This window comes from Meles meles, chromosome 19, assembly GCF_922984935.1.
Source record: "Meles meles chromosome 19, mMelMel3.1 paternal haplotype, whole genome shotgun sequence".
NCBI lineage: Eukaryota > Metazoa > Chordata > Mammalia > Carnivora > Mustelidae > Meles > Meles meles.
Window position 1 is genome coordinate 32,616,615 of NC_060084.1, and position 124,795 is coordinate 32,741,409.

The 124,795-nt window shown below is 50.1% G+C and overlaps 2 protein-coding genes across 16 annotated transcripts; one reads left to right on the top strand and one right to left on the bottom strand.

Annotated features, from left to right (window-relative positions):
* The first annotated feature begins 18,824 nt into the window (after positions 1-18,824).
* BRD7 (bromodomain containing 7) lies at positions 18,825-53,592 on the top strand. Of its 2 annotated transcripts, none has more exons than XM_045989080.1 (17): positions 18,825-19,131; positions 19,590-19,798; positions 32,374-32,503; positions 32,890-32,947; positions 35,920-36,064; positions 39,405-39,515; positions 43,829-44,013; positions 45,007-45,130; positions 45,750-45,825; positions 47,891-47,998; positions 48,374-48,509; positions 48,970-49,081; positions 50,624-50,680; positions 51,787-51,898; positions 52,154-52,321; positions 52,858-53,001; positions 53,355-53,592. In XM_045989080.1, the coding sequence occupies exons 1-17, from the start codon at positions 19,083-19,085 to the stop codon at positions 53,408-53,410; spliced, it is 1,980 nt and encodes a 659-aa protein (XP_045845036.1). In that variant the 5' UTR covers positions 18,825-19,082; the 3' UTR covers positions 53,411-53,592. The 2 variants fall into 2 exon arrangements, with proteins under 2 accessions (XP_045845036.1, XP_045845037.1); XM_045989081.1 differs by having other exon boundaries at positions 18,828-19,131; positions 52,178-52,321.
* A 1,506-nt stretch (positions 53,593-55,098) lies between these two features.
* On the bottom strand, positions 55,099-109,543 carry ADCY7 (adenylate cyclase 7). Of its 14 annotated transcripts, none has more exons than XM_045987790.1 (27): positions 97,863-97,984; positions 97,312-97,414; positions 80,107-80,510; positions 78,413-78,616; positions 77,179-77,340; positions 76,409-76,558; positions 75,933-76,081; positions 75,055-75,166; positions 72,305-72,432; positions 71,970-72,128; positions 71,600-71,732; positions 68,388-68,579; positions 68,217-68,251; positions 67,643-67,726; positions 67,177-67,249; positions 65,625-65,722; positions 64,755-64,839; positions 64,296-64,421; positions 63,343-63,435; positions 62,120-62,310; positions 61,220-61,310; positions 60,700-60,855; positions 59,986-60,132; positions 58,806-58,910; positions 58,466-58,580; positions 57,764-57,888; positions 55,099-57,595 (listed from the first exon to the last, which is right to left on the bottom strand). In XM_045987790.1, exons 3-27 carry the CDS (start codon positions 80,278-80,280, stop codon positions 57,449-57,451), a joined length of 3,234 nt encoding a protein of 1,077 aa, XP_045843746.1. In that variant the 5' UTR covers positions 80,281-80,510; positions 97,312-97,414; positions 97,863-97,984; the 3' UTR covers positions 55,099-57,448. The 14 variants fall into 14 exon arrangements, with proteins under 14 accessions (XP_045843746.1, XP_045843753.1, XP_045843747.1 ...); XM_045987797.1 differs by lacking the exons at positions 97,312-97,414; positions 97,863-97,984 and adding exons at positions 79,135-79,231; positions 79,326-79,391 and having other exon boundaries at positions 80,107-80,198; XM_045987791.1 differs by lacking the exons at positions 97,312-97,414; positions 97,863-97,984 and adding an exon at positions 109,492-109,543.
* Positions 109,544-124,795: the final 15,252 nt, after the last annotated feature.

Consider the following 124,795-nt stretch of genomic DNA (forward strand, 5'->3'; position numbering starts at 1 on the left):
ACGAGCCCAGTCCTGCAGGCGTCACTAAGTCAGGGGCTGTGAGATTCTCATTGGCCAGGCCCCAGTCACATGTCTATCCCTGAGCCAATCAGAGGCCTGAGCAGCTGTGACGCTGCCATTGGCCGGTTTAGGTCACGCGCCCACTCGCAAACCAGTCACTGGTCCTGGCAGATCTGATACCCTCATTGGCAGGCTTGGGAAGAGGCACTCCAGAGGAAGGTCAGGATGCTGTTCTCTGAGAAAGAGGGAAGTTGGGGCCCGTGGGGATTGAACAACCGCTGAACGCTGACTCTTCTCTCTGCCTCTGTCCTGACCTGTCTCTTAGTTCTCGGCAACCTGAGAACCCTGTTGACCAGGAAGGGCAGCCTTGGGAACCTAGCAAAAGGGGAGGTCTGGGAAATATCCACGGACCCGACAAGCAAAAGGCCAAAACCTGGATTGTTGTTGGGATAGGAGCCGCATAGGCCGGGGCTGAAGCCGGGTGGTCATTCTGCATAATTACCACCAGAGGGCAGCCTTGCCTAGAGATGATGGTAAACAGAAGGTGGTCAGAGGGCTGCAGGTAGGTGACTCCTGTCCCAGCCTGAGCATAGCAGATACCTACTGCGATCCTTACTGCCAAGCCTTATTCAGCCCCACCTGTCCTCAGCACCTTCCATGCATCAATTCACCGAATTACCAGCAATGATGTTGGTACAATCTTTACCCCGTTTTAGAGATGAGGAAACCAAAGCTTTGGAGAAGTAATGGGTCCAAAGCCATAGGACTAGAAAGGGCCAAGCTATGCAACTATTCTACTAAACTCTGAGCCTCCTGCGGTTAGGGGTTGTGTCTTTTTCTTGTCTGAAGTCCCCACAGACCTAACACAATCACTATCTGCTTAATAAATATCTCTCAAAGTGAGAGCAGGGGCTCAGCGGCTGCCCAGATGTGCTGCATCTTCGAAGATGATTCTCAGAGCCTTTCCTGGCTCTGTTGTGGTAGAACTCGGGTGCCACAACACAGCAGCAGGAGAGAGTTTTAGATCTGCGGTAACTTGACAACTCTGAAGTCTTGTCCTATAGGTCACTATGCCTCTTCCAGGACTGGCTGGTTGTTTACTTAGGAGAGAGAGAAAGAGTACATGTACTGTGGATTCATTCAGCAGCCCTCACTGGGCCCCCACTGTGGGCTAAACACCATGCTAAGCTTTGAGGGTGCCAGAGGTAAGAGGGATATCACTCCCTATGCCTACTCTCCTCCTGGGAAAAGAAGTCAGTCTTGGCCAGAAAGAACACAGAAGTAAGTCTTGCCTGCGGTAAGCAAGAACATCACCCCTCGAATACAAAAACGTGTATGTATGTGCTAAGGGCCAAGTGCAGAGGATTTGGCAGTAAACAAAACAGAAAAATAGACGCAGCTCTTGCCTTCATGAAGCTCTCAGTCTAATGGGGAGACTGGTGATAAACAAATATGTCATTGCAAATGTGACATTTAAAGGAAAAGGGAAAGGTATAAAATGCTGTGAAAGAAACTAGAAGAAGATTCATTTAAGCAGGGTTTGGGGAGTTACCTTTCTGGGGCAGTAAAAGATGAGAAGGAGCCAACCATATGAAGAGTGTGGGAAGAGCATTCCAGAATAAGGGAACAAGCAGCCTTTATGGAGATCCTGCATGGTAGAAGAGTAGTATTCGGCTCTTCAAAGGACTCAAATTAGGAAAATTATTTCTGGAGTGTAATGAGTCAAAGTGAGTCATGGTGCAGGATGAATCAGAGAGGAGGGCCTGGGGCCAGGACAAAAGCTCAGGTTTTATCTGAGTGTCAAGGGAGACCACTGAAGGGTTGTGAACAGGGCAACAAAACAGTCTAAGCTCATCTACATTCATAAAGGTCCCTCTGGCCGTAGTGGGGAGAATGGATTGAGAGTGGCGCAGAATGGAAGCTGGAAGACATGGCGGTTCTCGGTAAGTCAATGTCAAGGGCACACAGATGAGTGGCTATTTCCTTCTAATGGGGGCATCTAGAAAGGCTTTGAGGAGGGGACTTTGTCCCAAGAGAAAGCTGAATGGGCAGGGATGAAGAAGGCTGCATCCCCCCCAATCCAAGGTTTTCCCTCCTGAATAAAGGAGAAACTTTTGTATTTCCTTTTTCTGCCTTGGAAACCATAAAGAGATGGCCATTCATCAATCAGTACCTTCCAAATTACGTACATGGAGGGTTAAACAATGATAACATAATATCAGCAGTTCCAAGTGTGAATAACTCCATGACATTGTAAAATTTGACATAAATAGATCCCGCTGAGCCTCACAAATTTTCTCCTGGGGCTAACAATGTCAGCAGTTCCAAGTCTGATCCCTACCGGCCTCTGAAAGGTAAGATCACAGCAGAGAAAGAAGCAGAAAGAGCTTCCCCCATGGCATTTACCCCAGCAAATGGGCACATTTGCCTCTCGGATGAGCAGGGCGAGAGTCAACCAGGCCAACCAGAATGTGATGATTAGTCAGAGTCTCTCTGCCAGCTCTTTATTGGTGACCAGTCTCACAAGGGGCAAGAGTTCACATTTTGTCAATCCTGTTGTGTTTGTTAAATACCGTGTGTTTTCATTCAACCAGGTATTGCCTGCCGGCCAAGTTCACACAGCAATGTGCCTCTGGGCTCCATCCATCTCAGAACAGTTCCTAGTCCTCCCTGCTGTACACATCCTTATCTCATCAGCCCTCATAACTGAAAGTTCCCTCAAGGCAGGTAGAGAGCAGAGTTTAGAAACTGTTTTTGCTTCTACTGAATTGCTTCCCCTACCCAGCATTCATTCTCCAAAGCTGTGGTAACAGCATCTTAACATTTCTTGGAGACCTCAGCTAAGGCCACGTGGTTTAGGTGGCACCAGCCTCCTACTCAGAATCTACTCAGAATCCAGGGCTACGTAAGAATTGGCTTGTCATTGAATTCTACCACTATCATAACCAACCCTACATCCCACCCTTTCACGATGATTGATTCAGAGTGGGCACAAGATCTAAATTGGCTTGACCAAATAGCCCATGACTTTCTGTTAGACCACTGGGGAAAGAAACAGTCTCTTTTCTCTGAACTGGATCTATGAGGATGTCAGCTTGGAGCTGCTGGAGACCATAGAGCCTGTCTGAAAATGGGACAAGTGCAGAGGAACCAGAGCCAAAAGACAGAGAAAGCTGAATCTTGTGACATCATTTGGGCTCCTGGATGTAGCATTACCTGAAGCTCAGCCTCATCAGAGGTGGGTTTCAGGTACTACCAGACAAAAGTATTCTATCACATGGAGGCTGAACTATACAAGGGTGAGAATCAGATATCCTGAATTCTAGTGCTGTGCTCTTACTCCGTATTGTATTCCAGATGACTTTATCCAACCACACACCCAAACTTGACTAATATGTATGACTTTATATGGTTTACTAAGAGATAGATATTTTAAAACATCTGATCACAACAGTATTTTATCTAACTGAATCACAGAGCCATGGAAGGGCCCTGGAGATCATATCATTGAGTGGTTTTCAAAGATCTTTAACAACTTCTCATCTCAAAAGAAGTCATAAGCAGAACTCCTGTATAAAAGAAACAAAAACAGTATCTTGTTAGTGAAAACGTGTTTTATCTTTTCAGTTAAAAGTTTAACATTTACTTTTTATGATCAATGAAGACCCAAATTTTGATGTATTTGTTTCCAAGGTATAAAAATTGGTTATGTAGGAAATCAATAAAGAAAATCAATGAAAACAAAAGTTAGTTCTTTGAAAAGATCAATAAAAGCAATAAACCTCTAGCTAGGCTAAGGAAAAAAGAGCAAGGACAGAAATTACTAATGACATAAATGAAAAAGAGGACATCACTACAGATCCTATGGACATTAAAAGGATAATAAAGGAATACTGTGAACCACTCTAACCCTACAAATTTGATACCTACATTAAATAGACAAATTCCTTGAAAGACACAATTGCCAAACTCACACAAGAAGAAATAGATGATATGAATAGTCCCTTATCTATTAAAGAAAATAAATAAACTAATATCCTTCTAAAAGAGAAAGTATCAGTCCCAGATGGGTTCACTGGTGAAACCTATCAAACATTTAAGAAAAAAAATTATATGAATTCTCTATACTCTATCAGAGAGAGAAGCAAAGGGACTACTTCCTAACTCATTCTATGAGGCCAGCATTACCCTAATACCAAGACCAAAGACATTACAAGAGAAGAAAACTACAGACCAATATCTCTCATGAACATATACTAAAAAAAAAAAAAAAATCCTCAACAAAAATATTACCAAAGCAAATACAATAATGCGTAAAAGAATTATATTCTACAATTTGGTGGAATTTATTCAAGGTGACAAGCCTAGTTTAACAATAAAAAATCACAGGGCTCCTGGGTGGTCAGTCGGTTTAGACTGCCTTCAGCTCAAGTCATGATCTCAGGGCCCTGGTATCGAGCCCCTCATTGGGCTCCCTGCTCTGTGAGAAAACTTCTCCTTCTCCCTCTGCCTGCCACTCCCCATGCTTGTTCTCTCTCTCTCTCTCTCAATATCAAATAAGTAAACAAATAAGTAAGTAATCTTAATTTAGAAAATCAAAAATCACTTAATGTAGCTCATTGCCTTAGTGGGCTAAAGAGCAAAAATAATATATCAGTAGAAGCAGAAAAGCACTTGACAAAATTCAAAATCCACTCATGATTTAAAAAAAAAACCTCTGGGGAAAGTAAGAATAGGGGAATACTTCTTCATCTTGATAAAGAATACACAAAAAAAAACCTACAACTAGCTAATAGCATCCTTAGTGATGAGAACCTCAAAGCATTCCCTCTAAGGCCAGGTACAAGGCAAGGATGTCCCTTCTCATCACTCCTTTTTAACATCATGCTGAAAGTTCTAGGCAATGCAGTAAGACAAGAAAAGAAAATACAGATTGGGGGACATCTGGGTGGCTCAGTTGTTAAGTGTCTGCCTTCAACACAGGTTACGATCCCAAGGTCCTGGGATCAAGCCCCATGTTGGGCTCCCTGCTCAGCAGGAAGCCTGCTTCTCCCTCTCCCTCTCCCTCTGCCTGCTCCTACCCCTGCTCATAGCTCACTCACTCTCTCTCTGTCAAACAAATAAATAAAATACTTTTCTAAAAGAAGGAATGCAGATTGAGAAAGAAGAAATTGTCTTTGTTCACAGATTACATGATCATCTGTGTAGAAAATCTGAAAGAATCAATGACAACCAAAAAAAAAAAAACTGCAATAATAAGTGCAAGGTTGCAGGATACAAAGTTAATATACGAAAACCAAATATTTTCCTATAAACTATCAATGAACCAGTGGAATTTGAAATTAAAAACAGTACCATTTATATTAACATCCAAAAATTGAAATGTTTAGGTATAAATTTAGCAAAATATGTATAAGATCTACATGAGGAAAACTACAAAACTCTGATGAAGGGAATCAAAGAACTAAATAAGCGGAGTTGTTCCACAGTCACTGATAGGAAGATAGGAAGACTCAATATCGTCATGATGTCATTTCTTCTAAACTTCATCTACAGATTCAATGCAATCTAAATCAAAATCCCAGAAAGTTGTTTTGTGGATATAAATAAACTGATTCTAAAGCTTATATGGAGAGGAAAAAGACCCAGAATAGCCAACACAATACTGAAGGAGAACAAATTTGAAGGACTGACACTATTCTACTCCAAAACTTACTATAAAGCTAGAGTAATTAAGACAGTATGGTATACAAAAACAGACACATAGATCAGTGGAACAGAATAGAGAGCCCAGAAATCGACCCTCAACTCTATGATCAACTAATCTTCGACAAAGCAGGAAAGAATGTCCAATGGAAAAAAGACAGTCTCTTCAACAAATGGTGTTGGGAAAATTGTACAGCCACATGCAGAAAAATGAAACTGGACCATTTCCTTACACCACACATGAAAATAAACTCAAAATGGATGGAGGACCTCAATGTGAGAAAGGAATCTCTCAAAATCCTTGAGGAGAACACAGGCAGCAACATCTTCGACCTCAGCCACAGCAACTTCCTAGAAACATCACCAAAGGCAAGGGAAGCAAGGGCAAAAATAAACTATTGGGAATTCATCAAGATCAAAAGATTTTGCATAGCAAAGGAAACAGTTAATAAAACCAAAAGACCACTGACAGAATGGGAGAAGTTATTTGCAAATGATATATCAGATAAAGGGCTAGTATCCAAAATCTATAAAGAACTTATCAAACTCAACACCCAAAGAACAAATAATCTAATCAAGAAATGGGCAGAAGGCATGAACAGGCATCTGGCAAAGAAGACATCAGATGGCCAACAGACACATGAAAAAGTGTTCCACATCACTCAGCATCAGGGAAATACAAATCAAACCACAATGAGATACCACCTCACACCAAACAGAATGGCTAAAATTAACAAGTCAGGAAATGACAGATGCTGGTGAGGATGCAGAGAAAGAGGAACCCTCCTACACTGTTGGTGGGAAAGCAAGCTGGTGCAACCACTCTGGAAAACAGCATGGAGGTTCCTCAAAAAGTGGAAAATAAAGCTACCCTATGACCCATCAATTGCACTACTGGGTATTTACCCTGAAGATACAAATGTAGTGATCCGAAGGGCACGTGCACCTGAATGTTTATAGCAGCAATGTCCACAATAGCCAAACTATGGAAAGAACCTATATGTCCATCAACAGATAGATGAATAAAGAAGATGTGGTATATATATATATATATATACACAATGGAACACTATGCAGCCGTCAAAAGAAATGAAACCTTGCCATTTGCAACGACATGGATGGAACTAGAGGGTGTTATGCTCAGTGAAATAAGTCAATCAGAGAAAGACATCATATGATCTCACTGATATGAGGAAGTTGAGATGCAATGTGGGGGGTTTAGGGGATAGGAAAAGCATAAATGAAACAAGACGGGATCAGGAGGGAGACAACCATAAGAGACTCTTAATCTTACAAAACAAACTGAGGGTTGCTGGGAAGGGGGGGTAGGGAGAGGGTAGTGGGGTTATGAACATTGGGGAAGGTATGTGCTATGGTGAGTGCTATGAAGTGTGTAAACCTGGTGATTCACAGATCTGTACCCCTGGGACTAATAATACATTATATGTTAACTTAAAAAAAAAAAAAAAGGCAGTGTGGTATAAGCAAAAAAAAAAAAAAAAAGTAGACAAATAGATCAATGGAGTAGAATAGACAACCCAGAAATAGATCCACATAAATATAGTTAACAGATCTTTGACAAAGGAATAAAAGCAACATAATGGGGAAAAAATAGTCTTTTCAACTTATGGTGCTAGAACAATTGAACATCTACATGTAAAAAAAAAAAAAATCAGAACACAGACCTTAAACCCTTCTCAAAAATTAACTCAGAGACATAAATGTAAAATGAAAAAGTATAAAACTCCTGTAAGATAATATGGGAGAAAATCTATGACCTTGGGTATGGCAATGACTTTTCAGATACAATACAAAAGGCAAACAAATTCATGAGAGAAATAATGATAAGCTGGACCTCATTAAGATTAAAATCTTCATATCTGTGAATCATAGTAAAGAGAATGAGAAGATGGGAGGAAATATTTGCTAAAAACATATCAGATAAAGTACTGCTATTCAAAATAGACCATGAAAAACTCTTAAAATTCAACTATAAGAAAACAATCTGCGGGGCGCCTGGGTGGCTCAGTGGGTTAAAGCCTCTGCCTTCAGCTCAGGTCATGATCTCAGGATCCTGGGATTGAGCCCCGCATCGGGCTCTCTGCTCAAGCAGGGAGCCTTCTTCCTCCTCTCTCTCTCTCTCTGCCTACTTGTGATCTCTGTCTGCCAAATAAATTTTTAAAAAATCTTTAAAAAAGAAAACAATCTGAAATAAGCTCTTTTTTAAAAATTTAATTTTTTTAATTAAAACAAAATAAGGAAAACAAACAATCTAATTTAAAAATGGGTCAAAGACCTTAGCAGACACTCCACCAAAGAAGACATATGGATGGCAAGTAAATACATGAAAAGATGTCCCATATCATATGCCATCAGGGAAATGCAAACTAAAACAACAATCAGCTATCACTTCACACCTATTAGAATGGCCAAACTCCAGAACACTGACACCACCAACAGCTGGTGAGGATATGGAGCAATAGGAAATCTCATTCATAGCTGGTAGGAATGCAAAATAGTTTGGCTACTTTGGAAGACAGTTTGGCAGCTTGTTACAAAGTAAACATACTCTTGCTATCCAATCTAGCATTCGTGCTCCTTGGTATTTATCCAAAGGCATTGAAAGCTTATGTCCACACCAAAACTTGCACACAGATGTTTATAGCAACTTTATCCATGTTTATGCAACCTTGGAAGCAACCAAGATGGTCTTCAGTAGGGAAATGGATAAATCTACTGCGGTGATCCAGACAATGGAATAGTATCCAGCGCTAAAAAGAAACAAGCTACCAGGCCCTGAAAAGATGTGAAGGAATCTTAAATGCATGTTGCTAAGTGAAAGAAGCCCATCTGAAAAGGCTACATCCTATACACTCCAACCATACGACATCTTGGAGAAGGCAAAACTATGGAGACACTAAAAAGACCAGGGGTTGCCGGGGGGGGGGGGGGGGGCGGGCGGGTTGATTAGGGAGAGCTGAGTAGATGGATCACAGAAGAACCTTCAGGGCAGTAAAAATACTCTGTATGATAATATAATAATGGGTACATGTTATTATACTTGTCTAAACCCAGAGAATATACAGGACCCACAGAGAACCCTAATGTCAACCACGAACTGGGTAATTATGATGTGTCACACTCCGGTTGGGGATATCAAAAATGGAGAAGGTTGTGTCTATGTCAGGGCATGGGGTGTAGGGGAAATCTCTGTACCTTCCCCTCATTTTCTGTGAACCTAAAGCTTCCTTTAAAAATTATCTTTTAGGGGCGCCTAGGTGGCTAAGTGGGTTAAAGCCTCTGCCTTCGGCTCAGGTCATGATCCCAGGGTCCTAGAATCGAGCCTCGCATCGGGCTCTCTGCTCAGCAGGAAGCCTGCTTCCTCCTCTCTGTGCCTGCCTCTCTGCCTTCTTGTGATCTCTGTCTGTCAAATAAATAAATAAAATCTTTAAAAAATAAAAATAAAAATTATCTTTTAAAAAATGGTTATCTAAAATATATATAATATATAATTGCATATGGGGGGTTTCATTACAGTTTTTTTTAGAGTTAAAAATTTTTCTTAATAATTGGGATAAGTGAAAAATTCCCTCAAATCTTCAGATCTTTTCACCCTATTGAGCTGCCTTTATTTTTTTAATATTTTATTTATTTATTTATTTAGAGATCGTGTGACCAGTAGGAGGGCAGAGGGAGAGGAGGGAGAGAGATCCCAAGCAGACTTCCTGCTGAGTGCTGAGCCCGACGTGGGGCTCGATCTCACAACACTGAGATCACCACTTGAGCCGAAAATAAGAGTCAGAGGCTCAACCGACCGAGCCACGCAGGTGCCCCTATTGAGCTTTCGAGTCAAAACATCGACACAGGTGTATATCTGGTTTGTCAAAGCTCTCCTTTGGGGTCTAATCGTTCTCAACTAAAGGCTTCCTGTTTCTCGTCCAAAAAAAATAAAGGCTAGGTATAAACCAATGTTCTACAACAGTGCTTTTCGAGCTTTTACGCATATTTATGAATCGCCACGGATCATGTTAAAAATGTAGGTTCTGATTCTGTGGTTCTGAGGTGGAGCCCGAGATTCTGCATTTCTCCCACGCTCCCGGGTACCAACAATGCAGCTGATCCATGGATCACACTTTGAGTAGCGAGGTTCTAGAATACACAGTAATGGAGCATCGTGAATATGCCTCCCGAGGCAAGGAGACAAGAATCACTACCAAACTCTAACCTGAAAAACAGGCTGGAAAATATCTGGAGCAACAGAGTCCAAAATGTTACAATAAGAGGCGGGATTATAAGCCATTTAAAATTTCTTTCCTATGCCTACCTGTATTTTCAACTTTATCTTTAACATGTTAACACATGTTAAAGAAATAAAATAAATTTAAGAAATAAATAAGCTTCAAGTTAAATCGCTGAATCAAGAAAAACCTAAAATATACGCACACATTTAAAATGAAACTGATCAGACACTGACGGAACATCAGAAGGAGCTCCCTGGAACCAACTGAGTTTCAAGGAAGCAGCCTCATCCTCTTTCCATGACTGTGAATAGCGAGCAGAAGGGACGTGCCCAGGTCCCATGGCTGGTTTTTGCAGCTCCAGGAACCTAGAGATCTGGGTGACTCTCTATTCCCAGAGCAGGGTTTCCGGGAGTGATGGTGGACCGTGTCCCAAGCCCGCAAGACCATTTTGGAGCTGCTGACGGTCTCCCCCAGCATCCCCACCTCAGCGTTCTTGCCTTTGTGATTCTACTTGTTTGACCCACCCTTTCCAGCCCTGAACGGCCCCCTGCAGTCTGGTGCCACTCCCAGCCAGAGCATCCTCCCGGCGTGCCCCACCCTCCTGGGCTTTCTCCTGCTCCGGGTTGCTCTTCCATCTCCTTTCCTGCTTCCTCATCCTCCGCTGACCTTAATATTCCAAGTCCTCGAAGCTCTCTCGTCTCTGGTCCCTCTGCTGTCTCCTCCTGAGTGGTCTGATTCACTCCTGGGGTTCCCAAAGACATCCTTAGACCAAAAGTCAATTTTCAGACAGACCTAGCCTCCCCTCTGAGCCCCAGACACAGGCACCCAACTTCCTGCTCAGCATCTCCTCCTGGGTCACTCACAGGCATCTTCAGACTCTTCCTCCTAAGTAACTCCCAGATGATCCCGCTGCACCAGCCCCTTGCCTGCCCATAATCCACGCCGCCGCCACCCTGCCCCGCCCCCACCACCGTGAAGTCCAATGTCAACTCCTAACTGCTCTCCCTGCCCTGTCTCCTAAACCCACAGTTCCTTCTCCACTCAGAAGACAAAACCCTCTGGACAAAATGCAAACCTGGTCATGTGCCCACATCCCCTGCCTTCCATGGCACCCCAACACAAAATCAAATGTCTCCACCAAGCCTCCGGAGGTTATGCCCAGCCCAGCCTTATGTCTGGACGTTGCCCCCAGTGTCCCCTCGTTTCTCTCGCTCCAGAACTGGGCTTCTCCCTTCTTTGAACACACCCAATGCACCCAACGTTTTCTTGCCCTAGCATATGCCGGTCCCCGCCCCCTTCTGCCTGGCTAGTGGATGCTGCTGACGCCCCCCTCCGCTCAGGTGTTCCCAGGACATCCCACCTCCAGCAGCTGTCAGTGTTGGCTGCTGAGGGCCCGCAGCTGCCATCTTCTTCAGAGGATTGCCCTGCGTAGACGACGGTGGCTCTGTGGGGGTCAGGAAAACCACTGGGCTGACCTCTCCACCTGACCCCGGCTACCAAAGCCTGGCCCCTCTCCCCAAGGGAACCACATCCATCCATCTCCCCACACCAGCTCCGTGTGACCTTGACCTCCCTCTGCTTCTGCCCTGCCCTACCCTGATACTCGCCCTCCCTCCCAGCTGTTTCCGGTTGCCCAAAACAGACTCCCTTCAACAGATTGCCCCAACAGCTTCTAGGGCACCCAACCCAAGATGCCTCCCTGTAGGACTTCCTCGGGGGGGGGGCTCTGAACCCCGAGACTGTGTCAGTCTATTTATCACAGCATAACCTATCACCACCCTGCTGTGTTCCTTCCTGACACTCAGAACAACAGTGGTTAAATCCAGCTGACTCTCGAACCACTCGAACCACTGGTCATACGGAATTAGGGGTGCTGACACCCCCATGCCATCAAAAGCCTGCGTACGACTTTTGGGTCCCCCCAAAACGTAACCCCTAATGGCCTGCCATGGACGGGAAGCCTTAGCAGTAACATAAACATAAATTGATGAATTAGCCCAGATTCCTAAGTGCCTTTACATATGTGTCTTACAACCAATTAAGTCAGAAAAATGAATGTTATGGAGAAAATCATACGGAAGAGAAAATACTTCTACAGTACTACACTGTCTGGGGAAAAATCGCACACAGTGGGTCTGTGGATGCAAACCCTAGCTGCTCGGGGCTCAACCACGTGTGTGTGTGCGATCGCCCGTTAAGTGTGTGACTGTGAGCGTCACGCAGACGAGACCAGGTCTGTTTTGCTCTCACTGCGTTCCAACACTCGGCACAAGAGTGGGCACTCAAGAAAGTAGGAAGAAGGGAAGGCAGGTGGGGGGTGGGGAGAAGGGGCTCGTGTTGCCTCTTCCCTAAATGATCACGGCCTCCAAGTTTTTTCTCCATCCTGGCAGTGCTGGATGTCCAAGTAGCTTTCCCGGTTGTCAGCAGTGGGCACCATGGCGTGGACCTCAGACAGCTCCGAGGCCACAAGGGGAGAGGAGACACAGGCCCCCCCACATGGACAGCTGCCATCTGCGGCCTTCCTTTTGTTCCCTCAGAGGCAGACAGCTGGGGCAGCAACACCTGGGACCAGGACCAAGCCTTCGAGCCGCACTGTCAACAGCCTGTCACAGGGAATCACCTCAGGCCACTGCATCCGCGAAGAGCCGCGCAGTGAACCAGCCTCGGCCCCCTCAGGGCCCTCCGCACCCACTGACAAGCTGATGCCAGGTCGGCCGCCTGCCCATACCACCCAACTAGGCCACCTGCTGCAGCTGCTGGGGCCTGGGCTGGGGAGACGCCTCCTCTCTCCCTCTTCCCCGGACGGAGGGCAGGGTGCCCCCTGGAGTATCCAAGAGAACCAGCTCTTTTCCTCACTTCCTTTCCGGCCTTCCCCACTCCAAAAGGCCTTCATTGTGCCAGAAGCATTTTCACTGTCCCTGACCCTTATGCCAACCACGCAGGTGCCCAGGGATGGTTCTGCCCATTCCCCAGAGAATTCCACACGCTTTGAGGAACACAGCAGAGCCATGGTGTGTGTGGGGGAAGGGGGATGTTGGAGGCCCCCGATGTTCAGGGCTTTCAGCCTGACAGGATCACGGGGTCGGTTCCCAGTAAACTGCCACTTTCACCCATAGGGCCTGTGAAGAGTGTCCTCTGGGTCGGCCAAGGGAGGCCACACTCTACTTCAGCTGTGTCCCAGGGCTCCCTCTCCGTAGGGGCACCAAGTTCCAAAGACCGGGCTGTGGTGGCAGACAGGCACACCTTAGAGTAAGGGGACTGCTGGGGGCCTGGCCTGCCATGGCCTCCCACCCGCTGGGCAACAAGTCCTCTGCAGGTAGGCCTGGCCCTGAGAGAGCTGAATAGAGGCCATTTGCTGGGAATGCCAACCCCTGCCCCCAGTGGCCAGCCTTCTTCACTGCCTCTCTCCTTCTCCTCCTCAGACTCCCTGGGAGGCCACCTGTCCTGTCACCTCCTGTCCCCAGCCAAAACACCCCCAGAGAAGAAAGTGGGAGGGAATCATCATCATAAAACAGTATAATTCTTCACTCATCTGGCAAATACTACTTGAGGGCCTGCGCGGAGCCTGGCTCTGTGGTAGGTACATGGGACACAGCCATGATGCGGGCCCCATTCCTGTCCTCGGGGAGCTGCAAGTCCCAAGGGGGAGACAGTTGACTAACACACACACAGACATGTGACCGGTATGTAACATGATGTTGGGGCCCAGGTGTGCCATGAAGAGAGACAGAGCTACACAGGGTGAGGGGTCAGGAGGTACTGCTGTGGATCACTGGTCCAGAAGCTTCTCTGAGGCAGCCCCCTGGGCAACCATGATGCTTGCAAGGGCAGGATCCAGGCCAGGAGTTGAGGGGAGAGTGCTCTAGGCACAGGGAAGAGCAGAGGCTGAGGTCCTGGGGCAGAAGCAGGCTTGTGAGGCAGAAGCAAGTGAGGAGGACAGTGTGGCCAGCCTCAGTGATGGGGGAAGGACGTGGGGCTGGATAGACAATGGGAGCCAGATGGGTCCTGGAAGCCAAGGTAAGGATTTGGCTTTGACTCTGAGTGAAATGAGAAGCGATGAAACACTTTTGAGCAGGGAAATGACAAGGGGAGTGGCAGAGGCCCCCCAAGTGCAGGAAGGGGTTGGGTGGGACTAAGCAAGGTATAGAGTCACCCTTGTCTTCTCCTGAGACTGTCCTCTTCCTCTCCCGCCAATAGGGATGCATGAGAGAGACAAGAGCGAATCACCTTATGGGGAGCAACTAGCTCCTGCCACAAGAGGCGTCCCTTCACAGTTGAGGTCAGAAGCCCACCCCCCTACCCCACCCCTGCCTAGGAGTCACGAAACCTGCAGCTCCACCACGACAGCCCTCTTCCACCCCGTGCAGCAGTCATCTGTCACTGCCCGGGTTCTCTTTGTCCACTTAGCCTCCCGGGATCCCAGAGATCCATAAACAGCAAATAGTAACTATTTCCATGCTTTGCCTTATCTTCTGATCCTCTGGGTGCACAAACATCCATTCCCACATGTTTAGACGAGCATACGAGTCCTCTTGGGGAATTTATTTCCATCTGACACTATTCCCAACAGGCAGGAAGAAACTTCAGAGGTTTCTGGCCCTCTTTTCGAAGAGCCAGGTGGCCTACCGATCAGAATGTAGCGTTGGGAGGGAGGCAGACATGGATTCAGATCCCAGGCAGGCGAGCTGGGTGACCTTGGATAAGCCACTTGACTTCTTCAGTCCCCAGTGTCCTCACCCATGGGGCAAAAACAAGAGTGTTCCGCTCACTGGGCCAGGAAAAGGATAAAAGGAGATAGGTAGTCTGTGCAAAACTCCAGGCAAGTACCCTGCACAGGCATTGGTTCATTTGCTGTTTCTTTAGTCCTTATGGAGATAGGCAGCAGGCTTGGAAAGTTTCCCGTTTGGGATAATATTTGTATAAGCTACCTATCACCGTGTAACAAATTCCCCTAAAACTTAACAGTTTAAGTGAACACACATTTGATTATCTCATAGTTTCTGTGGGTCAGGAGTGTTGACCATAGCTTACCTGGGTCTTCTGCTTCAGGGTCCCTTGAATGCTACCATCAAGAGAGAGGCAGGGTTGAGACCTCATCCGAACGCTCCACTGAGAAAGGATTCACTTTGAAGCTCAGGGGGTTGTTGGCAGAGTCAATGGCTCAGGGGCTGCTGGGCTGACAGCCTCTGTCCTTGCTGGTTGCTGGCTGGAGGCTGCTCTCAGTTTCTTGCATGTGAGCCTCTCCAGAGGCTTCCTCAAAGCATGCAAGCCAAGAAGGCAACATAGCTGGCTGGCAAGACAGAAGTTACCAAAGGGACATCTTATCACCTTTGCCATGGGCTCATCTCATCACCTTTCCCCATGGGCTAGAAGCAAGTCTCTAGGCCCTTCCACACTCAGCTGGAGACCATAAATACCAGGTGGCAGGAGTCTCCAGGGGTCACTTTAGATTCTGCCCTACACTGAAAGTTTCGGTTCAGCTCTCATTTTCTGGTGACTTTTATGGACCAGGCACTGTCCTAGAGCAAGGAATTTTTTTTAAAGTGGATAAGTCAGGGTTTCTATCTCTCAGGAACTTCTGTGAGGTGTTTTCTGTTTCAGGCTCTTACTCATTTTTTCACTGCTAGGAACACTTTGGGACCTGTGTAGGATCTCTGTTGAGGGGAAGAGGGTAACTACTCACTCCATAGTGGGAATGAGTTCACTAGACCCTTTTCCTCCATCCCAGGCTGGTCAGAGAAAAGAAAGACGCGCGTGACCACATGCGCGTGCGCGCGCGCGCACACACACACACACACACACACACACACACACACACACACACACAGTGAGCTAGCTCTGAGGGGCATTTGCAGAGAGTAGTAGTCTTTATGCTGGGTGTTGTAGGAATGAAGGAAGTGAGACCAGCCCCTTGTCTGGGGAAACACACCAGGGGATGGGAAGCAAAGAGGTAAACTCAGATTACAGCAGAGGCAGGACTCTGGGGAGGAGAGAGTTGGTATCACAGTTCCCCTTAAAGAAAAAGATGATACCCAGTGACTAAGAAACTGAACCATTGCCCTATATTTAGTGGGCAATAGGTGGCTTGATCTCAGAGCAACCGAAGTTTTCTTCCCCAGCACAACCTCTCCTCCCCTACTCTGACTCCACCTCGCCGATGCCTGAGAGGCCTGTTATAGAGAGGTAACAGACACAAACTTCTAGCCCTCATGAAAAAGCAGCTCTCTTTTTTCAAAGAAGCTTATCTTCCCTGGCTAACCTTGAGGGTCTGATGGGGCCTGGCTGTCACAGACTCTCACTCCTCTTGGCCCTGGGGGCAGACTTGGTACCCAAGTTGGATCAGTCTCCCATTCCCCAGCCCATGAAATATGTGACTCAACCCAAGGCAATCAGAGCCCTTCTCTGGCATTTCTTTCTCGGAGAAACTGACAGAGAATAGACTGTTGACCCAGTTAATCTGGAAACAGCTACTGGTAACCATGTTTTCAGCCATGGGTTGTGGGGGGAGAAAGGGAGCCCAATGTACACAGAGATAAAACAAAGAGAGACAAAGAGATACCAGATAGCATCAGATCCCTGGTTCCCATCTTCAAGCTTTGCTTGAAAATCTTCTTACTTGGAATCTTTTTAGTTTTCCTGAAATAATTCAAACTGGCCTGAACTATAAATCTCCCATTTTACCATTGGAACTCAAGCTAAAGCTACAAATCTTCCTGGGAGATATGATCCAGAGAATCCAAATTCTTACTAAAGTGTAAATGACTAAGATCCTTTACTGAGAGAAGGCTGTGATTATGGGTTTAGTTTAAAAATACAGGGCATTATAAGGTTAAAAGTAGAGACAATCAAGACATCTTCCCCATATTCACATGAAAAAGAGCTTGTGTTTCAAATTCAGAAAACCTGAATTTGAGTCCAGGCTCTACCACTAACTGGCAACCTACCTTACATCTCTGGGCATCCATTTCTCCATTTTCAAAATGGGAATAAGCATGTTTCTGTGCTTCCTATCTTATGAAATTGTCATGTGGAAAAATATCAACATTATATTGCTTCTTTGCAGCCAACATCCCTGCATGTGTTATAGTAAGTACATCTCAATACTATATTTGGCTAAATACAATATATTTGGCCAATGAACAGAAATATGAATAACAGCTCTCCAGCAGGGCTCAGCACCTGAGGGTAAGAGTGAGTGAGAAAGACTTAGAACAGCATCAAGGAGTAGATGCCCATCTAAGAGCAATGCTGTTAGTGCAGATTCTTAGTTGATATAGCTCTAATAGATAACATTTTCATCATTTTTTTCAAGGTATTTTCTAACTTGTATTTCAATCTTTTTCATTTAGAAAAAAAATTAACATTGGGGCCCTGGGCAGCTCAGTCAGTTAAGAACCTGACTCTTGATTTCAGCTCAGATCATGATCTCAGGGTCCTGAGTGGGAGTCCCACGTTGGGCTCCACACTGAGCATGGAGACTGTTTAAGATTCTCTGTCTTCCTCTCCCTTCGCCCCTCCCCCTGCTCCTGCTCTCTCTAAATAAATAAGTAAATAAATAAAAACTTTTAGGGGCGCCTGGGTGGCTCAGTGCGTTAAAGCCTCTGCCTTCAGCTCAGGTCATGTTCCCAGGGTCCTGGGATGGAGCCCCACAAGGGGCTCTCTGCTCAGCGGGGAGCCTGCTTCCCTTCCTCTTTCTCTGCCAGCCTCTCTGCCTACTTGTGATCTCTGTCAAATAAACAAATAAAATATTTTTTAAAGAAGTTAAATAAATAAAAGCTTTTAAAAATTTAACATGTAGGGGCGCCTGAGTGGCTCATTGGGTTAAAGCCTCTGCCTTCGGCTCAGGTCATGATCCCAGGGTCCTGGGATAGAGCCCCGCATCGGGCTCTGAGCCACGCATCGGGCTCTCTGCTCCGCGGGGAGCCTGCTTCCTCCTCTCTCTCTGCCTGCCTCTCTGCCTAGTTGTGATTTCTCTCTGTCAAATAAATAAAATATTTTAAAAAAAATTTAACATGTACATGAAAAAATTTTCAAACAATAGGGAGAAGGATAAAACTAAAACTAAAACAGTCCTCTTTCACTCTATCGGAACCTTTTCATCCAGACGTCAACGTTTATTTCCATACATGGGTTTTACCAAAAAACACCCGGTTTCATATTTTTTTATGTTGTTTTAGTTAGTTACAGTTTTAGTTACAGACCCAGCACATAAGGGTTTTTGTTTTATTTTGTTCTTAAGATTAGAATCCTTCTAGTTACCCATGTGCTGGATTTGCGGGATCTGGCATCTAGTACAAGGTTCAATAAATATTGTCAAAGGGAAGACAGAAACAAGGGGGACAGGGGTAGAAGTGTGGAGTCAGGGAAGAGGGAAGGATGATAGAAAAAGAAGAGTGGTAGGAAGAGAGAGGGAAGGGAGAAAGAGAGGAAAGGAAGAGAGGGAAAGAGAGGAGGGAGGAAAGCGGGAGGGAGGAAAGAGAAAGGAACAGAGAGGACAGGAGGGAGAGATGGAAAGACTGGCGGACAGACAGACAGAGTTAGAGAGAGGATGGGAGAGACAGAGAGACAGAAACAGAGACAGAGACAATGAGACAGAAACAGAGAGAGGAAGGGAAGGAGAGACAGAGGGAAACGGACAATCAGATCGACAGAGACAGAAAAAAGGAGAGAAGGACGGAGGGAGGGAGGAAGAGACGGTAGAAGAGGGAAAGAGAAAGGTGAGGAAGAGAGGGAAGAGAGGAGAGAGCAAGAAATTCTGATCAGTGAACCCCGCCCCCGGCCCGGTCTCCGCCCCCCGACTCGGACTCCGCCTCTAGCCCGCGGGTTGCAGAGCCACCTCCAGCCGCCAGGGGCCGCCACGGGCAGCCGGACGCACCCAGCTCGCGCCGCGGACCCTCTCTCCCGCCTCCGCGCCGGCCGCTCGCAGCCCCGCCGCCGCTCTCGGGCTACGGCCGGTTCTCGTGCGCAGTCTTCTCGTGAGGGGCCTTGCGCCGCCCGGCGCACGCCGTCCCCCTGCCTCGCGGCGCGGGGTCTCGCGGGCCCCGCTCCCGCCCTCCGCTTGCCTGGCCCGGACCGGAAGCGGCGCCGCACGGCCTGGGCCTGGCGCGGGGGGCGGGCACCGGGGCCCGGTCGGAAATGGGCAAGAAGCACAAGAAGCACAAGTCGGACAAACACCTCTATGAGGGTGAGGAGTGGGCCGCGGTGCTGGGGCGGAGGACCCGCGGCGGCTCCGGCTTGGGGTGGGGGGAGGGATGAGGGTCCTCGCTCCTTTGAGACCACTCTCGAGCAAGGGAGGCGGGCCGGGGACCGCACCTCCCGCGGGCAGGCCGGGACCCGCGAAGGGGGCGCGGCCCGCCGGAGGCCACGCAGACCCCAGGCGGGGGGCCGCATTCGAAACCCAGACCCCTGGTCCCCGGCGGGGCTCTTGCTGGGAGGTGTGACACGGCCCCCAGAGGCCCGCAGCGTTCGGGACACCCTCGGGGTAAGTGTCCGTCAGTCAACAGGTGCTTCGCGGGGCGCCCAGTGCGTGCCCAAAGCCGCCGCGGCCGTGGCGCCCCTTCTCCCTCTGCCCATGCTGCCTCTGCATTATGGACGCTGCCCCGCGCGTCCGCCAGTAATCCAGGCTCTCTCCTTTTGTTTAAGAGTATGTAGAGAAGCCCTTGAAGCTGGTCCTCAAAGTGGGAGGGAACGAGGTCACCGAGCTCTCCACGGGCAGCTCGGGGCACGACTCGAGCCTCTTCGAAGACAAAAACGATCATGACAAACACAAGGACAGAAAGCGAAAAAAGCGAAAGAAAGGAGAGAAGCAGCTTCCAGGGGAAGAAAAGGGGAGAAAACGGAGACGAGTAAAGGTAAATGTCGTTGCGTGGCTTCCGTGTTGCTGGGGGTGCCCCTTTTCAAGAGTTCCCGCCGCCCGCTGGCAGCCTCACTTTATTCTCTTTGTGTCTAGCGAGACGCTAAAACGCCTGTAAAATCAGCCTTGTTTGGAGGCGGAGCAGGGCAGCACAGAAACACAGTCACCTGTGAGTTTCAGCAATTCTCGATTTAATTATACTCGTAGTTACTGTCACAGCAGGTGAGCGAGCGGCTAAGTCCTGAACTTCAGGAACAGTGTCAGAGTATTTTCTCCACCCAGGAAAGGTAAAAGTCATGCTCAGAAAAGCCTCAGTTTTGGAGCTTTGTCAAAAATCATCAGGTCAGGGGCCCCTGGGTGGCTCAGTGGGTTAAAGCCTCAGCCTTATGCTCAGGTCATGTTCCCAGAGTCCTGGGATCCAGCCCCGCATCTCTGCTCAGCAGGGAGCCTGCTTCCCTTCCTCTCTGCCTGCCTCTCTGCCTACTTGTGATCTGTCTGTCAAATAAATAAAACCTTTAAAAAAAAAAAATCGTCAGTTCAGAAGTGAACGGGATCTGTTGGGTTTAGATTTTGTTCTGAAGTAAATACTATAATGCCAGATATATAATGAGCAGCTTTGATCTTAAAGCTTGAGTCTGTTGAAGAGAAAATTAGATCAGAGAGCTTTAAGGGATATGACACACCCGTGATAAAAATAAGCATTTTCTTAACCATTTGCAGTTAATAGGAAAAAGGAGGGGGAAGTAGGTGCTGTTGGTTCACAAGCGGGGCAAAATAATAATAATTAACTTTCATGGATGATCATACACATATCTGGAATTGTCCTAGACTTCTACACTTCCCAGATTTAACCTGTCCCTGAGTGACTTACTAAATCCGTTACCAGGTCTTGAGAATAGATTTCCATAAGTTAGCTTTGTAATTTTTCTTGTTTGTATGTACCAGCAATGTTCTATTCCATGTGATTAAACACATGGTAAGTCACTAAATCTTAGAGACTCTTTAGAATTTCTTAAATCTGTTATTTTTTGCCTCAATTTTTAGTTGCCTTTGGCTAGGCTGTGGCAGTGTATAGAACTATCTAATGTTTTCTTCCATATGCTATATGCATATGATTTAAGAAATTCAAGCAATACAGAAGTGAATAAAAGGAGGGCAATAAGTTTTCCTCATGTTCGTCCCTCACATAGTCTTTTTTTAAAAATTTTTTGTTATTTGTAAAATAGTTCATGAACATATTTTTAAAAAATTAAGAGTAGTTCAAGGCTTTTAACACAAAAGCAGTCTCCTACCCCAGCCTAAGAGTTTTACTTCCCAAACTTTTCGGGGTTTTTTGGGATATCTGTCTTCTTTTTTAAATGTAAGTTTATGGTGGTATTTCCTGATTTATCAGTTTATATCTTTTACAGATCTGTGAGAGAAAATGAGAATTTAAATTAGCGTTCTAATACTGCTTCCTGTCCCCAGTTTCTCTTCCTCTGTTCTCCCAGTATAGGTATACCACAGTTGTTGGTTAAATCAGTATTCACTGTTTAATTATTGTTCACTGATGGCAAGTAAAATAAATACAGATCTGGTCTTGGTCCCTCATTAATTACTTCATTGGTTTGGTTATCATGTACCAATTCTTCCCAGACTTTTTTTTTTTAAGATTTTATTTATTTATTTGACAGAGAGAGAGGGATCACAAGTAGGCAGAGAGGCAGGCGGTGGGGGTGGGTGGGAAGCAGGCTCCCCGCTGAGCAGAGAGCCCGATGCGACTGGATCCCAGGACCCTGAGATCATGACCTGAGCCGAAGGCAGAGACTTAACCCACTGAGCCACATAGGCACCCCTCTTCCCAAACTCTTGACAGATTTATAAAACCCATCTGATTTCTGTTTTTCACATGGCCAAACAGTTGCCCTCTTCTTGAGACATCCATCTTGTAGCCCTCTGTGACCTCCTGCTCTACTCTGGATTATTTGTTCTCTAGGCCTTCTGGGACCCTCCTTTGCCTCTTTCCTGGATCCCTGTTATATTTACTCCCTTTTTCTGGTGGAATCTTAATTCTAGGAACTTCCTAAGAAAGCATTCATAGGAGGTAGTTTTTCCTAAGTCCTTATGTGATTGAACATCTTTAGTCTACCCTAATATAGTCTGCTCCTATAGCTTGATAGTTCCACTCAGCATGGAATTCCAGAGTAAAAATTCTGTCTCCTAGAATTTTGAAAGCATCTTCTCCTCTCATTGTCCTTGTTTTGTTTTGTTTTGTTTTTTAAGACTTTATTTATTTATTTGACAGAGATCACAAGTAGGCAGAGAGAGGGGGGAAGCAGGCTCGATCCCAGGACCCTGGGATCATGACCTGAGACGGAAGGAGAGGCTATAACCCACTGAGCTACGCAGGTGCCCCTCATTATCCTTGTTTTTAATAGCACCCTGTTCTTGTTTTTCCCTGAGGATACTAATTGATGGGTTTGTTGCCTTTTTTTTTTCCTGTTTTCTTTTGCTCCCTGCTTTGTCTCTTATTTCCCCTCAAGTTCTTCAGTTTATTTTCTTGGTCTCCTCTTTTTACGTTAACCACATCCCTTATCTGTTCTCTGTTGAGCCTTCCTAGTCTGTCTCTATTTCCATGTGCCGCACAACAGCCTGATGAAATACTCTGTGTCTAGACAGTTTGTCAGCTGGAGAGTCACTAAACAGAGACCCTGTCATTTTGGTGGATCCCCCAGGTGTCTGTTCTCCAGAGAAAAATCCCTCCTGAAACAAGGTTATTACCTGACTGCTGGTATTTCGGAGGCCAGCCAGGGAAGGAGATTGAAGGTCCTCCCAGCCGCTGCTCGTTTTCAGTCTAGCATCTCTCCCCACTCCTGATTGGCATCCAGTCTGGAGACTTTCTGGTTCCTGGTGGCTCCAGGTTTGAACTTTTCCAGGTTGCTGGGATTTGAACTCTTCTCCTAGGTGGCCACTTCTGCACGGAGGAGGTAGCTTGTTGTCTGTGATCTGCACACTCCTCCACTTGCCTCTCATCTCCCAGGTGTGTGGGCGGCTTTCATCCCCTATAGTCTCTTCTCTCCTTTGTTCATCTCATTTAACTGGGAGGTGAGGTCATCCCTTTTAACCACGTCCAATTTTAGTCCTGGCACCATAACACCAGCTCATACGCTTGTGTTCTTCATTTCTTTTATCACTTACCTCATTCTTTTTATTAACTACATCATATTTGGTTATATTGATGTACCTTATTTTATATTATGTCTAAATGCTATAAATAAAGCTGCAGTGAGTCTCATGGACACAGATCTCTGTATAATTTTATAAGGATATCTTCAGGATAAGTTCCTGGAATTCTCTCCGTAGCTCTAATGTAGCTCTAAATGTCATTAACCTTCATTATATTTTGATTCCATTGTAAATTAAAATGCTTTTGCATCCATAGTCTTACTTGGACAGAACACCCTGCAGAATAAGATAAGTAGGTTAGTTTCCATTTTACCTTTTATAAAATGGAAACTCAGAGAAGTGAAGTGAATTTGTGCTAGGTCCCATTTCCCCAGGATTCAGGACCAGGGACCAGGGGACATTCTCTGAGATGTCATTGTTTCTATAGAGGCTATTTGGGTCATCTTTTTTTTTTCAGGCCAGACTGGCGATGGGGAGAGGTGTTCTTTTGATAGTGCTGTCTAGGTAGGGAGGCTTCAGAAGGACACTCCTCTCTGAGCTATGTTCTGGATTTCCAGGGAATTCTAGAAACAGCAGTCATCTCCAGTCTCTTCTTGAGGAGAATCAGCTGTATGACACCCATGGGCCTCGAAGTGGCTGGGGGATGTTTGGTTCTGAGGGAGGAGTGATGCTTCTGTCAGTTCCACGCAGCAGGAGGAAGAATGCAGGGAAAAGATAAAGCATGCCCTTTCCCTTTTAAAGCATTTTTCTGAAAGGCATATGTAACTTCTGCTTATATTTCATCACACAGAACTTACTTAACCACATGGCCACCCTAGCTGCTAGGGAGGCTGGGAGGTGTCTTTTAGTTGGGGAAGGGAATGGAGGATCTGTTACTTGTGGAAGATAAAGTTTTGGGGAAGCACACACACATAAAACATAAAACGCTATAATTTTTCAGAAGTGTTTGAGTTAAGCGATGCTCTTCTCGAGTATGGAAGGCCCTGGTTATATTAGTTTAAAATGCCCAAACAGATATATTAGTATCTATATTTCTCTGTGTAGAGTGGTGACATTTAATACCAACCAGAGCATTACGAGTACTATATGTGTGTGGGTGTGTACACTTTTGTTTTAATCAGGCCAGCATTTAGACACCACCCCATGAAAGTGTGTTGTGTTTTGTTTTGTTTTGTTTTTTCCCCTGAGCATTTGAATGCTGAGTGATTGGCAAGGAATTTGTGTGCTGGCATAATTCTTACTATGTATAACATCACCCTTTCCTAAAGGTCCAGCTTTACATTTTCAAGTTACTTATTTCCATATCATATAACAAAATAACAGCTGATGAAAAATGCTCACATCATTTGGCTTAGTAATATAGGCACAAGAAGGCAGTGAAGTAAAACTGAGGGGCAGTAAGTAAAATTCTGTGTTGGCCATTACACTGATAGTGTCATGATTTATAAAAACTATAGAAGTGTTTACAAAATCATTTTAAGTGAAATAACAACCTTTCGCACATAACCTGATTACTGAAAACACTGCATGAATACTATACACAGAATGCGTACATATTACGGGCTGGGTACTGCATTTACTGTGTAATAAATGTTATCTCCCCTTACTCTTGACCATAATCTATGAAGCTGGCATTACCATCTCTTCTTTTAAAATGGTGGTAAAATACATTTAGCATAAACTTTACCACCTTAACTATCTTTAAGCATCCTGTTCAGTACTGTTGAGTATACTTACATTGTTATACATCCAATTTCCAGAACGTTTTTATACCTATTCAACAACTCTCCATATCCCCCACCCTCCACCATTCTGCTTTCTCTCTCTATGAGTGTGACTACTCTAGGTGTCTCATAGAAGTGGAATCACGCAGTATTTGTCTTTTTGTGACTGGCTCGTTTCACTTCGTATACTCTCCTGGAGGTTCATGCATGTTGTGGCAGGTGTTAGAATTTCCCTCCTTTTTAAGGCTGAATAATACTGGGTTGTATGAATATACCATGTTTTGTTTATTCATTCATCATCAGTAGACACCTGGTTTGCTTCTACATCTTGGCTATGGTAAATATTGCTTCTGTTAACATGGTCATATAAGTATCTCTCCAGGAATCTGTTCTTTCAGATACATATCCAGAAGTAGAAATGCCAGATCCATCTGCTCTTTTACAGATGAGAAGACTAAGGCTCAGAGAGCTTAGTATGTTGCTCATAGTCACACAGTGCCAGAACAAGAACTCAAATCCTGTATCAGGAGGTCATTAACATAAAAAGAGTTGTTAGAGTGGACAACGCCCTCCACTCCCTTTGTAGGAGTGGGACGTTAAAATCTGTGTCCTAATAGAGGCAGAGAGTTCTAGCTCCAAGAGGCTCTGGAGAGGCGCTGTGGCTGTTTGGGGGGAATCACAGAAGACTTTGCTCAGGAGGCCGCATTTGAGCTGGTCTTTAGAAGTTAGAACATCGTGATGTTACACTGCATGGTTCAGGCAACATGGGATCAACTATACTCTGAGCTATATTTGTAACATAGGTTCTTTTCATCTTGTACAATTAAATGTGAAGGATCCTGTGTGTACAGCCCTGAGTATGGCCCTTTATTGGCTACTGCAGAGATTTTCAAAGGTAATCTGGCGACCCAGTTTTCACCTGCGCACTGATTTAGAAGCGATGCCTGAAGAGAACGCCACCGTGCTGCAGAGAGAAGCGGAGGTTAGGACGCTGCATACCAGCGAGGGCTGGTAGCAGAGAGCTGGGCCAGTGTGAGGGTATATATAAGGGACAGAAAGGAGTTTTCTTTTTAAGCACAGAATAAAGGAATGGGGGTAAGGGATGAAACCTGAACCGCAGGTGAGGTGTCAGAGGAAGAAGTTTGAACTTGAATATGTTGACCCTAAGCAGTCAGAGACTTTCTGAGTGGAAGAATGATAAAAGTTGAGTGCCTTAGTAATGTTAATCTGTTAGCAGCATCTAGCAGCTATTGAAGAGCAGAGGCTGGGTGTAAGAACTACCTAGAAGGTTTTCTAATGAAAGAGCTCAGATGAGAGCTCTGAATTCCTTTATTGAAACTCAGACCCGTGCTCCTGAAAAACATAATCGTAACCCAAATTCTGTCTTAACAGCTTTGCAAGTCAGCTTCAGGTTTAGATGCCAAAGATGTTAGACTAGTCCCTTTGCTAGAGATCTTAGCAGGATAAAATGAGAGATCTTTTAAAAATTTTAAATCATAAACATTAACGTATAAAGTATTTATAAAGCTGAGGTTAAAACTTTTAGTGAGAATTTTAAGCCATCATATAATAAATTCCAATAAGCACCTATTTTATTAAAGCACTAAACTAGATCCCAAGGGGGATACATACCCAAAACCAACATTTGAGTGTTTATTGTATGCCATCATGTTTACTGTCTTCTTACAAATAACAGATGTGGGATAGGTCCTGTTAGTATCTCATTGTTTTGCTGAGCTGGGGCATAGAGGATGAGATAGCTCCTAACCAGAGAGAAGAAATGAATGACTATAATTAAACAGAATGAAAACTCGGTCAAAACAACTCATTGATTTGTTTGGTATGACATCTGCCACACCCAGGATCTCATGGCAGAAAATCCTCCCACTCTGGATTCCTCCTGAGGCGTGTGTGTGTGTGTGTGTGTGTGTGTTTAACCTTTTTTCTTTTTTTTTTTATTTTTGTAATCTCTGTACCCAGCATGGGGCTTGAACTCACAACCCTGAGGTCAAGAATCACATGTTCTACCAAATGAGCCAGCTGGGTGCCCCTAAAGTTTATTTATGTATTTTTTTTGTGGTAATCTCTTTACCAATGTGGGGCTTGAAGCCATGATCCTGAGATCAAGAGTCACACTTCCAAATGAGCTAACTGTGCCACTACAGAAGGAAGGACTCTAAAAGCATAAGAGGAATGTTGCTTCTCTGATGGAAAGGTTATTTATTCATTTATTTATTCAGCAGACATTTACCAGACACATCTTGTGTGCCAGACTTTGTACTAGATTCAAATGAGGAAAATTAATAAAATACAGTTCCTGCCATATAGGAGGAGCTCAGAGTTGGGCTGGGAAAGCAGATGTAAAAGGATAGATAAATTTCATGGCCTGGTAAATTCTAGCAGAGGTATAAATAAAGTGTTCTGGGAGTCCCGAGGAAAGTGTTTCTCATTTTGTCTTGGGAAACTGGGGGAAGACAAAGGAGACCTAATGACTAAATTGTGCAGCAGATGCTGTTTTCAATCTGTTGATGCTCTTTTGCCGGAATGAGGCATCACTGCAAAGTAGTAAGACTGATTTTTCAATTACATTCTAAAATCACCTGTTACAGGGAAGTTCTGGAATTATTTTGCACATTGGAAGCATTATTTGAATATAGTTAGAGATCTTTGTATCTAGATCTAGATCTCCAAAAGTAGTCAACCTGGAGGACAGGCCTTAAAACTAAGGACTTCAGCTGTTAATTTGCATATTTCACTTTCCCGTTTCATGCTGTTCCCTGTAATTCTGCAAGTATTATATGTTAGGCATTGTTGAGCTTGGGGGTACAAGAGCTGAAAATGACAGGGGACCCTACTGACGAGGAACTCCAGGGACAGAGGCAGATGTGTTTGTAACATAGTACAGTGAGTGTTGGAATCATAATATGAACAGAGATTTGCTTCAAAAGTGTCATTCACAAAGGAATAACTTGCCATTGAGTTGCGAATAAATTAGAGTCTGAAATTAAGTCCAGTGTGTTTGTAGTTAACAGAAAGCCATGGTTCCTCTGTTGCCTGGACCTGCTTGCACAGAGGATACTTCCTCTGTCTGGAATGCTCTTTCCACCACCCCACCCCCAACCCCCCTCCCACTGCCTGGCTAAATTCTGTCCTTCAGATCTCAGCTCAGATGTTACTTCCTTATAGAAGCCTTCCCACACTTGTCCAGTCTAAATTAGATTCACCCGACAGTTACTCTCCCCATGAAATCTGTTTGGGTTTTTTTAATGAGTTGTTCAATGTGTGTCTCTTGTTAACATTCTTGGCTGCCTAAGGGCAGGGCTGTGTGTGTTTTATCCACCAGTGTGTATCCACACAGTAGAACCTCATTTATTTGCTGAATACATGAATGAATGAGTGAACACTGTGAGTAAGTACTTCACTGGAATTTCACATACACTATCTTATTTCATCCTCAAAACAATCTTCTGAGGTACTATTGTGTGTTTTTTTGTTTTTTTTTTTAACGATTTTATTTATTTGAGAGAAAGAGGGAGCACAAGCCAGGGGAGGGGCAGAGGGAGAAGCAGACTTTGCACAGTGCAGGGAGCCAGAAGCAAGGCTGGGCTCAATCCTAGGACCCTGAGATTATAACCTGAGCCAAAGGCAGACCACTTAAGTAATGGAGCCACTCAGGTGCCCCTTTTGTGTATGTTAGAGATAAGAAAATTCGTCCCCCAAAATTACATAGTTCATCTACAATCTGATAGCTAGTAAGTGGCAAACCCATTTGTAAACTGAGCCCATTTATAAACTGTAACTAAACCCTCTTCTTTGGCTACCTGAAGTTAAATGGCTGTAGTATTTTTGTTTCATTCTCTATATGTAACTGGCAGAATGCACAAACTATTGAGCATAACTGTGTTAACTTTTGGTTTTACATCTCTGTAACCTTTAGTAAGGGGCATTCGCAGGAAGATTCTATACTGTATTCTGAATCATGAAGAAAATAAGGTTGAAATCAGAATTTTAAGTGGAGAGGGAACTGTAGAGCTCAAAGCGTCTTGATTTGTAAATGAAACAGAGTGAGTGAGTGGGGTAACCTGTTCAAGATCACATTCTGGTAAACTAGATGCCAGGTCTCCTAATTCCTAATCTTCCAGTAACACATTATAGTATCTCCATTCAGTTTAGGGTAGTTTCTAAGTGTAGGTTTTTATATTCCCTTTTGGACCCTAGCCCAGAAGGCTTTATTCTCTTGTCATTGAAAATAAGGTGGTTACTGTAGACCAGGCTGACAAGATCAAGTTATCAGGTAGTACCTTCCTTTGGTACTTTTTCAATTTTTCTATTACTTGACCTCATTTCACCATCTCATTGACATTCTACGATAAATAAAATCAGCAGTTAAATATCTTGTGGATGATGAAGAGGCCTTGTGATAAAGGAGTTGCCTAAGAAGGTCACAGAGTGTGTAAAGGGTGAAGCTGGGGCAAGAACTTGAGCCCATAGACCATCAGCAACCATGGCCAGTGCCACCTGGTTTTATAAATAAAGTTTTATTGGAACACAGCCACACTCATTCATTATGTATTGTCTGTGGCTGCTTTCATGCCAGTGGCAAAGATTAGTAGTTGTGACAGACCTTATGGACCACAAAACTAAATTATATACTATCTGACCATTTACCAGAAAAGTTTGCCAACCCCTGCTCTAGATTCCTGGCACTATGGCCCTAGTTCTTTCCACCTAGGAGAGTGCTTTGCCTTCCAAGCTGTCCTCACTCCCTAATATAGGTTTACTAGGAAGGAATCTGGGTCTCTAGGGGGTCTTTTTCCATTGAACAGGTGGAAACCTGCCAGCCTACAAAAGATTCATGCCAGGTTTTCTGGGCAAAAGGTACAAACTTTCCAAAGTCAAGATTTGCTGCTCCAGAGTCTGTCACGAAGCCATAAAAAACAGACACCAGTCAGCTCAATAGTAACTGAGATCAAGGGCATGATGAGTGCAGTTTATAGCATAACTTTAAGTAATGGAGCCACTCAGGTGCCCTTTTTGTGTATGTTAGAGATAAGAAAATTAGTCCTCCAAAATTATAGTTTATCTACAGTCTGATAGCTAGTAAGTGGCAAACCCATTTATAAACTGAGCCCATTTATAAACTGTAACTAAACCCTCTTCCTTGGCTACCTGAAGTTAAATGGCTCTAGTATTTTTGTTTCATTCTCTATATGTAACTGGCAGAATGCACAAACTATTGAGCATAACTGTGTTAACTTTTGGTTTTACATCTCTGTAACCTTTAGTAAGCGACATTCGCAGGAGAAGAAAATAAGGTTGAAATCAGAATTTTAAGTGGAGAGGGAACGGTAGAGCTCAAAGCTGGAGCTTTTAAGCCAGTCATATATTCTGTATTAGATGCTTTGGACCCTTAGAAGGGAAGCCCTGTATCAGTGAAATTCAGTGTGATTCCTATAGCAGCAACACCCTAATGGCCTGGAAATGTGTTGGTAATACTCAGGCTCTACCTTAGACTTACCTGATGGATAATTCTGGAGAGAGGGCCAAGATAATAAGGTTTCAGCAAACTCTTTAGGTGATTCTGATGTGCACTGAAGCTTGAAAACCTAATTGGAACTCAGAATTACACATCTAGCAATTTCCTAGCTGATGGTGCTGATCAAGCAGCACACTTTGAGAACCACTGCCCTAGATACTAGGACAATAAATGAGGACATAAGCCAAGAAAATAGTTTTGGAGTTGATAAGATCCTGTGGAAAATCTTGATTCTCAGAGGCATAAAACAGACATTTTTGGACAATTTTATTAGAAATTTAATTTTAAAAAAAAAAAAAAACTACCTGGATACCAACCACCCAGCGTTAGCAGATTTCAGCATTGTACCTTTTGCTTGATGTTTTTTGGTTTTGGGGTTTTTGTTTTTGTTTTTAAGAAATTAGAGTATAGATCCAGTTGAAGCCTTTTGCGTATTCTTCCAGAATCTCATTCCTCTCTTCCTTGCGCTAGAGTGAACCATTTTCATGAGTTTCATGTGCATCGCTTGCATACTTGTTTTTGTAATTTTACTACTTCTACATAGATCTGTGAATAATATACGCATTTTCAAACTATAAAACTAGTAACACTTATTTTCAGCTTTTGTCTCTAGAAACTATATTTCTTAACATACATTTTGATACAGTGTAACTTTAGGCTATTAATTTTGCCTGCTGTCTAAATATTCATAATTTATTAATCCATTTTCCTTTTGGTAGATACTGGATTGTTCATAATTTTTTACTATTTCAGAGTGTGGCAGTAAGTATTCTTATACCTATCCTTCATGTATACTGTGTGAAAGGAAGTTTCTTTAGGGTGTATACCCAAGAATAGAATAGCTGAGTAGTACGGTAAAGGCATCATCAGCCTTACTAGATATTGTTAATTGTTCTAGTGATTATACCTATTTACTCACCCATCTATAAGGTATGAGAGCCTGGTTTCTCTACTTTTCATCAAGATTTGACATTTTCAGGCATTTTAATTTTTGTCAATCAGAGATATGAAATGCATTCTAGTTTTTAAATTTATAATTCCCAGAGTTCTAGAGAGCTTGAACTTGTTTTCATATTTTTTGATTTCAGGTTTCTTGTAGGAATTACCTGTGATATCCTTTACCCATTTTCTACCCATTTTCCTTTTTACCTAAATTTTACCTGAGTAAATGCTCTTTGTGATTTTTGCTAATACTTTATATGAGATTTTTGTGTTAGAAGTACTTTATCTCAATTGATAGCTAGTGTTTTGGCTTTGCTTCTGGGTAAGAAAATCTTTCCCTACTCTTGGGTCATGAAGATTCCTTATATTTATCTGAAGTTTTAAAGCTTTGCGTTGTACATTTAAGTCTTTAATCTACCTGAAATTTCCTTTTGTGTATGATACGAAGGAGAGATCTAATTTTATTTTCTTTTTCGTGTAGATATCCAGTTATCCCAGCATTACCCTTTTTTCATTGATTTATGATGCCACCCCTGATATAACAAGACTTTTCTATGTGCACAAGTCTATTTCTGGACTCTGTATGTTGGTCTGTTTGTCAGGTCACATTGTCTTAATTATTATCACTTTATACAAATACTATCTGATATGACACATCTTATTGTGATTTTTTTTTCAAAATTGTGTAGATTATTCTTGATGACTCACTTTTCAAGATAAATTCTATGATTGGCTTGTCAAATTTCATGAAAACTTCTGTCTTAAATTTTCACTGACATTACATTTTACTTATAGATTACTTGGGAGAGAATTGATTATCTTTCAGTTCATGAACATGGTATATCTCCTTTATTCTGGTCTTCCACAATGAACTTTTAATAATGTTTCATAATTTTTCCCAAAGGGTATTGGGCATCTTTTATTAGATTTATTCCTTATTCCACTATCTTTTGTGAGTAGTAATTATTTTTCTAATTGGTTATTTCTGGGATATAGAAGCACTACCTCCCACCCCCGCCCTTGCCCTTGAACTGTGATTCTCTCCTTTTCCAGTAGATGGCAGTAAAATACATTAAGATTTCATTATTAAGACTATCTTTTCTGAGTGATCTTTTTGTTTTTTGTTTTTCAATGAAATGAGTATTATTTGTTTTTATGGTATTAATTCTGAAGTATTTCTAAATTATTTCCCTTTGTTCCATTTAGGAGGATAAAAAGAAGCGAGATCGGGACCGCGTGGAGAATGAGGCAGAAAAAGACCTCCAGTGCCAGGCCCCTGTAAGATTAGACTTGCCTCCTGAGAAGCCTCTTGCAAGCTCTTTAGCCAAACAAGAAGGTTGGAATAACTCTGAATTAACTTCGGTGAAAGAGGAGGCTGAAATTATTTTTTAAGGGTTGTAGCCAGGGAAAGTGGGTTTTTAGTTTTTAAGTTTAAAAGCTGTTTAATTGAATTAAAAGCTGTTTTAATTGAATTAATTGAATTAAGTTTAAAAGCTGTTTAATTGAATTTTTTGAAGTGTTCTTTTTTCTGTCACTGCACAAGAGCTTTTAATTAGCTTCAATTTGAGTTGAAATTTTCATAGTTCAGTATATTTGTAAGAGAAATAGAATTGCTGTGTGAGATAGTTAATGATGGATATGAGATAACTCATAGAAAATAAGCTAAACAATACTCTATAGAATCTTCCTTTTGAAAATACTCTTTCCCTTTCTTTGCTTTAGAAGTAGAACAGACGCCCCTTCAAGAAGCTTTGAATCAACTGATGCGACAATTACAGAGGTAAATGTTTTTTTCAACATTTTTATAACTTGGAAATTAAAATGGGAAATATAGGATCCAAACCACCTCCATTTTTGATTATTTAAAGCCACATTTTGTGGCCTAAATCCAGATGTACTTGATTTTAAAGTGGATGATAAATATTTTGCCTGGCAGTAGAAAGTACTTTAAGAAGCTGACTTTAAAATGTTCTCCTTTGGTTTGTTTTAACTGGCAACTTGAAGAGTGTTACATAATACTCTTAATGGCAAATTTCTCTTTAAAGTAACTTCTGATGTTGAAACTTTAAACCAGGAATAAATAATACAGATATTTTCACTTCACTAATAGATGAAAATACCTTCTATATATTTGTTCAGTGCTTATCGTGCTGTGAATACTCAGTAATTATTAAGTCTGGAAGAAGAAACAAACTAAAGAGAATTTGTGACCCTTTCTTACATGCAAAATTTTGTTCTAAAAATTACAGTATCTAGATTAAACCAATGTTAAGTTCATAAAAGGGGGAAAAATAACTCCATCTTTATTAAAATACATATTTTTGATACCTGTCTCTACTCGGAATTTGAATTTTAAGTTCAAAGACCTATTATTTGCAGAGGATTCATGGGTGGAGGGTATGCATTCTCTTAGTGAACTTTCTTCTCACTGGGTTGTCCTGTGTCAACCTCAGAACACATTACAAATCATTTTGTAAGTTAAAGCCTCTTCACCACCTCTCCAGCTTTGAAATTAAGATGAGAAGTTAGTGGCCTCTGTCCCTTTTTGGTATTACAGGATAAATGAGAAAATTACATCTCAAGTGTTTGCACTTAAAGTCAGTCATTTATTACTTGTCCCCAAATTTGAACAGGTAAGCAGTAGGTGTTCTGACTCTATTAGACTGTATGATTTCGAAGTGTTTTGGCTCCTTTGAAGTTTTATTTTTTGTAACATAAGACTAGGATGTAGCTTAATGATGTCAATTTAAAAGAAATCCACTTAACAAGGTCTCTCTTAGGGGTGCCTGGGTGGCTCAGTTGGTTGAGTGTCTGCCTTCACCTCAGGTCATGATAATCAGGTCTTGGGGTTGAGTCCCACATTGGGCTCCCTGCTTAGTGGGAGCCTGCTTCCCCCTCTGCCTCTCCCCATTTGTGACATCTCTCTCTCGCTCTCAAATAAATAAATAAAATCTTTAAAGAAAAGGTCTCTCTTAGTCCAAGGATATTGACGTTTCTCCAAACATTTTGGGAATTAGAACTCAGAGCCACATTTTTTGAATGCTCATTAGTGTTTCCTCCTCCTTCGCCTCAGCCCAAATGCTGGTAAATGGTGTAGTTGTTAGGGTTCTGTTAAAATGTCTGATTCAAGGGTGGGTATAGATAATTTGCTCTGAAGAAGTCCACCAGAGATGATCAGTGTGGTTACGCATAGTAACTACTGTAGACAGACTGGGTATTTTGCTTATTCTTTATTTTCTAGTCTCACTGCCTAGGCATCCTGTTAAGGAAAAACAAACAGCTGAGTTTAGATTCCAGCTCTATCTTCTATCAGATTTATGACCTAGAACAAAAAAATTCACCTCTGAGACCCAGTTTCCTCATCTCTAAGTGAGGCTGCCACCACCTTGATGGTTTTTGTAAGGATTTGATAAAAAAAAATATATCAGGCACCTTCTATTGGGCCTGCATATGGTAAATACATTCTGAAAGTTGCTCTTATTACTACTTTTTTTTTTTTTAAAGATTTATTTATTTGACAGATAGAGATTACATGTAGGCAGAGAGAGAGGAGGAAGCAGGCTCCCCGCTAAGCAGAGAGCCCGATGCGGGGCTCGATCCCAGGACCCTGGGATCATGACCTGAGCTGAAGGCAGAGGCTTTAACCCGCTGAGCCACCCAGGTGCCCCTTATTACTACTTTTTAAACCATTTTTATTGTTATGATTATTTGGAGTAAGAAAACTTTGCTTTGCCAAATTTCCAGAGGAGAAAATCAATCTAATGACCTAATCATAAACAGTGGTCTTCAGCCCTGTCAGTACTAGGATTACCAAGCCCAAATACTACAATATCAGTACTCAGTACCAGTGCCTGGACAGACCCTCCTTCCCAGGAGATTCTGATGTAGTGGGTCTAAGGTGAGCCGCGTTCTCCCTACGCCACAAACCTGGAATTTTTTTTTAAAGCTCCTCTCTTGATTCTCATGCACAGCCAGAATTGAGAGCCTACAATAGAAAGCACTGTTTCTTAAGTTTGGGAGTCATATGAGGACCTTTTTAATGGCATTTTTTTGAGTACTCCCCTACACACACTAAAGTCAGAGCCACTGATTAAGAAAATACAGATACTCATGTGAATTGTGTAGCCCACCAGGAGTCCACAGCTTACAGTTATAAATCAGTATGGAAGATTGTAGGTGTGCATTTATAGCCATTCTTTCCATCTTTTCCCCTATGGTTGAAAAAAATATATAGTGCTTATCTTCCAAAAGTCATGACATTGGTCAGTTAGTCTTAGGTCTTTTGTTTCATTTTTCCCTGTATAGGAGGTGCTACAGATTTATTAGCCTGCATTTTTAAAAGATTCTCTGTCTTAAGGGTACAGCTAGTATGTTAAACATCTTAACCTTGTTATTATGAGTCTTTAAAATCCTTCCTTCAGGGGCACCTGGTGGCTCAGTTAGGCATCTGCCTTAGGCTCAGGTGATCATCTCAGGGTCCTGGGATTAAGCCCCCATGTAGGGTTCCCTACTCAGTGGGGAGCCTGCTTCTCCCTCTCCCACTCTCCCTGCTATGCTCACTCTCCCTCTCTCTCTGTCAAATAAATTTTTAAAAAGTCTTAAAAAATAAAACCATTCCTTCAATTTGCAGTGAAGAGCATATTAGCATACTACAGATTGTTTCTGCACTGAAATGTTTCCTCTCACTTTCGCACCCAGACCAGTAGGTTTGTTTGCAGTAGAAATAAAACTGCCTTTTTCATATCTTCACAGAAAAGACCCAAGTGCTTTCTTTTCATTTCCTGTGACTGATTTTATTGCTCCCGGCTACTCCATGATCATTAAGCACCCAATGGATTTTAGTACCATGAAAGAAAAGATTAAGAACAATGATTACCAGTCCATAGAAGAACTAAAGGTAACCATAGTTACTTATGTTGTGATTAGAAAACTAACCAAAGTAACGTAACTATTCAGTTGAGAGTCGAACTCTTGGATACTGTATATATACAGTCTTGGTAGAAGTCTGTATATATGGTAATAGGAGGCTTTCTCATTGACTTCTTATTTTGCAGAGAATTAAGTTTAATATCCAAAATGTTTGTATTTTTCTGTCTCAGAAAGCATTTTTGAGCTTGGTGATAGTAAACCAGAAGAACTAAGCCATCTGCTGTCTTTTTTATTATTTGGGGGCATTTTAGAAAAATTTCGAATTTCGTATGTTCTACAATATATATTCTCAAACTTTAAAATGAAAAAATGTCAAATTTTTCCTTTCAGACCAATACAGGTAAAATTGATATTTAAATGAAAGTTGTGACAAAGTAGTTTCCTTTTCTGTTTCTAGACAGCTAAAGTGTAGCATGTCTCTCAAATAGAGGAGAAGTTGGCTTGTCCAGAAATAGTATTAATTACACTTCTCTTTGATGAAAGTCAGTTGCTTCCCAAACTCAATTTGGCTATATTTGTTGAGCATATTTTCTTCAAAAGAGAGGAAGGGAATTTTTTAAAAAGTGAAGAACACGTAAGGGACGAGAGGATGATGTGTGCCTGATGTTACAGTGGAAGTTTTTCCATCTTTAAGTAGTTGTGGTGTATGTTGATTTCGGCAGCATACTTTTCATTTTGACCTTCAAAGAAAGGAACCATGTGTTTTCAAAAATTTTCTCTGTATCAAACCATCCAAACTTAACTGGTTTAGATAATACCTATTTTACCTTTATTTTTTGTACATGAACTTTGTAGTATTCATCTGACCTAAGTAGTAGACCCTAATTGGTTAGATTATCTTTTTACCTTTTTTTAATCCACATATCAATCGGTTGAGATTTATGAATAAAACTAGTATTTAATTCTATCTTTCCTATCCATTTGAATGCATAGATAACATTCCACTTACTCTGGAAACCTGGATTACATTCTGTTATATTCACAGAAAAGGAAGCTTTCCAAACTTCTCATCTGGTGAAAGTTAGGCTAGAAAGGTTTATTTCAGCATATTTCTGACCTTCTTACTGCTTAGTGGAAAAAAAATTTCACAGGGTTGGGTTTTTTTTCTTTTAGTGAATAGTTTTCCTCTAATCTTTCTCTTATGATGACAGGAGAGCAGAGAAATGTGCGCCCTACGTGTTTTTGCACAAATGATTATTAAGATTTGTTTTAACCGAAATACACTAATACTTTCACTTTTCGGAGTTTTCTACATTACTTCATTTTCCTTTGGGGAAAAAATCAATAGCCTGATGTAATATTAATTAGTCAATTCAGCTCATTAAGGTGTTCAGTTTTTTTTTAATTACCTGAAAAGTATGCAGAAAGGTTATTTAACTTTTTGAATGACCAAGTGCCATTACCCCAGAGCCCAGTAAAGCCTAGCACGTAACAGTTAGGATTCATGGAATCTACACATTTCCTTAATAGATGAGATCAGTGTAATAATCCAGTCTTCTCTTGCCGGTTAGAGGCCCAGTGGTCTCTTGGTATAAGTAATAATTATCTGATGTCCTTCCTCAATTGCCTCCCATTTCCCAAAATATATATTTAGTAATTCTGAATGGAATGGAAGCTTTTCAGAAAACCAATAGCCGGGGTCCTTAACCTGGGGTCCTCTGGATGGAAGCTACAGATGGGCCTTTAAGGGGGAACCTGCTAAAATTACATGGGAAATTTTGTGTTCGATTTGGTGTGTATATATATGCTTGAGGAGTGGATGAATGGCTTTCATCACATTCTGGAAGATGCAGGACCTAGCAAATTCTTATTGACTACAGATTTGGCCAGGGACAAGGATCCACAGGTACTTCCATCTACTTTAATACCAGACTTCTTGTGATCCTTGAGTCTGTCTTCTCATATGCTTTCAGATAATACTAAGTCTACCTATTTTGTTCTATTTAAGTGTCCTAAGCTATCATCACTAGTTATTAAATAGTGTGGTTTGAATATTTATTTTGGATATGGAGGAAGACTTCGTTTAGGGAATTTTTTGTTGTTGGGTTTTTACCCAACTCTGACCTTGGCATAATCACTGCCACATTTATACAGTGTAAAAAATTACTTAACCATGAAACTATGCAGTGGCATTGAGCTCTCCAGCACATGTAGGTAGTTTGAAATTTAACCCAAAAGTACAGTCTTGATAATTTGGCTACTCCGATTACATGTTTCAACTCTGAAGTTGTATTGTTTATTTCACATTGGCATGATTTTGCAGCATTCAGTAAATTATGTTTAGCTTATGATAGCTAACACTTAAAATTAGTGTAAATATTTTAACATTTTTGCTCAGTTAATTTGAATTTCCTAAAAAATATTGTGATAATTTAGCCCTGTCACAGTTTTCATCAAAATTTGAAATCATTTAATTCATAAATGGAAGTTTAAGATGTTTGTTTTAAAACCAGGAGTAATATTTTTTAATTACATGAACTCAGTTAAGATTATTCTAGGAGCGGGTGGGTGGCTCATTCTGTTACCGGTCCAACTCTTGATTTGGGCTCAGGTCATGGTCTCAGGGTCATGAGATCAAGCCCCACGTCAGACCCTGTGATGGGTAAGGAGCCTGCTTAGGATTCTCTCTCCCTCTCCCTTTGTACATTCCCCTAGTCCCCCTCCCCGACCACCCACTCTGGATCGCGTTTTCTCTCTCTCAAAAAAAACAATTTTTTTTTAATTATTCTACTAAATAGAAGTATTCTCTTCCAATTCTTTTTGTGTGTGTTAAGGTTATAGTGAAGAAATCCATTAAATTTCATCTTAGGATCTAAACATTTATGTAGTTCATTAAAAAAGTCTTAAGAATTTGGAAACGAATGTAGTGCAGTATTTTAAAGATTTTTTTTATTTTTTTATTTTTATTTATTTATTTGACAGTGAGAGACAGGAGATCACAAGTAGGCAGAGAGGCAGGCAGAGAGAGAGAGAGGGAAGCAGGCTCCCCGCCGAGCAGAGAGCCCGACGTGGGACTCGATCCCAGGACCCTGAGATCATGACCTGAGCCGAAGGCAGCGGCCCAACCCACTGAGCCACCCAGGCGCCCTGTAGTGCAGTATTTAAATTAACTTAATATTTGTTTTGTTAGTTTTAAAACTTACTAAATTGCTTTAATGTTGTTTAATAAACAGTGAAAGGAAAGGACACGGTTTTTTGTTGGTTTTACGTGCTTTAATTTTTCAAGGACCTGTATGATTTCAAACAGGGACAAGAAGGTGCTTTGTTTTGTTTTAAAAGCATTTTTCTCCTTAATATTCTCTCTGCAGGATAACTTCAAACTAATGTGTACTAATGCTATGATTTACAACAAACCTGAGACCATTTATTATAAAGCTGCAAAGAAACTGTTGCACTCAGGGATGAAAATTCTTAGCCAGGTAAAGGAAATTCTTTGTCATAAATAGTAACTGTTATAAAATCTGTATGCCTTTGTTTTTTGGTTAGAGCGATAAAGATCCAGTACAATATTAGTTTTATAGGCAGATTATATTAAAGTAGGAAATATTTAATGAAGAAAGTTTTCATACAAAGAAAATTGAAGCAGGAAATTCTCATTTGGAATTGATACAAATAAATATTGGCATTCACTACTAATATTTATTGAGAGGCTGTTGAATAGGTTAGTATTCTTATATTTGCTGTGAAAGAAACATCACCTGGAATTCCAGGATAAGATTGATTGATGAATTATGAGGACTTTTAGAGGGGAAAGCTCTCTACTTCCCTTTAAAGGATGGAATTTGATGTTGAAGTGTAGGAACTCCCCCCACTACAAAGAGAATTCCAGTGAGCAGTAACCTGCTCGTTGCCACCTCCCCACAGGAGCACTCTCCCTGGAAGGACCAGAACTGGTACCATAGCAAGGCAGCAGAGGTGGGAGGGACACTTCATCATCAAACTTCATGAGACAGCATAAGCATGGTAGTTTATTCAAAAGAGAGGTTAGTGGCAGAAAAGAATTAAGTGCCATCTCAGAACAACCACTGATGAAAGGCATGGTTGGGAGGGGGATGGAGAGCATCGCTGTGCACCTGCTGGGAGAAAAGGAGAGCTCACAAAATAAGTCGTGTCTTTTGAGGTTTTACTCATGGCTCTGAGTAGGATGGGAAATGAACTGAGATGACCCTGGAGCCTTACCACGGCAGGAAGTTGGAGTTCTGGTTTTAGCTCTTGCTCTTAGTTGTGGACCTCGGGCAAGACATGAACCACACTGGGCCTCAGTGTTCCCACGTGTGTAGAAGAAGGTTTAAAGTGCAGTCTCCCAAGATAATTGCAAGCATTAGGGTGCCAGCTCTCAGAGCTAGGGTAGGCAGGAGACTACGAGAAAGGAGAGCAAGACCGGAGAGGGATTTTGCGAAGAAGAGACGAGTGGGGGTATAAGTCAGGAAGCATGAGGAAGAAACCAGAATGAAGAGCTTGGGCCCAGACTCAGAGGAGTTAAAGGAGAGTAGGAATGAGTCATGTGTAGATGCACACAGTTTCCCACTTGTTACAGTGACCATCTGTATCACAGTTTTATATTTGAAGAATTGTCTTGGTGTGCGGATGTCTGAATATGGACTTGGCTCTCAATGATTCTCAGATCCATTTAACTGGGAAGTAAAAACATTTGCATTGGTGATGATTCTTGTACTCCTAATGTTCAGGCGGCATCAGGTCCTGCCCTTAAGTCCTACAGACTTAAGAAACTGTAATGTAAACCAGTTACCCATCTTTGGCAAAATCTACAAAGGAAAGGGGACTATAAAATGTTTATCCCACTCCTTGCAGGAAGACTCAATCCAGCCCCAAGCCATATTCCAGGTTTAAAAATCTGCAAATGCTTGTTACTACATTTGAAATGAAAGTGCATCCTGCAGATGTAGTCTTTAGTCACTCCAAAATATGCACATTAAATTTTGGGGAGCAGTTGAATTTGCAGTATCCCAAGTAAATTTATCAACTTTGATTTACCATTATTTTCTTTTCTTCACATAATATAGTTAATATAACATGCAAAAGATTCCGGTATCTCTTGAATTTTATTGGGGGTGGGATGGCTGGAAGCACAGAAAATAAACTTTCTTCTCCACTTTCCCTTTTCTCTCTCTGTTGTCTTCCTTTTTTTCAGATCTCTTCCTGTTGAGGAGCCCTACCCATCCTGTGTTATAGCTTCCTGTTGACTGTTCTCTCCACCCTAAATGGGAGGGATCCTTACAACAGTGATTTTTAAATGTTTAAATTTAGATCTTCTGAGTTAACTCTTCTAATAGCGGTACTCCCAAGGGAGGCCAGCACACCCTTCCCATGAATGGTGTCTTTTTAAAAGATCGCTGGTTTTGAATGCTCAGTGTAAAGATTATAGAGCAGTCATTTATCATTTTTTTCATTTACACACAAGTAGCGACTATTAGTAGACATTTTTATGAAGAGTGGACATAGTCAAATTACTTTTTTGCTCGCCTAGATAAATACTAGAATGCTGCATTATACTACAAAGAATAATGCAGACTACTCTTTGTAGCACAGTGGCTTTAGAATCAAAGTTCAAGTCCTGACTGTGCACTCGAGATGCTGAGTGACGTTGCTCGGCCTCGGTAGTCCTTACCTCGTGGAGCCAGGCAGCCGTGCAGGATGCATGTATAAGCACGCGAGTGTTAGCTGTGGCAAAGAGTCAAGCCCTTTCAGTCATTTGATGTTGTAAAATTGAGGAAAATAAATAGTATGCTGATTCAGAGACAATCTTAATTATTTTAAAAAAAAGACTTTCAAAGTAAAATCAAACTCAGCTTTTTCCAATGATTTATGTTGAAATTAGAAGATTTCTCTAATTCTCTTAATTTTGTGTGTGTTATATTTTTTATAAAATTCCAAAATGTTCTTAATGTAGGTTCTGCTTTATAAAATTCTAAAGTGGAAATAAAAAGATAACTGAGAATTTCGTGACATAAGCTCATTCATTTAACACCATTTGTTGGGTACTAGCAGTGTACCAGTCTCTGATTTAGGTCCTCGAGATAGAGCTGGGCGAGGAATTACCTAAGTGACGTTAACAAGGAAAAACACAAAAAGTTCCAGAGATAATCATACTCACTAATATTTTTTAGGTGTATATTAAAATAAGACATGTTTTTAAAAATCAAATTGGCACATTCTTTTAAATACTATTCAGTTTGATAAGGATTCAGAGAAACTTTAAAACATTGATAGATGCATTGATAAAACTTCTCTGGAGAGTAGTTTGGCAGTAAATATCAAAACCTGATGAAAACTAGTGTTTTCACTTCTAGGATTTTTTTTTAATATAGTTAGCATCCAGTATCACTTTTGGGAATTCATCCTAAAGAGATCCTAAAGAGATATTCTTGGAGAGATTTATTTACAGTGATGTTCATGAGAACTATTTGTAATATTTGTAATAGCGGGAACTTGGAAATAATTTAAATGTCCAATAGTGGAATGTTAATTAGACCGTGGTACACGGGATAAAATATGATACACTTGTTAAAAAGTCTTTAAAGAGTATTTAATGACGTGGAGGGAAAATGATTATAATTCATTAATGAAAAAAATGCATGTTTCCAAATATACAGTATAATTCTAATTTGCTACTATGTGTAATGCTTAGAGAAATAGTGGCTTAATGATAAATTAACAAGGTTTATATTTTCTCCTCTACCCAAATCTTTGTCTACAATGAAATATATTACTTGGATAGTTTTAAGATTACCTTAAAATAAAAGATTAGTAAAAACAGCAGGTCCTCATTCTGGAAGCTCTCACAGTCTGCACTGCTAATTCAGCAGTGTGATGAGACAGGGCCCCTCATGAGACCCCAGAGGCCTTGCCTTCATTACTGGATCTGTGAACCTAGGTGAGCTGTTTAGCATTTCTGGGCTATGTTCTTATTTGAATGACCTCTGGTCCTTTCCAGTTCTCGGTTTCTGTTATTCTGCAAAAGTCTTCCCTGGCGTTGCCATGCAGCCCTAAGGAGACTGCACTCCATATTTTATCCAGGGACAGTGCTCAGAGTTAAAAGGCAAAATAGTTGCTAGAAACAAATGTGCCTCCAGAAACCTCAAGCCCTCAGCCACAAAGAAAATTTCACAGCATACCAATGCAGTGGAAAATTAAGTACATGTTTCACTAAATAGAAACAAGACTACTTTGGTAAGAAGAATATTATGCTTTCTGGGAAAGAAACTATGCTAGCAACCTTCTATTCTCCTGGAAGCATGTTTTCACACAGAGAGAAATGCCAGCGGCCTTGGGTGATCCTAGGATACTGGAGTATAAGGGTACTCACGTGTTCACATCCTCTAGCTTTTGAAATACCTGGTAACTCTTAAAGTCCAAAAAAGAAGCCATTCTGTTATATATAAAATTTAAACATAATGTTAAACTAAATTCTCCTTTTTGAAGTTAGTGCTGCAAAGAATATTTAGTACTTATTCATGCTTTCTCTTCTACAAACATTTTGATGATGTAGTCAAGTTAAAAAGCATTCTCTTATGTTGGAAATTATCGGGATTGAAGAAATAGACTGTATTGTCCTGGTTCCCAAACATACTCTCTTGGTATAATTACATTTAATTGCTTTTCTTCCCTAGTTAATGACAGAGTAAGTGCAAACTCACATTGTGAGAAAGAAATGCATCACTTTAAAAATTAATGACAAATATGCAATGAGAATATTCTTGAATATTTTTAGGAGAGAATTCAGAGCCTGAAGCAGAGCATAGAATTCATGGCAGACTTGCAGAAAAGTCGAAAGCAGAAAGATAGAACAGACACCTCGCAGAGTGGGGAAGACAGCGGCTGCTGGCCGAGAGAAAGGGAAGACTCTGGAGATACTGAAGCACAAGCCTTCAAGAGTCCCAATAAGGAGAACAAAAAGTAAAGAATCTTTAGACTATTTAAGTTAAGCTATCTTCTTCAGACCATTAAGGGGGGAAAATACTGGTTCGGGGCCTGCCTTGGGAAGACCAAGTCATGGTTGGTTTTTGTCATGAAAGTCCATTTTGGTGATAATTCCTGTCTTCTCATACAAAGTAGTATATGGAATTGTTTAAACATAGTTTAGAAAATAGTTCTGAATGTGTATTCTTATGAAGGTAGTTTTAAAACCAGTAAATTATCTTTAGGGACTTTGTGACTTTATTGAAATAGACCTCTCTGTTGAAGAAAAACATCTGCATTTGTTACCTCATTCCATAAAGGGGCTGAGACCGTAAATTCAGCCTACACATACTTGAAGCTGCTTCCTGAACGGATGGGCCGTTGCTGAGGTGTGTGAGTGGCCTCCGCCAGACGGCACCTGGTAGGAGCGGTAACTCAGCACTGGCCCCCCCAGGCAGCCCCGGCTGTGGCCGGATGCACTTGTGTCCCCACCTGCTCCCGCCACTGACTGACCAGCAGCCCTGAGGCCCCGAACCTCACTGTCCACTCCGGAAGAGGGTTCTAGTGAGCAGGCTGGGATTTCTGCTGGCATAAGACAAAGAAAGTAAATTTGTGACGTACCCTTATTCTGTTTCTAAGATTTGTGTAATTTAAGATGTATTTCATTTTAAACTTAGAAACTGGACTTTAAAAAGGAAATGACGTGTCCCTTTTGAGGTAGAATCCATTTGTGTGACTGCATTGAGAAAAACACCCAAGACAAATAGCGTGGGACACACACAGGAAAGAACTGAGCCAAGTGTCAGGTTGGCCTGGCTGCGCACGTATTACAGGCGCTCCCGGGCCGTCGGAGCAACAGAGCTTTAATGGGCCACCATAGTGCCAATGGCTCCGATTGAGTCATGCTCCCGTTTGGAACTCGTCTTAATGTTTTCATCTTATTTTTTTTTTTTTTTTTTTTTTTTACTTAGTATTAATGTGTGTTTACAGGAAAGACAAAGATACACTTGAAGATAAATGTAAGAGCAATACTATAGAAAGAGAGCAGGAGCAGATAGACCGCATCGTTCAGGAATCTGGAGGAAAGCTGACCAGGCGGCTTGTTAACAGCCAGGTGACTGGGCTTTTTGTCTTTCTTCTTCTTACCACCTACTATGTGGTCGTCGGGGCTTGCAGTCAGATTGCTTGTGCCCTTTCAACCCATACCTGCCATAGAGCAGTTCAGTACAACACACAGAGAAGTCCGTTTTAATGATTCATTTGTAAAGTACTTGATGAATCTTTTCCTCTGTTACTGGCTTTTAGTGTAGTTAATGTGTTCTAAACTTGGAAAATGAACATTTATACTCTGGCCTCTTGAAATCATTGTTTAGCACATTGGTTTAAAATGAAGTGGATTAATACGTGACTTTCAGCAGTCACTCCCCTCCCCTGGTCTCCAGTATCCTCCTTCTTTAATAGAGTGGGCAGAACGGAGGGGTCTAAAGGCCCCCCACACAGCTCTTTACCATCCTGAGTTCTCGCTAACCTTCATTTCTACAGCCCATTAGCCCTCGTGTGTATGGAGCCAAGTGAGAAAGTCAGTATCTAAGTATAACAGTAACAACTCTTAATACTAGTTTGATTAAATTTAAGGCTTTCTAGTATGAGGTATATATACGCACACGTACTTGCATACGAATGCGGTATATATAGAATGGTTTATGACATTTGAATACTTCGGGTCATTGCAGTGTGAGTTTGAAAGGAGAAAACCAGATGGAACAACAACATTGGGGCTTCTCCATCCTGTGGATCCCATTGTAGGAGGTAAGTTCACAGATCAGAATGTGCATAAACTTGCTGTTTGGCAACAAGCAGTAGCCCAGGTGATACTTTAAAACAACAAGCCTGATACTGAGCAGTCCACCTGTGTCAGCTTCCCCAGAGAACTTGGCCAGACACTGTGCATTTTGTGCTGATAGCTAGCCCGAATTTACCTCATCTTAAAGCAGGTGCTATATAGATCCAGGGTTCTCTAGAATACAAAGTCCATGGAATAGCAGACCCACCAGTAAAGCCGAAAAATGACATCATTTCTAGCTCTGACTCTAAGAGACCATGGTATGTACACTCAGTTATTTCGGGAGGTATCTCAAAGCTCTCTTACCATAACATCCTAAATCTGACTGGCTTTTTAAATTTCAGTGAATAGAGCACACATGCATGCCCTGTACCATACTAGTCATGGGAGAACAGGTCTGCTAACACCGTGTCTCGCTGTGGCTGGTGGCAAGTTGGTAAAGGTCGGGAAGCATGGCTTTAGAACCCCAGTCATATTTTTATTTTCTCAGGTGGTATTTTAATGGCGATAGTATAGGGAATAGTTTGAGATGTGATGTTAGAAGAACTTTTCGTCATTCATCTGAGGGGGAGGAGCGTATGTCAGGATAAACAAACCTGAGAATGTTACTTTCTAAACACCCATTTCATGCCGCCATCATGAGAGAGATCACTGGCCATACAGAAACGAATGAGGACACTTCAGTGAACAGTTTCCAGTACTTACCGTTGTGCTGCGGGCACGGCCTGGGAGCTGGGGGTGGAGCAGGGTGTAAAGTAGGGAGCAGAACAGGAGAGAGGAGTCCCTTCCCCTTTTGTCTGGGGTGGTGAGTGGAGGAACGAAAGTGAATCATCGTGTGAGGAGCCACATCCCGTCCGCTGTGAGCAGGGCAGCTGTGACAGCACGCAGCAGAAGCAGCCCTGGTGTCGGGGCCAGAGAAGCCTTCCTTATTCCTTAGTGAGGTGATGTTTAGATTGGTCCCAAAAACGCGAGGGTGAGGGGATGAGGGTAAGAGACCTTGACGCATCTCCGGATGCATTTGAGGAGTGCACCAGGGAGCCCACTGATGTATTCAAGCATCGCAGTCTGCTCTTGGAACACTGGCAGAGTTCCTTGGCTTAGAAGAGGAGCTGGTGTTGTCCGGGGGAAGAGAAAAAAAAAAATCACTTTTTGCTTTTTATGCGAACTTTGCGTAGTAGAAGTTTCTATGGTCTTGGATCAAAGGAAATGCTGCCAGACTGAGAACACTGCTCTTTCTGGTATAGCCGTGGTAAAGATTTGGCGGTAAGGAGATGCAGCTAACGATTTAGGTGACACCTTGAGATCTGCCCCTTCTTTGTGTCCCACGGTCTGTCTGCCCTTGCTCTGCTGTCTTGCCTTTCCCACTCCTGGAGGCAGGGTCAGTGTGGCCCAGGCTGAGCTCTGCACATGGCAGCAGCCCCCAAAGGGTCCGTGTCCTGCTATACGGTGGAAGCTTTGCCCCCATTCACTTCTCAGGTTCATCTTCCATGCAGATTGCAGATTGCTTGCTGTGAGGGAGAGCAGACCCTTAGGTGTGCCACCTTTCTCCCAGGCACTTTCATTCTGTCACCGTGGTCACCTCTGGCCACAGCCTCTATTCCAGACGGTGGTGGGGGAAGTAGCCTGCCTTGTAGGTACTAGTTTTTCCTGAATATATCATGAGTTCTTGTCTTTAATCAGGTGTTTTTCCTTAGTCTTTTACTAACCTTTTCTACTGGTTTACTTCCATCAAAGTTAAGTTTCAACCTTTAAATCCTTAATTATTTTTTTAAGTGAAATGCAACGTGATTATAAAGAATTACAAGAAAATAGTAGAGTATGATGAAAAGGATCGGCTGCAGGTGCTGGCTACGCTCCTTCCTTGCCGAGATTTCTGTAGGTAAATGTTGGGCGTAGGAAGGGCCACCCAGGCTCCTGGACAAGAGTCACAGACACGGCACGAAGCAGTCAGTGTGCGTGCACACAGCCTGCGGAGCCCCCCTTGGCTCCTGAGCACAGGAGGATACCTCCCACACTGCTCTTCCATTTCAGAGCCGGGCTACTGCCCCATGAGACTGGGAATGACAACTGGAAGGCTTCAGTCTGGAGTGAATACTTTGCAAGGGTTCAAGGAAGACAAAAGGAACAAAGTCACTCCAGGTAAGCCTTCGTGTTTCTCTCCTCACCCAAGCAGTTAGGGGAGGGAAAAAGCATAATTACCATTTCTTTAATTCTCTTGGTGGTATTTTTGCAACATGAATCAGCTGTTTTATTAACTCTGGAAGAAGCTGTAAAATCAGCTGTTAGTATTCAAAGTGAGTTTTGTGCTTGCTTTCTTCTGTCTCCCCTTTGTGAGGAAAAAGTCACTTGAGTTATGACTCTCCAAGGATCTGGGAGGGGGAAATACCTACCTGGATTTTTTTATACCTGTCAGTGAAGTAGTAAAATTAGAAGGGAATAACATTTAGTAAAACAAAAATTAGATTGACACACAAGTAAAAGAATAGTACTGTAGTATTTGATTTCTGTCGACAGTGTTATACTTGAATTACGGACCCTACAGTTCTTACGCTCCACATTATGACTCCACATTTGCAAATATTAGCAAGGACGATTCGGATCTAATCTATTCAGCCTATGGGGAAGACTCTGACCTTCCCAGTGATTTCAGGTGAGTGACCGGTTCGCCGGTGTCCTGAATGCCACGTTCTCCTGAAACACTGACAGACCTGTGAATATCCAGGGGGCGAGGTCCGAACCGGAGGGGTAACCCGGGGACTCCTGGGACACGGGTAAGTCCTGCGGGGAATAAGGTCACCTCAGGGAGAAAGCGAAGGGCAGGAGCAAGTCCAGGACCGAGGCCTGGAGCCTCCGCCTCTGAGAGTCTTGTTTCTGTCTGAAGGTTGCCCCAGGAGCATTTCATTTCACTGTGTTCTTGATGCTCTTTAGTTCGCTCGAGGCGATAAAGGTGTCACTGGTAAATCTGTAAATAGGGTGACGGACCCAGACGGAGATTCTCACACCTGGCACGTCAAGTGAGGCGTGTCTGATGGAAACAGTTGACTGGGATAGAAAGATTCAGCCGATGGACGATTTATATGGAAGTGACATTCCAGCGCTCTCTGTTTCAGCATCCATGAGTTTTTGGCCACATGCCAGGATTATCCTTACGTGATGGCGGACAGTTTACTGGATGTTTTAACAAAAGGAGGCCATTCTAGAACCCTGCAAGAGTTGGAGATGGTAAGAAGGCTGCTCAAGGAGTGGGTAATTTATTGTTGGCTCTGAGCATTAGTCAGTGTTATGAAACCATGGGAGTCACCAGGGTGACAGCTGAGCTGCATTCCCCTGAAAAGCCAGGCTGGTCTGGGTGGGGACCGCGGGTGGAGGACAATGAACGGAAATGGTAAGTCAGCTACCAGGGTCTGTGAGGGCCAGAAGACCGTCATTATCTCCCGATCTTGGGAATGTAGGAATCAGAATGGGGTTAACGACTCAGAATTCAGCTGGTGCTCTGTACCCTAACAAAAAAGGAAAGTCTTGCTCACTGGATTGAAAGTGAGTTGACTAAAATGATAGAGAATGTCCTTTCCTTTATTATTCAGTAACAACACAGCGGTGGGGCCACAAGGAAAAAAGTAAGAAGTTTCCTCTTTGCTCTCTGCCGTTAACACTTGTAAACTGTCTCCAGTTTAGTTGGCCATAGTTCATCATCTGGAATAATCACACCCTGAGCTCAAAGATTAGACCCAGAAAATGTCCCTCCTGATAAATAGAGGAGAGTCAAGCTCCACAATGTCCTTGTCACCATAGTTAGAAGAACCCTGTGTGTGTCTCCGGGGGTCCTCTTCCTGAGGGCTGTGGCCGCTGTTGGCTTGTCCTCTGCCCCCACGTGGCTGCTGGGCCCTGGGTGACTCGGCAGTGCTGGGTCAGCACCTCAGGTTCAGTGAGAATTGCTGTTCGGTCTTCATGCAGGAACGACTTTCCTCACGTGACCTAAAAAAATGCCACTTCACATCTGTTCGGAAATATTTTTCCTCTAACCCTTCCATGAATCTGAATTAATTAATAGTCTTCAGCTACAATTGAATAGCTTTCCTTTGGTTGGGTAGGGCAGTAAATTTCAGATCTAAAGTTTCTCTGTCCGTTGATCCAGCAGATTTTTGCAGACTGTGTCTTAGAAAATTTTTAAAAGTTATATATAAGGATACGTTATTTATAATTTAAAAAAATTGGGAATCGGTTAAAAAATCATAGCCTTTCAAAAAGATCGCATCGTTACTGATTTTCACGCATGATACATTTGTCTGTTGTCTATGTGTGCGTCATTTCTGACAGGTAGGATTATGGGCAGCTTTCACATTCTCCATAGCATTTGAATATTTTATAGTAATCCTCTCTTATCCAAGAATGTTGCTGTCTTAATGCAAAAGAGTCCCTAGAGTGCTTCTATTTTCTGCTTGTCCTAGACTCACCTGTTGTTGAAAACCGACTCCCATTTATTAGGTACTTCTGTGCTATTTACCAGATACTTCATATATGTATATAGCTTTCTGCTCGGGCACAGAAAGATCAATCTTGAAGTACTAGTAATAGGTACTCTTGACACAATTACTCTCAAAATGCCCACTTACTGTATCTGACTTGTTTTTTTATTTAAAAAATTAAATTCCAGTAATCCATATTCTTATTGTCTTGAAACTCTTAACATTTTTTTTATTTTCCCTGATATTTACCTCTTTAATATATCTTTGAATAAAAAGTTGTTTGTCTTTAAACTTCTAGTCATCACCTGAAGACGACAGCCAGACTGGGAGCCTTGACTCCGAAAAAGAAATGGAGGTGATTGTATTTCATTCTTCATAAAAAATATTTAGAGGGAGGTTAAGCCAAAAGGCCCAAATGATAAAGCTTTATTTTAAAAGAACATTATTTGTTGCGTATCTTCGTCAATAATAGCACTCTCTCTGCCAGGGGGGAGCGGGCAGCAGTGGGTGCCACACAGGGGCCTGTGAGCCAGGGCCGGCCCCGCCCACCACACTGCTATAGGAACACAGATTGCAGACACCTGCTGCTCTGCGTAGCTGAGGAGGTCCTCACAGAGAGCATACTGGGCCTGCTGGGCCTAGAAAGATGAAGACATTTTCCCAGCAGGCAGTGGGAAGTGGGCCGAAACTGCACGTGTAGTGACAGAAGCAGACACAAGGGGACAAGGCCCGTGTGCAGAGAGCACAGTTGGCATGTGAGCATGCAGTGCCTGGGCAGAGGAAGGGAGGTGCGGAGGCCTGCACAGGTGAGGCCCTGATGATGGAGAAGCTGAGATTTTGCCCCAGAAGACGGAGGCTCTGAGGAAACGGAGGGGGAGAGGGTTTGGAGGAGGAGACTTGTGAAGGGCTCTGGGGCTTGTCTGAGCAAAACACTGACAAGCGTGGCAACGCAAGGGAAGGGACTAAAGATAACACAGTAGAGGCAAGTACAATAGAAGCCAAGTGCACCACCTCAGGCTCAGGCTCTACTGCGGGAGAACAAGCGTATGCACTGGGGCCAAAACATTGCCTGTGAGCCTTGGAAACGAGGCATCGTCCCAGTCCACCAGCAGCTCCAGCTCCAGTGGCATAGACAGGACCAAGGCCCTTGTTCCTTCCATCTTTAGAGAGGCTGCCGGGTGGAACAAACAACGGGTGTTGTGTAGGACACGTCATTTCATTATCGGGAAGTACGCCTTTGTGGATAGTGTTCGGCCCAGATTGGGGAATGGCACTCTACAAGTATTCTGGGAAGATGGTTTTGTCGGTATCAAAATTGTAACTCCAAGGTAAATAGGTGCAATAATGTGGCCTGGAAACACAAACCATCTTACGGAGGTCTCATTCTAGCACCGCTGGGGCTTAACAAGCCCAGGTCATAACTTTTTTTTCTTTTTGCTTTTTTTTCCTTTTTTAAAACAGATTACAGAAATAGAGCCAGCAGGGCGTTTAGACTCCAGCAGTCGGGACCGGCTCACAGCACTGAAAGCAGTAACAAATTTTGGTGCTCCTGTTGAAGTTTTTGACTCTGAGGGTGAGTGTCCCTTCATGACCCGGGCAGTCGTGATTTAGTGTCACATTACTCCAGAGTGACACCGCCACTCACCACAGGAAGATCTTGACTGGCCACGCTTCTGTGAAGAGTAAAGCATGTGTCTAGGATTGATTTCTTTTGAGGGGGATTACTCCTTTGAGGAGAGAAAACTAGCCAATAAGTAGCAAAACCCCAGAGCATAGGACACACTTAACCGCCCAAGGTCAAACACAGTTGGGTCCGTGTTTTCTTTAGTGTGTTACTCTTCGCACCACACAGAAGCTGAAATGTTCCAGAGGAAACTTGATGAGACCACCAGATTGCTCCGAGAGCTCCAGGAAGCCCAGAACGAGCGTCTAAGCACCAGACCCCCTCCCAACATGATCTGTCTCCTGGGTCCATCGTACAGGGAAATGCATCTCGGTATGTTATGCCTCCAGTACGAGCAGAATAATGGGATCCTTAAAGGGGAAACCTTCTGAGAAGTGACACCACTGTCAGCAGCGCTGAAGTGAACCACGGATGGTTTCTTTATTGCATTTACAGAGTTGGCCCTTGAACAACGCAGGGGTTGGGGTGCCAGCTGACCTTCCTCCTCCCCAACCCCGCAGGTTGAAAATCCATGTGTAATTTTTGACTCCCCCCAAGACTTGAACAGCCTTCTGTTGACTGGAAGCCTTACCTACAGTCAGCTAACACATATTTAGTATGTCGAATGTATTACATACTATTTCTTACAGTACAGTAAAGGAAAGAAAATGTTAAAATAATAACGAGAATAGGTTTACAGTCCTGTGCTTGTCAAAAAAAAAAAAAAAAGATCTGTGTATCCGTGGACCGGCTCACCTCCAACCCCTGCGGTTCCAGGGTCCCCTTTGCATTGCTCTTTTGTTTTTTGTTCATTATGTAAAGGAACCATGTTTTAACACCCAGAACTGTTTCTCTTTTCTTTTCCCTAGCTGAACAGGTGACCAATAATCTGAAAGAACTTGCACAGCAAGTCACTCCAGGCGACATTGTCAGCATGTACGGAGTTCGGAAAGCAATGGGGATTTCCATCCCCTCCCCCATCGTGGAAAACAACTTTGTAGATTTAACAGAAGGTACGTGCCCTGTGTTTCTGGAAGGACGGAGGGCTGTTGTGAGTAAAAGAACATGAGTCCTCTCCCCTCGAGGAACACTGGAAAAATTATCTCTGCGTGTTGACATTGTATAAAGTGTTTTTATTAATTCTTCAGACAAGATGTAAGGGAAACAAAGATTTGACACATTTGCAAAAAAAAAAAAAAAAAAAAAAAAAAAAAAAACCCTACAATGATGCCCTAGTAGTACATCTAGTCTTTAACCTTGAACGAGGTAAAGAAGAGCTGTCAGCACTTAACTCCTCTGGATGATACCTTTACCTTTTAATTAAAAGGGGAAAAGTGCTGAATGAGGCCATAACTTTTCCTTTCAGATTTTGAAGAACTGAAAAAGACGGGTGTTGCCGAGTGTGGACCTGATGGGATTTGAAGCTCACTGGTATTTCATTATATATTATGTACATATTTTTTTTCATTCTTAACTTGGAAATGCTTTTCAGAAGATATTAAATATTTGTAAATTGTGTTTTTAATTAAACTTTGGAACAATTAATTTTAATGTTCCAGAGACTGGACTTGTATTAGGTAATAAAGCTGAGCCTGGGACTATGAGCTCTGTTGGTGCTATCAGCTGAGTTGCCCCTTGACCTTTCCCCACGGCTGGGTCTGAGGGGGAAGTGATAGAGAAACACTTAAGAAATAAAACAGCCTTTTTGGGACCCTTCGTTAAAAGCAAGTCCGGGGCGCCTGGGTGGCTCAGTGGGTTAAAGCCTCTGCTTTCGGCTCAGGTCATGATCTCAGGCTCCTGGGATCGAGCCCCACATCGGGCTCTCTGCTCAGTAGGGAACCTGCTTCCCTCTCTTTCTGCCTACTTGTGATCTGTCAAATAAATAAATAAAATCTTCAAAAAAAAAAAAAGGCAACAAGTCCCCCAAATAATTGAACTCCCTCATTTTTCCGCATTTGTCAAAACTCATTAAAGAAATTGCAACCAAATAGTTTCTGACTTATCAGATTTCACCTAGGTAATTTATCCAAAGAAGGGCCTCGTGAGAAAGGAATAGGATGGACTCAGACCTATTGCCATCCCGAGTGGCCCTGGGCACAGTTGGGTCAGAATAGTGACAGTGCCGCTTTCCTTAGGGCATACAGACAGGACCAGAGCTTAGATGCTGCTTTAAAATCCCTATCCAGTGAGATTTTCCATCGTTACACTGTGAAAACAAATACTAGTAGATTCTAAGATTATTTTAAGTGCGTGTCCCCGGCATAACTGATGGGAATGCTGTCCGTCCTGTAGAAGGATGAGGTACCTCCCCTAAGCCACTCTTCCTGTCCCCAGCCCCCCAAAAATCACACCAGGAGCTTCATAGCACTAACCTGTCCAGTGGTGCTGTTTGGTTTAGTTTTTCCATTTTTGAGAGGGTCACTTAGAACCACTATAAAAGAAGCTAAATAAGAAAGGAAATCACAGGGGCGCCTGGGTGGCTCAGTGGGTTAAGCCGCTGCCTTCGGCTCAGGTCATGATCTGAGGGTCCTGGGATCGAGTCCCGCATCGGGCTCTCTGCTCAGCGGGGAGCCTGCTTCCCTCTCTCTCTCTCTCTCTCTGCCTGCCTCTCTGCCTAGTTGTGATTTCTCTCTGTCAAATAAATAAAATCTTAAAAAAAAAAAAAAAAAGGAAATCACAGAACTTAAAGCAAAGTTTACGTTTCTGTTTACTGTGTCTCCTGGGCCACCTGTGCCTCAGCATGTCCCTTGAACTGAGAGTCCTCTACTTTTATCTGAAATACAAAGGTCGGCTGCTTGAGCAGATAACGGAGTGGGAGACCAGGAGACATGTGGTCCTCTTCCCTAACCAGGCACCACACGGCAGCCTGCTTCAAGGAACCCGACTTGGGCTCTACAGAGCCCCTGTAAGACTCCCCTGCCCACTGGCTGGAAGCCGTTTTATTTTTATTTTCCTGACTTTGAAAACGAACATTTAGCAAGAATAAGTGGAGTGAAGGAAAACTGATTGTCCAACACAACCCAGTCTTAAAAATCTACTGAAAACCATATGCCCAAAGAACTTCAACAAGCAGACCAAGAAAACACTGAAATTCAAAACACTTTAGGACATTGTTTTTCCAAATTGCTGATTTAATATATGAAAGACTAAAGAGAGTAGAAACACTGGTACTTTACAAAAATGAAGTATAACATTTTGAAACAAATGTTACAGATCTATAAATAGTATACAGAATAATCTCTAGTTACTCATATGTACCTTCTCAAAACTGGTTTTGGACATGACCTATTATATACACCATGTATGCAGTGCTTACTGGTCTTCTGTTAGGAAATTTTCTTAATGAGTAAACCAGAAGACTGCAGGTGTGACTTTCACTGGAGTCGGGGAGGCCACCTTCACACCGCCCCATGGCCCCTAGGAAAGGTCAGTGTTGGCATAGGTACTTGTCCTATCATAAAACAGAACGACGCCTGTGAGGAAAGGGCCCGGCCCCTGGAAAACACACTGAACAAAAGTGACAGCAGGTGCCTTTTAGGGTCCGTCCCACATGGTGGTCGGCACATTAGAAACTTAGAACTTCCAAAATGTGCTTATTGGAGCACCGTGCTTGAATTGGAAATAAAAGGACTGGATTTCTGTTGTTGAAGGAGAAAAGTAACTCAAATATTGCCAGAGTAGAAGTAGGCCCGCCTCAGAGAGCCCCAGCCCACCTACATGCATCCATATCGTATCTGTGACAGAACCTTCCTGAACTCTTCAGGGGAGCCCTGCTGCTCGGCCCTGGTCGCTGCCGATTTAAGTGTACAGGTCACAGTGCAGTACTCACCGGAAACCATTCCTTTATATGAAAAGTTGGTGCGGAAAAGCAGTCTTTAAATGAGGTTATTCCCCTTAACAGCATTTTTGCCATAAAATCCCTTTGGACGGCAAGTTCTTGTACCTCATTCATCTCTCTTCTAGTGACACGCAGGCCTCGCGGTGCTGGCACACCCGGCCCCTCTGGCAGACCGGGTAAGTCCCTTCTGAGGCTGACAAGCCCGCAGCCAGGGTCCGAGCAGACCGCGGGGTCAGCTGCAGTCCTCCCTGCCTTTGGCTGCAGCCCCGTGTCCACTTTTGAAGTCTCCCATATGCAAGATTCCCCAGAATGGCAAGGGGGTTCCCGGAGGACCCCGAGCTGGGAATCCCTGCTCTGTAGTGGAGTGCGGCTGGGGGAGAAACCCTGGGCACGCTCTTGTGAGGAGGCAGTGAAGCTGATCCAGAAAAAGGAGGGGACGGTTCGGTTCCTTCTCACCTTGAAACACAACTCAGGCTGACTTCTGATTTTTGGCCGCTGAAGCGCTGAGACGCAGCTCGCAAACCTGGCTTTTCGCACTTGCCCTTGATCCTGCGGTTCAGAGCAAGACCGTCCCAGCATTTCCGAGCAGGCTGGCTTCCCACCTGGCCAACCTCTGCACGCTTACGTGGAGTAGATGTTTTTCATTTTGAAGCTCTTCAAGTTAGGTGTGAGGACTACAGAAAAGGAAGGAAGCGCTACAGGTTGCCCGCATCCTGTCTGCAGACTCCACTCTTTTCCACCACAGAAGCTAAGATTCCACAGAAGGCTGCTGGGGAGCGCCCACACGGGCCGGACTGGTCGGGGAGGGGCGAGGTGGTGGTGCCCGACTTCTGGGGCTACCGCCGCTTGCCTTCCTGCCGGGAGCCACACCATCCCCGGCTGGGCCAATCCAGAAACGAACACTAGACGGTAAGTTCTCGTGCCATGTCAAGGGTTAAAAAGCACACTGGAGGGAAGAGACTTTGTCTAGCATCTAGGAAGTCATTAAAAAGAATAAAACCTCCACTAATACTATACCCATGTAAAACAGACACCTGCTAGAGATGACAAGAGGCAGCAAGTGTCCCCTGTGGTTTTTCCTCCCTACTGCATAAAACCACAGATTGAAAACAGCCTTTTCAGCTCTATTTCCTGGAATGCCTGCGTGAGAAATGGAGAATCCTGTGGCTGATCTGCTAAGGAGCAAGGAGTGCCCAACCCATCCTGGACTACTTGTCCTGGTTCTGTTCCTAGAAAAGACAGGTCCCACTTGTGCACTCGCAGGCCAGGCAGAGTACGTGCGGCGCATGGGAGATGGCCACAGCACCGAGGGGACTGAGCTGCTGACCCGCACGAGTGAGCCAGTCGGCACAGTCCGGAGGCTGCGCTGCAAGCTCAGACGGCTAAGAAGGCCTGGCTGCCCGTGCGTGGCAAGACTCCGTGGTCACCTCAGGTTGGGGTCTGATGCGCTTTCCCAGAAATCCTCTAGCACAAGTCCAAGGAAGCCACGCACAGCCATCTGCCGGGGTAGTGACAGCCAAACCCCGGGAATGCCTTTGTGACGCGTGGGGCTGACTGCTCGCCTTGGCTTGCCTCGGGGAAGGAAATCCACTTCCAGCATGTTCTGCACCTACCAGAAGCCCTCAGTTCAGTCCCAGCCCTTGGAACTTGGTAGTGTCTGTACAGACAAAGTAAGTTCTCAGCTCGCCTTTGCCTTTGACGTTGATCAGTCCCCGGCATTCGCAAGAGTAACCTAGTCCCTGGAGGGTGGCGCACGTCTCTTCAGTAACCTGAAGGGAAGAGGACAGCCGTCATGGGAAGCAGGAAGGACACCTGCTGTGGGGGGTCAGGCAGAGCCAACCCCGAGCTGCACACGTGTCTGGTGTCCCTCGAGCACATCAGGGCTGACTGATGTGCGGGTCCCCCCCGTGGTCATAGGGGCCCCAACTGAGTTGTACCTGGATCTTGCCAAGTTCTCCAGTGCTCTCCATCCGGCTAGCAACGTTGACCGTGTTTCCCCAGATGTCATACTGAGGCTTCCGTGCCCCGATCACTCCAGCAATCACGGGCCCGTGGTTTATGCCTGAAGGGGACATTTGCAGCTGGCGTGTCAGAGAGGCCGAGCCTCGGGCTCTACCCTTGGCAGCCACAAAAAGCACCGACAGCTGAAATGGGGGTTGGAGGGAGCTCCCCAAGCCTGTGACAGGAGCTCTCATTTGGAGGACGGGAGCGGCGCTCCCCTGACAGCCCTCTTCCAGCTGCTCGCTGAGAGATCGGGCTGAGGTTTGCACTTTCCTAGCATCTGCTCATCTCCCAACACAGGACGAACGGGCTTTGAGCACCAGCCCTGTTAGCTAACACCCAGTAGTTAGGTTATTAACTTGCTTTGTTCTCAGTATGTTTTAAGGCTTACGGAAGGTGATTTTGGGATTCTCGGTTTTCCATAGTGTTCTGTTCCTGTCTCTCAAAACTTTCAAAGGTAAATTTATAAACAGTGCGAACCAAGAGTAATTGCCCCATCGCCAGCATTGAAAGACCAAGAGGGAGTGGTCAAACCTTTCCTGCCAGACAGCGCAGTGCCCTGTCAGACCCGAGCGCAGGAGCCACAGGCCCCAGTCTCCCACCCTGAGCGCAGCCCAGCCGGCTCTCCGGGCCCTCACCGACGCGGAGGCGGAAGGAGTTGAAGGAGTGCCGGTTGATGCCATCCAGCTTGCTCATCAGGGCGATGCTGAACTCCACCATGATGCCGATGTGCGCGTGCTGCCGCTCCAAGTCCTGCGGGACAGGGTGCTGTGTGCGGGAGCCGGGGGGACCCATGCCCCGCCTTCCGGCCTCCACTGGCTGACCCCAGGCTGACCCCTGAGGTCCTCTGCCCTTTCTCATAGGACTGGGTAGGAAGGGGTGTCCCCCTCCATGTCAAGTGAGGTGGGACAGGTCTGGGACCTGTTGAATCCCTCTGATGTGAGACTGGGACAGGAGGCCACCAGCTCAACTCAGTACCTGGTTCTCCGTCCCTGAGGGGCTGCTGAGGCCTGCAGCTGCCATGTACGTGCTGCCAATGGTCTTGATCTTCTCCACGCTGCTGAACTTGGGCTTCAGGAGCAGCTGTGAGACAAAGGGACACCCTGAGGTCTGAGAAGGGGTGGGTCCCTCCTGCCGCTGCTCCTAATGCCGACATTTCTCACGCTCAGCCCCCCTGTGAGTGGACAGCCAAGTCCATGCAGGGATGAGGTTTCTGGTTCTCTCCTACTCACTCCTTACTCCCCGGCCCTCCCATTCACTTCTGGACTCTGTTCTGAAGGAGCAAGTGCAGCCTGACAGCACCTACCCAGAACGTCGAATGTTTGCAGCTAAGAATGAAATCCAGGGGCACATCATGGCTCAGTCAGTTAAGCATCTGACTCTTGGTTTTGGCTCAGATCATGATCTCAGGGTCCTGGGATCGAGCCCCACGTCAGGCTCGGTGCTGAGGTAGAGTCTGCCTAAGATTTTATCTCTCCGTCTCCCTGTGCCCCTGCCCCCCTCTTCTGTGCTCTCTAAAATAAGTAAATCCTTTTTTAAAAAAAAAAAAAAAAAGCCCAAACCAATGGACTTCTGGAACGGTTGGCAGCATGGGCTTCGCTGGACTCAAACTACAGCAGACCCCCTTATCCACTCCCAGACCCCAGTGGCTGCCACGCACCACAGGGTCCCGAGCCCTGCACAGCGTGTGCTCCTTCGCCCACAAGCTCGCCTGTGATGAGCTTTAGTGGAGAGAAGTCAGGCACGGAGAAAGACAACAACAGGGCCACGTTCCCTAACAAGTGACATGGATGGTCCCTCTCTCAAAACATGTTCCTGTGCTATATTCATGCCTCCTCCTCCTCCTTGTAATGAGATGAAACCAGGCACAGGGTGGGGACGCTGTGACATGGTGTCTGGCCACTACTGACCCTCTGGCCGTATGTGGGGGGGGGGGGGGGTGGTCATCTGCCAGAGCGTGGCTGACGGGGCTCACAAACCACAGATAAGGAGACTGCTGCCGCCTTCAAGGACCTAAATCTGACCTTAGCCTGCTGCCCCACGCAGAGAAGATGACAAAGTGCTTATGGAGGGAAACAAGGAAAAAGACGCACGTGTCCCTCTCCTGATTTGGGGGGCGCTCCCAGCCCGCACTCTGCCCCCCGCCAGCCGTCCGTACCTCATCGAAGTCGGCGATGATCTCGTTCAGCAGGCGCAGACACTCCAGCCCCTCCTTGTTGACGTCACACTCCGTGTAGAAGACTTTGAAGTCTGGCACGGATGCGAACATGACACACACGCAGTCGTAGGACTGATGGTACCAGTCCTGAATGGGGGCAGGGAGAGGATGCCCTTGCGCCAGCCGCCCCAGGGGAGGGACAGGCAAGCACAGGGACTCGGCCCCTCGGCCGGGCCCACTAAACTTACGGGGGCGGGGAGGGCGCAACACAAGTGTCACTTGGCCTGTCTTAGGCCTGAGCCTGAGCTCCTATCTGGGGGCTGTTAAAAAAAAAAAAGATTCTGAGCCCTGGTTGGGACGGTTCGGGCTCAGGGTGGTTCTGGCTCTGCGCTTCTCTGGGTTCTGTGGCTGATGCTGAGCGCCAAGGGGGCAGGTGAAGGTCACAGTCAGGAGGCCTGGGTCCTAAGCCCTGGGGCCCGTCCCCTCTTCTGTAAAACGCTGCTGCACAGAACCCGTGAAACATGCACGTTTTCATCCACATGAACCGTCTAGACCACCAAGGCCTGGACGTGCAGCCGATGCCCAAACCACGCACCTCCGGACGGCCCCGTAACATGGGTGAAAACCACGACCCTGGAAAGCACAGGCCCCCGACCGCAGCCATACCCTCCGTCTCTCCCTACCCAGGCGACCCAGCCCCTGCCAGCACCACACCTCATTTAACTTGTCACCAATGAAGTGAGCGGCCACATGGGCAGGCAAGACATTCTCCAGAAGAAGGCGGTTCACATTCTCCATGGTTTCAAACTCCTCGTGTTCCTTCTTGAACTTGGTCTTCCACAAACAGTCCAAGCGGCAGTAGTAGTCAATCTGCAGACAGCAGGCAGCGTCGGTGTCCTGGCCGTCGTGAGCGGGGACACACGCGCAGCCCCGGGGTCCTGCCGAGCCAGCCCCTCAGCGCTTCCACCCTGCGTCCCCAGCAAATGTCACTAGCTCAACAGCCACCTCCCTGTGGCCTCAGAATCCCAGTCAGCCTTGGCTCGGTTCGCAAGTGACCCATGTGACCAAATGTCACTGGTGTCTTGAGGGGAGGGGAGGGGAAGGGAGGGAAGGACTCAGGGGCCACCTCCCCGGGGACCAGGGCTTCCCTAGGGGCCTGTGCGCTCCCACAGCCGCCCCTGCCTGGCTGTGTCTCCCCACTGAGCACGGGCCGCCAGGGCTTCCCGGGCCCTACCTGTCTGGAGAGCATGAGGAGGGTGACGTAAAACAGAACCAGGTAGAAATTGATCATCACCTTCGGGTCCTTCCACACACACGGTGGGGAGCTGCGGGACATGAAGGGGAGAGGCCGGAGTCACTCCTGCTCCCGCCACCCCTCAGATGCCCCAGCTGGCGGGGCTGGGGTAGGCAGAGGGGGACAGACTTCTGCCCTCCGGGCACAGACACTAGACAGGCCGCTATGGGTTGGAAAGAGAAGAGGCTTTGACTGGAAGGTGGGAAGGCGGCGCTGTAGTGAGGCTCGGCTCACACCAGAGTTTGAAGGAAAAGCGCCGCAGGCAGGTGAGGGGACAGCCAAGCACGCCTCCAACTCAGGGACTTAGAGTCTGGCGGAAGGAGTTTGCCCCTGCCAGCAGACCCCCGGGAGCAGGTTTTGCTCTGTGTCCCCAAATTCCAGGGGAGCCAGGCCCCTCTCCTCAACCCACCTGGGGCCAAGAGCCCCCAGAGGCACCTACACACTCCCTTCCCACGCCACAGGGGTCAGCCACCTGTCCAGGGACAGGCTGGAAACAACTGTTCTTTCCAGAATTCTGTGGAGATCTGGGACATGGCTCGAGGAGGGGGAGCAGCCTAGAGCTGAAGCCCCCGCCCCACTCCACACCCCCAGAATGGCATAGACACCAGAGGACCCGGAAGCCTCCGTGGGACTCGGGATGTCCCCCAGAGAACCTGCAGATGAGTCCCACTCTTCAGCTCTGAGTGTAGACCTGCGACCACCGTGCCACCTGCCAGCCCAGGCCCCCCGGGTGTCCAGTCCAGATGGGACTGCAAAGGCAAACGCAGCACGGTTTGACACGACCCCCCCACGGAGCACACTGGAGACCGGCGGTGGGACTGGGGGTGCTTCGGGCCCCACCTGAGGGTACCGTTGGTCTCGGTGAGGTTGGCCACGAGGCCACAGCAGTCCGACCGCCAGCACGGGTGGATGTTGAAGAGTACCAGGTAGGCCACCAAGGCCACGGTCAGCAGCACAACCTTCAGCTCCAGGCTCATCCGCAGGAAGACCGAGCAAGCGACAAAGGCCAGGATGCAGCTACAGGTGTAATACTGGGGGTTGGGGGCAGGGGTCCGTCACCAGGAAGCAGCGCCTGCACCCAGGATCACCAGGAGGGGGCGCCTGCAGGGCCGGCTTGCTGCCTCTGAGCCCCCTTCCAGCACGGAGACCCTCCAAGCACCTGGGTCACTGCCCTCCTGTCTCAATGACCTCTCTCAGCAAAGAGCAGACAACAGAATCTAGAACTCTGGAGCATCGCACTGTTTTCACTGTATTTTCACTTCTACTTACCGCAGGTAAACTCACCGAAGGGAGAAGCAGGAGTACTGCAACTGCAGCAGCCCGCAGACGTGACAAGGGAGAGGGCAGCGCGGTGCACACACCCAACAGCCTCCTGCCTCCTGTTCTGCCCAAACCAGCTTGCCCTCCCCAAAGGGCATCATCGTCCGGGTTACTCTCCCGCTCAAGATCATGCTGTGGCTCCCCACTGCCCCCAAAAGAGAGACCAAGCTCTCTATCCTGGCGCTCATGCTCCTCCCAACTTAGATCAAAGCCCCCTCTGGTTCTACATCTCAGCTGTCACCCCCACTCTCACTGAGTGCCTCAGCTTTTCTCCCTGTCCCCTCTCTAGCCCCTGCCCAGCAGAGACCAGCTCGAAATTCACCACGGCCCCCTGAAGTCCCCCAGCCCTCCACCGCCACCCATCAGGATCCCAGGCCCGGCTCCTGCTGTCGGCCTGCCCGAGGCTCCTGCACCCATGAGGCCAACCAGTCCACCTCTCCGGGCCCCTCCTCATCCACCGGCCAGCTGTCAGGTGAGCTGTCAGGAGACAAGTCCTGGCATGGGGTGCTCCCGCCCTCACACCTTGGATGAAGCCACACCAGGCCCAAAGCCCCTGTGTCCTCCAGGACCAGAGGCCACCTTGGCCCTACCTGGGCCTTATTCTCTCCACCTCCCAGGAGAGGCTGGACTCTGCTCTCCCGCAGCTGGGCCTCAGGTGCTCGGGCGGAGCACTGTGCAAGAGCAGGGCCATCTCAGGGCACGCGGGACCCAGGCATCTGAACCAGGGCCTGGCCCACACTCACCAGGAGGAGCTCACACGTGCTGCCCACATCCATCGGGCTTGGGCTCGTCTGGTTGCCCGCAGGCAGCTCCGGGGCCAGGAAAGGCATCAGCAGCTACAGAGGAGACAGGTCACCGTGAGTGGGGAGCCCAGGGACCTGGGACTCCAGGACCTGCCCGGATTGTGCAGGGCCAGGGGTCGGCAGGGGCCTGAGGCCTCCATGAGCGGCATGAGCATCTCCTGCCAGGCCCGCTCCAGGAGTGGCCAGAGCACCCCGCCTCTCCTCCACGGGCATCAGCTTCATGGTGGGAGGGGTCTGGGGCAGAGGAGGCTGCAAAATGAAGCCCTGTGTGCACCGTCACCAGAGCATCGGAGGCCAATTTGGGGTTAGGGAGAAGTTGGGATCAGCACGGTCAGTGAGTCCCCTTCTCCCCAGGTAAACACAGGGTCTCAGAGCCACAGAGAGCCCCTGACTCGAGAGGTCAGAGCTCAGAGGATCAGCAGGGACACATGTTGTCTGCAGCACTGAGCACACGAGCCAGGCCTGAGAAGCAGGGACTCAAGCCCTCCCAGCCGGTGCCCGGGGCCACTCGCCCCTTGCAAGGAAACAGTCTCAGAGAGACTAAGCCACAGCTTCCCCAGGTAGGAGGAGGATGAAGAAGGCAGAGGAAGCCAAGAACACCGATGGTTAAGACATTCCGTCCTTGGGACAGCCAGCCACATCAGCTCTCTGGGGGCCCCGGGTCCTCATATGAAAAGAGAAAGGGAAGGAGCCTGGGTGGGCCTCGGGGTGCCTTGGGGAGCCCACAGGGCCCTGCAGAGCTACACCGGACGCAGCCCTCAGGCAGGGGACTGCAGGATTCGAGAGCCTGAAGGTGCCCAAGGTCAAGGACTGGCTCCCTCCCCCAAGGAAGCACACACAGCAGGCAGGCTCCTCCCCAGGGCTCCCCGTCCCCACCCACCCCCAGAACTCACCAGGTTGATGATGGCGACACTGAGCAGGCTGCCAATAGTCAGGACAGCCAGGGACAAGCGCAGCAGGGGCTGGGTCTCCACGCTCTCAGAGATGGCCTGCAACACCCCTCGGGCCGGGCAGCACCTCTGTGGAGTCGTGGGGTCAGGTGGCCGCCGCCAACACAGGGACAAGGACCCCTTGGTTCAAGTGCCCAGCAGACATGGGGGCTGCTGACAGCTCCACTAGGGATGGTCCGCAGTCATGCCGTGCCCTGTGCCTAGAGCTCAGGACCCAGACAGAAGGACAGACAGAAGGGACATCCCTACCCTCAGAGCCCGGGGACAGCTGCAGCCACTTGGGGGCCACCAGCAGCCCAAGGAAGGTGGAATTACTGGGGAAGCATTCTGCAAACTGTCGCCTGGGCAGGAGGGGCACGGAGGGCCGATGGGTCAGGGTCCAGCCAGGGGCCTCCCACTCACCAAGAACTCGTGGGCGAAGCACAGGCCCAGCACCAGCGCCACCACACAGGCCACCAGCCCAAAGGACAAACCAAGAACGGCCCTGCTGGAGAGAAGAAAACCTTCGTTTTGCGGGCCATCTGCCCAGGGCCGAGCTGCAGGCATGCTCCCCAACCCCCCAACCCTGACCCCAACTGTCCGGCTCCCGGCCCCCTCCTCCCCTGACCCCCAAACTGCCATCTATATGCAGCAAAGGGGCTCTCTCAGAACCGTGGTCCAGCTATCCCACTCGTGACACCCGAGGCCTGGTCTATAGATAAGGGCCTTCAGACCCACAGCCGGTACAGAAGTACCAGACAGAAGGGCTTCTTCCTGTCTCGTCTTTAGGAAGCACATCCTAAACCCTAATCCTAGAGGATCCCTTGGCCTCACCACCCTTCTAGAATCCACCAATAGCTGACCTTACTCCTTCCCTGTGACTTGCCCTGCTCACCTCCCCACCAGCAGGGGCTGTACACCTGGACAGGGCACAAAGCCCTCTGAGCCTCAGTTTCCCACATCTAAGAGGGAGCCAGTGGTGGCTACGGTTCTGGGAGCCTGCCCTTCCAGGACAGCAAATGCCTCAGGCCACGTGCCCACGGGGCCACACAGCTCTCAGGCCGGGGAAGGCCTACATCTTGAGAGGACTAGCACGTTCGATGGAATCAAAAGCAAGCACTGATGACCCCAGGGGTGGGGGCCCAGCCCCTGGTCCAGTTCCTGGGACTCCAGGACTCAGGTCACTGAACTCAAAGCACCAGCCCCTCGCGCTGGTCGGACAGCGCACGCAGGTTTTCCGGGGGCCCTGGGCCGACCCCAGCGGGCCTGCCCAGCCCACCCAGCCTGACTGACCTGCGCAGGAGCAGGACCTGGACCAGCAGGATGCAGACGAAGATGAGGCTGGCGCAGGCGAAGTAGTGGCGGGCCCGAGGGATGGGCGCCAGGCGGTACTGGGGGGGGGGCGACAGGGGCGGTCAGGGCCACTCGCTCCGGCCCCTTCCCAGCCCACCCCGGTTCCAGTTAACCAAAACTGACACCCTGGGGGCACCTGGGTGGCTCCCTCGGTTAAACACTCAGCTCAGGTCGTGAGCTAAGGTCATGATCTCAGGGTCCCCCCCAGCAGGGAATCTGCTTCTCCCTCTCCCCCTGTCCTCCCCACTCTCATTCGTGCGCACATTCTCTCTCTCAAATAAATAAATCAATCTTTATTTTTTTTAAGATTTTATTTATTTATTTGACAGAGAGATCACAAATAGGTAGAGACGCAGGCAGAGACAGAGGAGGAAGCAGGCTCCCTGCTGAGCAGAGAGCCCGATGTGGGGCTCCATCCCAGGACCCTGGGATCATGACCTGATCCAAAGGCAGAGGCTTTACCCACTGAGCCACCCAGGCGCCCCGACAAATAAATCGACCTTTAAAAAAACAAACACACCTCACACCCTCCTTGAGTTCCAGGTGATGATGGGACATCATCATGACCAAATGACCTTCATTTGGTTCTTTGAGGCCTAGAACCCATCCCTTCCCCTCCCCCACCCTACCCAGGTCTCTGACTCTACTTCCCAGGTGCCTGAGAAGCCCATGGCCCCAAGCTTGCGGACAGGAACCAAATCTGAGCTCTGGGGCTGGTGGTGGGTCTGTCCTTCCCCCAAACCAGGAGTAAGGCCAGGCCTAAGCTCCTAGCTAGCAGGTGGGGGAACCCCATGCGCCCACACCCCAACACCAGGCACAATCTCATGACCTCAGGCTACAAGGGCTCCTGCTGCGGGTGAGTGGGCTGGGGTTCAGAGAGTCCAGCAGGCTGCCCGGAGTCACAGAGCTGCTGGAAGGCCCGCCGGGCAGGCTTCCCTCAGACCCCAAGCTCCTCACCGACGTAGCCCCGGACTCAGGAAGCCCCAGACGGAGAAAGACACCCCACCACCACCAATCCTGGAGGCTGAGAGGGGAAAGAGGTCCCAGCACCAGAGCTCTGGGGCCTGGGGCCACCCTCTCGGGACCACCTTGGCCAGCTATATGAGGTTTCAAGGACATACATATGTGCCTGAGACACAGCCAGAAACCAGTAGGTCCTTAATAAATAAGTAAACAGTTGTGTTACAGCCCGAAAGCATGTAGTCGTAGCAGCCGGAAGGGAGAACCAGGCTAAGGCGCACACTGGCCCCTGAGGCAGAGGTTCTAGCCTGTGAGGGGAGCGAAGTTCTCCCAAACCCAAGTGGGACACGTCAGGTCCAGGAGTGAGGGCAACGGGAAGAGGGTCCAAGCCAGCCCTAGCCGACCAGGGTGATTCCCCACCACCCTCGCCGAACAGACGACAGAGGTGGAGCGTCGGCCGCCCTGTGGCCTGCTCCTCTGCCCCACCCCAGGCCGAGAGCCCCTGTTCCTGGGGCTGCTGGGGGACCCTCACCTCTCGCTCGAACTCCTTCTCCAGGAAGATGGACCCGAAGGTGGAGAAGTCATCGGACTTGGAGCAGCAGGGCCTGAGGGGTGACGGGCACAGGCCGTGAGACATAGGGCCTGGGGAAATCGGGGGCCCACTCTTGGGGGGAGTAGGGAGGAGAGAGGACCCACCCTCAGGAGGCTGTGGGGGGGGAGCAGATGGGGAGGGGGAAGTGGAAGAGAGGTGGGGGAAGGGGGGAGTGGGCAGGGCCCCGCCCTCAGGAGGAGAAGGGAGGAGGGGATGGGGGAGATGGGGCAAGGGGGGGTGGGGGGACAGAAGCCCACTCTCAGGAGGCTGCACCAGGGAGGCCCAGGAACCACCACAGACACAGTCAGAGCTGGGCCACCAGGCACTCAGGCACAAGGGGGGCCTGGCCATCTGGGGAGCCCCCACCCAAGGGAGGACAGGGCGAACAGAGGCCTCAGGGTCCCACCTCGTGGAGCTCAGCCCCTCGATGGCTGACAGCATCTCCTCATCGTATGAGTCATCCTCCGACCGCCCCTTGGGGGACGAACTCCTGAATCAGAAACCCGAACCGTGTCACCCCAGGCCCTCACCCACTTGCCCAAAGGCAGTAGTGCATGCGAAATGGCTCCCCAGTCCGGGTGCCCAGATGCCTGAGGGAGGCCCCGGAGCCGCGTGCAGAGTGGCCGAGGGACAGGTAGGTCCCACTGAGGCCCAAAGAGGGCAAATGGACACCCGGCATCAAGCAGTAGGCCCAGCTGGCCGGCAGCCCAGCCGGGAGCAGAGGGCGGCCCTCAAAGGCCTCTTGCCCTCCACCCACAGGCTTCCCCACACACACCACCACCCCCGTCACGGTGGGGACTCCGCAGGCGCTCCGTGATCGTGAAGTTCTGATTCTGACCCGCAGCACCTCCGAGCTGCACCCCTGGACAGAGGGTAGTCAGGGCAGCCTGCCTGGAGGAAGTGGGCCCGAATGGGGTGACTGGGGCAGGACTTGGCCCGGAAGGCAGGCCACAGCTGACAGGAGGAGACAGTGCACGTACCTGTCAGGAGTCCGGTGGCGCCGCAGGGGAATGGTCTGGAAGGGAAGGGAGAGGGGAGAGTTTTTCTGCCAAGAGGGACCCCCAGAGTCTGTCCCAGGACTGGGTCTCTCATCTCCCGCACCCTCAGACACAGGGGGCAAGGACCGAGCAGTCCGGGAAGCAGGATCCTACCTTGGGCCTCCGCCCGCTGGGGACCGGGGTCTCGCCACTGCTCACGCTCTCACGGTGGTTGAGGTGTGCAAAGGGTCGTGCGGCCCCCCAGGACTCCAGGTAGCGGGTCACGCGCACAGACGCCCGCATCTTGAGGGCGGCGTCCCCCTTGGGCTTGGGGAGGTGCTGGCTGGGCGGGGGTGGCTGCTGGCTCTGCAGGACACAGACATGGTCTGTCCCCTCCCCTTCCCTCTCAGCGCAGGAAGGGCCCCTGCCCCCATCCTACTCCCCATGAAATGCCCCACTGCCTGGAGCACTGGCCAGGCTGGTGGAGAGAGAGAATGGCAGAAACGCTGCTGGGTCTGCAACCCCTTGGGGACCGGCTGCGGCCCGGTGCGCTCCTAGGCTGGACTACAGGGGACCTGGCTTGGGGCCTGTCCTTCCCAGGTGACCAGGAAACTCGGGATCACACACAACTATGCACAGCCCCTCACACCCTTCTCCACCCCTCCAGGGAAGATTGGGCTCAAGTCCTAAGCTCCCGCCAACCCCATGAGGCTCTGTGGGACCCGCCACTGTCCCCCTTGGGGCCTGAGAGCCCACTGGCCTCTCCCCATGGGGACATCCTGCGGAGACAGCGCCCAGGAAGCTGCAAACATCCTACCCAGCCCACCCGCATGTGGCCGGCACATGTCGCTCCTGAAGGACCAGCTGCAGGAAGAGGAAGCAGGCCGGGAGCCCAGAGGACCAGAGCGCCGGCCAAGCGAGAGGCCAGCCCCACTCCCTGGGCGGCTCTCCAGAGAGTTCCACTCGCATGGCCCCTACACCACAGCAGGGACCATTACTTGCCTTGTGCCTGCCGTGGCTGTGTCAGGGAGGGGGTGTTAGTGAGTGAGGCCAGCCTGCTCCATGCCCCCCCTCCCCCATAAGAGCAACCCCAGGGGACCTTCCCCTGCTGGGGAGGGCGGACAGGACTGTACACGGAGGAGAGAAGAGAGATAGCACCAAAGCCACAGGAGACGAGCTCTAACCATCCCCAAGTCCCCTTCCCTCTGAAGGTGCCCGCCCTCCAGGAGTCCCTGTGCCCTCAGGTCTCTGCAAACACCCACAAGGCCCGGCGTCTACGGCCGCAAACACTAAGCCACAGGCGGCAGCTTTCCTGGAAACGTCTAGCCTCCTTTCAGGACAGAAACGTTTAAACCCTGAGATGCGCCTGTCTGCCTGGCCCACGGTACACGCTGGAACGCAGCCTCCGTGAGAGTCCCGGGGTCCCGAGGCTGCGCCGTGCCCCCACGGAGAGCCACCCACCCTGGAGTCACCTTCTCTGTCTCCCCTTCACAGGTCGGCGGCTCCGCCCCCACAGCCCCCAGCCGCTCAAGTTCAGAGTCGCTAGCCAGGGCTCCCTGAGAAATGAATGCGCACTAGAGACCCATCAGCTCTGAGGGAAAAGGCGCCTGTTCCGAAGCAGGCCCCGGGAGGCCAGAGTTGGGGAAGGGCCACCGTGTCGACAACCCGGGCGCACGTGCAGGGGCCTCCATGCACACAGGAGGGCGGGCCTCCAAACTGTGTCATCCGGTGAAGAAAGGAAGGTACCAGCCGGGCACAGGGCATGCCGCCCCCGACTTAGCGAGGCCGGGTGAGAGTCTCTCCACTCCTCACATGGGCGTCAGCCTCTTTGTGGAAGGGAAACTCTCCATGCCGTCCCCTTCAGCAGGGAACGCGGCTGCAGACAAGGACGTGAGGGAAACTGTCCACAACACCCTCTTCGGGCTTTGGAATTCTCAACTATGTAAATCCGTGAAATTCAACAAAGATGGGGAAGGTAGGGTTGCTGGAAAAAATGTAGGATGCCCAGTGATATCCTACACAAAACACTCATGCTAGAAACGTCTTCGCTGTTGGTCAGAAATCGAGCTTGCCCACAGGTCCTGCAGCGGCCTTGCCGAGCGGGCAGCCCCGCGGGCGAGGGCTCCAAGCCGTGCCGGCCGCTGCCTTGGGGGCCTGGGGCTCTACTTCTGCTGGTCACATGCGCTCAGAGCCCCTGCTCCACGGCCAGGCTACTCTAGGTGCGGGGATTACAGCCTAGAGAAGAGGTGCCCCCTGCCCCGAGCCTGCCCACATGGAACTCTCACTGACAATGAACAAGCAAAAAGGATAAATAAACAGGAGCATCTGCAAGGGAACGGAGAGTGCTGCGGGCACAGCTGGCAGCAGTGACAAGGGTCCTGCGGCACAAAGAGCTGGGCAGCAGGGGGACAGTGGCTGGGCCGATCAGGAGAAGGAAGGGCAAGGCCCAGAGCTGTGGGGTACAGGGGGAGGAGCTGGATTGTGTTCCATGACTGTGGGGTGGGCGCAGCCCCGAGATCCCCAGGAAGAGTTTCCCCAGATGCTAACTCAGCATCCACGGCCCATGGCCAGGGAGGGGAAGCTCCTGGGCAGTTCCTATCCCTGGGGAACATCAGGGGGCCAGAGCGGCTCACAGGCTGGCCCTCCACGACCCCCAGAGATGGGCAGTCGGACCAGCTCTGAGGACAGCCAGGGCCAGAGCGAGAGGGAGCTGGAAAGAGCCCTTCGTGGCCAACATTCTTGAGCGAGCCCCAAGGATGATTCACCCAGGCCGCCAGACGAGCTGGCCTCCCACGGCGGAAAAGCAGGGCTGTGTGGGCGCGGGGCAGGGCCAGGGCCCCCCAGCCTCGGAGCAGCCCAGCAGCTGCGTCCCCCACAGGGTCCTGACAAAAGTGGGACCTCCAAGCAGGTGGAGGCATCGGCCCATGGGGCGACCACCCCCGGGGGGCAGAGCCCACGACATGCCCCCGTGGCTCCTCTCCGGTGGTCCCCTGGCCATTCCCTCCTTCTCCAGAGTCTTACCCAAAGCAAGTCAGACAAAAGTGTCTTTTCAAAATGCGGGAAATGAGTGGTACCATCCAGGAAAATAAACCGTGTGACTATTATTTCTAGAATGTTCGTGAGGCGCCCAGTTCGTGGTGAGAGCCTGGCTGGCGCGAGCTCCTCCTCCCCTTGAGGTAGCACTACTGTTACTCCAATCTCACCAGGGCCCAGAGAAGCTGTGGCGCCCGGAACACACTCAGTGACGGGGAGCTCACTCCCACTCCTACTCCCACTCTAGGCAGGCCTCTTCCCTACCTCTCTACAGCCTGGAAGAGGAAAACCCTCACTCCATGGACTCCCCAGCACATCCCGGGCCCCCATCAGCCCCCCACTGCCCCTCATACCCGGGGGTCGATGACCAGGTAGGTGCGAATGTTCATCTCCTTCAGGTAGGGGTCCCGCTGCTGCCCGTGCCCGTCCTCCACCTCATACGCCTTGTCCAGGTGCTTCAGCGTCGCCTCTGTGATGTGCACCCGGCTGGGGGACCCCAGTCCCGAGTCAGAGCAGCAGAGCCCAGAGAAGGCCAGCACCCGCCCGGGGGGTGCACAGCACGCAGGCCCGAGCCAGCCAGAGCCCCGCCTCGCTTCCTCGACGCGAGGTCATGGCGCCCCTCTCGGACCTCACCCTGACCAACCACTCACCTCCCCCTCGCCCTCCCCCAGCCCAGAGTCAGCCCATGGCCCCCAACCCCGCCACTGTCCCGCTGAGCCTCACCCAGGGACTCCAGCCGCCTCCATCCTGTTGGCCAGGGACACGTCGTGGGACCACACGTCGTACTGCCACTTGCGCAGCCCAATGACCCCACACAGCACATTCCCCGAGTGTATGCCCACACGCATGCTGATGTCCACACCCGTGGCCTCTCGCACCTGCCTGGGCAGAGCAGTCCCATCACCCCATCCCACCCAGGACTGAGGAGGGACCCAGGCAAGCCACATGCACCCTGAGCCTCAGCTTCCTCATCTGCAAAGTAGGTACAATGCATTCCCCTGGGAAGCAGAAGGGGTCTGTGATGGGGACGGGACCCCGCGCCCGCCCATGGTACCTACTTAATGGCCTCGCAGATGTCCAGCCCCATCTTCACGCAGTTCCGGGCGTGGGTGGGCAGGGACACGGGCAGACCCGACACGCAGTAGTAGCAGTCGCCCAGGATCTTGATCCGCATACACTCATTGGCCTACAGGGCAGGGCGAGCAGCGGCCTGGTCGGCACACAGCTACAACCTGGGGTCCACGTGTGCTGGCCACCTCCCTGCACCCTTCAGGGAGAGCCATGCTCCTTCCTAGCCCAAGGCCTCCTCTGGGTGACCAGCCACCAGGAGCTGCTTCCAGGCCTGGGAAAAGCACTGGGGACAAGGAGGTCTCTAAGCAAACACCAGGGGCTACAGTGAGTGTTACTAAGGATGGCCGCCGGAGTGCCTCTTGGGGGAGAGGCTGTCCTGGCTTCATTCAGTCTTGCAGTGTTGAAATGTGTACTGAACACACGGCCCTGCCCCAGGCACCAGCACACAGCAGTGAGCAAAACAGACAAAGCTCCCTACAACATACGGCTCACACGCCAGTGGCAGTTAGATGCTAAACTAGACAAAACCCAGAGATACCTGGTACTGATAAGTACTGAGGAGGCAAAGAGGGGCAGGAGGGGACAGGAAGCTCCAGGAGGCCAGAGAAGGCCTCCCAGAAAAGGAAACATTTGGGAAAGACCCCAAGGAACTGAGGGAAGAAGCCACAACAGTATCTGAGGAAGAGTGTTCCAGGCTGATGAAAGGCACAGCATGTGCAAAGGCCCTGTGGTCAGAAAGCTGTTTGAGACCCAACAAGCAGCCTGTGCAGCTAGAGTGGAGTAAGTAGAGGACATGAAGACCAGTGCCACAAGACAAGGGGAGAAACGGCCAAGTGACCAGGGATGCAGACTGGCAGGGTCTGGGGAGTGGGGAGAGAACAGAAAGATGGAACCAAACGCTGAGGTGGGGGCCACATAGGAAAATGTCCCAGAGGGGAAGAGGGGCCCAGACAGGTTATCTGACGTTCCATCTGAGGTAGTACTGTGGCCACCAGGCCCTCTGGCAGCCCTTGGCAAAGGTGGCCACACATACCAAGGCTTGGGGGTGGGGATTTAGGGACCCTGAAGAAGGGGCTCCGTGCCAGCTCCAGGCCCACTCCCGGCCACAGCCCTACCCCTCACGGAGGCCTGCCCAAAAGCCTCCCTCTCCCCATCCATACAAAGAGCCTGCCTCCTGTCCCTGCCACAGAGGGACAGCTGAGACCAAGAGGAAAAGGGCGGGTCCCTGGACTTCATGGCAGGGAAAGGGCCATGGGAGACTGGAAGCCAGGCCTAGCCCACATATGGCCCAGCTACTGGAAACCTCCACCTGCGGGTTTAAGGGGTGCCATGAAGGAAGGAAGCTCCTGAAGGAAGGCTCCAGACAAGACAGGCCCTCTGAGTCCCTCAGTCCACAACACCCTGAGGGACAGTGCTCCGGGGCACTCCCAGCCAGGAATGATCTCCTGGAGTTTGGTCACCCCCATGTGAAGGCCACTCTGGTGAGGCTGTCCCTCCTAGAGCAGTCCCTCCCAGCTCCAACTGTGAGAAAATCTTCCGGGGGTGGGGCCCGAACTCGCTTCCCACCGAGGACCTGAGCATTGATTCTGCGCATATGGGGGGACCCAGGGGGCGCTTCAGAACTCACCCAGGTGTGGGCACAGGTGTCGGCTTTTACTCACACTCTGTCTGTGATTCGAATGTGCAGCCAGCACAGACAGTCACGGCCTTAAATCCTAACCCTCGGGTCTCTACTTAGTGGCCACCGCTCAGCCTGTCTGCATCTGGAGCTGGGCCAGGTTCTCCCCAGGCCCCCCAGCCCCCTACACTCCTCTTCAAAGCACAGCATGCAGGCCGGGAGCAACTGGAGGGCAAGCCCAAGCCCCACCCCACCCCCACCCCACCCCAGAGCTCAAGGCTGCCACGTGGCAGGTCTCAGGACCATGTGGTAAGTTACTGAGTGTGCATGCACACACACACACACACATGCACGCGACCCCTGCCCACACCCCCGGGCCCCATGCCGTCCATGAAGACAAACCGTGAGATCAGCCCAGCCCAGCCCGTCTCCAGACCTCTCCCGGCTCAGCTGGACCCGGGAGCCCACCTCACCCAGTGCCCTCCCCTGCTCAGCACCTGCCACGTTCCCCAGCATCCTCAGGTCAAGTTCTCCTCTCCGCAACCCTAAATCCTTGCATGTCTACCCCCAACACCTGGCTCCCCTCATGCTCCACCCAGTCATGCCAGGCCACGTCCATTCCAAGGGCCCCAGAGACTTCTTTCTCCTCCAGCCTTTTGCACTCACCCTTCCTGCTGCCCCGAACTGCTCCTTTCCCCCTCAGCATCTCCCTTCAGGCTTCTCAAACTTTAATGTGCATGTGGTCCACCAGCAGTCTTGTCGGAAGGCACAGCCCCGCATGGCCCTCCCCAGCTCCCCGCCGAGTCCGGCTTCTGCTGCCCTTGGGCAGTGAGACGGAGGCAGCTCCTCCTCCAGGCAGCCCTCCTGAGCACACCCCTAAGCGCCTGAGCCCCTATGCATGCCCCCAGGTGTCGGCAGTCTCCCCACCAGCCTCGCTCTCTGGGGACAGGGTTCAGGCTACCATGGCCACCACACGACCTCACTTCCACCGTGGGCCACTCGGAAGCAGTTGCTGACCACTGAGGCTCGGCCTGGGCCTCCACACGCCCATCGCAGCACAGCCCTGGGCACGCGCCGCCCCCAGGGGCCAGGCGCCGGCACGAAGGCCTGCGGGCTCACCTTGGCGATCTGGTCAAACTTGCCGAAGAGCTCGTTCAGCACCACCACCAACTCTTTGGGGGAGCAGTCGCTGGCCAGCCGCGTGAAGCCCACGATGTCGGCATAGAGGATGCTGGGGGAGGACGGGGGTGGGTGCGGAGGGTCAGCGCCAGGCCCCAGGGAACACCTGAGCACCCACCAGCCTGATCCCAATCGCCCCAGCCACCCCTCAGCCTCCGGAGGGATGGGAGAGAAGCTCCAGGCCATAAGGATAAAGGAACGTTCCAGAAGCTTGGCATCAAGGCAAAGGGCAGCAGCCCAGAGTCGCAGGGCCCTTGAGAACCACCAGTCCCAGGCCCCCCATCACTGTGGACTGCAGGACAATGGCGCCTCAGAACGTCCTTCTCCCTCCTCACATCTTCAGAACTCAACCCCATGGCAAGACGCAACTCCGTGCTCGGCTGGGCTCCACGCCTGACACTCCCCTGGAAGGACGCCCATCCCACAGATGAGCAAACCGAGGCCTGGCTGGAGCCTGATGGAAACCAGAGCCGCAGCGGGCGCCATCTCCCAGCCCTGGAGTCCATGAGCTCAGAGCAAGCAGCTCACAGCACCCGCACCTCCAGGTCCCTGAGGCTGGGGCCTGCCAGTAAGGGGCCGTAGCCCCTTCGGTTCACCAAGGACTGGAGACGTCACCTCTTTCGGGGGGACCTGGGCCTCCTTGAGAATCACCCGAAAGGACCCCTTTTCTCCCCAAAGTCATACTTAGGCACAGAGTTTTACCGTTTTCGGAGGCTACTGGAGCTCCAACCCGACTGACACCAATCTGGTCTGACCCCACCGCCCCAGGGCCAGGCGCCCCCGGGGGACCCCGCGTGCAGGCCCAGCCGGCCGCCCACCTGACATTCTGGTGCCGCTTGACGTACAGGCTGTGGAAGTTGTTGTCGGGCACATAGCGGCGGTCTCCACGCTCCTTGAGCCTCTCGATGATGGCGAGCTTCATGCCCATGGAGATGTGGGCCGGCAGCACCGACAGCAGCAGGTTCTCCTGGGCCCCGTGGGGACAGGCAGGGGGACATCAGGCCACAGGCTTAGCGACCCGGTGGCCTCCATCTGCCCTCGGTCCCACCCATCCTGCCCACGGCCCCCTCCATCTCAGCCAGCCTGCGTCCTGCCCCCAAGCCAGCCTTCCATGTCCCCAGAGGTCCCTGCAGTGAGGCCAGCCCGGGTGTCCACCCCACGCCCCAGGCACACGCTGTTCTGCAAAGGTCTGACGTGCAGAGAGAGAGGACGCAGGGCGTGGGGCTGGGCAGGGCTGGGCGGGGCTGGGCAGGGCTGGGCGGGGCCAGGCTCCAGGGGAAGGCCGGGCTCACACCTGCTGGCGTTTCTCAATCCGCAGCTTCCGACGGATCTGGATGCACTTCACCGTGTAGGTGAAGAGTTCTCGGGAGGCGTCCTGCATCTGGTGCTTGTGGAAGGCGCCCGTGAGGTTCCCGCACAGGAAGATGACAGCATTGGCCACCAGCTGGGGGCGAGCCGAGGGTGAGCTCAGCACTCAGCCTGGCCGACGCCCCATCCCCGTTCTCCGACCTCCCACACACTCAGGCTGGCACCCCCGGCAGCAGGCAGGGAAATGGGAGCCTGGATAGGCGCTGGTCCCCTAGAGTCACTGTGACTCTAAGATCAGGTCTCAGGCCCTTCTCTGCAGCCGGAGAGCCCGGGCCCCAGAGACCAGGGAAGCAGAAGTCCATCATCCCACAGAGCCCAAGTGGGGCCTTGAGGACCGTCACAGAAGGCAGGGTACCCGATGAGTGCCCAGAGTTCTGGGTTCTGTTTTCTCGGTCACTCAATACAGGGACAAGACGGGGCACCCGGGGATAACCCCAGCCCTGTCGGGACGTGGTTCTGCTGGTGAGACTGGCCTTCCCAGCAGCACACTGGACGCGGGGAGGCGGGCCAGAGCACCTGGGGCACCATGGGCCAGCCAAGACAGGCTGCAGGGCACGTCCCTGCCTGGGGGCCGCTTCCCTAGCCCACTGGGGGGCCCTGGGGTCTCAGGACTAACTCAGCCACACCCATCTCTGCGTCCTCGGGCCAGACCAGACCTGCGGCTGCCCCGCCCCCAGACCCCTGTGCGCATCTCACCTGCCGTACCACCCAGTCACTGGGCTTCGTGAAGGCCCCCATCAGAACTCCGAGCACCAGGAGGTGGGAGATGCTGGAGACTCCCCCTGCCACAATGGCCCCCCGCATGCTGAAGGGCAGCAGCGTGTACACCACGAAGACGATGAACAGGAAAAAGGGCACCTGGGGGCAGGGCAGCAGGGAGGCTCGGGGACCAGCTACGCTGCCCCCACACCAAGACACAGCCCCAGACACAGCCGATGTTGCCCCCCCCCACAGCCTCTCGACTTCTGGGGACGGACCCAAAAACCTGAATCCTGAGCCCTCTGTCCCCAGGTTGGCCCCTGCCTTTCCCATGTGGGGAGGGACAGTGAAATACACACAAAGGAAGAAGAGAAAACCAAACTGCGCGTCTGGGTCAGACCCAGCCGACATGATCCATCGTTTCCTATGAGCTGATTTATGATCTGAGGCCAAGGCCAGGCCTCCCCATGACCAAGACTCCAGGCCCTCATGACCCGAGGAGTTCCCGCCTGGTGCCCAGTGCTGGGATCTCCCTGGGCAGGCGTGGTGAGTTCCCGGAGGCTAGGGCTGCCCATTGGCCTGTGGCAGTGCAGCCCCGTCCACCACCCGCAGTCTGCCTGGCCTCCCTGGGCCTCAGCCCACCAGAGGGTGCCACCCCTGGGCAACAGTGACCAGCCAGGCCAGTGGGACTCAAGCTGGTTAAGAAAGGGCTCTCTTTCAGCTGGGGTGGTCCGGCTGGTGGCCAGGCAGCCTGGGGTCTTGGCAGCATCTGTGCCCAACCTGGGATGGCCTCCCGGGAATGGCATGACACAGAGGAAAGCACAGCAGAGGGCCGTCGGGACCTGGCCATCCTGCCAGAGCCACAGGACTGGCCCCGGGGCCTTTCCTGGCACATGGGCCAATTCATGCCTTTTGGCCTGAGTTGGAGTTGTGTCACTTCCAACCAAATGAGCGTCCCCCCACAGTGCTCGAGCCAGACACTCACAGGGACGCTGTCCCCAGTTCCTCCAGCTCCTCAGCACAGGGAGCCGAGGGGACGAGATCTGCCCAGGGCCCTCCCTCTGGTGCAGAACCACGGCCCATAGTGGGGAGGTAGGCCCCGGGCCAGTACACCCGAAGCAAGCCGTCTCCAGGAGAGACCTGAGGTCCAGCGAGGGCAGGAACTGCTGGGTGCACAGCTGGCTGGGGACATCCAGCCCCTTGGGGTCGCCAGGGTCCCCCACCCTGTTACCTGCGCCCAGGTCGGGGCAGCCTTCATCCATGAGTCCAACACCAGCGTGTAGCCCAGCATCATGAGGCAGACCCAGATGACCAGCGCCAGGGTCCTGAGCCACCGCCGGACAAGGCACTCCATATACACCAGCACGTAGAGAGTCACAAACAGGGCAAGCGTGAAGAACGCCATCCCCAGGACAGCCTGGTGTCCGGAGGGGTCCTGGGCAGGGCACACATACACAGAAATGCCACAGCTTTCCTCCAGTGAGATGCGCCGTCCCCTCCAGGAAGCCCGCCAGGCTCTCCTCTCCAGCCTGCCCCAAGCAATGTCACCTGTGCTCTCCCCGACATGGCTGATGTTAATGCTCTGTCCGAGCACCAAGCTCAGCCTTCCCTTCAGGCCGCATGCTGTCATCAAGGCTGCCTCCGCCACCACCCTCCCCTAGTCACCATGCAGCCCTGAGATCCTACGCGGCCCAGCCCTGCGATGCTACCACTCCCCACGCCCTCTCCATCAGGCCTCCTCTGCTCACAGGGTGCTCTGTGTGTGCCCGCAGGGGGCCAGCCCAGGAGCTCACGGGGACAGCCCGCTGGAGGAGAGGCCACTGCTCCCGCCTGTTACGGGACGGATGAACTGTAGGAGCGGGCACTAACCCGAGGCGTCCCACAAGGGGACGAGCTGGAGTAAAGGTACAGAGGTGTGGCACTGGCAGGTGGTGACCAGGAAAGGCAACTCACCGCGGAGACAGCAGGGCCTCCCCCTGTACCCCGAAGCTCCGTGGGCACAGAAGCGGATCTGGGGGCCGGCACACGGTAGGCACTCAGGAACCATTTGCTGAACACAGGAACAAATGTCCTGTGGTTTATAGGCACACAGATCCAGACAGCAAGGACAGAGCCCCTCTGAGGGCTAGCCACCCGCTACACACCTGGTATTCTCAGCATTCTTCTTCTAGAACTCTGTTGTTCCACAGAGGAGTACTAGCCACATGTGCCTATTCAAGATTAATTTTATGTTCATTAAAAACGCAGTCCTGGGTGCCTGGGTGGCTCAGTGGGTTAGGGCCATTGCCTTCGGCTCAGGTCATGATCCCAGGGTCCTGGGATCAAGCCCCGCATCAGACTCTCTGCTCCGCGGGGAGCCTGCTTCCTCCTCTCTCTCTGCCTGCCTCTCTGCCTATCAAATAAATAAACAAAATCTTAAAAAAAAAAAAAAACCCAGAAGATTTAAAAAATATAAAAATAAAAAATAAAAAACCAGTCCCTCAGTCATACTAGCCATGTTTCCAGCACTTGGCAGCCACGCATGGGCAGTGGCCATGGTGGGACGAGGCTGAGGTCACGAGGGACGTTAGTGGCATCTGCCTGGACAGTGGGCTTAAGAAGGCCCCCCAGGGACCACAGTGGGGCTCTAGGAGGAAGGGCGCTGGGAAGTGGGAACCATCCCTGCCCTAAGTCTCCAGCAGAATCGAAATTCCTTCTGGAGAAGAGGGTCGTTACCTGGGTCAAATTAACATAATCTCCCAAACCACCCCAGAGTTTATAATTAAATTAAATTGAGCGACCTGCCTCCCGTGACCCAGCTATGCTCCAGGACACCTGCCAGAGGCGGACGTCAGGCTACGAGGAGTCCACTGTGACCCACCAAAGGTCTCACAAGCACAGAGCAGCGGAGCCGAGTGCCCAGCCCCCGCCAGCCGCCTCACTCACCCCGCAGACGAAGGTGACGACAATGAGGGCAATGCAGGCAGTGACAGCCACCAGCAGGAGCGTGAGCAGCAGCGGCCCATGCTGGCTGGTGAGCCGGTACTTCTCGTACAGCGCCGTCTGGTCCGGGCCCTCTCCGCCCTCATTGAGGAAATAGCGCCCCTTGGCCGGCATCATCCCCCCAGGAGAGCCTACTGCCTGGGTTCGTCCGTCTGGCAACACCCGGTGTGCCTAGGTCTCTGGGCTCTGGGATCCTGGCCTGCAGGGCTGGGGAGGGGTCCCCTGGGCCTGCAGCCCCATGGGCAGTGCGGGGCCCACGCCGCTCCCCTGCCAGGCCTGCTCACGGCACCGCCAGCTTCTTCCTCTGCATCCGGGCCAGGCTGACCAGATCCGCGGGGTCCTCAGCTCTGTGGAGACACAAAACAGATCGGGGTTTGACCTGGACAGGCCGAGTCAGGGAAGGACGGGCAGCAGGGGAGAACGGAGCCAATGCCTCACAGCCCCTGGGTCCTGCCTCCCAACCTGAACCCAAACGTAGCTTTTAGGTTCTATTTGAAGCTTTGCCTGCAAAGCTTATCCCCTGTGTTTCCTGGGACTGCACAGTCCCCGGCAGTGGCCACTGGCCACACGGGACCATGCAAAGTTACATTTAACTGCATTAGAAAATGAAGTTAAAAATTCAGACCAGCAGTCCCATTGGACGCATTCATTTCAAGGGCTCAAGAGCCACACACAGCTCATGGCGCTCAAATGGGGCAGCAAAGATAGAGAGTATTTCAATAATCTGGAACCTTCTACCGGACAGCACTGCTCTAGAAGTTAGACGGTGTTGCTTTCACATGGACTTCTCCAATCCATTCCAGGGAAACTGTGTGTGGCGTGAGGCAGGGATCAGTCTTCATGCCTTTCTTCCACGTGGGTCTCTAACCACCCCCGTGGCTTCCAGTGAAGCCACCCTTCCTTCCTCAAGAAGTTCGGGGAAGCCACCTCTGTGGTAAGTCAGGGGACCATGCACATTGGGTCTGTTTCCAGACCTTCTCCTGTTCCGGGGGTCCTTGTGCAAAGGTCACGCTCACTCGGTGACTGGGGTTTTCTGGTGAGTTTTGCACCTCAGACCCCTCCCCCACGCCTATGACATCCAGAGCAACCCTCTTGCATTTGTGTTACATTACGCTTCCTCATAAGACTGCATTTTTGAAATGTATTTTTAAAATTTCCACTGACAAGAATGTAGGAAGTTTGCAAGCTCCCCCAATAGCGACAGAACCGGAACCTCAGAGAGGGAAGCACAGCAGATCGTGGGTGACAAGCTGGGCGCGGGCAGTGCCCAGCCACGGGCACACTGCCTCTCTCCCCATCACCATTCATTCATCTGCTCATTCATTTATTCCAAAAGGGCATGTCGTCGTGCCTGTGCCCCAGGCTAGCTCTCTCTCCCCACAGAGCAAAAGGTACCAGAAAGCACATGCAGTGACTGAGGTCTGGGGGCAGGAGCCCAGGCCCCCAACACCCTCCAAGCTGCCTCAGAGCCTGGAACCGGGACAAGGCAGGTGGCAGAGGGCAGGAAGGCCGTAAGAGGTGGAAAGGCTCAGGGCTGCCATGATGGGCATGAATGGCCACCAGCAAAAGCCGCAAAGGAAAGGCAGTACAGAACCCCCAGATGCTGAAGAACAGGCATCCAGAGTCCCTGAGTCCAAGTGAGGCCCCCCAGATCCACGAGCCACCTCGGGCACAGATCCCTCTGGAAGCTCCCCTTCCACAAATTCCAGGGAGAAACTGGGAAGACCCCACATATGTGGGTGACAGGGAGATGCCATTTGCGGGAGGTCCTAGGACCTTCTGCTGGCTCCAGGCCCCGGGCAGGTGTCCACAGCCTTGGCACCTGTTGAAGGCAGCCAACCCCGCGGGGCTGGGCCCAGGGACACCCAAGCACCCAAAGCCTGGACAAGCTGCAGACCTGGTTTGTACTTGACACACCAGCTTATCAATGCCGGCAGCTAATTTGCAACCTCAGACTCTGAACTAACCGGTCTTGATTCCCCACGAGGCATGGAAGCACATATGCCCAGCCCTGTGTTATAGGGTTCACAAAACGAGACACAGTCCCTGTCCTGAGAAGCCCCCGGCAGAAACACTGTCATGCCAGGTGACCCCCAACACACACACACACACACACACACACACACACACACACACACACAACCCCTCTCATCCTCAGAACAGACGCTTTGCAGATGCAGAGCTGAGCCCAGAGAGGTCGCATGGCTCGCCTAAAATCACACAGCCAGGGCTGCTTGGGAGAAGCGCGGGCTTCACATCCAGGTCCCCCAGCTCTTGAACCCGGGCTCCTGGCCCTGCCTCGCAGTCTCACTGAACTTAGAGAGGCTTCCCCAGTGATCTCTCAGGGACAGAACCACTTGCCACAAGGATACACAGCACTGCCTGGCCCTCTGGCCTGCTGCCAAACTCCGGTGTGCCAGGACCCGACTGCCAGGCCAAGAAACCCCAAACACCAGGGTCCAGGACAACACCTACACCCCCCAAGGGCTCTTTCTGCCCAGGCAAAGCCCACAGACCAGAGCTGGGGGCAGCCAGGACACCCCAGAATTGACCTACCCTTCCAGGTGCACAAGGGCCAGCTGAGGCAGGCATGGAGAGAGAAGGAGCAGTTGGAAGGTTCCGGGGGCCCGTGGGAACCCGGGCCTGGTAAACAGTGCTCTCGGGGTTTAATTAGGCCACTTCCTGGGCAACGGCAGGCAGGAGAGAGAGGGGACAATAGACAGCCCTGGGCACAGGGACCTTGGCCTATGCAGGGACATGGTCCTGCTCCTGGGACAGCAGAGCAGGGCAGGGCTGGGGGCTGGGAGGGAGGAAAGATGCGTTTATCACTCCTGGAGAGGTGGTCTGCGAGCCCACTGGCGGCATCTCCACAGGTCAGCAGCTGCCTAGCAGCAGCCTCCCGCCCCAAAAGCAGACACAGAGGCCCCCCTGCCAGGGAAGGCTTCAAGGCTCCTCTGTCCAGTCACTGGCTCTTCAGCTGGTCTCTGATACAGCTGGCCACTGGGAGGGCTGGGATTCGGGGCAGGCAGCAGAGGGCAGGGAGGCCACAGATGAGAGCCCGGGATGAAGGAACTCCTTCGCTCCGTGTCCAACTCACGACCCTGAAGCCTCAGCTTGCCCACCTCAGTGACGGGGAGCTCACCACCTCTCAGGGCAGTCTTTTCCATGAGCGGGCACTCCTTCGGCTCTAAGTCCCGCCTCACGTCAGGCAGAGCCCTACCTCCCTGTGGATCCCTCACCCCCTCCCCGTGGTTCTGTCTGAAGTCCCAAGACTCCAATGGCAGACAGATGCACTTGGGATAGTCGAGGCCCCTTCACCTGGAGGAACGGGAGCCCAGGGGTCACTCATTGTCCCTCACACGTCGCGATCACTCTGGTGGGGGAGCAGGGCAAGCAGCTCCATTTTACAGTGAAGGGGAACCCCCAAGGGTCCAGGGGGGACGTTATTTCTACTTCTGCTGCGACTGTCTCTCCCACTGTCAGTCCCCTGGGTCTGGGGCCACGTGACCCAGGCTGGCTCATCACCATTGTCGCTCTCAAGCCCCAGTGACTGGTTTAGGGACAGTCATGTGACCAAAATCCTCTCCGTGAGAACCCTCTTTGGGACTTCTGCTGACCCACGGGAAAGAGATACTGTCTTTGGCTGGTAACCTCCAGCTGCGGGCAGACACTCGAAGCCACCGTAAGAGACAGTCCACGAAGCATGAACCAACATGGGAAAGGAAATTAGAGACAGAGGCTTGAAAATAACCCCTAAATGCTGAAACCGCCCCCTGCCCAATGCCTGGATCCAGCTCTACCTGACGCTCAAGCAACCTCTAAATGATTTCATACCACTGAACAATTATGACTCTTTGGGTTGAAGTCAGTGTGAGTTCCTGTCACTTGCAAACAAGAGTGCCAAAGTCCATGTTACCCCAGTTCACTCTGGGAAGCCCGAAATTGAGGGTCCAGGGGCCGGGGACAGAGTCCCACTTGGCTCAGAGGTGAGAGTGTGTCCCTGCCAGCAAGGCTGGTCCTGGCTAAGAACTCCCGGAAGGGCGCTGCGCCAAGGAGGGGAACTCCCCTCGCTCTGTCACCTTGTCCCAAACACAGCCCAGGCCCAGCCATCCTGCACGGGACCTGGGGCAGCAGGAGGCTGGGGCAAGGAGACTCCCCACATCTCCAGTGGCCTCCAGAGACTCCCCGCTACAGGAGGAATTTGGGAGCCCAGGGGCATGCTCAATGGAGGCAGGGGATCAGCCTCATTCCCCAAAGCACTCCTGGGGTCTCTGTACCCCTGAAGCCTCGTGTCTCGTGCCAGCATGGGGCAGACGATGCCATAAAAAGAATCTACTGAGTGCTTGCCGCGTGCCCAGCGCTGTGGGCTCTAACCCCACACACCTGCCCTGCAGGAGAAGGACAGCTGCTTTTCTCCTTTATGGGTGTGGGAACCCAGAGGTTCAGTCATTTTCCTGAGGTCACACAGCTAGCAAAAGAGAGCTGGGATGTGGACGCACGTCACCATCTCTTGTCCTACTCAATGCCCTCACGTGCTGATACCTGCAGAGCCCATAACTTCTCAAAATGCCAACCCCTCCCTATCCTCCCCTCTCAAGGCCTAGGACAGAAGGTAGGAGGCAAAGTGGATCCCGTCAAGGGACCTCCCTCTGCCTCCCAGAAGGAAGATCAGACTGCCATGTCAGGAAGCCTTCTCTGAACCAGCAAGATCCAGAAGCACCACTTCCTCCAGGAAGCCCTCTGAGCTACTCTCACACACCCTTTCCCCCCTTCTCTGCAACTGAGGCAGGACTGTGGTCTCCTTGACAGACACTGACAGGCGGGGTCTGGGTTCCTCGGCCAAAGAGGTGCTGGAAATACGGAGCTGGGACCTCAAATTATGAGTGCAGGACCAGGCCCTTGGGGTTGCTCAGGAAATCCCTCCCTAGAACTGGCTGAACCAGCGGCACCCCAGGGCTACGGCCCCCCCCCCCCTTGGCAGGCTGTAGGCCACCCCCAGCTTTCACAGACATAGACAGGGGACTCACTTCCTCACCTAAGCGGTGCCGGCAGGAATCCCAGCCTGGCTTCCTCTGGCCCAGCCCAGCAGGCCCCGGAGCTGCACAGAGCCTGGGGCCCTGGTACCTCAAAAAAGAGGAAGTGGGGGCTTTGGGGTGTGTAGGAGGGGCAGGCAGTCCCAAGGAGAGGCCCCACCCGGCCCCTGGGGCCTAGTTCCTGCCCCCCGAATCCGCCTGGGGACCATGCTGCTGGGACCCAGCCCCCACATGGTCTTGGCCTACTGGGCTGGCCCAGCGCTCAGCTCCCTCCACGGGGTGGGTCATAGGCCGATTGTTATTAGCTGGGGAGGTCTCAGGCTAAGGCAGCTCCCTCAGGAGACCCGCAGTTTTGTTTTGTGAAGGAAAGCCCGAGACTGCTCTGCTCAGCCCGGTCCTGGCCCAAACGAGCACCCAAGAAACCTGGTGGGGACCGAGGGATTTCAGTCTAACTGCCCCTCACGCCTCCCTGCCACCAACACCAGCCTCTCCAGCCCCCAGCGCCCTTGGGCCTCTCCACAGCTCTCCTCATGCAAGGTCTGACCTCCGTCCCCACTCCGGGCTCTCCCCACCCAGGGAGGCCTGCCTGGACTCATATCTAGGGTCCCACGTGTCCGACATCCCAGCACCTGCTGCGGCAAACTGCCGGGGGGGGGGGATCTGTGTCTGTGTCCTGCCGCTGGTCCCTGCAATTGCTTGTGGAACAGACGGAAGGATAGACAGATGGGCGAGATAGATGGACACACAGAGGTGCTGACCAGCTGGAGTCCGGGACCAGGCAGAAAAGGCAGGAGAAAGCAAGCGGGGCAGCGCTGGGAGGAGGAGGGAGAGACCACTAGGGCAGAAGGAGGCGACAACGGGAGAAGAACGGGAAGCAGCTGAGGCAGCGCACCTTCTTCCCCAGGGAGCCTGCGGGTGGGAGGAGGTGCGGGTTCAAACCCCGGCTCTGCTCCCAAGGCCGTGAGTCCCAGGCGCTTACACTCCGGGCCTCAGTTCTCCTCACCGGCAAGCAGCGGGTGCTGATACCCAAGTCGCGGGACAAGTGAGGTGCAGGTCATGATGGCCATGTTTCTGGGACAAAAGAGCAGACGAGCCCAGAGAGGAGGCTCGGTTTCCAGAGCTCGGGAAGCCTAACCGTGGGGCCCAAACGGGAGAGACAGAAGCATGAAGCAGGCAGGGCCCCACCAGAACCCTCTACTTCATCTTGCACCTCCTGGTGACAGCCCACAATGGGCGAAGGTCAAAGTCCCCTAATGACGTGAGCTCCCCAGCCAGCCCCACACCCCGTCATGCTTTCCCAGGACCCCAGGCTGACTCTGTGCCAGCTCCTGGGGACCAGAGGCTCCCCATCAGTCTTGGGGTCCAGCACCTGTGTTCCAGTCCCAGCTCGGCCACCAACCTGCTCAATAACCCTGGGCAGATCCTGTGCCCCATGTGGGCCTCGGGTTTTCCTTCCTGCAATGGAACGGCTCTGTCAGACCTCTGAGGCCGGTGCTGGGTTGGGCTGGGCGTGGTGTGTGAATCATAAAATGAGAACAAACTGAAGGGGACAGCCTGGGTGTTGTCACCTGCCCCCCTCCAGGGCTACTTCTAAGAGTGGGGAAGGGATTATTCTCTGTCTCTGACATCCTCCTTCCACGTCTCTGGATTCTGCCTTAGCCCAGTCCGTCCCTCCTTTAAAATACAAATACCTCGTTTACCCCTCACCTCCAGGGCTCAGCCAGCAGGGATAGTAAACCCGCTTCTCTGTCTCATGTGCCAATTCTAATGATGGTTAGTGACTGCCTGGGGAAAATGCATTCATTCATTCATTCATTCATCTTGAGAGAGATCCATGCCTTCATTCCTTCATTCCTAGAGCGCATGACTGCGCTCTAGCACCCTCTATGTGCTGGGCACTAGGCCAGATGCCAAGAAGAAACTACGCTCCAGGCACAAGGTCCCAGAAGGCAGAGGCCTCTGCGCCCCCCTCTGCTGGGTGTCTGCACACAGTAGTTGTCCAGGGAACGGTGCTTATTACCTAATTAACTGGCTCTTGCCTGAAATTCCACCATTAGTGATTCATTCCTTTAGCACTCCCCTCACTATATTCCCCCTTTAAAATGAAAACACTTTCATGCCCACATTCAACACATTTCTGATCTCTCTCCCCTTGGTAAGGAAGGACAGAAAGGGGCAGTCTAGCTAGCCTTCAGGATGTCCTGCCCAGGAGGGCAGGACAGTGGTCTTTTCACTTACTTCATGCTTTGTCCAGGGCCCCAGCCAGTAGGTCCAAAGGTGAGGAGGCATGCATGGGGTTGGAAGGCGCGTGAAGAGACCCATTTCACACACCCACAGGCAGACATAACCCAGAGTAACCACTGAACTGGAGGGAGCAAGAAGGATGTAACTACTCTGTTAATAGTCTGTTTAAAGAGGCATCAAAACCCAGAGGAGAGAGAGCAAGCTGGATTCATCATTTATACCAAGATAAGAGAGCAAGATGCCATGAAAACATTCTCCTATCATGCTGCAGCAGCCAAGTACAAAACCTAAAAGCCACAATGAAAAGACTGACCAACTGAACTACATCTTTAAAAATATACTGCCTAGGGAGGCGAACCATAAGAGACTATGGACTCTGAAAAACAACCTGAGGGTTTTGAAGGGTCGGGGGTGGGAGGTTGGGGGAACAGGTGGTGGGTAATAGGGAGGGCACGTATTGCATGGAGCACTGGGTGTTGTGCAAAAACAATGAATACTGTTACGCTGAAAAAATAAATAAATTTAAAATATAAAAAATAAAAATATATACTGCCTAGTAAAGGTTATTAAGAGCAAAATCAAAAGATAAAAAAATAAGAAATCAGGGAAATATCTGAAACTCTTATCGTAAGGAGCTAATCTCCCCCATATGTAAAAAGCTCCCACAGATCAAAAAGAAAAAGACCAATAACCCAAGAGGAAAATGGGAGAAGGGTTATGGACAGAAAGGCAATAAGAATGGCTCTAAAAAAGAAGCAGACTTCACCCATAATAAGAGAAATACAAATTAAAACTACTATGGAAAATCATCTTCACCCCTCTGATTGGCAAAGATCAAAGTATAGAGCATTTACAGGTGGCGGCAAAACAGGAGCTCACAGTTAGCCTTGGCAGGGGTAAGGTAACCTCTGAGGGAGGACAAGTTAGTCAGATGTAACAAAATCACTCATACACAAACCTTTGATGTAGCAAATCTTCAAGTAATTTATCTTACCCATGCTTTCACATACATAAAATGACACATGTACACGGCTACTCATTGCAGTATTGCTTACAATAGCAAAAGAAGACAATGTGGCTACCCATCAGTGGCTCGTGAAAAAAATCACAATAGACCTGACTATGGAATAGTAGGCAGCCGTCAAAAAGGGTGCAGCGGGTTGAACTCTGCTGTCCCGGGGTATTGTGTGAAAAATCCACATGGCAACAGTAACGCCAGGCATAGGCAATGCCTGAACTGAGACACGGGCTAGCCAAAACTGCTTTGACGGAGTGAATGAATCTTCAGTTTATTTCTATTGCCATAATGTAGCTGGGGCCATTAAAACGTTCTTATTTGGGGCTCAGTCGGTTGAGCACCTTTTTTTTTTTAATTTTTTTTATTTTACCTATTTATTCGAAAGAGAAAGAGGGAGAGAGAGTGCGAGTGAGCACAGGCAGACAGAGTGGCAGGCAGAGGCAGAGGGAGAAGCAGGCCTCCCGCCAAGCAAGGAGCCTGATGTGGGACTCGATTCCAGGATGCTGGGATCATGACCTGAGCCGAAGGCAGCTGCTTAACCAACTGAGCCACTCAGGCGTCCTGAGCACCTGACTCTTGATTTCAGCTCAGGTCGTGAGATCAGGGTGGTGGGATCAAGACCCAAGTCGGGCTCTACACTCAGGGCAGGGTCTGCTTCGCCCTCCCCCTCTGCTCCTCCCCTCTGCGTGTTCACACTTTCGCTCTAAAACAAATAAATAAATGGTTTTTTCTTAAAGATTTTATTTTCTGGCAGAGAGACAGCAAGCGAAGGGAACCCAAGCAGGGGGTAGCGTGAGAGGAGAAGCAGGCTGCCCGCTGAGCAGGGAGCCCAATGTGGAGCTCAATTCCAGGACCCTGGAATCAGGACCTGAGCCAAAGGCAGACAGCTGCTTAACAACTGAGCCACCCAGAAGCCCCCAATAAAATCTTTTAAAAGTTTTAGTACAAAATGTGAGATCTATCGCATATCTACTTACTGCCTATAGTTAATAATACCGTAATACATACTTCGAATTCTTCCTATAAGGGCAGACCTTATGTTAAAGGTTCCTATCACACTTAATATCTATCACACATAATAATACCTATCACATATAATAATAAAGAGGGCAGGAGGAAATTTTGGGGGATGAGGGATAGATAGTTTTGTGGCATAGACTGTGATGATGGTTTCATAGGTAAATACTTATCTCCAACCCATCAAGCTGTATAAATTAAATATGCACAGCATTTTGTGTACCTCAATGAAGTGGTTTTGAAAATAAGCTAGGGGCGCCTTGGGGCTCAGTCGGTTAAGGATCTACCCTCAGCTCAGGTCCAGAGCTCAGGGTCGTGGGATCAAACCCAGTGTCAAGCTGTGCGCTGAGCTTAGAGCTTCTCTCTTCCTCCGTGCCTCCTTCCTCCATGTGTACGTGCTCTCATTCTCTCTAAAATAAACAAATAAATCTTTTCAAAAATAAACAGACTAAAAACTTGGGGCACCTGGCTGGCTCAATCTGAACAGCATGTGACTCTTGATCTTGGGGTTATGAGTTTGAGTCCCATGTTGAGGGGGGTAGAGATTACTAAAAGAAATATAAAGACCCTACTGGAAAAATTCAAGGGCAATAAAAGGTGATTGATCGTCCAGGTGACATATATACTAACATGGGAAGATGTGTACCTGGCATGTTCAATGGGGTGTGTGTGTGTGTGTGTGTGTGTGTGTGAGCGAACATACGTATGTCTGTGAACACATAAAAAAAATAGAACCTGTGTTTAAAAAGAAACACACACACATCTCAGGCCCATCCCGTCTCAGCTGCACAACCCTGAGAAAGTTACTGACCCTCTCTGTACCTCAGTTCCCTCATCTGAAAAAAGGGAGAATGCCGTCCTCACCACGTGGGGCTTTGAGAGGATTCTCAGGAGTGACATAGGCGGGCAGCCTTAGCACAGCACACCCAAGTCGAGATGACAAGTATTAAGTTGACAGAAAGGGCCGAGAGATCTGGGAGGAGGTGGGTAGGCAACTTGCCCCTTTCCTGCCACCCCGACCCTGTCGTGAGCCTGGGCCCCTCCACTCTGCCCTGGGAGTGGCTTGGCCTAAAAGTAGTCATACCCAAAACTGCTATCAGGGGCCCTGAGCAGCCACAGGGGTTGACACCCTCATGGGGTGCCCAGCTGGGCCTCAAGGGAGAGGCCATTTTGCCCGACTTGGGCTCAGGAGGAGGTGGGGGGATGTTGGGCGCAGAGGGAACTGCCATGTGGCCTCCCAGGTCCCATCAGGACCTCACTCCAAGCCTTGTAGGCCTGCTTTGTGGAGAGAAAGCATAACACTTGCACTCAGGACAGGTTCTGCAACCTCTGAGCTCAACGGGGGGTGGGGGTTGGCAGGGGGCATTGCTCTCACTCTGTTCCCAGCCAGGGGCAGACTTGGAATCTTAACCTATTTGTCCAAAGCCCCCTGACTGGGAAGCAGGAGAGCTGGGATTTCAACTCAGACCTGCTCCACTCCAAGGTTCAAGCTCTTTCTTAACCCTCTGTCCGCATTTCCAGCAGCAGAGCCACAAAATGCTACGCACCCATGGTCACACCCACCCACACTGGTTTCTGGTCACTGGCAGTGCAGCACTTAGTGTTCTCCTCCTCCTGCTTTAAGATTTCCTGTACACATTAGCAATTAAAGGCTCTGAGAAGTCCTGCAGGAAAGAAACCGGCTGCATGAAACACAGCTAAACTTTTCCTAGTCTCTGGCTCAGGGGACTCTTTTTGCATTCATCTCCAATGAACTTGTTTTGGAGATGCTGACTATGGAGCTCAGAGCTCCTCCCAGGGCAGATGTGGCCTAGAGAGGGCACTATCCGCCCCCCTTTTTTTCTAACCGCCTAGGGTGTTCCCTCAGCTCCAGGGGTCCCCCTCTCCCACCTCCACCTGACCCTGAGTTGGGCTGGATGGACACACAGTGGAGGACAAGCCGGTACACCTGCTTGCGGTCCAGGGGAGCAGCCCTAAGTTCAGCCACCACGGTAGGGATTAGCCACTGCCTAGTCCAGAGACCCCCCACACACACCAGCCACCAGCATGCCCAGCCCTAATGCAAGATGCTGAGACCCCCACTCCCTCAAGGCATGGGATAGGCAGGAAGCCCGGAAGAGCCCTTCTGCCGGGGAATCCGTTCCAGCCGACCTCCCCCACCCCAAAACCACAGCGTGGCTTCTGCAGCTGCACCCACACAGGGGCTCAGGAGGACCTCCCTACAGGAGGCTAAGCCCCCCCGTCCTGCTCACTTCCTCCTTCCTTCCACAAACTCCTGCCTTCCAGAGCCGGGTTCCAGTGGGACACAGGAAGCCAAGATGCTGGAGCCCCCATGCACCCCCAAACACAGGCCTACCCGTGGGGTAGCCCGCCACGGCTTCTCACACCCAAGGACACCAAGCCCGGTCCTGCTCACCCCCTGGCCAGAAAACTCCTCCATGGCTTCCAGAGGCTTCTCTGTGAGTGCAGGACTGACTTATTTCGGTTCCCCAAACAAGCCCCGCCCTTTTGTCTCCAGGCTCTAGCTGCCTGGAAGCACTGCTTACCTTCCCCTGCACCCCCGCCCGAGCCCCCCACCCCACCCCCACCCCAAACCTAGCAAACTCCTGCCCCCCCTTCAGAGCCCAGGCTCAGCTATTTCCTCCCCCAGGAGGGCTGCCCAGTTCCCTCCGAATCTAGATTTGGTGCCTGCCTCTACATCCCCAGTGCCTGCAATGCCCATCGAAACACAGGACATATGGCTTGTCACTACCTGGCTACACGACCCCCCACCCCCAAAGGCTGATGTCTGTCTACACACTGCCCAGCTTCCCAAATCCAGCCATTGGCTGCCACAGAGGGGACACTTAAAACTCCATGGATTGAGACAAATCCAGCCCATACCGAACATGCACCCAGGGGCTGGGCCCAGTCCTGGGGACCCTGCTCCCATCTGCGTGAGCTCTGGCAGGTCACCTGCCTCTCAGCCTCAGTTTCTCACCTGAGCAATGGGGACAAAATTGTCCCCGGCCCGCTGGCCCATTCCAGCAGTGAAATGACCTCATGGCTAAAAACCTCCTCGTAAATCCAGAAGCTTCCACACTTTGGGGGGCCAACCCTACTGTGTTGTTTCAACCACAGGAGAGCAGGCTCCCCCTCGGGGCTCAAGCTCCTCCAATCCACCCGTGCTCACTGGACTCATGCCCATGCCCCGTACTGGATGACATGCTGAGGCCACAATAAGCAAGGTCCCCTGGAGAGCTCACACTGACAGGGGAAAGGAGACACACGGAAAAAGTGAGTTCCCTGAGGAAAAGAAACACGCGGGTGGTCAAGGGAGCTGCTTCAGGCTGAGAGTTAGGAAGCCAGGAAAGCCTCACGGTCAAGAGCAGAGCCGCAGGGACCAAACGTCAGAGTTGCTGTGTGACCAAGGGCACATGCATTAACCTCTCTGGGCCGTTTCCTCAATCAAAGAAGAGGCTGGTGATGATACCTAATGCTCAGTGGTTTCCCACAGAGGCTGGGACACAGGGAGTGCCACCACGTGGGATCACCTCAGCTGGCTCCAAACACAAGGGGTGGACCGCCAGGGGAAAAACCTTGATATCAACAGGCACTGAGCGATGCCCTTTAAGTCCCAGGGGGTCTCCGCCTGACATTCTGACAGCCCCCTAAAGGCAGCCCTTCCCTGCTCCCTTGCCCAGAAAGCAGGGGATACAGAAGTGCTGGTCCCTGCCCCAGGCACTGTCTGACACTGAGCCTCCCCCTCCACAGGGCCTGGGCAGCGGCTCCAGGAGGCAGGGTGTTTCAAAACAGGACACACCCCCTTAGCCTGGGTCCCCCCCCATTAAAGCGGCACCTCCAGCTGACTTCAAAGGGCTCCTCCTCCCCCAGCCGCATGGGGCCAGAGGGAGACAGGTGTAGGAGGCTGAGAGCAAGCAGGGACGTGCAGAGCCCACGGGGAGGGGAGCAGAAGTGTGCGGGAGCAAAGTCAGCCTGGCGACTGCAGGGGTGGGGAGACTGAGGCTAGGAGGAGGAGGCACAAGTTCCCCCAGTCCACATCTCCACCACTTAGTGAGACCAGGGGAAACTGTGCCTCCCACGCAGCTCTAAGCAGGAAAACGCTCCCCATCTATGCAGAGAGGGGCTGTGCCCCGAGCTCCCAGGCCTCTCCCTGCTCCACAGGCCAGTGACAGCAGGATCCATGGACCCCAGCCCACTGCACCAGAGGCACTTCCCAGGGGTACCGAAGGTCCCTGGAGGGGATGACAGGGGCCCAGATCCTGGAAGACAAAGCAGTCCCCACCAGGGTAGTGTGGGTCCCCAGGGGCGGATGGTGGCCCCACCTACTACTGGCACAACCTTGCATTCCCCAAAAGCCAAACCGGCTGTGCTGCGAGCCCGGGTGGGCACGAGCTCGTCATGAGCACTCCCACTCCCATCACCCCCCGCCAGGTGCCAGAGGAAGAGAGAGGAGGTAAGCCTCCGGGGGACCACATACACGTCTGCAAACCAGGATACCCCCAACAAAGATCTGTTTGTTTCCTTTCCCTGGGGACAGTCACAGGTAATTCCCTCCAGTGGTCAGTGGGGGGAGGGGTACACACAGGGGCACAGCAGGGAGGATGGAGAGAGGAGGGTGGCCCTGGCATCCCCAGGCCCCGGCCCTGGTGGGGGGTTCACTGCACAGCCGGGGACGGGGGAAGGAGCTGCAAAGTGACCGACTCCGGAACAACTCAAGCCCGCTCTTCTCCCAAGCTTGAGGACCCCTGAAGGAGGAACCCTCAAATGGTGACCTGAGCCAGGATGGGGTGTCAGGTAGGGAAGCAGTAAGCAGAGGGGCTTCTTGGGCAAAGGGCAAGAGCGAGACAGGCAGGGTACTGACCGGGGTGGGGGATGGCCGAGGGCACAGGAGGCCCCAAGAGGCAGGACTGCTCTGGGAGGGGGTCAGGACAGAGGACCCCAGGAGCCAGAAGAAGGGGTTCAAACGAGGCACCAGACGGGAGAACCAGTCAAGTATGTGTGTCAGATGAACCCAGGAAGTGTGCCGGCCCCGTGTCCAAGCCCAGGGTCGGTTTGGCTTTCCCCTCTCCCCACTACACTGGGCTGGTGCTCAGATAGCGCCCGGGAAATAGACCCATTGCTGGGATCAGCAGGTGTCAGAAGGGATGATCCAGGGTCGTGAGAGAAATGTCAGGAAAGAGGAACTGAGCTCACTTCTGACCCAAGGCTCCTCCCCACCCCATCTCAACACCTAGAGGGCTTCCAGGGGAAAGTTAGAAAAGGAAGGGGCTCTGATCCAGGTCAGCACCCAGGATTGGGCAACACCCCGTCCCAACGTGGTGTCTGTGAGATCCGGGTGCGGCAACAGATCAAGCCAGATGCCTGTGGTGGTCAGGTGTGCACCCCGCCACCCTCCCTGGGGGCTGGGGGTGGGAGGAACTCTAGTGGGTAGGGGGACAATCGTCAGGATGGGCGGAGGCAGAGCTGGAGGGCCACAAGACAGGAGTGAGCTGTGGAGGGCTCTGGCCACCACCGGGGAGACTCAAGACCTGAGTGTACTGATCTCAGACACCTGGGAAGAGCTTTCCAGGCATACGTGGCTCTCCTGGCCCCCTGCCTGGGCATGGCCACTTCACAGATGGGAGCTAGCAGTCCTCCCAAGGGCTGCAGGCTCCGGGGAGGCCCCTCCCCCCGCTCTGCCCATCCTGACCTCCCTGGTCCCCTCCCCCAGCCATGCCCACCCACCCACCCAAAGCAGGACAAGGACCAGTAACACCTGCCCGCGAGTCATGGCTCTGTGGCACCAGATGCCACGTGCCACCCTGTTTAAGCCTCTAAACATGAGCGACCCATTTTACAGATGCAACAAACTGGCCCAGGTAACCCAGCTCACCTCCCATGCTACTGGAAGTAGGCAGAGTGGGACCAGGGGAGGGGGCAGGGGGCTGGACTCAGTGACCTCCAGAAGATCCCTGCCTCCCTGGTTGTTCAGATGGGACAGTCTCATTCACTGAGCCGGACTAACTCCCAGCTTGCAGCTACGTGGATCTGTTCAAACACACTCGAGGCTGGCAGGCCCACCAGCCCTGCTTCCTCCCACTGCTGAGACCAGACGCCGTGGAAGGCTAGAACCAGCCACTCCGATTCGGGCGTCCCATGCGACCCACTCTGCCTGCTGCCTTGGCGGCCCCAGAAGGGTCCAGGCTGGAGGGAGCTGTGCCCTCTGCCTGGGCCCTGGAAGATAGAAAGCTACCATGAGCTCAGTGTGGATGTGCCCCACACCCCACTTCTCCAGGACAGGAGAAAGGTGAGGGACACAGACACAGGGGCCTCCCGCCACCCCTCAACAACCAGTGGGAGGCTAGAATGGCCAGTCAGGGAAAATGCAGGGGGTCGGATCAACCTCGGCCCTGCCAAAGCTGGGCTCTAGCACGTGTCCCAGGAGGCACGGCCCAGAGGTGGTACAGCCCCGCCCCGGCCCCCCAACAGCACGTGCAGACGAGGGCCAAGCCAGGCCCGCAGGGTGAGGGACCCACTCAGGGGAACCTGATTCCTCCCTCCTCACGGTGAGGCTCACCCCCTAGGCACCCTTCAAAGCCACCCAGAGCCCCAGCTCAGCTTTGCCCTGCCCAGCCTCTCCAAAGAAGAAGCGCTGGAACACGACAGGGCCGCTCTCCATGACAGGTAATAAGTGCCCCTCGACCCCCCTGGGGGCTGACTCGCTGTGTGACCCAGGACATGTGGCTCCTTCTGGGCCTCTGTCTTTTCCACTGCCGGGGGGGGAGGGGGGGGGTGGTGAGTACCCACCACACAGGGTAGGGGTGAGGGGAACAGGAAATGGGTTAAGCCATCAGTTATAAACTGTAAAGGGGGTAATGTCCCCATAACATCAAGAATGACCTTTATCTCCCCTTGAAAAAGCACCGTTGGCCTGTTTAGAGGCCCTCCTCCTGCCCCGCCTCTCCCTGCACCGACCCCCACTCTTATAGGGCTCACAGGAAGTCTCCCTCTCATGACACCCACTCCAGGCAAAGGGGTCCTTGGAGACCACCCCTTCCCCAGCCCCCGGAACCCGCTGCCAGTAAACCGCCGCTGCTCTGCACTCAAACTCCACGAGAGACTCTTTCCCCCACAAAGTTCACACCTTCCCTTCTGAGGGCCCTGAATCCAGAACAATCTGAGAGCCTCCCTTCCTCTGCACCCACACCTCACATCAGAAGCCACAGGAAAACCCCAGAAGGCCCCCACCTGGAGGGAGGGAGCCCCGCAGCTGGGTTAGAAACACCCTCCCGGCACAGACCCTCCCGACTCGGGCCCGCAGACGCCCGGGCTTCCGGCAAAGCTGCTGGCTCTACACTTCCTCTTGGGTCTGCTCACTTCTCGTTTCAGTATCTTCGCTTGCCCCGTCCCAAGCGAAGAAAGGCCATGAACTCACCCACCCAAGGTCCTAGTTACAGGCTTGTTTTTCTCAAATACGTTAAAATAAATACCTAGCAAATTTTAAACACGCTCATCCACATATGGGCTAAAACGACCGCCCCGGAGCCGCTGCCGGAGAAAGGCTGGCCTACTCCCTCTCTCGTGGGCCACCCCCGGGCCGTCCACCTGCACATCTGTGGCCGACAGCCCACGGCCACGCAGCTATCCAAGCAGAGCCAGCCCAGACGCCGGCCACCAGGATGCCAGCCACCCGGCCAGGCCTGGGGGTCCAGGGGCCCTGTTGCACTGAGGTCCAGCCCAGCCCTCTGTTTCCTCACCCCTGCCGCTCCCCTCCCCCAAAGGCTGGCCAGAGAGGAAGAGCCCGGGGCCATCTGTCCTGAACCCTGGGTGGTGACACAGAAACGAGGCACCTACTTCGTCCTGTGTGCCTGGGTCTGGAGTAGCCCACAGAATGTTCCAGAAAGACCTACTCCCACTGGTCCGCATCAGTCCCCGGGGGGCCTCAGGTTGGGAGGGGCTGGAGAGAAAGGAAGACCATTCCATTTTCCTCAGGCTCCTTGGTTCTCTCTTGGGCAGGTGTCACTTTTATGGGGGTTTTTTTGGTTTATTTTTCTTTTTAACGTAACAAACGAACTTCGACAGACCTCCCCTCGCTGTCATTGAGAAAAGTGGACTTGTAAATGTAAAATTATAAGCTTGAAAAGAAGAGTGGACACCAGAGAGTCCAGGGCTGACAGAACTCCAGGTGGAACGAGCCCCATGAGCCCCCCACCACAGATCTAACAGCCCCCTCGTCGGGCTGGGCAAAGCCTGGGGCCAGCTGTCCAGGTCCTCTGTCCAGGAGCTGCCCCACCACCCCCAGCACCAACCCTGTCCACCCCCTGCTGGTGGGGGAGGCCCAGCCCGCACTCCCCTCAGGCCCAGGCCACCAGGACACAGGGCGCCCCGTCCCCAAGGCCCTTTACCTGGCTCTCATCCAGGCCCCCTCGGCGGGGTCTGAGCCCACGTGGAGGCGGCCCGGCCCCGGCCTGCCCCTCTTCGGCCGGCGTCCGGGTGCACACATGGGAAGCCTCCTTCGCCGGCTACCTACCGAGCGCGAGTCACATCTGGGACCCACAACTTCCTGCTCCACAGCAGGCGCCGCGCGAAAGCTAAGGCCGAGCCCTGAGCTCGGAGCCGCCGGGGGTGTGGGGGGGCCCCCCTCTCCCAGCTGCAGCGGGGCCCTCAGCCGAAGTGGGGAGAGGCAGGAGTCCAGGCTCCTGGCTCCAATGACTTCATGGAAATTGGAAGCTTGAAGCTGGAACGATTTTCAAAAAGTGAAAATAAAACAGGCAACAAAACCTCCGTTAAAAGCCCTGAGGAGACGGCTGGAGGCCAGGAGTAAACGCATCTTTGACGAGCAGACGGACACTGAGCCTTATTCTGGCTCCCCCACCGACAGTCAGACCCTGAGCCTCAGTTTCCCCACCCACATAGTGAGGGGGCCTCATCCATCTCTGAGAGGTCAACGGCCTCCAGCCTCATCGGCTGCCTCTCCATTTCCCAGCTGCCCCCGCCAAGGCCCATGCCTGGAGTTGCTATTCCAAGTAGCTAAAGCCCCCAGAGAACCCCAGCAGCCCTGGGCCCCAAGTGGCCAGGAAGCAAGCCCCTTCTGCTTTGCTGACCCTCAGTTTCCCCATTGGGATCACATGGTGCTCAGCAGTGAGGCAGCAGGCTAGGAAGGACTGTGAAACAGGGAGCGGAGGCCTCTTAAGATAGAGGGGCAAGGCCCCCTGGTCCTCAAAGCCTGTTCAACAAGTGACCTAAAGTCCTGCGATCACGTTCTACCCTTTATCCTGACAGCAGAACCTACTGTTTAGTAACAAAGTGAAGAACAGAGACCATTTGTCCCAGCTGACTCCCCTGCCCTCCCCAAGCCTCCGTCTCAGCTCCATCCTCAGAGGAGGCCTTGGCCAGTCTCCTCTCTCCTGACCCGACCCCCAGCCATGGCCCCCGGGCACCTAAACCCTCAGCCCTCACACAGACTTCAAGGTCCCACCAGGCAGGGCCCATGTACCCAGGCTGATGAGCCTTACGACCAACATTTGGACACTGGCTGTGTGTTAGCCTCGAGCACGCCCACCCACAACTGCCCATCAGCCCCACAAGGAAGGTCCCCTTCTGCAGAATAGGAAGCTGAGGCTCAGAGAGGCCACTCGATTGCCCCAGAACACACAGCTAAGAAAAGGCAGAGCCAGGATTCCAACTCAGGTCTGTCTGTTTCTACAGCCTGTGCTCTCAACCACTCACCCCATGACCATCATGGGACCAAGGAAAGGATTGCCTGAGGATAGGCTACTCCAAATCCCACTATACCCTATCTTCCTCCCCATGGCCAGGACCCCTCTTTGCTGCTGGGGGCACAAACGGGACTTGGACACAGCCCCCCCCCCCCCACTAGCCAAGCTCCCAGGCTAAGCTGTGCCCACCAAGGCCTACACAAAGGTCTGGGAGAATCATCTACGGAGACGAGACCCATGAACCGGAGCTCCAGGCAGAGAGACCTCACCCATCCAGAAGCCACAGCCTGGGAAAGTGGCAGGGCCCTGAAACAGTAGGCAGGAAGGAATAAAAGTGCAGCAGAAACAAGGCAGACTGTCGGGCCACCAAAGGACAAATAACGTCAAGCCCTGAGCCGACATATGCCAAGCCCTTCTCCTCGGGAAGAAACCCCACGGCACCCGGTGCCTCTAGGACCTCAGGCAGGCTTCCCAGAGGGGGTATGAGCAGGGAAACACCATCTGTACCTCAGTCACCTTATCTTTTCCTTCCCCTAAAATCAGGAGGCCCACCACACCCCAGAAGAGCCCTGAGAGGCTAGTGATTTGCTAGCCCAGCCCCTCATCCCATGGATGAGGAAGGAAAAGGCTTATGAATGCTAGAGTCAGAGCCCCAAGGAGCAACCTTGGCCAAGCTGTGTGATGTTGGCAGCTCTGGAGCCCCTCTGTAAAGTCACCCAGCTCCTTGGAAGGCGGGGGAGGCTTAGGTGAGAAACGTGTGTAAGGCACAGAGTAAGTGCTCAGTTAAAGGAGGACAAGGGAGGACAGACTCAGGGGGTGCGGTTCTCTCAGTTCCAAACCCCAGATCCTGGCTCTGCTATGTGCTTGCCCCAGTCCAAGGCCTTTCATGGCTTTGCTGTGTCTCCTCAGTCAAGTCCTGACCCCCACAAGTCATGTTTCCATCCTCCCTGATTAGGAGTCAGAGGCCTTCATTCCATCCTATAACTCATAACCAGTTGCATGACCTCAACCAGTCTTTTCCCCCCTGGAAACCCAGTTTCCTGACTATTAAATGAAGGACTGAGCCCGAGTGCATCCATATGTTCCCAATCCAGGAAAGAAAAAGATCCCAGGACGTCCCTGAGTCCACGTTCCATGCCTCACTCTTTCATGCCTTGATTCAGACCCTTCTGCCCCCAGGAATGGTCAAAACGCTGCGAACCCTCCCAAGACAAGTATAAATGCCACCTCTTCCAGGAAGCCTTCCCCAGGTTCCCATCACTACTGCCTCTGGGCTGCAGAGTGCCACAGGTCTCTCCACAGAGGGTTTACGGTGAGATACCCTCCTTCTGCAGCAGCCATCTCCACTCTGGTAATAGCTCCCTGTTCCTATGGGCAACCAGCCCTCCAGGGCTGTGACCGCGTCCACTGAGGAATGGTCATGGGACTCAAAGTGGTCCAAGGAGATCCAATTCTGGGATTTTGTTGGAACTATATAGGAAAAAGGTGCTCACACTTCAACAGCCTGGTAGGATGTGAGCTAGAAGCGACAGGCGCCATTTTGCCCCTGGGGTAGTCAGCCTCCAAATGACCTCCAACAACCCTCAGTGTTCATGCCCCTCCCTACCTTCGCGACCCACAAAATATGGCAGAAGTCACCATGTGTGACCTCTGAGGTCATGAAAGATAGAGTAGCTTCCCCCTAGCCCCCTCTCGGAGCACTGGCTCTGGGGGAAGCCGGCCACCATGTTGTGAGGACACGCAGGCAGTCCCGTGGCAGGGAGCTGAGGGCCCTCACTCAGCCAGCACCACGCTGCCAGCCCTGGGACCCAGCAGCCCCCGTCACGAGGAGCTGGACTCCCTCTCACCACCGTGGCCCTGGCCTGCTGAGGTGTGACCCAGGATCATCTCTCCTCTTCGGGAGGCCCCCAGACACTCAGGAGGCCCTCGGTGACATTTCTGCCTGAGGGATCTGCACTCAGATTCTCCCCACAAGAGCACAGAGCAGAGACAGGGCCCCCACCCCGCACCCCCCACAGCATGTGTGCCCCCCCTCCACCCGCGGGGAGCACAAACAGCCGGCTTAGCACAGGCGTCTGGTCCGCTGGCCCAGCTCTTCCGGGCTCGTGGCCAGGAGGGCTGGAGTGAGATTCCCCATGGAGGGGGGCCTCGTGCGGCGGGCACAGCCTGGTGGCCCCGTCACTCACCTTCCTCCCAGACTGATTTTTCATACATGGCCCCGGGGGGTGAAGTGGGGCGGGGGACATTCCAAAGCATCCACTCACCTCCGGCCCCTCTGCCTTCATCTCTCCCTGGCTGTGGGCTCAGAGATGGGCCAGGATCCCTTTCTTTCCCAGACTGGGAACATATGGACATCCTCTGGCTCCCTCCTTCCCTCCACAGTCAGAAAACCGGGATTCCAGAGGAGAAGGGGCTGGCTGAGGTCACGCGACAGGTCACAAGTGACAGGATGGAATGAGGGCCTGACTCCTAATCAGTGGTGGTCCTAAGGGGCGGCTTGGGTGAGCCTCAAAGCCACTCCAAATAAACACATGGGCTAAGTAAACAGCATCTTAGCTATTAAACTCGGCTCCTCTCAACCCTGCCCCTCCCCTGCAGAAATCCGCCGGCCTGTCACGGGTCCAGCGCCAGAACAAGGAGAGAAAACAAGGAGAGAGGGGCAGCCCAGCTTCACTTAGGGGGTGCTGTCCACCGGAGGGGAGGGGGTTGGCTCCCAGGACCCTGACGGCCCCAGCCTCTGCCAGGCCTGGGAGACGGGGCTTTGGAGGAGGAAGGGGGCAGCCAGGGTCACAGGGTGTTGAGTAACAGCACAGAATCCTAAAAGAACAGATGTGAAAGCTCTCGCCCTGCCAACCCGAAGTCCTCATTTCCTTTGAAAAACTTGGCAGCTGGGCTGCACCAGCAGCCGTCTGTCCTTCCCCACACCCAGCTGCTGTGCGAACGGCTGGGGATAGCGAGGAAGGTCACACTCGGCCCCACAGATCCTAGGAAGGGGGTCACCACCGAGATGCCACACCGTGAAAATGGCAGCCACGGACCTGCGTGTGGAGGGCCTGCTCTCCTTCATTTAACCGTGTCACAGATGTGTGAAAATCTAGGGGCGTCTTGGTGGCTCAGTCAGCTAGGCATCTACCTTCAGCTCAGGTCATGATCTCAGGATCCAGCCCTGTGTTGGGCTCTGCACTCAGCAGGGAGTCTGCCTCTCCCTTTCCCTCTGCTGCTCCCCCGCTCGCACGCTCCCTCTCCCCCCACCAACCCCCTCAAATAAATAAATAAATCTTAAAAAAAAAAAAAAGAATCTAGAAGGATGTACTCAAATCTTAGGAGTTATCACTAAGTTGGTAGAATCTAACAGTCTTTTCATACCTATCTTCTTATTTATGACTATTTTCCAATTTCCTCTAAAAAAAAAAATTAACCACCTGTGTTATTAAGAGACACCAGGTAAAACTACCATGAAGAAAAAGTCAAGAATCAGAAAGAACAATGTCCTAACATGAAGTTCTCCCCCAGAGCCAAACTCAGCACCACTTATAACCAGGTGAAAATGGAAGGGTTTGTAATTAAAAATTAAAAAAATTAAAAAAAAAAACAAAAAACGTTAAAGCCACTAAATATCCGTGGCCACGGGCATCACACGAGAGGCGCAAGCAGATGATGCCAGCCTCCCAGGAGCAGCCTGTCTCCGTCTCCAGCGTGCTCTCCTGCAAACAACACTGAATGAGATCAAGCCTCCAGGTTCACGGGGGTAAGGAATGTGTTACACATGATAGGAGGCTTGACTGTAGGAAAAGGGATCTGGCTTCAAATGGGGCATGTGGGTGGCCCAGTTGGTTAGGCGTCTGCCTTCAGCTCTGGTCATGATCTCAGGATCCTGGCACTGAGTCCTGCGTCGTCTGGCTCCCTGCTCAGTGGGGAGCCTGCTTCTCCCTCTCCCCCTGTCATTCATTCCCTGACTTGTGCTTTCTCTCTTTTTCAAATAAATAAAATCTTAAAAAAAAAAAATGACACTAGGAAGAGAGGGGATGATTATCAATTCTGTCATACAATCTCATTATATAGACCTAATGAGGACCCATATTTTTAAAAAACTAAAATAGATACATATTTGATATGTATAGATCAATTAGAAATTTGAACTCTGAATGGACAGCTACAGTCAAGAACAATGCTAGGCTTCAGGTGTGGTAATAACCCTGGGGCGGTTAGTCCTTACCTTGCAGTAATATATACACAATCTGTCCAGAAGAAGCAATAGGTCTGGAGGGGAAAAGCATGGGGGAGAAGGGAGGACCCCCTCCTCAGTGTGGCCGCTAAGGGATGGGTATGCAGCTGCTGTCCCCACTCCTCTTTCCCTGTACCCACGTAACCCTTCCCTAGTGAAGCTGAGACCCAGTCCCGGGAAGAACTCTAGCGCCTTGTCTTGCTCGAGCCCCGGCAGTGAGGGGTCGTGGCAAGCCCCTTCCCACCGATGAGAAAGGAGCAGCCCTGGGAGTGAAGGCCACTCACCCGGGGTCTCAGAGCCAGAACCTAACGACAAAAACCACAAAACCGGAATCGATCCTGCTCCTAGCCCAGTCCCCAGGCCACAAGAATGAGCTCCCAACGGAACCACAGGCCCCCATGCACGAAGCCCGGGGCCGGGGTGCCGCAGGGTCCCAGGCTCCACCGTCATCCCCTCACGGGCCAGAGGCACTCCTCCTCCTTGGCTTCAACCTCCACCCGCCACCCCCACAGGAACTTAAAGGCTTCCAGAACCAGCCAGGGCGCAACAATGATACCCTCTCCTGGCAAAGCCCTCCAGGGAGCCTCTCCCTGTCTCATCTGCTGACCGCAAAGCAGTTTCCTGGGAGCCGAGCACCCTCCACGCCCCCAGACGCAGCCTACCGCAAACCCGCGTCTGCAGGGGTGAGACGGAACGGGTGCACCCTTCCTAATTTATGGACACAAAGAATCCCTAGCGTGTGCAAACCCTTCGCTGCCGGCTCCTCAGAGTAGCCCCAAAATATCACAACCACAAAAATATCGGAAACAACCTACGTGTCCAGCTATAAGGGACCGAGAAATCCACCAGGGATGCCAGAGCACCAGACGCCGGGCCAGCCTGATGTGGCTGAGACACACCCCCCCCCCCAATGCACTCACAGAGAGTGGGGGGCACGCTGGGCTGGCGGAATTGTCCTCAGAGGACAAGAAAGACACTTGGGCGCAGTTTGTATTCTTGTCCTTAAAAAAAAAAAAAGCCCTCTAGAAGGATACACACCCGTATGTTAATGGGTTACTTCGAAGAGTACAGATTCTGGTTTTTGTCCTCACTTTATTGCTGGAGTTTTCCGATTTTTCAATAATAAATGTGAATTATTTCTGTAATCAACATAAAAAATTCAAGCCACTTAAAAGGAAGCGATGAGCTTTGTCCTCCTGGGAACAGAATGAGAGCCTTGGCCGAGGAGGCGGAAGCAGCGTGGCTATGGGGCCTCTGAGGTTCACATCCCTCCTCTGAGCCTCAGTTTCCCCATCTGCTGGGGAAACCCACCAAGTGTACTCCTCCCGCCATCCCTGCGGAGCCTGGTCCCTCTTCTGTGAGATGGGGCCTGTCAGGTACACCTACAAAGCCAAGGAACAAGTGCCTGCCCAGCCTTGCCCTCCCCCACCCCCTGGGGACAGCCAGGCCCATTTCCAGCCCTTGCTCCTTCCTCCCGTCTGGGGCACCTCCTGACCCCACAACCAGGCCAGTGGGGACCCAGGGGCATAGGAGATCAGAAACTGGGATGAACAGTCCTCACAGCCACACACACAGAAGTCTACCCTGCTCGAGGGTGACATGCTGGGTCCTTGAGTCCTTGGGATCGCCCTCCAGGAAGGTGGTATAACCCCACATGAGAGAGGGAGACCCAGAGGCTCAGAGGGGATAACTGACTCCGACCGGCACACACCCAAGCCAGATAAAGACGGCAGCCCGGGCTCTGCCAACACCCCAGTTAGGGGGCGGGTCAGCCATTCTTCTTCCCTTTGCAAGAGCCAGGCGCCCTGCTTAGTGCTGGGGGTGGGACTGAGGGAGGACTGGAGTAGGACAGGGCATGTAGCTGGAAATCTGGGTTTTTGTATAGAATCTCATAGTCTCAGATTCTGGTAATGAATCCGAAAAAGACTGTGAGCCGTTTTGTCAGTGCTCCCGACTTACTGCTGTGTGACCCAGAGCAAACCACTTACCCTCTCTTGACTTCAAGTGTGTCCTCTAGAAGTGGAAAAAATAACACAGGTTACTGTGACAATAAGCTACGCTCTGCCCAGACGAATGGTGATAAAAAGCAATGGTGAACACTGAATGCGAGGCACCATTCTAAGTAATGTGAATTAATGTTATTTCATCCCAACCGTCAGGCATTTTTTTTAACTTTGTATTTTGAAATAACTTCAAACTTCCAGAAAGATTACAAGAAAAGCACAAAGAACTCCCCTACACTTTTTATGCAGATCTACTTACACTGTTTTGCCTCATTTTAAGATCTGTCTATATGTGTCTCTTTACAGTATTTGAAAGCAGACTGCTTACCCTGTTCCCCTCTACCCCTAAAAATGTCAGTGCATGTTTCCTAAGAACAACGACCCTATAGTTATCAGATCATCTAACATGGATACAATGCTTTACAGTTCATGTTCAATTTCGTCAACTGTCCCAATACAGTCCCTTACACGATGTTTTTTTTTCCAGCCTGGGTTCACATACTGAGTTTGGTTGTCCTGTCCCCTTAGTGAGCTTTAATCTGGAACTGTGCCTTGGTCTTTGAGATAAGTATTCTGTCTCCACTTCATAGATGAGAAACAAGCCCAGAGAGGTTGAAGCACTTGCCCTAAGTCACACGGCTAGGAAATGGGGAGCTGAGACTCAAGCCCACGGGGTCCCCTCCAGAGGCCGTGTTCTTGTCTGCCAGGCCAAGAACTTGCAAATAATAGCCTTTGTTGTTAATAGCTGGAAACAGTGGCTCCCTCTGCCAACAGCAGGACTGCTCCCAGCCACCTCACTCAGCAGGTGGTTATTAACCAAAGGAGTGGCCTCCTGCTGCCAGCTCCGTACACCTGGCAATGGCCCTGGCCCAATGCCCACCACCCCAGCCTGTGGGGCTCCATTTAGCCCCCCTTATAATAAGCTGGGAGACAGAGAAGGCCGTGGACGGCTGAGGGTAGGAGGGGGCCATGGTTCCTGCCTTCCTTTTTCCCCCCCTCAAAGTGACAATTCAGGCACAAATGTCCACGTCCAAAAGGCAGAGGAAGGCAAAGGCCCCAGAACCAAAGCCTGAGGTCTAAAGGGCCCCTAAGCCAGGTCCCTGACCCACAGTCCACCAGCACTGAGTATGATCCCTGAGGTCAGCTGTCCAAGAGGGGGGTGTGGAGCATTTCCTAAGACACGTGATGTCATTGCATGGGAGGGAAGGGTTTACAGGAAGAAGGAACAGCAGGTACAAGGGCCGGAAGGTAGGAGTGGAGGTCTCCATGCAGGGAGCAGAAAAGACGCAGAATGTGATGGGTCATGCAGCCTGTGCTACTCAGAGAGAAGGAGTCTCTGGGCTGATCCCACGCACTTGGCTTCTTCAGTGTGGACCCTCCCGGGTGTGGAGTCATCAGCTGCTTTCTGGGCCAGGAGCCCCTCTCCCCAGTTCTAACCCAGGCCAAGCATCAGCTTAGGAAACCACTCTCTTTGGTTCCCAAATGGGTGTGGCTCAGGGCTGGAGGCTGCCGCCACTCCAGCCCCCGTCCACCTGCCAGCCGGCCCCCATCAGATGGCTCTCCAGCAGCTGGTCGTGAGCCACGGCACCCCTCGGACTCACAGCGGGAGAGGCAACACCGCCAACAGGAAGGTCCGCAAACAGACCAATTAGGATGTTGACTTCTGCATGAGTTCCAGGCTGTTCTGTTGGTTTCAAGACTAATCTGTGCTGAACTATTTCAGAATCCTGAGACTTTCCCCTGGGACACTTCATTAAATTTGGAAGTTTACATCTGTCCCCAGACCAGACCCGCAAACCCAGCTCCAAGCTTCAGGGGCAGCAGAACTGCTCTTGAGAAGTTTTCCAGAGCAAATGAGAAAGGAATAAAGTTTTGCTTTTCTCGCTTTTAGACAACTTTGAAAATACAGCAAGCATGAATAAAGAAGAAAATGATCGATCACCAGACTTCCCCAAAGACGTCCCAATGAAGACCTCTCCCTGTCCGTCCTTCTCCAGCATCCAGAGTGTGGACTGGCCTGCCTGCTGTGTGAGGTTCTCCCTATGGCGGTGTTTGGGGTCAAGGTGAACTCTGTTTCCCCAGTGGGCTAGTGGGCTCGGGAGGGCAGGAAGCTACACCATCTCTTTGCCTCCAGCCCAGGCAGGCCACTCAAGACTCCCCCTGCTGGAGTCAGCCACGGAGTCAACAGAAGCCACTATTCCCCATCAGCGTGCCTGTATGCCCAGGTACGCAGGAAAAGGATCCAAGTGGTCAGCAGCAAAGCCCCAGAGCATCCTTAAAGGGAGGAGCAGGAGGAAGGGAGAGGTGAGTGGGCAATGTGTTGTGCCCTTGGTGGAGGGGAGGGATTTAAGAGGTCCACTTGAGAGCCCTTCTGCCTGTTGGGGTGGGGTCAGGCTCCTGATAAGTACTCAAACAGACTTCACCAGAACCATACCAGAATAGGATGGGAAGACCAAGAGGCCAGGCCCTAGTCCCAGCTCCAGGCCTAACTTGTTAAGAGATCTTTGAAGACCTCAGCTTTCCCACCTATAGATGGGGCAGGTCATTCCAGCCCTAACTCACAGATCAAATGATAAAAGGAAGGTGCGGGGGCTCTGTGAGCCTTCTGGCCTCAGAAGTCGGAGGGCTCCCACCTCTCCCTGCCCCCTCCCCCCCCACCCCCGCCACAATAGGTCCAAGAGCACCAAGAGCTGAGGGAAGAGGACCTCACATGTGAAGATCCTGAACACTAAGCCCTGGGGGAGACAGCTGTCCCCCTCTGATCCCCCTGGAGCAGCTCCACTCCTGGGGGGGTCTTCTGACCTGGGGTCCACCCCCCACAACCCCAAGTCCCCACCACACAAGCTCCCTGCTACTGTGAGGGTGACTGCCCACCTGTCAAAGCAGTGATAGAATAACAGAGGCCCAGACTCCCCACACACACACCCCAGCTGGAACCCCTCAGCCAGGGGCCCCAAGACCGTGCAGGCCTGATGGTCGTCCGTTCACAGCCCTGCGGAGCCTCACTCTGGACCAGGTCTGAGGGCGCTTCAGCACGCAGGAGGCTGGGCTACATTGGCTGTTCTGGGCACAACCCCCAGACCCAGGCCAACTGGGCTCCTCCTGTGAAAGGCTCCAATCCTAGACTCTCATTTCCAGCTTTGACTCTGGGACTCAGAAAGAACAGGAGTTCCTGGCCTCTGAGGGAGGGGACCCGAGATAGAACCCTTCAGACCCCAACGAGGAAGACCCCAGCATCACTCCCCCAACCAGGGTCAGACGCCCTTTACCCATTCCCTTCAGGTGCAAGGTTTAGGTTTCTGGTTTTCCCCAGTGGGCATCTAAGTGAGGGGCCAGAGCCTTGCTCTCTTTCCCAACCCCCCTCCCTTAATTCGAAAGGGGTCCTGCTCAACCCGGGCTGTGGTTGGACTGCCTCCAAACCCAACCCCTGGTCTGGCCCTCACTGAGCCTTCTTCCCTTGAGGTATTATTGTTACTGTCAGTACACTCTACTGGCGCTCGGGGGCCCGGGCCTTATCAAGTCTGCGAAACCTAATCAGCCAGGCCCTCGGGACCATCACAGGCCAGCGAGCTTGCCCGCATCGGTCCGAAGGTGACCGGCCAGGGGTGCGGCCGGGGAAAGGAACAGAGCCGTGTCCCTCCCGCAGGTCTCAGTCTTGCCATCCGGAAAGTGGGGCCGCGCCCCAGCTCCTGCCAGTCGGGGCTCTGGGAGGCTCTTCCGCGGCCCCGGGAGGGGAGCAGAGGACCCAGGGAGGGAGCATCTTGAGAAGACCCCCCCGCCACCGAAATCCCGCAGGAGGAGGAGAGCGCAGCGGGCAGCGGCTCCGCTGGCCCGGGGGGCCTTTCGGCCCTGCGTCCCGCCTGAGCGCCCTTCCCGGGAGGCCAGGCCCCGCCGACGCTGCACCGGCCCCACACCCACCGGGTCTCCGCCTGGGTGGGGCCCGGCCGGCGCGCGGCAAGGACGCGCAGACACCCCGCGCGACGCCCCCCACGACGCGGGGGCCCGGGGGCTCGGACGGCGGCGCGCTGCCACTCGGGGTCGCCGCGCCTCGCCGCTCCGGGGCCCGTGCCGCCGCCGCCGCGCTCACCTGCCGCCGCCGCTCCTGCCCGCGCTCCGGCCGCCGCCGCCTCCGCCTCCGCCGCCCGAGTGGCCGCGCCGACCGCGGGCGGGATCCGGCTATGCGGGCGGGGGCGGCGGAGCGGCCACAGGCGCCCCCCGCTGGCCGCCCGCGCCCGGAGCCCGGAGCCCCGAGCCCGGCTGCGGTGGGGGCCCGCCGCCCCGGCCGCCGCCCCGAGTACGACACCGGCAGCGCCGAGTACGACCACCGCCCGCTCCCCGGACCCCCTGAGCACCGGGAGCGGGAGACCAAACCTTTCCCCAAAATACCAAAGTAATTGTTCTCAGAGTCACGCACGTGTGTGGACGCACCAGGTGCTGCTCCGGCCCCAGAGGTAACACTTTGTAGCAAACTCTTTCAGCTGTTTCTGCTCCAGCTCCCCACCACCCGCCTTCCAGGAACGCCCCTTTCTAGAAGGAACTGTAGACGTCGGGCTAACGCGCTCCTGCCGAGATGCAGGAGGCCTAGGTGGAAACTTTCCGTCTCTCCCGAGCCTTGAACACCACCCCCGCCCCCCGGGGCGTCCGGAGATGGGAGCGGCCTGCCAGCGAGGTCACCAGGAAGACAGGGCCGGCCTAAGAAAGTAGTTATTCTCAGAAAGTGGGTGTCTAACCCTATGGTGACCCCACTCACTGCTGCCTACAGCCCTGGGTGGGGCCCCAGTGTTGGCAGCAAAAACATCTGCCGTGTTTCCGAGGCACCCAGGCTGGGTGAGCAAGAAAGCACGCTCCTGAGTCACAGCTGGGAGGGACAAAGGAGGCGACGGAAGGGGTAATCAAGACCAGCGGAGCGTTTAACTAAGACCTTCATGAGTCCACTTGTCCCAGCTGCCCTTAGGCCCCTGATGGAATAATGGCTTTGCTCAGAGGGGTCATGTGGGCCGCTGTTGGGCCCATTTCTCGGGCCCCAGCCTCCGAGTCCCTAGCGTGAGTTCTGCGGGCAAGATTCCTGAGAACGTGCAGTTTAACAAGCCCGCCGGTGATCCAATGGCAAGCAACTTGAGGGAACTCTGGTCTCCCTGGAGTCCTGTGATGGAATCCCGGAGCCAGGTAAATTCGTTTATCTTCAACCAAGAGACACCCAGGGTCTGGGTCTTTCGCCTTGACCCTGCAGTAGGCCTAGAACCCAGCCCAGGGAACACCCACTTTGGACGTATGCTGAGGAATCAGATGGCGGAATGCAAGATGGAAAGTGAAAATCTGATTTCCACCCCAGATGGCAGGCGGGAGGGAGGTCCCGACTGAGACTCCTAATAACCCTTTAGTCCAGCAAGCCGGCCCTGATTCCCTAAATCCAGTTCCCACCGCCTGGGGGCATCCAGATGGTGGCACCTGGCCCTCTGGGCCAGAGCTGAGCCACTACCCTGGTAAGCTCACCGCTTTGCATCCCGAGGGCTCACGGGGAAGACTGGAGTGCCCGGGACTTCCCTGCGCAGGAAAGGGGAACCCCAGCAGGAGGCAAGATAATGGGCACACCTAATCCTCATCAGCCGGATTCTGCGCCTCGCCCCGCCCACCCTGCGGCTCTGCCCCTGAGCAGAACCCAGGAAGTGAGTCCGCCCACAGACCTCAAGACCAGTGAGCATCTCAGCTCCAGGCTGGGGTGTCCTGGCCGCCAAGGTCAAGCCTGAAGAGAGTAAGGGGTGAGCCCTGGGCATGGGCTCGACCTGCTGCGGCTCACGCTCAAGCCTCTCCCTTCTGCCTCCACGCACAGTGCTAGGAGCCCTCAGCCCCTTTGCGGTGTGTTGGGGGGTAGGGCGCCGTGCTGTGACTTCCCACCCTGCGGTGTGTGTGTCATCTTTTTGTAATTCTTTGACCAGCTCTTCTGACAGCAGACAGGAAAACGGAGCTGGGGAAAGTGAGTGCAACGCAATGCTTGCATCAGTGCGAACCATTAACTTACCACTAATTGCCAAGACAGCTCCACATTTGTGCTGTGGCCAGCTAGCTCACAACGACCCCCTTGCACGCAGTGAGTGACTCGCAGACTGCAGCGGGAGTAGGAATCGCCCAGAGGCCCAGTGGGAACACACCCTTCTGGGCCCCACTTGGAGTCTGATTCAGCAGGTCTGTAGTGGCTACGGAGCATTTTAACTTCCATCACGCTCTCCAGGGGTGCCAGTGCGGCTGGTCTGGGCAAGGCTCTAAGGCACTGATTTCCAAACATGGTTAGAGTCCCATTCCCAGAGATTCTGATCCTGGGGAGGAGGTCTGCAAATATGCATTGTTAAAAAAGCCAGGTGTGTTTATTTAGTGACAAAGATGGCACTTCAGATCAGAAAGGAGATGGAATGATTTCTTCAGGTTCTAAGTGTTGGACGAATTGGGTACCATTTGAGGAAAAATGGTCCAGCGCCCACTCACCACACGAGAACAACAGTAAGAGGAAAAAAAAAAAGCTATTAAGATTAAAGATCTTTGCATTTGAAAATGAAACTTGCAAAAAACCCACATTTTTTAGGGATTTTGGAACCGAGAATTCTGCCTAGGAAATCAAATCCACACTGCAGGGATGTAATTAAAAGTTTAATGTCTCTGGGGTGCCTGGGTGGCTCAGTGGGTTAAGCCTCTGTCTTCATGATCATGATCATGGTCATGATCTCAGGGTCGTGGGATCGAGCCCCGAACCAGGAGCCTGCTTCCCCCCTCTCTGCCTGCCTCTCTGCCTACTTGTGATCTCTCTCTCTCTCTCTGTCAAATAAAATCTTAAAAAAAAAAAGTTTAATGTCTCTATCCAGGTGAGAGGGGTATCTCCAAATGCCCACATCTAGTGTGTTTGTGATTTTAATTTTCACTGTGTTGGAAAACTCCAGAGCACATTTGCCTGAAGAGTCCCTCATTAACTGCCCCGGGGGCAGTGTCCACCATGGGCGGGCCAGCTCCAGCCGCTAGAGAACCATCAACATTTCTTGCCCAAATGATTTTGTTGCCCACAGTTCAGGGACCTTGTTGCACTTGTGCAGAGAGATTTAAGAAACTAAAATAAATCACTAGAACAGAAGCTGTGACTCACTTATTTCGGCAAATCCAACCCTTCTCTTTACCAGGCAACAGCCAAGCAGGACAGCGAGCAAATTTCCCAAGATTGTGCTTATCCTTTCAGCCCTGGTTCAACTTCTCACTCATCACCACGTGGAGCTGTTATGGGCTTTCCCAGCCAGATGGTCCCTGTTGCTGACCCCTAAGAAGGGAGTTCCCATCAGTAGTGCTTGTCACAGACAGATACTGAGTGAGGACCTGTGGACCTATGCAGCTAATGTTTTTTGTTTGTTTGTTTGTTTAAGATTTTATTTCTTTGGAGCACCCTGGGTGGCTCAGTTGGTTGAGCGACCACCTTCTGCTTAGGTCATGATCCTGGAGTCCTGGGATCAAGTCCCATATCAGGCTCCCTGCTCAGTAGGGGATCTGCTTCTCCTTCTGACCCTCCCCCTCCCATGTTCACTCACTCTCTCTCTCTCTCAAATAAATAAATAAAATCTTTAAAAAAAAAAAAGATTTCATTTCTTTGACAGAGAGAGAAACAGCGAGAGAGGGAACACAAGCAGGGGAGGGGGAGAAAGAGAAACCGGCTTCCCACCAAGCAAGGAGCCCGATGTGGGGCTCAATCCCAAGCCCCTGGGATCAGGACCTGAGTCAAAAGCAGACACTTAATGACTGAGCCAAGCAGGCGCCTGCTAACGGTTTTTAAGAAGGGGATTATGAACTCCACCGTAAACAATGAATCCAAAGATTAGAATTGGGAATCCTCTCCTTCATTCCACTCTCTGAGATAACTGAGTCTCAAGATGGGAGATGTGCTCCTTCTATGCCCTTCTCCCTGGCAATCCAATTTTACATTAGAAAACTAGCCAGGGCTGCCTGGGTGGCTCAGTTGTTAACCCACTATCTTCCGCTTGATTCATGATCCCAGGGTCCTGGAATCGAGACCTGCATCGGGCTCCCTGCTCAGTGGAGAGCCTGCTTCTCCCTCTCTCTCTGCAGCTCTCCCTACTTGTGCTCTCTCACTCTCTCTGTCAAATAAATAAACAAAATCTTTAAAGAAAAAAAGAGAAAGGAAGAAAAAAAAAAGGGAAGAAAAGAAAAAAGAAGGAAAAAGAGAATAAAACAAAACTAGCCAGATTGGGGTGCCTGGGTGGTTCAGTCAGTTGGGCATCTGGCTCTTGGTTTTGGCTCAGGTCATGATCTTGGGGCCATAAGGTCGAGCCCCACGTTGTGCTCTGTGCTCAGCTTGGAATCTGCTTGAGATTCTCTCTCTCTCCCTCTGCCCCCCCTCCTCTCAAGCTCTCTATCTCAAATAATCTTCTTTAAATTTTTTTTTAAAGATTTTTATTTATTTATTTGACAGACAGAGATCACAAGTAGGCAGAGAGGCAGGCAGAGAGAGAGATTGGAGAAAGCAGGCTCCCCACTGAGCAGAGAGCCCAACGCAGGACTCAATCCCAGAACCCTGGGATCATGACCTGAGCCGAAGGCAGAGGCTTTAACCTACTGAGCCACCCAGGCACCCCTCAAATAATCTTTAAAAAATAAATAAATAAATAAATAAATAGCCAGATCAAATCATGCTGTCCACCTTGAAATTATACTGTGCTGTGTGTCAATTATATCTCATTAAAACTGGAAAAAATTGGCCAGAAAAAGGGTGGATTGAACCCATCGTGCACATTTGCTGCCTCCATGAGTCCAGCAAGGAGAGGATTTTAGGGACCCTGAGAATGGAGAGAATGAGAGCCTGAAACAGCAACATGAAGGTGGAAGGAGGAAAGCAAACGGATCAGTGGTACTGACTTGGGAGACACAAGAAATGCACACGTGAACTGGCCACTGGGAAAGCTAAGAATCAATCCCATTTACATGGGTCAGCCGCAAAGGCTCAAAGAGTGGAAGGGCCAGCATCTCCACCTGCAGGGGAGAGCTGTTGTTAGAGGAGGGAGGCTGAACATCTAAGGAGTTAAGAGTGTCATCTCTCTGCAGACCTGACTTCCACTGCCCAGCTAGCTGCCACCCCTCCCCACCCAAGCAGAGAGTCTGCCTGCAGGGTTTTTCCCTGGAAAAGCTAAAATACAGACTCTGGATTGGACCACACCAAGCCCAGCTGCGGGGGGGAAAAAAGAGAGAAATTGAAAAGGCAGATATATCAGGGAAACAGAGACATGCCCTATATGTAGGCAGCCAGGTCCCTATCCCCAGGCTAGAGGACTTCTCTAGGCTAGGGAAACTCCATGAGCCAAGTCCCAGAGATCCTCTCTTCACCACCATCAAGCCTGACCACGCTGAAGGAGCCACACAGCTGATGCAGAGGACCTTTTAAGCACTGTAGGCCCCCCTCTTACACCTCTGCAGGAACCAGAAAACAGGAATCTGAGGAAGGTCCCTAAACCCGAAAGGAGAGTCCAAGACAACAGAAAAATGAAGGTCACAGAGACTAGGCGGGCCCTCAGAAACTTAACTGTATCATTAATATCTTCAGAGATTCAAAAAATATATTGCGGCCACGAAACCAAATAGGATACTGTTTTCTACCAAGACGATCTGGGGACAGAAAAGAACTCAACATGAAGAATGTGATAGCAGAAATGAAAAACCAACAGAAGGGCTGGAAGATCAAGGTGAATAAAATATCAGAGAAGGAATATGGGGTAGAAGAGATAAGAAAACTAGAGGATCAGTCCAGGAGACTCAGTATCTGAGTCACTGTGGGGTGCAGAGAACCAGAAGGGAGGAAAACAAAAACAAGGATTCCAGATTTTCCAGGAATATGGGACACGTGGTGCCAGATGGAAAGGGTCCATACCACCCAGTGCCCTGTACAATAGGCGAAAACAGACCCACCTCGTTTCCATAACAGTGGCATTTCAGAATGTTGGGAACCAAAAAGAAGATCCAAAAATTTTCGAGAGAAAGAAAAAAAAAGAAAAGAAAAGAAAATACATTACAACAAACTTTTCTACAACAACATGAGGAGTGATGAAGCAATGCTTTCAAATTCGGAAGGAAAAATGTTCTCCAACCCAGAATTCTGTGTCCAGCAAAACTATCATATGAGCATAAATGAGGAACAGTGTCAGAGGTTTACCTCTGCGCCTCCTCTCCTGGGGAGCTCCTGGGACTGCGCCCTGATGAGAGAGCTTATTAACAAGAGGGAAGCGTGGGGCTGCGGAGAACAGGAGCTGCCCCAGGGTATGTGCCGGGGACCACGCAGCCATACAGAGAAAGCAGGGTGGCATGGGTGCACCAGGTACAGCGGGGCAGAAACTCCGGGAGATGCACCCCTGACAAGACGGAGGTGATGGGATACCTAAGCCCCTGAGCATTTGCAGAATCTTAGAAGATGGCAGCGATGAGGGTGTCACTAAACATGGAAGGGTGGGGGCAGGGGGTCACTGGGGGACAGGCATTAAGGAAGGCACGTGATGGAATGAGCACTAGGTGTTATGCGCAACTGACAAATCACTGACCTCCACCGTGGAAACTAATAATACACTACATGTGAATTAACTGAATTTAAATAAAATTATTTAAAAAATGAAGTAGAAACTAATGACAACAACAACAAAACCCTTCAGAGAACAAGTAAATGAACAAAACATTGTGCAGGGACACCTGGGTGGCTCAGCCAGTTAAGCATCTACCTTCTGCTCTGGTCATGATCCCAGAGTCCTGGGATGGAATCCAGCTTCGCATCAGCCTCCCTGCTCCGCGGGAGTCTGCTTCTCCCTCTGCCTCTGTCTGCCACTCCCCCTGGTTGTGCATGCACGCGCGCGCGCGCTCTCTCTAACAAATAAGTAAATAAAAATCTTAAAAAAAAAAAAAGGAAAAAAAAAAAGGAACCTTTACCATACAGTTCAACTGAGAAGAGTAGCATCTACACACTCACGATGATATAAATGCTGAATATCATGCCAAACAAAATTCAATGTAATTCTATTGGGAGGCCAGGGCCCAGAAGTTCAGGGGTGGTATTAATTCAAAACGTATTTTTTTTCAAGTAGGCTCCACACTCAGAGTAGAGCCCAAAGCGGGGCCTGAACTCACAACCCTGAGATCAAGACCTGAGCAAAGATCAAGAGTCTGACTCCTAACTGACTGAGCCACCCAGGCACCCTGATTGTTTTTTTGTATTTTATCTTGTTATCCCTATGCCCAGCCTGGGGCTCGAACTCACAACCCCGAGGTCAAGAGTGGCAGTCTCCCCCAACAGAGGATTCTGCCCCCAAACAGAATTTCAAGAACTGAAAATCAAGAAGTGGCATTAGAGAGGTGCCTGGCCGGCTCCATTGGTAGAGCCTGCCACACTTGACTTCGGGGTTGTGAGTTCAAGTCCCAGGTTGGGCGTAGTGATAACTTAAGAACAAAATAAAAAATCTTTTTAAGAAAAATCTTTAAGGGGTGCCTGGGTGGCTCAGTTGGTTAAGCAACTGCCTTTGGCTCAGGTCATGATCCCGGAGTCCTGGGATCAAGTCCCACATCAGGCTCCCAGCTCCATGGGGAGTCTGCTTCTCCCTCTGACCTCCCCTCTCATGCTCTCTCACTCTGTCTCTCTCTCTCTCAAATAAATGAATGAAATCTTTTTTTAAAAATCTGTAAGAAAAGGAATGGCATTACAAGTATATTATTCAGAGACATCAGGGTAAACACTCCACCTGCCCAAAACCACCAAAAGTTGGAAGTGGCTGACTCAGGACAGGGAGAAAGAAGGAAGGGATGGGAGAAAGACGTTGAGAACAACTTGACTTTAGGACAAAACCACTGTTCCGTCCCAACCACCTGCTCATCACTTCCCTGGCAGGGCCCAGCCCAACTGCCCAGTACTGCTCCAGCCCAGCCCTGCCCGGCAGCCTTGCACACGCCTGTTCCACACGCAGCTCCTGTGTGCCCTTCCCCCTTACCTTCCGTGCTCCTGTGCAGAGGTCTTGCCTACTTATGCGAAAGCACCGTTCTCTTGAACTGGATTTTAAAAAACAAAGAGGCATGATGCAATGCACCTTACAACTATTTTGAGTCTTTGTGTAAAGCCACATTCCTGAAGATACCTGCTGGGTGATTTAAGTACAAAAATGGTTTGCATTTGTGCAGAGGTGAGCAGTATCTCTTTTGAAAATGGAGACATCATTTAAACAGGCCACCTACGAGTTTTAACCCTCCCGTTTCATGTTAATGTTGGCATTAAACCCTGACATTTTTATCTCTAACGGGTTTCTCTTCAACATTTTAATCCCATGTTTTCAAATAGGAGTCAGTTACTTGCTTTAGAAACACACACACACACACACACACACACACACACACACATATCTATGCTATTTCCCAAATGTATTATTTCATGGATGAGTTTGTCTGGGTCTTTTAAATGGTCTCTTAGACAGACAAAAAATATCAAACGTTTTACTTAAAAGGTGAAAAATGTTCCCAATTTGAAAGTCAAACCTGACCTGGCAAATATAAAACGTCTCATAACAGACTTTTCTGGACACTAATGAATAGAAATTACAGCAGAAATTCTACAAGCACATAATGAGAGCCTAAGAAAGTGATTTCAAGGACAGTATCTCCTAAACAAAACAAAACAAAACCATCACCGTGTTCCTAAGGAGTAGGGATATCACTGTCCAGGACTTCCCACAGCCACTTTTTCATCCTCTTTTTTGAACAGAATTTTCCAGATTTCCCCCACAAAAATTCAAGGCAGCTCTCTGCTCTCTCTGACCCAAATAACTGGCTACTTCTCGCCAGAGTTCCCTCTCTCTGAAGCTTACCATCCAAGTCATCCTCCTTTAAGACAGAGATTTTTTTTTTAAGATTTTATTTATTTATTTGACAGACAGAGATCACAAGTAGGCAGAGAGGCAGGCAGAGAGAGGAGGAAGCAGGCTCCCTGCCGAGCAGAGAGCCCGATGCGGGGCTCGATCCCAGGACCCTGAGACCAGGACCTGAGCCGAAGGCAGAGGCTTTAACCCACTGAGCCACCCAGGCACCCCAAGACAGAGAACATTTTTAGAGTTTTAGTTGTTGTTATGTGCTGTTATGGGAGGATCGAAAGACTAAAAATACCAAGTTTGGGACACCTGCTCTGCCTGCTGCTCCTCCTATGTGTGCTCTCTCTCTCTCTGACAAATACATAGTCTTTTAAAAAATAAAAAAATAAAACCACCGAGTTTTAGGGGGCAGGTGGTGGGAAATGATCAGTAACGGGCTTTTTAAAATCCCTTCTGTCAAGGGCCACATTTTCTAAGAAGCTTCAGATGACCACGTTGCGTTTAAAGTTCAGTCCTAGCGAAAGTATTAAAGATGAAACTTCTTAAAGCAACTCATGAAAACTCACCGAAAAAAGAAGATAAAACTGGGGGAAATTCCCCCCCCCCAGAAAACTCAGTTCAGAAGTGCCATGAAATAGCAATATTTAAATAAAACCCGTCTGAGGTAAACTGAAGTACTGGATATTTCACGGGATCTATCCGCTTATAAGGACCTTGGGGTGTCTGACATGATAATTTACTAAAGTTACTTGCAAACCAAAGTCAGCGTCATGAAAAGGAATGAAATAGGCATCTGTATTGACGGGGCACGAGCTCCCTGGAGGGTACAGGACTTGTAGAATACCACAGTGGGATAGCACTTGGGTAAAAGGGCAACAGACCGCCTGGCATTATGTATGGGCAGATAGTTTTATGTATGTAAATGCATTTTTTTAAAAATCTAGGCAGCTACATCCCCAAATATGAAAGTGGTTAGCTCTGGGGTGCTGGGCAGGATCAGAGGGTAAAGGGCATGGAGGGCCTGGGGGCTCAGTCCTTTGGGCACCTGCTGCCTTGGGTCCGGGTCATGATCCCAGAGTCCTGGGATCAGTCCTGCATTTGGGTCCCTGCTTGGCACTGAGCCAGCTTCTCCCTCTGCCCCTCGCCCAGCTTGTGCACTAATAGATAAAGAAAATCTTTAAAAAAAAAAAAAAAGAAAGAAAGAAAGAAAAAGAAAAGAGGGTAAAGGGCAACCAGAACCCTTCATTTAGGTTTTTATATTTATTTACATTTCTTCACAATGGAACATTGACATATTGAGAAATTAAGTAAATTAACTGTGTCTGGGTAAATGGACAAAATTGTCCTGTATATTCAGTTCATTCTCTAATTTGCCATCTGAGAAATTTCTGGGATGCTAACAGGATATTTTGATTATACTGTTTAAAAAGAAAAAAGGAAGAGGAGGAGGAGGAAGGAGAAGGGGGAGGAGGGAGGAGGAGCAGGAGGGAGAAGGGAGGAGGAGGAGGAGAAAAACATTTCTAATCAACGCGCAAGAAACGAGCGGAGGAGACCAGGCTGCAGGGACAGGCTGGCTTTCCCAGCCAGGTGTCTACAACCTGCTGAGCTACTCGTCACGCTGCATCAGCTTTGTGATGATCTTGAAGCAAACTATCCAGGATTTTCACCACCACCACTCAGCTGGGCTCCAAGGCAAGCACCATCCGCCCAAGTCCTGGGGCTGCCGTTCCTCCCTCAGGGAAATATACCTGGCTTGCACTTGGTTACTAACCCTGCTTCTCTCTGTTCTTTGGAGAATCAGACATTTTCATCATTCTACTGTAATAGTCTCTGTACGGGGTCTCTCCACGAAAACTACGGTTGGGTATTCCAACTGGGCACAGCCCAACAGCAAGCACAACCCCCCGCATTAAAGCAAAGGCTAGAACTGGGCACCAGCCCGGTATTTGTGAATAACAGACTACAGGGCGTGGGTTTCAGTCCACAGCGGCCCATCCCTATCTTTGGCTAGGACCCGGGCAGGAGAAAAAAATAGCATCTTAAAGGGTCTATTCCGAGACTGGCATTAAAAAGGCTAAAAACACGCAGCAATGTCATCTCTGTACGTAAAAACCTCTCATCAGTCTAAACAGGGCCGCCTTTAGAATTACAAGGTAATTTTCTTTAACAGCCATTCAAGTTTTACATAAAGGCTCAGAACCAGAGGTTTTGAAGATAAATGAAAGCACAAGGCCTTTATTGAATTACAGATTATGAATAATAAGCCCAATGGTAAGCACTGGGGGCAGATGTGCGTAGAAATGCAATTTATAAAATTTTCGAGGCAAACAATTGACATCTTTGAAGAAATCGTTAGCTTAAAAAAAAAAAAAAAAGGAAAAAAAAAAAGCTTCCGGGTGTGTGCCATTCATTCATAGTATCGGTAACTGGTGCCCAGGATATGACCTCAGGAAATGTGGAGATTTCGTAAATCATTTGTATCAAATCTCTTTTTCTGGTAAATTCCTTAGTGTCTCTGCAGCGGTAACTAGACAAGATTGGAAAGCTTTCAAGATGATTCAAACCTCCAGCACCTCACAGGAGTCCGCATTTCTTAACACAGAAGGCAAGGCTAATCAAAGAAGGAAATAAATGAAAAGGTTATTAAAAACAAACACTGGCTTGCCAAACTTCTAAATATATATACGTCTATGTATATTCCGCTAAAAGATTGTTTCTCTCAATCGTCCGTTCCCGTTTTCTATCCAGAAACTACACGTTCACCGTCCACGCTGTGCGTTAAGACAGTGCTCTTTGGTGACGAGAATAGTGAAGGCTGGGATACTTGTCCTAAGTGTTTGGATTATTTGAGGATCATAGGACTTTCAAGAGACCTTTTATTTTTTTAAGTGACTCTTTCAAATTTAAATATATAAAAAAAATCAGAGAGGGATCTTAAATTCTGGAGATTTCAGTTTAGGGACAAAGAGACAAGCTATTAAAAAACCGCAACCATACTATAAAAGGTAATCATGAAAACGATTTAGGGCACAGCCATGGACTGCACAGAACCCAAGCTGAAAGGTGGGGTAAGTGTAAACTCAAAAAATAATAAGTAATCAAAAAAATCAAAAAATAAAAAAAAGTAATCTCAGTCTCTTTAGAAGGTACGGCTGGCTGACTGATCTAGAAGAGACGAGTGCTGAGTTAGCGGCACCAAGTAAGTTACTGGCTTTAGACAGTGCTTCTCCATCCCTGACCTGCCCACCCCACGGTGCTGGTAAGGACCAGCTTCATCATCTGTCATTACTCCAGCATCTTTAAGGTAAAACAACACTCCTAGCAAATTCACCCAGACTGCTTAGGGGAGCCCCCGCCTTGTAGTCAGATAGAAGCTGCAGGAAGGATAAGAGGACAAGACTGTCTAGAACCACAGGGACCTCCCTTAAAATGCAAAGATAATGATGTGCAAATACTAATAAACACTTGCACTGAGATACACAAATCAAGAGATTTCCTGTTCTCATCTGCTGTTAGTGATACGGCGAACGTTTCCCTCAGTAAATCTAGGAGATATCTCAAGGTCACAACTACCAAAGGAGATCCACTCATTCTTTCTCTCTCTCTCTTCCCCGTTCAGTCTCTTGTATAGTGGGGCCTCCTTCTGACTAGTAGACTGTGGACTAGGTTACATTTAATAGGGCATATACTTAAGTAGAAAAGTAAAGGCCAAATACTGAAAATCACAAAACCTGCATAAGAGCAAGACAAACATTAGCAGTGTATTAACTAAAAACAGCCCTTAAGTAAATATTTAATTCTGGATAGCAAGTAGATCAGCAGAGCTTATAAGCAATTCTCCTGGTTAATAATGCTCTCAACATTTGATTTCTATAGTTGGTTAGGTCATCATCTTTGATGGCAGAGAAAAAAAAAAAAAGGTTGCTCAAGGCGTTAAGTTAGATGGGAGAGAAACGGGCTTCTGGGTTACGTCGTTTTCGAGCCATGCAAATAACTCCCATGGTAAAATCTGACTGGTTTCTTAGTTATGTTCGATACCAAAGCAGCGTATTGCAATTTGTTCTTTTAACGTCAATTCCGCCCTCCAATGTTTTGACAAGATACTCCTGAAACTCAGAAGCTGAGGCAAGACACAGCACTTTTGAGGAGCTGCTCTTAGACATCTTTGTTCCCACGGTGATGCTGCGTGGTTCTCTAAATATCTCGCTAGATGAATTCTGTCACTGATGAAAATTACAATAAAGTGACTATTAAATAAAACCTTCTACTCAATGAAGCTCTATAGGGCCATTTATGGAATGCTTTCCTCACCAAATAGTTGAGAACGTTGCGCTCCGCTCACGGAAGCCGCTGAATGGCTCGCAGAGCATGAACTGATGGGAGAGAATGCGCTTTTCCCATCGTTAGCTGAACACCTCGGTATTTATCACAGCAAAATTGGGACTGTCTTTTTTTATATGTTACCACTTAATTCCTGAAAAGTTATTTGAGAAGCAACCAACCTCCCACGAACATTCCTACTGAAACAGCTAAGAAATCAACAGCATGTTACCATTGAAGGAAGGGACCCACTTCCACCTGTACTGGTCAGCGTTAAAATAAAATTGGCACGCAACCACGAACAGTATGAAGGCCAATGCAACTTAACAGTCATACCCAATAATGGGGATTTCTAGGGGTTTCTACACAGCAGCCTTGATAACTCACTACATCCCAGCCAAGGGGGAGAGGTCTTTGCAGCAAGCACATGGCGGCAAGAAGGTCCCGCAGCTGACCATGGCCATTCTCTCTTCTGGCCCGTCTACAGCTCTGGAAACCCCAAATGCTAGCCCACAGGGTAAGACAAGCACAGCTCACACTTACCATGACATGGGGGGAGGAAATGACAAAACACTTGGGAGGTACAAGACTTCAGAGGGAAAAAGAAAAAAAAAGAAAAAAAAGACTATTCATCATGCACACGCAGGCTTTTACCCTGGGAAGACTTCACCCAGGAGTATCTGGAGCCAAAGCAAATCACGCAAGTTGTAACGACAGGCTCAAAATGCACGTAAAGGTAAAACACACTGAAATGAGGACAAAAATATGCTACAATCAACTGTTGAAGCCCGGAGGGCAACCACACGGCAGACCAGCAGATCGCGAGATCGAAGTGAGGTTTGAAAACCACGCGCAACATCTCCCAACAAGACAAAGACACCAGAAACCAGGCACCTTCAGTGGACACCTTAAAACTGGAGGGGGAACAAATGCAGTTACCTTTGTCATCAAGACATAAGCACTCAGGTTTTGTGCGGACACGTCTACGAACTATCAGCACTTCTAGAACCAGCTGTTTGTTAGGACTTTTCAAGGAGTTTCAACATGGACCAGGTACACACACACCCGACTGCCAGAGCAATGTCCCACAGTGTGGCAGAATTTGTCAGATCCCTCTCTACGAGGACGAGCAGAGGAAGGTTATGACTCGTGAATATGGATGGGCCGTAGTATTTAAATGACACGTTTCTGCTACTGTCACAAAATCTTTATAGGAAGTATTAGAATTCAAAAAAGAAAAAAGACAAGAGTCAAATACAGAGATGAAATGCACAAAAACAAATGAGCAGGCAAACTAAAAGTTCTTGAAAGTATTTTTACTTCAGATTGAAAAATGAACAGCTTCGCGCTGTTCATTGCAAGATACACAGTATTCACGAATACAATGCTGGTCATTTGAGGATAAGGACACACCTCAATTTCTCCTTCATGCTTTTTCTTTTAGAAAGATACTGTTTACCAAAAAGAAACTTCAGCAGTACAGGAAAAACTATTTTCCCAATAGATTTACGAAAACCTAAGATTCCCAATGGAATCAAGATTATCTTCCCGCTACCACCACCGTAATATAATCACATGCTTATTGGAACGCTAATATCTGCATCCTAAGAGTACATTTACTTTCAACAATGAGGGTGATTCTTAAAACAAAAGAAAAGAAAAAAACTTCAGTGTGGTAAATGTACCAATGGATCTCTGCAAGTATTAAGTGTCTGAGATAGGCAGCTAATACTGGGTTTAATGTTATTTTATAAATAACTGTTCCCTTCACGGTAAACATCAGTCTACACGTTCGCAAGAGTCCTAGAAATAAATACTGTGATTATGCACAATATGTATGACAAACTAATTCCAAAGAACGAAAGCTCAACATCGTGATAAAAACTCTGATCAGAATAAAATGGGACTCGAAAATTTAAAACATTGTCAAGATAACATCACATTTAAGATTTTCCACAGGTTTACACAAGCATTAGGAGTTTCCAGTTGTGGAACACATTTTCCGTTGTGAATTAAAATACGAACAGATCGAAAAGTGTTAATAGCAGTGATGACATCAGTTTGGGTCTTACTTTAGCATTATTCTCTTTATAAAAACTCACACTAAGTGTCCATTAATGATCTGTTTGGTCTTTAGTATTTCATAAATGTATATAAAAGAAATTCCTAAAAGCCAATAGTATTTTATATGTGTGTGTG

Coding starts and splice junctions, on each gene's coding strand:
- BRD7 (XM_045989080.1), top strand. CDS start 19,083: ATGGGCAAGAAGCACAAGAAGCACAAGTCGGACAAACACCTCTATGAG. Junction 19,132..19,589: donor GGACAAACACCTCTATGAGG/GTGAGGAGTGGG, acceptor CTTTTGTTTAAG/AGTATGTAGAGAAGCCCTTG. Junction 32,948..35,919: donor CTGATGCGACAATTACAGAG/GTAAATGTTTTT, acceptor ATATCTTCACAG/AAAAGACCCAAGTGCTTTCT.
- ADCY7 (XM_045987785.1), bottom strand. CDS start 78,811: ATGACAGCATGCGGCCTGAAGGGAAGGCTGAGCTTGGTGCTCGGACAG. Junction 64,422..64,754: donor GCTTCGCCCACGAGTTCTTG/GTGAGTGGGAGG, acceptor ACGACTCCACAG/AGGTGCTGCCCGGCCCGAGG. Junction 61,311..62,119: donor GAGACCAACGGTACCCTCAG/GTGGGGCCCGAA, acceptor CATGTCCCGCAG/CTCCCCACCGTGTGTGTGGA.